This window comes from Corythoichthys intestinalis, chromosome 11 (assembly GCF_030265065.1).
Source record: "Corythoichthys intestinalis isolate RoL2023-P3 chromosome 11, ASM3026506v1, whole genome shotgun sequence".
In the NCBI taxonomy this organism is placed as follows: domain Eukaryota; kingdom Metazoa; phylum Chordata; class Actinopteri; order Syngnathiformes; family Syngnathidae; genus Corythoichthys; species Corythoichthys intestinalis.
In genome coordinates, this window is record NC_080405.1 from 21,696,662 (window position 1) to 21,823,522 (window position 126,861).

The 126,861-nt window shown below is 38.7% G+C and overlaps 2 protein-coding genes across 3 annotated transcripts; both read right to left on the reverse strand.

Annotated features, from left to right (window-relative positions):
- Positions 1-3,574: 3,574 nt before the first annotated feature.
- On the reverse strand, positions 3,575-73,113 carry klhl4 (kelch-like family member 4). Of its 2 annotated transcripts, none has more exons than XM_057850755.1 (11): positions 72,927-73,113; positions 42,106-42,273; positions 39,444-39,580; positions 38,807-39,003; positions 28,796-29,008; positions 27,460-27,646; positions 27,141-27,365; positions 23,733-23,895; positions 6,864-7,076; positions 4,991-5,162; positions 3,575-4,733 (listed from the first exon to the last, which is right to left on the reverse strand). In XM_057850755.1, the coding sequence occupies exons 2-11, from the start codon at positions 42,246-42,248 to the stop codon at positions 4,674-4,676; spliced, it is 1,710 nt and encodes a 569-aa protein (XP_057706738.1). In that variant the 5' UTR covers positions 42,249-42,273; positions 72,927-73,113; the 3' UTR covers positions 3,575-4,673. The 2 variants fall into 2 exon arrangements, with proteins under 2 accessions (XP_057706738.1, XP_057706737.1); XM_057850754.1 differs by lacking the exon at positions 72,927-73,113 and adding an exon at positions 67,398-68,252.
- A 6,937-nt stretch (positions 73,114-80,050) lies between these two features.
- On the reverse strand, positions 80,051-115,500 carry ahnak (AHNAK nucleoprotein). Its single transcript, XM_057849995.1, has 6 exons — positions 115,236-115,500; positions 109,151-109,214; positions 103,415-103,474; positions 103,178-103,334; positions 100,917-101,134; positions 80,051-100,172 (listed from the first exon to the last, which is right to left on the reverse strand). The coding sequence occupies exons 4-6, from the start codon at positions 103,332-103,334 to the stop codon at positions 80,892-80,894; spliced, it is 19,656 nt and encodes a 6,551-aa protein (XP_057705978.1). The 5' UTR covers positions 103,415-103,474; positions 109,151-109,214; positions 115,236-115,500; the 3' UTR covers positions 80,051-80,891.
- Positions 115,501-126,861: the final 11,361 nt, after the last annotated feature.

Here is a 126,861-nt window from a genome sequence, read left to right on the forward strand (position 1 = left end):
TTTAGACTATACTGTCAGAATCACGGTAAGAGCACCGGGTAACAATGTTCCCTCTAATTTTTCATGTGTCTCTGAGCACACTGTGGACCACGGTGAGCAACATCAGATGTGTACACGGAGGCCAAACACCAGCATCACGCCTATTCAAAACCTTGGATCATAGCAAGTTACATGGCTTATCAAAAGAATGAAATCACAGCAGTAATTTTCATTAGTTTACTTTTAATACAGTATAATTGATTTGGCCCACTTAAAATGAAAAAGACCAAGATCTTGTTGTTCATGACATGTGTACTATGTTATCTGTGAGAGTCCTACTTTAACCATAGGAGAGTCCTGCATTGGCCTGGGTATGGACAAGTTGTGGCATTGGTGAGCTAATAAATAAAACATAATGAACACCCACGATGTATCACACTATATCACTACCACATTAAAACTGTACAGACAATAAGGACACTCAAGATTCCCATTCTCTGTGTCTGAGCAGCTACACAGCAAAAACACAACTCCTTAAAATTTCCTCGTTTTCAGTATAAATCTAAAAAAAATAAGTGCCAGTGCTTCAAGAAAATTTTTACTCAGCTTTCTTGAAATAAGAAAAATAGCTAGCGGAAAATTAGCTTAAAAGACATATTTCAAGCAATAAATTAGTATATTTAATAGGGTTGTTCCGATCATATTTTTTTGCTCCTGATCCGATCCCGATCGTTTTAGTTTGAGTATCTGCCGATCCCGATATTTCCCGATCCGATTGCTTTTTTTTTGCTCCCGATTCAATTCCAATCATTCCTGATAATTTTTCCCGATCATATACATTTTGGCAATGCATTAAGAAAAAATGAATAAAACTATATACAGTCAACATACAGTACATAAGTACTGTATTTGTTTATTAGTGAAATAAATCCTCAAGATGGCATTTACATTATTAACATTCTTTCTGTGAGAGGGATCCACGGATAGAAAGACTTGTAATTCTTAAAGGACAAATGTGACTTTGTATATTGTGAATAAATATTGCCATCTATTGTTTTTGTTGAGCTTTCAGTAAATGATACTGTAGCCATGCCCAAATGCATGATGGGAAGTGCAACCATGACTGTGCGTAGTGCTACCAATTGATATATCTTCTCTGCGTTGGGAAATAACATAGGGTGTTAAGAAAAAGATCAATTACCACCTTGTTTTCCCACATTGCTTCCCACGATATTTCTAATCGTAGGGAGAGGGATTGTAAGGCTTTGACCAATTAAAAAGAGACTCCATAGGCTGCCAAAATCCACTCTACCTGCCTTTTAGCTCTCTATATAGGTGAAACGGCGCCATTACAGAGTGAGCGCGACAATGCGTGAGTGGGTCATGCAGCGCATGCATTAATTGCGTTAAATATTTTAACGTAATACATTTTTAGGATAAATTTGATAACCCTACCTTAAGCCAAAACTAAAAACTCTGGATGAGTGTAACATATTATGCCTGTAACGTTAAATACAATTAGAAAACGATTTAATTAAAAAAAATATATATATATATTAAACAAAGGCATGTCCATAATTTTTTTGCCGATTCCGAAACTTTGAAAATTACGTGATCGGACCCGATCGATCGGCATTTAATCTGTAAAAAGCTTTGAAAGGTCAGAATCGTTCTTAGTTCAAGAATATGTATGTATGTATGTATGTATTTATTATTTTTTGTTATAATCAACCCCACTGTTATTATTGTTATTTGTTTTCCCCTACTCTTGTTGTTTTTGTTATTACTTCTCAAAATCAATTAAGAATAGACATTGTTCAAAACATTATTTGAAAGCATTTTTGTAGACACCTGTCACTCATTGAGTTACGTTGCAAAATGGTACAGAAAACAATTTTGTTGGTCTGATTAACTAGATTAGTTCTAAAATTAGATATTTATTAATACTGAATGTTGCCTAAGTAAATCAGCAGAGGAGTCAAACTCACTTTTTTCCACCAATGGGAGCGTCGAGTTGGAGTATCGAAAGAACCAATGGGAGCGTTGGGTTACCGTATCGAAAGCACCAATGGGAGCGTTGCATTGCTGTATCGAACGCAACAATGGGAGCATTGTGTTGCCGTATCGAACGCACCTATAGGAGCAGCGCGTTGCCGTAGCGAACGCACCAATTGGAGTGTCGTGCTGACATATCACTGCGGCGCTAACAGACAGTAGTCCTACTGGCGCTACAATACGTTTCTGTTGAATTTTATTTTTCTGCGCTTCAGATTTTCTTGCGTGCTGAGTGTGTGCAAGCAGTGCGCGATTGCGCACACGTGCAGCTTAGAGGAAACATTGCCGGGTAGGCTACTAATATTTTCATCCTTGGCTAAAATGCTAAATCTTTGCTAAAGTCGGTTGATCTGCACCACAGAGAGTCCAGAATGCACATACTGTACCATAATTTATGTATTGAGATCTGGTGTAGCATCATTGCATCTGTGATTCACAGATGGTCCTAAGTCAGCATACAAGTTTTAAGCAAATCTCAATGCATAAACGCTATCTACTTTGCGCCAGATTTGGCGTTTACAACTCTGTGCTACTGTCGTTCTGTATATCTCAGCAATTCCAAGCATCAATCTGTCTGTCCGTGCACAATAGTAAACTCTTAGCCAACATTTAAATAAGCTTCAGGAGTTTCCACGTGATTCATTTCACAAATATGATTTGAATCTAGGGTTTAATTGGATTGTTGCAAATAGAACAAATGAGCTGTTTCTCAGAATCTCTCTGGTGGATGTAATAATGATATATAATCAGGTACATTCTGGGTCATCAGTCCTAACACTTTTGATTTCAAATTTTAGACTTGAGTGGTGGGGCACACACACAAATCCTTTAACGTATCCTGCATCCTTGAACAGTATATATTCTAAGGCATTCTGGTGGTAAGAATACACAGAATGTAAAATTTCTTGTATTGATAATTCTAACTCAAATAGTGATGAGAATCCAATTCATTTGGGATGTTTCAGCAATTACTATTCCTCAGCCTCAGTGATGAGTATTTTCCAGAGCAAAGATGTCATCGTGACACACAATTAGTGTCCAATTAGATTGGACTGATATTGCTATCTGTCTCACATCCCCTAGAGGGCATATTGGCATGTTGAGGCGGGGATTGTTATACTGTAATATGCTGTGATGTATTAATCAACATTAGCCCTTAATTCATTTTGGCATTGGATAAATAGAAAAGAAAAATAATATACACACCAGTTGAGTTATGGCCGGCGACAATGTTTTAGTCCTGTTTGTGACAATAGCTGATGTATTTGATAGTACTGACAATTTCTTGTGTCAAACATTTACATATTCTTTGTTGACACTTAAGAAAGTATTTTGTATGCAAAATCAATATCCACCAATCTTGAGGATGTTGTTTGTAGAGGAGCTTTGAAAACAATTTGGAGGGTAAATAATGAGCGGGGGGAAAGGAGATAAGCAGGAGGAGCTGGTCCTCCATCTGTTGATGAGACACTCACATGCTTGGTTTATAAATTGCTGTACAAAGAACAGAACAAACAACACTGGCATAATAGCTTCTGAGGCCGTTCAGGTAAAAATGTTTATTTCCTCAAAATTTCAAAACATGAATTTGAGCATGCAGTCAACTTAAATGATTAAATTTATATGCTAACATGCTGTACAAAATAATGTTTAAAAACATAGAAAGTGAGATTCGCTCTAGAAAGCATTTGATAATAAAAATTCTCAAACACGCACACACACACACGCACCTTTATATGTATACACACACCTGCACACCCCCACACATGCATACAAAATACTTTTTTACGGGCTTTTTTGGCAATTGGTCGTAGATATTGGGTCATAAACTTGTATAATAGCTGCTAAACATCTACTTGACCCAAGATGGCATGTACAGAACACACAGTAAAGTTTATATAAGACATAGTGCATTCACTCTGCACGCATGAAAGAATTGCAAAATAAGCAATAATCAGATAACATAGCTTTAAAATTGACTAAGAACACATGTGTAGCAATGTGAAATATCAATATGATATGTATTGCATAATTCACAATTCTGTAAACCTTCATTAAATCCAAAAGACTTCTAACAACAAGCAAATAACTTTGGTGTTCTGTAACGCTACAGGCTTGACTAAGAAACAACAACTTGACATTTGCAGCCAAAAAAAAGCATTTTGTATTGTTATTGTTCACAGTGACACGTAAGTTTGGTGGCTTCAAAAGGGAAAAAAGTAGCCCTAAAATATACAGTTTGAAACAGAAACCATAGGAAAATGTTTGTGAATAAATCTGTCGTTAGATAATGTGATAAAATGTAGAGTCTTACACACAGCTTTTTTGTAGAAACAGAGAAACAAAGCAATACATCAATTTCTTGGCGCTGATTTGCTACAGCTTGGCCAAGTGTATGAAAAGTGTTGATCGGTGGAGAATGTCAAGAACGCACATTCCAATTTGGGAGTGGGTCCTCCCCAGTGGGCCCACATGTGCGCCAATAGTGAGGGAGAGGCCTGGTCATGTTTTTTCTCTCTCAAAAATCTGGAAAGCTGAAAGGATAAAAACAAGTGTCTCTCAGAGGAGTTGTCTTTGTTGTTTCGGTGGTATGCTCGTCTTCATTTGTTTATATCATGCAAGCATGGGACAAAAAGCGCTCAAGGCAGTTTCACCACCACCACACAGGCACCTGCCCTGCCAATGTTTAGAGGGACCTCCTGCAAAATGAAAAATAGGTTAACATGAAGCATCTCATATGAGGATTCCAAGTTGTCCCATTTTGCTTTGACGGCGATGGGAAAAGGATTAGAAAAACATTGGCTAAAATTAAAAACAAACAAACAAGAAGGTGGGTGGGGTATTTGAAATTCTCTGTCATTCTACTTATATTTGTGAATGTTAAATTGTTCTTGCTGAGCTTGTTGGGACAATGATTATGTCTGCAATATGGATATGTAAAGTTAAATGCAGTTACCTGAGTCCATTCATTGTTTTGGGCATCATATGACTCAACACTGTTAAGGTAGGATTGCCCATCATATCCACCCACAGCATATAGCCTGTCACCGAGCAGGCAAACACCTACGGCGTCCCGAGGAATGCTGAGTGAGGACACAGTGGTCCATGTGTCCGTCTTGGGGTCATACCTGAAATAAGTTAAGGTGTTTATTTTTAAATAATTTGCAAGGAGAGGTGAAATATTAAGTTCTACGACACTACTGTATATTAATGTTGGCTGTGCTTGTACAGCCAAGTGTATTTTGAGGTGGTACTCGGTGTAAATTGTTATGAGAATTACTCATCTAATATATTAATTGTTATTCCGATGGTAACATTTAGCTTAAGTGCACGGATAGCCTTTTAAACAACACAATTTTCATGCTCGGAACTGAAAATTCTACATGCTAACTACAGGAAATCACCTACATACTTTTTCAAGATATTAGATTGTCAATTAATTTTCTTATACAAATGTTCCGGTGTGCACTGAAATAACTAAATCTTCTGGGAAAGATTGATTGGTTGATTGGTTTAATATATGTCCTATACTGCTTTCCTTTAATCAGTGAGGCCTTTGTATTACCTAACTGGGCAATAACTGTAGCATGTGGAGAAATTCTTTGAAAATCTTTGATATACAAAATACTATTGATGTTTGGATTTATCTGGTTTAAAGTCATACCAAGTAGCAAGTTTGATTTAATGTGTGCCAAATATGAATTAGGTTTCAGATTACAGGTGCAATATTAGTAAGCTATTAATTAAAACAATGCACTCTGCTTGTATTGTAAAATTATGTATACTTCTTTGTTTGATCACTTTAGAATGCCGTCACATGTGTATATTTTATAAATTAGTTAAAGTGGGTCAAACTGCAAACATTCGATCCATAAAAAGTTATTATGGAAAACCTCAGCTATTAATTACTTTCCCAATCTTTGCAGAGCACTCAAGCATTTCATGGCTTATAATTAATGATCAAGATGATTAATGGATTTCAAAAGTGCAAATTCATTACTTTTTTTAAAAGTGGTAACACTTAATTTGAATATGTCTGATGAAAGTATCATAAGATTAACATCATCATGAAATAACACCTGGTTATCATACCATGTGACCTGTCCTGAACATGAATAAATGCTAATGGTGCCCTTACCCCAAAGCCTAACCCCAAACCGAAGGCATTTGAAACAATGTAAACTTTGCATCAAAAGTGACATAACTTAGTGAATGAGGCTTAATGGCATATGTTATGAGCATTCATCCATATTCATGAAAGGTGTCATTATGATAATCGTACAATGCCGTCATAAGAAGCATTTAAAATACAGTATAACCTCAAATGTAACAAAGGACAAAAATGTGCACATTCATAAATTTATATCATATTTTTGCAAGCCCAATGAATTACTAAGAAACTAACAAATTAAACCAATTGCTCTTGTACCATTCAAAATTAGAAATAAGTGACAACCATACATAGGTCCACCTAAACTGATGTTAAAGCATAGTTTGATTATTTAAATTAAATCTTACAACCAATAACACACTACTTTAACAGATTGACCCCTCATGTATACAATAATATTAATACCTGTACTTTAAATTCACTTGTCGGTTGAGACCACCAGATGGTGCTATACACCTTGAAATAAGTCAACTGATGAAGACCTTGACCTCAGTAACTCAGTCTTTGGCAACAATTTATCTTTTGTTCCACTAAAAAAAGCCGTCAATGTCCACCCCACCCATGAGTGAATTCCTCGTTCACACTTGGAGGCAATCCAAAGTGTGCTTGTGTAACATATCTTTGTGTATGTTCTCTAGAGGAAAATAGTTTCTCCCACCTTTCAACACAATCTGAGAGACGGGAACAGTGGTTGGAGGCCGGGGCGTCATGTCCCCCCACAGCGTACAGGAAGTTATTGTACGTGGCCACACCTACTCCCCCTCGCCTCTTGGCCATGGGGGCGCACATGCTCCATTTGTTGGTGTGAGGATCGAAGCACTCCATTGATTTCAGACAGGAGCTGCCATCCCGGCCACCGACGGCAAACAATCTAGGAAATTGAACAAAACAAAACAATAGATCTATAATCTCAAAATGTGTATTATGTATAAAGCACCTTTCCCTGTTAGCCTGAACACAATCAGAAGCACTGATCTATATTTTCCGCGACCCTCGTGAGCAGGGGCGGACTGGTAATCTGTAGCTTCTGGAGGATCACAGAACGGCCGGTGCTCTGGACGGCCGGCCAGTGTGGCACTGCGGTCAAGCCACCCTCCACTCGTTAAAACGAAGTCAAGCTAGCCGCCCCTCATTTGGATCATTGTGTGCATTACGGTAATGCAACGCGCTGGCTTCCTAATGGTGCAACTTGCTGTATTCATAATGGAACGCGGTGGCTGCCCATTTCCGCTGTCATTTCGCCTGATTTCAAAAATTGATTTAAAAAAATCTGGCTGATATCCCGGGACGGTTCCACTTCTGAGGTATACTAGACTACCCCATGACTCGGACTAAAGTACTCTGATAAAATTCTGATGTATCATTTCAAAATAAAAGTACTTTGAAATTGCCCATTTTTGCTGTCATTTTGCCAGATTTCAAAAATTGATTAAAAAAAAATCTGGCTGATATCCCGGGACGGTTCCACTTCTGAGGTATACTAGAGTACCCCAAGACTCGAACAAAAGTACTCTGATAAAATTCTGATGTATCATTTCAAAATAAAAGTACTTTGAAAATTGCCCATTTTTGCTGTCATTTCGCCTGATTTCAAAAATTAATTTAAAAAAAATCTGCCTGATATCCCGAGACGGTTCCACTTCTGAGGTATACTAGACTACCCCAAGACTCGAACTAAAGTACTCTGATAAAATTCTGATGTATCATTTCAAAATAAAAGTACTTTGAAAATTGTCAATTTTTGCTGTCATTTCGCCTGATTTCAAAAATTGATTTAAAAAAATCTGGCTGATATCCCGAGACGGTTCCACTTCAGAGGTATACTAGACTACCCCAAGACTCGAACTAAAGTACTCTGATAAAATTCTGATGTATCATTTCAAAATAAAAGTACTTTGAAAATTGTCAATTTTTGCTGTCATTTCGCCTGATTTCAAAAATTAATTTAAAAAAATCTGCCTGATATCCCGAGACGGTTCCACTTCTGAGGTATACTAGACTACCCCAAGACTCGAACTAAAGTACTCTGATAAAATTCTGATGAATCATTTCAAAATAAAAGTACTTTGAAAAATGCCCATTTTTGCTGTCATTTCGCCTGATTTCAAAATTTGATTAAAAAAAATCTGCCTGATATCCCGAGACGGTTCCACTTCTGAGGTATACTAGACTACCCCAAGACTCGAACTAAAGTACTCTGATAAAATTCTGATGTATCATTTCAAAATAAAAGTACTTTGAAAATTGTCAATTTTTGCTGTCATTTCGCCTGATTTCAAAAATTGATTTAAAAAAATCTGGCTGATATCCCGAGACGGTTCCACTTCAGAGGTATACTAGACTACCCCAAGACTCGAACTAAAGTACTCTGATAAAATTCTGATGTATCATTTCAAAATAAAAGTACTTTGAAAATTGTCAATTTTTGCTGTCATTTCGCCTGATTTCAAAAATTAATTTAAAAAAATCTGCCTGATATCCCGAGACGGTTCCACTTCTGAGGTATACTAGGCTACCCCAAGACTCGAACTAAAGTACTCTGATAAAATTCTGATGTATCATTTCAAAATCATATCTGCCTCATAGTTCTGAGAACAAGGTTCAAGTCATTGCTCCGGCCTTGCTGTATGACACTTCTAAAATACAGGATTGGTGAAAAGGTGTCTCCTTGTACAGTAGGAGTGAAATCCTCCACCCACTGCGGTCCTTTGTGGAATTAGTTTGGTGACCGCTGATCTAAAGTCCCTTTTGAAAAGCGAGGACATTACAATTTGCATACTTTCTATGTTATCCGTGTGTGTGTTGTTTTTTATGGCCCTCTACGGTTTCCTTGCACGATCCTAAAAACAAACATGTAAGGCAAATTGAACACTCCAAATTGTACGTATGTTTGTTTAATAGTGCCCTGCAATCGGCTGGTAACAAGTTCAGGGTATACCTTTCTTACTGTTAATGGTGAACTGACAAAGGCTCCATCACCCTGGCAGCCCTCGTAAGGATAACCAGCAAAGAGGATGAATGAATTAAAAAAAAAAAAAAAAAAAAAAACATGATATTACAGTTGTAAACAAGGGTGAAAGTGGCTAGAATTTCTTGCTGGAACTCCCCGACGTGAAGGTCGCTACGGAGCCAGAAATTTTATTTAATTTTTTTCTTTCATTTTTTTTTTTTTTTTTTTTGGGGGGGGGGGGGGGGGGTCAAACCTCTTAAACTACTGAAATGCAAAGAAAACTGTTTTAGCACAGTTATTTGTATAACACATACAAAAACTGATTTTCATTCAAAATTGTATTTTTTCAATGATATGCAAAATAAAAGTTAACAAAAACAGCTAAAACCCCAACCTTCATCTTCTAATTTTTATTTTCCGTTATTTCCTCACATACTAAATGCCAAATCTCAATTTTAACTAGTAAAGAACATAGGAAACATTAAAATTGAAGTCAATGTAAACAAATACTTATTTTTAAATGATAATAAAGATATAAGTAACATACATTCAGAAAAATAAGTACAAATGACTTATATTATGCAGAGTGAAATGAAATATAGTTTGAACATTGACTTTTTTAAATCATAATGAAATGAATGAATGAATAAATGAATCAGTAGCCTAAAATAAAAGAACAAATATAAGTCCAAAGGGCACATTGACAGCTAAGATGTTCTGTACCTCCCCATCAGAGCAAATAAAACTAAATATGATAAATAAGCCTCCTCAACTCTTTCGTTGCTCTTAAAGATTTGATCCATTTTATGTTGCATTGCCCTTTTTTTGTCGCATCAATTCAACGACTTTTTTTTTTTTTAATTTTTTAATTGCTGTTCCAGAAAACATGCACATTTGTACCAATCAGAGCTAACTACCTCTGCTGATAACATGTCAGTATGTCAGCCAATTGAACGGATAAATGAGTACAGCCGTTTTGCTTTGCTGCGTGCATTTTCACATTGACATGACTCATCATCGTCAGACTCTGATAACTACAGGAGCTGGGGAAACCTCCATGCCGTCCGCGGAATAAAATAAATTATAAATATTGGTGGAAACGGATTACGCTACACAAGCACTTTATTATGCTTGTTGTTAACACTTGTGTATGTAAATCTGATGTTGGTAGATTGTTTTCTTCTTGGCATGTGTGGCAGCTTAGCATTTTTTTTTTTTTTTTTTTACATAGCGTTTTGACAGTTGCCGTCATATTTTCGGAATCAAAGCAGAGTGTACCAGAACAGCATTCCAGCCCTGAATTTAATACCAGAACTGCGTTCTGGCCCTGAATCTTATACCGGAACTGTGTTCATGACCGTTCTGGCCCACTTTCACCCCTAGTTGTAAATGATGTTTTGAATTTTAATTTAAAAGTGTCACATATAAAAGACAGCAATTTATGAATTCATCCTTGTCTAAACTTCCCACCCAACATAACATGACACCCAATGATGTTTTTATTTTGACTGTTCTTTGATAGATCCAATGAATATATATACATATATACATATACATATATATATACACATATATATATACATATACACATATATATATATACATATACACATATATATATATACATATATATATATATATATATATATATATATATATATATATATATATATATATATATATATATATATATATATATATATATATATATATATATATATATATATATATATATATATGTATCAATGACACATAAAAAGCATGCTTATGCACAACATATAATGCATAATAATTGTTTCCTTTTGGCAATTTTCAACTCCTGTTCATTCGTTCCTAGGCGCTGTTAATGGTACCACTTATTGAAGCCATCCCCCTGGATCAAAGAGCAGTCAAAATAAAAACATCATTGGGTGTCATGTTATGTTGGGTGGGAACTTTAGACAAGGATATATGCATAAATTGCTGTCTTTTATATTTGAGGCTTTTAAATTAAAAATCAGAACATATCATTCACCACTGGAATATCATGTATTTTTATGTTATGTGTGATACACACACTCGGATAACATACAAAGTATGCAAATTATAGTGTCCTCGCTTTTCAAAAGGGACTTTAGACAGTGGCGCCTCCAGAAATTTTTGATAGGGGTGGCCAGATGGGGAAACTTAAAATCTTGGGGTGGCCAAAACTAAAAGCCATAATTTCAGGTTTTCATTATATTATTGCAGTACAAAGGTCAGGAGAAAACTATCAGAAAGACTTAAGGACACGGCTACTGATATACTTTGGTGTATTGTGTAATATTTGATGCTACTAATGATTTAATGTGCATTGTCCATAACTGGCCAGTCAACATTTTAAGTTCCACAACAATTCTGTTTTATTGTGTTATGTATATATTAGGCATAAGGTGTACATTTAACTAGGGCTGTCAAACGATTAAAAATTTTAATTGAGTTAATCACAGCTTAAAAAATAATTAATCGCAATTCAAACCACCTCTAAAATATGCCATATTTTTCTGTTGAAAATTTTTATTACTCCTATTTATTTTTTTATTACTATTGTTGAAATGGAAAGATAAGACAAGACGGCTACAGTGGGGAGAACAAGTATTTAATACACAGTCAATGGGGAAAACCCATTGGCAGTGTATCAAATACTTGTTCTTCCCACTGTATATACATTCAACATACTGTACATAAGTACTGTATTTTTTTATTATAACAATAAATCCACCAGATGGCATTAACATTATGAACATTATTTCTGTGAAAGGGATCCACAGGTAGAAAGACTTGTAATTCTTAAAGGATAAATGTGAGTTTGTATATTGTGACTAAATATTGCCATCTAGTGTATTTGTTGAGCTTTCAGTAAATGTTACTGTAGCGACTTAACTGTCCTGCCCAAATGCATGATGGGAAGTGGTGCAACCATGACTGTGTGTGGTGCCTGCAAATGCTATATCTTCTCTGCGTAAGAAAAAGATCAACTCCTGTCATTCTTCCCCACGTTGCTTCCCACAATATTTATAGTTGCTGTGGGAGAGATGACTAAGCTTTTGGCAATTAAACGCACGGCCCCAATGAATGCTTGTATCTACTCCACTCACTTGACACTGCCTCTTTTCTCTGTATATAAGTAAAACGGCGCCATTGTAGGGGGTTTGCGGCAATGCTTGAATGAGTCCTACCGCAAATGCGTTAATTGCGATAAATATTTTCACGTGATTAATTAAATTAATTACCGCCCATTAACACGATAAATATGACAGCCCTACATTTAACAAAACAAAATAAATGCATTCATTTGGGATGAAATGCATAACTGATGCTACAACAATTCAACGATATACTGGCAAGCGGGGTGGCCAGTGGGGTGGCCAACCAATTTATAGGGGTGGCCGTGGCCACCGCTGGCGGCGCACTGACTTTAGATCAGCGGTCACCAAACTAATTCCACAAAGGACCGCAGTGGGTGGAGGATTTCACTCCTACTGGACAAGAAGACACCTTTTCACCAATCCTGTGTTTTAGAAGTGTCATACAGCAAGGCTGGAGCCATGACTTGAACCTTGTTCTCAGAACTATGAGGCAGATATGATTTTGAAATGATACATCAGAATTTTATCAGAGTACTTTTGTTCGAGTCTTGGGGTAATCTAGTATACCTCAGAAGTGCAACCGTCTCGGGATATCAGGCAGATTTTTTTAAATCAATTTTTGAAATCAGGCAAATTGACAGCAAAAATGTGCAGTTTTCAAAGTACTTTTATTTTAAAATGATACATCAGAATTTTATCAGAGTACTTTAGTTCGAGTCTTGGGGTAGTGTAGTGTACCTCAGAAGTGGAACCGTCTCGGGATATCAGCCAGATTTTTTTAAATTAATTTTTGAAATCAGGCGAAATGACAGCAAAAATTGACAATTTTCAAAGTACTTTTATTTTGAAATGATACATCAGAATTTTATCAGAGTACTTTAGTTCGAGTCTTGGGGTAGTCAAGTATACCTCTGAAGTGGAACCGTCTCGGGATATCAGCCAGATTTTTTTTTATTAATTTTTGAAATCAGGCGAAATGACAGCCAAAATAAGCAATATTCAAATTACTTTTATTTTGAAATTATACATCAGAATTTTATCAGAGTACTTTAGTTCGAGTCTTGGGGTAGTCAAGTATACCTCTGAAGTGGAACCGTCTCGGGATATCAACCAGATTTTTTTAAATCAATTTTTGAAATCAGGCGAAATGACAGCAAAATTGACAATTTTCAAAGTACTTTTATTTTGAAATGATACATCAGAATTTTATCAGAGTACTTTAGTTCGAGTCTTGGGGTAGTCAAGTATACCTCTGAAGTGGAACCGTCTCGGGATATCAGCCAGATTTTTTTAAATTAATTTTTTAAATCAGGCGAAATGACAGCCAAAATAAGCAATTTTCAAATTACTTTTATTTTGAAATGATACATCAGAATTTTATCAGAGTACTTTAGTTCGAGTCTTGGGGTAGTCTAGTATACCTCAGAAGTGGAACCGTCTCGGGATATCAGCCAGATTTTTTTAAATTAATTTTTGAAATCAGGCGAAATGACAGCAAAAATAAGCAATTTTCAAAGTACTTTTATTTTGAAATGATACATCAGAATTTTATCAGAGTACTTTTGTTCGAGTCTTGGGGTAATCTAGTATACCTCAGAAGTGGAACCGTCTCGGGATATCAGGCAGATTTTTTTAAATCAATTTTTGAAATCAGGCAAATTGACAGCAAAAATGTGCAGTTTTCAAAGTACTTTTATTTTAAAATGATACATCAGAATTTTATCAGAGTACTTTAGTTCGAGTCTTGGGGTAGTGTAGTGTACCTCAGAAGTGGAACCGTCTCGGGATATCAGCCAGATTTTTTTTAATTAATTTTTGAAATCAGGCGAAATGACAGCAAAAATAAGCAATTTTCAAAGTACTTTTATTTTGAAAGGATACATCAGAATTTTATCAGAGTACTTTTGTTCGAGTCTTGGGGTAATCTAGTATACCTCAGAAGTGCAACCGTCTCGGGATATCAGGCAGATTTTTTTAAATCAATTTTTGAAATCAGGCAAATTGACAGCAAAAATGTGCAGTTTTCAAAGTACTTTTATTTTAAAATGATACATCAGAATTTTATCAGAGTACTTTAGTTCGAGTCTTGGGGTAGTGTAGTGTACCTCAGAAGTGGAACCGTCTCGGGATATCAGCCAGATTTTTTTAAATTAATTTTTGAAATCAGGCGAAATGACAGCAAAAATTGACAATTTTCAAAGTACTTTTATTTTGAAATGATACATCAGAATTTTATCAGAGTACTTTAGTTCGAGTCTTGGGGTAGTCAAGTATACCTCTGAAGTGGAACCGTCTCGGGATATCAGCCAGATTTTTTTTAATTAATTTTTGAAATCAGGCGAAATGACAGCCAAAATAAGCAATATTCAAATTACTTTTATTTTGAAATTATACATCAGAATTTTATCAGAGTACTTTAGTTCGAGTCTTGGGGTAGTCAAGTATACCTCTGAAGTGGAACCGTCTCGGGATATCAACCAGATTTTTTTAAATCAATTTTTGAAATCAGGCGAAATGACAGCAAAATTGACAATTTTCAAAGTACTTTTATTTTGAAATGATACATCAGAATTTTATCAGAGTACTTTAGTTCGAGTCTTGGGGTAGTCAAGTATACCTCTGAAGTGGAACCGTCTCGGGATATCAGCCAGATTTTTTTAAATTAATTTTTTAAATCAGGCGAAATGACAGCCAAAATAAGCAATTTTCAAATTACTTTTATTTTGAAATGATACATCAGAATTTTATCAGAGTACTTTAGTTCGAGTCTTGGGGTAGTCTAGTATACCTCAGAAGTGGAACCGTCTCGGGATATCAGGCAGATTTTTTTTAATCAATTTTTAAAATCAGGCGAAATGACAGCAAAAATGGGCATTTTTCAAAGTACTTTTATTTTGAAATGATACATCAGAATTTTATCAGAGTACTTTAGTTCGAGTCTTGGGGTAGTCAAGTATACCTCTGAAGTGGAACCGTCTCGGGATATCAGCCAGATTTTTTTTAATTAATTTTTTAAATCAGGCGAAATGACAGCCAAAATAAGCAATTTTCAAATTACTTTTATTTTGAAATGATACATCAGAATTTTATCAGAGTACTTTAGTTCGAGTCTTGGGGTAGTCTAGTATACCTCAGAAGTGGAACCGTCTCGGGATATCAGGCAGATTTTTTTTAATCAATTTTTAAAATCAGGCGAAATGACAGCAAAAATGGGCATTTTTCAAAGTACTTTTATTTTGAAATGATACATCAGAATTTTATCAGAGTACTTTAGTTCGAGTCTTGGGGTAGGCTAGTATACCTCAGAAGTGGAACCGTCTCGGGATATCAGCCAGATTTTTTTTAATTAATTTTTGAAATCAGGCGAAATGACAGCAAAAATAAGCAATTTTCAAAGTACTTTTATTTTGAAATGATACATCAGAATTTTATCAGAGTACTTTTGTTCGAGTCTTGGGGTAATCTAGTATACCTCAGAAGTGCAACCGTCTCGGGATATCAGGCAGATTTTTTTAAATCAATTTTTGAAATCAGGCAAATTGACAGCAAAAATGTGCAGTTTTCAAAGTACTTTTATTTTAAAATGATACATCAGAATTTTATCAGAGTACTTTAGTTCGAGTCTTGGGGTAGTGTAGTGTACCTCAGAAGTGGAACCGTCTCGGGATATCAGCCAGATTTTTTTAAATTAATTTTTGAAATCAGGCGAAATGACAGCAAAAATTGACAATTTTCAAAGTACTTTTATTTTGAAATGATACATCAGAATTTTATCAGAGTACTTTAGTTCGAGTCTTGGGGTAGTCAAGTATACCTCTGAAGTGGAACCGTCTCGGGATATCAGCCAGATTTTTTTTAATTAATTTTTTAAATCAGGCGAAATGACAGCCAAAATAAGCAATATTCAAATTACTTTTATTTTGAAATTATACATCAGAATTTTATCAGAGTACTTTAGTTCGAGTCTTGGGGTAGTCAAGTATACCTCTGAAGTGGAACCGTCTCGGGATATCAACCAGATTTTTTTAAATCAATTTTTGAAATCAGGCGAAATGACAGCAAAATTGACAATTTTCAAAGTACTTTTATTTTGAAATGATACATCAGAATTTTATCAGAGTACTTTAGTTCGAGTCTTGGGGTAGTCAAGTATACCTCTGAAGTGGAACCGTCTCGGGATATCAGCCAGATTTTTTTAAATTAATTTTTTAAATCAGGCGAAATGACAGCCAAAATAAGCAATTTTCAAATTACTTTTATTTTGAAATGATACATCAGAATTTTATCAGAGTACTTTAGTTCGAGTCTTGGGGTAGTCTAGTATACCTCAGAAGTGGAACCGTCTCGGGATATCAGGCAGATTTTTTTTAATCAATTTTTAAAATCAGGCGAAATGACAGCAAAAATGGGCATTTTTCAAAGTACTTTTATTTTGAAATGATACATCAGAATTTTATCAGAGTACTTTAGTTCGAGTCTTGGGGTAGTCAAGTATACCTCTGAAGTGGAACCGTCTCGGGATATCAGCCAGATTTTTTTTAATTAATTTTTGAAATCAGGCGAAATGACAGCCAAAATAAGCAATTTTCAAATTACTTTTATTTTGAAATGATACATCAGAATTTTATCAGAGTACTTTAGTTCGAGTCTTGGGGTAGTCTAGTATACCTCAGAAGTGGAACCGTCTCGGGATATCAGGCAGATTTTTTTTAATCAATTTTTAAAATCAGGCGAAATGACAGCAAAAATGGGCATTTTTCAAAGTACTTTTATTTTGAAATGATACATCAGAATTTTATCAGAGTACTTTAGTTCGAGTCTTGGGGTAGGCTAGTATACCTCAGAAGTGGAACCGTCTCGGGATATCAGGCAGATTTTTTTTTTATTAATTTTTGAAATCAGGCGAAATGACAGCAAAAATGGGCAATTTTCAAAGTACTTTTATTTTGAAATGATACATCAGAATTTTATCAGAGTACTTTAGTTCGAGTCTTGGGGTAGTCTAGTATACCTCTGAAGTGGAACCGTCTCGGGATATCAGCCAGATTTTTTTAAATTAATTTTTGAAATCAGGCGAAATGACAGCCAAAATAAGCAATTTTCAAAGTACTTTTATTTTGAAATGATACATCAGAATTTTATCAGAGTACTTTTGTTCGAGTCTTGGGGTAGTCTAGTATACCTCAGAAGTGGAACCGTCTCGGGATATCAGGCAGATTTTTTTAAATCAATTTTTGAAATCAGGCAAATTGACAGCAAAAATGTGCAATTTTCAAAGTACTTTTATTTTAAAATGATACATCAGAATTTTATCAGAGTACTTTAGTCCGAGTCTTGGGGTAGGGTAGTGTAGCTCAGAAGTGGAACCGTCTCGGGATATTGGCCAGATTTTTTTTAATTAATTTTTGAAATCAGGCGAAATGACAGCAAAAATTGGCCATTTTCAAAGTACTTTTATTTTGAAATGATACATCAGAATTTTATCAGAGTACTTTAGTTCGAGTCTTGGGGTAGTGTAGTGTACCTCAGAAGTGGAACCGTCTCGGGATATCAGCCAGATTTTTTTTAATTAATTTTTGAAATCAGGCGAAATGACAGCAAAAATAAGCAATTTTCAAAGTACTTTTATTTTGAAATGATACATCAGAATTTTATCAGAGTACTTTTGTTCGAGTCTTGGGGTAATCTAGTATACCTCAGAAGTGGAACCGTCCCGGGATATCAGCCAGATTTTTTTTAATCAATTTTTGAAATCAGGCGAAATGACAGCGGAAATGGGCAGCCACCGCGTTCCATTATGAATACAGCAAGTTGCACCATTAGGAAGCCAGCGCGTTGCATTACCGTAATGCACACAATGATCCAAATGAGGGGCGGCTAGCTTGACTTCGTTTTAACGAGTGGAGGGTGGCTTGACCGCAGTCCGGTGGCCGTCATACATACATCAGTTTTTATCTACAGTTCGCATCCAATCCGACAGGTGGCAGCAATGCGCCTGGTTGAAATACTTGTTGTGGCCCACTAAGGGGCAGGATAGAGCGCTAAGAGCTTTGGCGGACTTTCTAGTTGCCACCGGGTTGAGATGGAATGAAGAGAGTTACTTGCTAGGTATATTGGCAATTGGCAAACATTTTAGCTGTAAAACAACGTCTGCACACGCAGCAGCAATATTAATAAAATGAATGGTTTTACTTTAAAGTTTAGGTAGTTAAATTGATATATATATATTTAATCATTTATGTATCGTTTTGTTTTCTGGTTAGTACTTTCCAATGAAGGTTATGTATACAGGATTTGTCTTGAAATGTTTATTGTATTTTCATTGAAATGTATTTGTGTGGCAAGATTAATTATGGCATAAACCAGGGTTCACCAAATCTGGACCTTGATGCTACCTATCCTGTCGTGTTTTCTACGTCTCTCTCCCCTAACACACCTGAATCAAATGATCATGTCATCAGCAACCTCTCCAGAAGCCTGATAAAGATCCTGATTATTTGATTCAGGTGTGTTGGCGGAGGGAGACATGGAAAACACGACAGGAAAAGTGGCTCCGAGGTCCGGATTTAGTGAACCCTGGCATAAACAATAAAGTCATTTTATAGACACAGGGGATAGGTGTTATTATAATCAAATGGATACATAAAACTTGCTTTAAAAAATAAATTCTTTTATTTGTTTATTCAGGTTGATTATAGAGCTAGGGCAGAAGATGAATCCAACTCCAGTTCATCCTTGCAGTACTTTGAGCGCCCCAAGTCAGATAGTCACAGTCTAGACCAGACATGTCCAAAGTCCGGCCCAGGGGGCAAATGCGGCCCGTGGTCAAATTTCATCCGGTCCCCAGCTTCTGTCAAAAAAATCAATAACGTCTGGCCCGCACACAAACTTAATAAATTGGTCAGCAGTACTGCTACCAGCTTACACACTAAATGCTGCTCCTCATTTACCCACTAAAAGGCGGCAGCACTCTAAGCAACATTACCCCGTGTGACCCTTTACTCCCAATATTCTAAGATGTCGACAATCCACAAAAAAAAAAAAAAAGTTGAATGCGACGGCCGACGCCTCAAGGATAGGTGGAAATTGTTCTTCACTAAAGTACGCAACAACTGTGTCTGCCTCATTTGCAAAGAGACAGTCTGTGTTTTTAAAAAATTCAATGTGAGGCGATATTAGCAAACAAGACACGCTGATATGTACGACAAGATTACAGGGACGATACGTAGCGAGAAATTTATGCAACTTGAAGCTAGTTCAATTTTACAGCATTTCGCAAGAGCTCGAGAGCCGAAAGAGAACGCTGCAAAGGCTAGTTGGGATATTGTTGTAATTATTAATTTAAAAAAAAATAATAAAGCAAAGTGACACAGAATGGCTTGCTAAAATGTACCTAAATATATTGTTCTACGTAAAGGACGTTAGCCAAGGTCGGCCCCCCACATTTTTACCACACCAAATCTGGTCCCTTTTGCAAAAGTTTGGACACCTCTGGTCTAGACACATTTTCTTCATTTTTCCCTCAAAGTGAACGAAATTGATGCATTTGGCAATAAAATATTTTAAAAATTCTCCCGGGGGGGGGCATGCCCCCGAACCCCGCTAGAGGGTCTGTGTACTGCGATTCTTGTGGCCTGGGCTGAGTCAAAGTCCAGGGCTGCTTTTTAGTCCCAGTCCGCCCCTGCTCGTGAGGAATAAGCGGCATGGAAAATGAATGAATGAATGAATGAATGATCTATATTTTCAATATAGTGTACATACATAATATGCACTCCATGAATTATTGTCCAATACATTAATTCATTCATTTTCCGAGCTGCTTATCCTCACGAGGGTCGTGGGGGTGCTGGAGCCAATCCCAGATAACTATGGGCAGTAGGCGGGGTACGACTTGAATCAGTTGCCAGCCAATTGCAGGGCACAAGAAGAGGAACAACCTTTCGTGCACACACTCATACCTAGTGACAATTTAGAGTGTTCAATCATCCTACCATGGATGTTTTGGGGATGTGGGAGTACCCAGAGAAAACCCACGGAGAGAACATGCAAACTCCACACAGGAAGGCCAGAGCCGGAGATTGAACCCTTGATCTCAGAACTGTGAGGCAGACATGCTAACCACTCTGCCACCGTGCCGCCCATTGCCTAATACATTCCCTTACTTTTAGCTGTTGTTAAAGTAAACCAATAGATGTTAAAGCAGCTCATCAGCAAGCTCTGCAGGAGACTGATAACGATCGTGATTATTTGATTCAGGTGTGTTGTAGGAGGGAGACATAGAAATCAAGCTTGATAGGGGCTCTCGAGGACCGGACTTGGGCACCCCTGTGTTAAAGGTTTGGTCCAAACAGACTTCAGCTTCTATGTTCTGTCAATCTAATCTGCCCTTGGTTTTCAAAATCAGTATAGTTGGCTCAGCTGGCTATCCTTGGTAATTTACACTATTTCAGTTTTGCCTCACAGGGCTAACTACTGTAGTTTTCATTCAATATTAGATACATTCACAAGGCACCAGTGGGGGAACAGATGTGAATAGGGGCCGGGTGCAATTAGAATAAACGGACCTGCGAGGTGAATGTCTGGTGGGTCATAATCCTAGGGGATGATTATTCTCAAGCCCTTCAAGACGGTCGTCCAATGGGGACGGAAGCATTGCTTGAGGAAGTTTTTCTGCAGGCAACAGCCAGTCAAGCAAGGGTTGAGTGTGTATTAGAGATATTTAAACAATTAAACACTATATTATAGCTTCGAGCATCATCTTACCTTTCTGTTTGACCCTCCACTCGCCCAACCACACCCCATTTATGCCCGCAAACAGGGCCTACGGAAGGGGGGTTATAATTTAACACTTAAACACTATATTACAGCTCCTTGTATCATCATACAAAGGGCGTAGGTTTGTATAAGGACAGTAGGGACATAACATTAGCAACTTTTCAGGATGCTCAAATTGTCCCCACCAACTTTTACGCAACCTTATTTCATTATATAAAGAGTTCCAATATATAGGTAATTTAGATTGTCTTACCATATGTTGTAAGGATAGAATAGACCCTATGTTTATAAAGTGAATTATTTTCATTACCGCATTGGCCCAAATATAAGACGGGCCTGATTATAAGACGACCCACTCTTTTTCAAGACTCAAGTTTGAAAAAAGACTTTTTGAACACCAAATTAATTTTTATACAGAAAATAATTACAGTACGTCTGAAACAAACGATTATAACAATATATTTGAGAGAAAAAGCATGTTATTTTGCCTCTGAACATTTAAATATGTAAATTAAAGTGCAATCACATAAATGAATGGCTTTTGGTTTTTGAAATGTAAATTAGTCTATTGTGATAAAACAACAAAATTGCAATAACTGCATTAACCATCAAAGTGAGGTCTAACTGTAACTGTAGTCTTGAAACAAAACTGAAAAAGGAAAAACATTGCAATAAAATAATGCAAACTGGTTAAACTTGAGAGTCGCTGAGATCTATCATGACAGAACATTACTCCTCAATTTCAGCATTCGCTTCATTGATATCTGGCATCATCTAGCGTCGTGAATGGGTATAATGTCTAGACCCCGAATATAACATGATTCCCACTTTTTCAGTCTTATTTAAATGCAAAAAAACACAGTCTTATGTTCGGGCCAATACAGTGTGTTCAGACTTACATTTATCCCTTTTCACTTGCTGAATGTGCCGGTCCATTTTTTCCCCCTCAAACGAACGTTTGGGTGGTTGATGACTTGAAGGCACCCGTCCCGCCACTAACACAACCCCGACAGATTCATGTCGACAACATACCACACCCTTTGGAGAGGTGGGATATTAAGTTTTTTTGTTTTTTTTTCCGGCTAGCAGCAGCCACTGTAAGTCGTGTAAAAAGATGTCAATGTTGTGGAGGTGGGGGAAACACTAATTTTGCTACTGAAAGTCCGACCTGCAACAGTTAGCATAACATTAAACTTGCTAACCATCAAAACTACTGCAGTCAGGTCAGCCTCTACAAGGAACAACAAAGTCAAGCTAGTTGTCCCTTATTTGAATCATTGTTTGCATTATGCGCATTACGGTAATATCGTCCCTACCAAAGTTGAGACCAAACCTATGCCCTTGCATCATACTATTCAGTTTGACCTTCCCCTCGCTCAACCACGGCCCTTTTTACGACAGCAACACCCCGGCCCCTAGAGCCCTGGGGCCAGGTGCTGCCGCCCCCCAGTACCCCCCTAAGCACCACCCCTGCAAGGCACTATTAAATTCCTATTATGTTCCGCTTTGGGATAGTATTCATGTTTTCCATAAGTGCAGTGTGATAAGCAGAAAACCAAAATGGCCAGTTCCCATACTGAAGAAAAAAATAAAAGTGGCAGTAACAATTCACATCAGCTGTCCCAAAGCTGAAAAGCAGCAATTGTTAAATTTGTTCTCTGCTAGAATCAACTTGGGTGCCTTGAGTATGGCAAGCTTGCAGGCCCAGCAGCAAGACATTAGAGGTTTGGAAAACAGTTTCCTTGTTGTCTTTTTTGACCTAGATTCTGAAATAACACAGCATTCACTCCAACACTGCATTGTCGATACAGTCACACAGAAGCCTTGTTTCTTCTTCAGATTTAAACACAACTATATAACATTTAAATAAAACAGAAAGCTTTGTATTTGGTTGACAGCCCACAAAGTACAGTTTTGGATTATACAACATGTAGGGAGGGTTAAAAAAAACTAATATTTTCATTCCTTTTTGAATATTCAAGTTTAAAGTTGTATACTACAGTACACACATATTTATACTACAGTACCAAAGTTTTTCACTACAATACAAACCAGCGCACTGCACAGTAATTTTACTTATTTGCTTTTCTAAGGTGTGCAAATGAACTGAAAGAATGACACTATTTTGCTTTGTTGGCTATAGTTTTGAATTTTTGATAAAAGTAAAATGCTTCCAGAAAACAACAAATTATGTTTTTTGCTCCCATGACACATGTAGAATATAAACTCACTGGTCAAGTGTTACACTTTGTGAGTGCTCTGAGAGAAGTGCTTTATATGAATAAAACATACTTTGTCAAACATACAGGGGATTTAAAGAGAATATACAACCTTCCTCAACCATTTATTCTGCACCTTTAACACCAAACATATTGTGTTGTGTTAGATCAGTATGACTTTTTGTTACTTTTTATATTTTTGTAAGTTCAAAATATCTCATGTAACTCTTGAAAGTTGAAACTCTTAAAAGTTTGGCTATTATCAGTTTACAATTGTTATTCCAGTCATCATAATGTATTTTTTTTTTCCAGTTGGCTGTCAGTCTGTTGTTTACCCTCATATTTTCCATCAATTTTGTCCCAAGGCTCAAAACAAAACAGCAGATGGTCAGGAAGTTTTTCCGTATATATTGCATAAATCAGCATTTCGCCATGCTCAGGCTGCCAGCTAGGTCAGGAAAGGCCAAGCAACTTACTTCCCATTAAGTGCAGTGACTCCCATGGTGCTCCGTGGTGTCGACATACTGGCCACATAGTTCCACTGTCGGGCCTGCGGGTCCCAGCGCTCTACGGTGTTGAGATAGCTCCAACCGTCATGACCGCCTACGGCATACATGGGACCCTCCAGCACAGCAATACCTACACACATTCAGCCAAGACAGATGCTGTGGTTAATGAATGGAGAGAGGTGCATGAATACAGATTTTTACTGAGGGAATGTAAACTTGTTATTAAGTTTATCACGTGATACTTCAAAAAAGAAAAACATGATGTCAAGTGACGCTCACATGTGTTGAAGATAACTTCAAGTTTTATTTAATGTTTTACAAGTGCTCAAATGTGACCACCAGCAGCAGTTCGGACAAAATCAAGCCGGGAATTCCTCCCAAACGTGCTTTAGCATGTCGCAGTCCATTGTCTTGATTACCACTGTTGTTCGATATTTCACATCATTGGTATTTGTTGGACGTGGGGGTATGTTAAAGACAAAGTTCATTATCCACCTTTAGGGCACGTAACATATGTTATACACAAAGTTTATGTTCCACCATTTCCAGCAAATATTGATGACATGAAAGATCGAATAACAGATGCAATCAACGCAGTGGAACACGACATGCTGAGGTGCATTAGGGAGGAATTCTCATGTCGGCTTGATGTTGTCCATGCTGCTGGTGGTGGCCATATTTGAGCACTTTTAAAACATGAAATAAAACTTAAAGATACATCCAACATGTGTCCAAGATTGAATTTTGTAGTGTTTTTCATTTTTGACATGGCATTATGATTTTGGCACATTCTTTTTAAATCACCCTGTAATTTTCATTTCACCAAATTATCTTTGGTATTTATTCAAAGCTTAGTATACATTAAAGTACCATGAAGGCCACAGTTACATTCAGTATGTATTTTTTAGGCTAAAGAAATAATGCTATTCAGTACAAAGCTCATACAATACCACCAACTACTGTTGTTTGTTCTTTTTTCTGCTATTATTTTTACCACAGTGACCCTTTGTACAATTGCTATTAGTATCCCAATTAGTGCTACCAACATTACACAAACAAAAAGTTTTCTATTACTTCTACTACAAATATAGTCATAACATTTTTATTCCGTAACAGCGCCTTATCCAGCCTTGACACTTGCTTAGCACATAAAGTCAACCATAAACCACAAGGGAAGCGAGAACAAGACATAAATTGCGGGTTACAACTGGGCAAGCCTTTTAAAACAGGAAGACAATGAAACAGCATTGTTTTCTTATTTCCCAAACCACAAAGGAAAGCCAGTTTTACAACAACGCACAACAGATTCCTATATAAAAGTTCAGTGGTGAGGGTTGAATTATTTTGTGGGAACAAGAGAATGAAGCTGCACTTTGTGAGGTCTGAATTAAATTGACAATGTCACCAAGAAGCAATTCTTGAGGTGAATCCCTCTTCCAGTGTGGTTTCAAATCAAAATAAATTGTTTTTCTTGTCTTTAGTGGAAAAGCTCGCAGCAGGGACACGGGTAAACACGTAACACATATATTTAGACCCAAAATAAGCATGGCACAATCAGAGCAGCCAGATATTTTGGCTGAAGGAAACATGAAAGACAACCCAGGTGATGTGTAAAGTGTGCTCTCACTGGGGCTCACTGAAACCCCAGTCTCGACAGAACTTTGACGAGATCTGGATGTTCTGTTACCCAGACCTCTTTCAACTGTGAATCAAAACGCTTCTGATATGAGATTTGTCGAGCAGGGAGGAGTGAGGAAGAGCAGGGACAGCACTGCCCACCGTGCTTTGATCGGAGAAATGGAAAATATCAAAGGTGTATCTCAAAGGAAATGTGTAATTTCAGATTCACAGCATGTCAGCTGTTACCACTTGCGTACACATCCCAGAAATATTCTGTATTGCGTTGTTACAGGCTAAACAAAAGCATAACATGGGGAAAAAGTGTATTTAGATCAATGATTATCCCTTTTTATTGAGAAAATGTTTACTTGGTGGGAAAAATCCCTTGCAAACCAAACAAAAATCTACCATTTCCCATCTTGTACAATAGATTTTAATTATCTTTCCATTACACAACACAGTATAGTAAAACTTGAGTCGAAAATGGCCTAATTTTATCCCACATAGCACTGTGCAAAGGTAAATTTTGCGAATGTTTAACCATCGCAACCATTTAACCATCGCAATTCGTCTAGTAACGATGTCATTCTTGATTGATAGTGATACGCTAACCCAGCTGGGGGGACTGTCTTTCCACGACCACATTTGACAAACTCCCCTCATTTGTTGCTATCAAGAAATCCGAACCAAAGTGTTGACACACTAATTTCATGCTCATTAGCTGGCTTCCAATTTCCATAAAATTATGCACTGCAGGGTGCGCAATCACATACAATTTTGTTTCCCTCACATACACAGTGATATTCGATATACTCAAAATAAATCAATCAATCAGTATTCATTATATTCTGATTCCAATAAAAAATATACACGGAACACAGTTCCACAGACAATCGAAAGACATTTGATTCATGCACGACTGTACTAAATGAATGAAGATACATTACATTTTATAAAATAAAATAAAATAGAATAAAATAAGTAATAAATGCAGTCAAGTGAAATACCTCGGCCATATCATCACCGACACGCTGACAGACAATGAGGACATATTTCGCCAATGCCGTTCTCTACATGTCCAAGCTAATATCCTTTCCCGTAAATTTGGTCAGTGCTCTGATGAGGTCAAGGTGGCCCTTTTTAAGGCCTATTGTACACCACTCTACACTGCGCATCTGTGGTCTAACTATAACAAAGCAAATTTCCAGAGATTACAAGTGGCATATAACGATTCCCTGAGAATCTCGTTGAAAAGGCCCAGATGGACCAGTGCTTTAGAAAAGTTTGTAGCAGCTCGGGTGAATACCCTCCAGTCTGTTTTAAGGGTATACATGTTTAATTTTATCAGTCGTCTGAATGTTTCAAAAAATGTGATTGTGTTGGGCCTGACCAACATTTTGTACTGCTGTACTTGCTACCTGTCACGGTTTTGTAGGCACTGGTATACAGTACGTGCCTTCTGAATGTGGGTCACTAGGAGACCCAGTGCTGTGTTATTGTTTTACTATTTCTTCATTCTTATTTTATTTTATTTTATTTTTTTCAATCGATTACTGTGTTGTGTTGTTGGACCTTGAGTCTGTTAATAAACATCTATCTATCTAAAAATAATGTTTTCTGATTAGTTATGTCTAAATGGGTAATTTTCCATGGCAAAGTTACTTCCTTACCTGGATGGACGGACGGACGGACGGACGGACGGACGGACTTAGAAGGAAAGAAAATTTGTGGACATCTGAGCCCAAAGGCACTTACCAAGTCCATGTCGGTGTGTTGACATGGGGGGCATGGTGGACCAAATTTTATTGATTGGATTATAACACTCCACCATGTTGGAGGTCTTCAGCCCATCTCTTCCACCAACCACATACAACTTGTTGTCTATTACAGCCACACCAAACTGTAGTCGGCGTCCATTCATAACTCCAAGTGGGATCCAGGTGTTGGTGCGCAGGTCATACTTCTCTATGGTGGTTGAGCCTTCATGCATAAGAGCAATTTTGAATTATTTTTTGCAATTTTGTTTTTTATTGTTAGTTTTGCAGTGTGGATATATGGTGTAAATGGGTCATACCTTTGGTAGCATCCATCCCTCCAACAGCATAAAGTGCCCCCACAGTGGACTTTCGGGGTTTGGTTCTCGGGCTCTGAAACATGGGACGGCGCTCAGGCAGAAGGTGATACTTCATTGCCTCCATCAACAATTTTTGGCATTCCAGATCATCAGAGAACATCTTGTTGTTTTCTAGGTCAGCTATAAGCTGTAGTTTGAGAAATAAATAACATTTATATAGTCAGTGTTGTACCTGAACTAGTTCAAGGAACGAATTAAGTTCATGAACTGGTTCATATTTTGGGCCAACGTGTAAACGCACTGTAAACAAGCCTTAATTTAGAGGAGGATAAACACCAGTTTCTGGCAACTATAACTGCATGGTGCATGCGTCATCAAAATGTAACTTGTGCTTGCATGCGGGAGAAAATGAAATGATGCACTTTTGAAACTCTGATGACTGGATTGGGCTTACTTATAAAATGAAAAGCACGATCATCTGTTCACCTTACTATTTTTGATAACTTGAACTAAGAACTGAATTGGTTAATTTTAAAATTTGTAAATTGAACTTTGAACTGTTCTGTGTCCAAAATGAAGTTTTCTAACGCTGTGAATAGTTAATCTGACCCTGTTTTTGATCAAACAAGTGAAAAATTTGATCTTTTTTCATGCAATTTGAACAATGGAATTCAAATTTTTACCAATCTCACCAGGCCTTCGTTCGATAAATTGACATGCTTTAAATGTGAATGCAATACAAATGTTGTAGTCGTGCTCTTTTGACCATATTGATCATCAAGCAACAAGCGAGATGTTTTAGGGCTGAAATATACAGTTTATTGACGGAACCGTCACGTAAAGGTCAAGGAATCTGTGTCCTGTGGCACATACAACACTGTGCCACGGCACATTTTGTATGCATGTGTACCATCAGTCAATCAGTCACAATCAATTGGCAGATGCATTGCATTCATATTACAAACATTTGTTTTGGTATTGTGAATGGCAATATGAAAAGATCGGATTTAACAAAAAATCTGAATTGAGCCTCGTAGCCAGCAGTGGGAAAGTAGCTTAATATGTTTATTGTTATGGTTGCAGTGTGCAACTGCATAATTGCACTGCATCATTTTCATATTTTTTGATAGAACCATTATTGGGCATAATTTGTCAGGCTCAAATACAGTATTGGTTCTTAGTACATTGTGCAATTAGACCTCGTGATAGTTTTTAATTTGAAATACTCTTAAATCAGTAAACTCTACGATTATAACGTGATTGGGCTTGAGACAACCCATTTGCAGAAAAGAATGTATGCATTTTCATACTGCAATTGGTAGTCGTTATGTGTCACCTGTGCGGGAAGTAAAGGCAGTCGAATATAAGAGAGGAGCACTCCGAGGTCCTGCTGCCGATGCTGAACGTCGTGTCTCACCCACATCATCAGGGCCTGGAAGATAGTCTCCTCGTCAGGCACATTGATGTCATCACTGGACAGAAGCTTCACTATCTCGGCAGTAGGTAGCAGGAGAAACTCCTGGTTCTGAATGACCTCCATAAAGTTTTCCTGGTGGAGGATATGCCAAGGGGACAGATAGCCATCAGTCATTAGACCAGAACTACGCCTGATGCATGGAAATGTGCATCTATTTTTTATTGCTACAGCAAGGAGAGCAATGGCATGAAAGCACAGAGAGCGGTGTTAGGGCTACTACAGTCTTCTTCATAGCCGATAACAGCAGTGACTTATGCTCTGGTGCTTCAAATTCCAAAGGGATAGATATAACTGTCACTGATCTTATTAAATAAAATGATGGAGGCTGCAAGCAGACCTGGCAGGAAACATCTACCCTGAAAATCTTCATCAGCTTACAAAGCATTTTTGTTGCTGATCATACATGGCACCATTAAACCTTTTATAAGGCTTTTTAACGAGGGACAGAAAGGCCCTGCATTATCATCACACCACTACAACTTTGGGTGAAGAAGCTTTTCACTATTACCGTCCTAAAGATTGATCATCCTTTTACTGGCCTGTAGCCCGGGCCATGTTACAACACTACACAGCAACCTTTCCAAGGACACTATCTCAGAACACTTCCATTAGAGATGATGTGATATAAAACACCCCTGTATGCACCCCCTGTATTAGCTTATCACCACAAGTGAGTCCAGTCAGGAGGATTTAATATGTTTTCCTTTAAACAAAGCATTCATTATTAAGATGCCTTAGTAGATGCTCAGCAATTATATAAAACAAGCCTACTATTGATCAATGACGTTCAGATTACAGCATGTCACTGAGATCCATTACCCGAGCTGGATTTGAGAGCTAAATACCACGGGCCTTAATGAAAAGTGGGATGTGCATTGATCATCTGTGGTTACACTTGATGGAGAGACTCTTTGACGTTGCTTTTACACCAGTGAGTTGTAATTATTAGACTGACAAGAAGACATAAAGCTAAGCAACATTTGTTTCATAACTATCTGATCATCTGAAAGGATTTGATTTCAGACATTTACAAACTCGCTGGTGGGTAAAACAAGAACATCAGGAGATGATGTGCATCAATAAAAAAAATTGTGGAATAAGCTTTAATCTCTCATACAGTGCACTCACCACAGTTGAAAATTGTGGTTTTCGATTTAGCTGGTTACGTCTCATGAGCCAGACCGTTGATATAGATATTAAATATACATATATATATATATATATATTATACATATATACAGTGCCTTGCAAAAGTATTCGGCCCCCTTGAACCTTGCAACCTTTCGCCACATTTCAGGCTTCAAACATAAAGATATAAAATTTTAATTTTTTGTCAAGAATCAACAACAAGTGGGACACAATCGTGTAGTGGAACAAAATCTATTGGATAATTTAAACTTTTTTAACAAATAAAAAACTGAAAAGTGGGGCGTGCAATATTATTCGGCCCCCTTGCGTTAATACTTTGTAGCGCCACCTTTTGCTCCAATTACAGCTGCAAGTCGCTTGGGGTATGTTTCTATCAGTTTTGCACATCGAGAGACTGACATTCTTGCCCATTCTTCCTTGCAAAACAGCTCGAGCTCAGTGAGGTTGGATGGAGAGTGTTTGTGAACAGCAGTCTTCAGCTCTTTCCACAGATTCTCGATTGGATTCAGGTCTGGACTTTGACTTGGCCATTCTATCACCTCGATATGTTTATTTTTGAACCAGTCCATTGTAGATTTGGCTTTATGTTTTGGATCATTGTCCTGTTGGAAGATAAATCTCCGTCCCAGTCTCAGGTCTTGTGCAGATACCAACAGGTTTTCTTCCAGAATGTTCCTGTATTTGGATGCATCCATCTTCCCGTCAATTTTAACCATCTTCCCTTTTCCTGCTGAAGAAAAGCAGGCCCAAACCATGATGCTGCCACCACCATGTTTGACAGTGGGGATGGTGTGTTCAGGGTGATGAGCTGTGTTGCTTTTACGCCAAACATATCGTTTTGCATTGTGGCCAAAAAGTTCAACTTTGGTTTCATCTGACCAGAGCTCCTTCTTCCACATGTTTGGTGTGTCTCCCAGGTGGCTTGTGGCAAACTTTAAACGAGACTTTTTATGGATATCTTTGAGAAATGCCTTTCTTCTTGCCACTCTTCCATAAAGGCCAGATTTGTGCAGTGTACGACTGATTGTTGTCCTATGGACAGACTCTCCCACCTCAGCTGTAGATCTCTGCAGTTCATCCAGAGTGATCATGGGCCTCTTGGCTGCATCTCTGATCAGTTTTCTCCTTGTTTGAGAAGAAAGTTTGGAAGGACGGCCGGGTCTTGGTAGATTTGCAGTGGTCTGATGCTCCTTCCATTTCAATATGATGGCTTGCACAGTGCTCCTTGAGATGTTTAAAGCTTGGGAAATCTTTTTGTATCCAAATCCGGCTTTAAACTTCTCCACAACAGTATCTTGGACCTGCCTGGTGTGTTCCTGGGTTTTCATAATGCTCTCTGCACTTTAAACAGAACCCTGAGACTATCACAGAGCAGGTGCATTTATACGGAGACTTGATTACACAGAGGTGGATTCTATTTATCATCATCGGTCATTTAGGACAACATTGGATCATTCAGAGATCGTCACTGAACTTCTGGAGTGAGTTTCCTGCACTGAAAGTAAAGGGGCCGAATAATATTGCAAGGCCCACTTTTCAGTTTTTTATTTGTTAAAAAAGTTTAAATTATCCAATAAATGTTGTTCCACTTCATGACTGTGTCCCACTTGTTGTTGATTCTTAACAAAAAAAATTAAATTTCATATCTTTATGTTTGAAGCCTGAAATGTGGTGAAAGGTTGCAAGATTCAAGGGGGCCGAATACTTTTGCAAGGCACTGTATATATATATATATATATATATACATATATACATATATATATATATATATAGTATATACTGTATTTTTTTTTTTAACCCTATACACGCCGCGCTGTACAAATGGGGATGCCGGTGTCCTCTTGATTTCTCTGGGCCATAACGTCTAATGTACTCATCATAAAGATGTCACTTTTGACCGGTATGTAAACGAATAGTAGCGCTTTAATTCAACACCAGATGGCAGCACTGTCGCAGCATAACGAAATGAGTTTTGCCGAGCCGACTGGAATAATCCATTCGAAGTTCACGTCAGAGGCCGCCATCCATTTTGATCACAATTATATTGGAAATATGGCATCACAATGACAAGGCAGGGGTAGAAGAAGGTGTGGAACACATGGATTCGGAGGAAGAGAAGTTGACAAACAATGGTATTGATCACCTCCAAGAGGAACCGAGGATGAAGAGACACCTCCAAGTTGTAGAAGATGAAGTTTCATTTCATTGAAATGAATAGAAAATGTTATTTTTCAAGTTTCATGACAACAATGTCTATTGTTTATAAACTATTGTCAAAAAGTGCCATTTTCGAAATGTAAATTACTCTGCTCATTTGCTCAACCTTGATGTACAATATGTCAACCCAGATAGCAAAATACAACTGGAGCAGGCCTGATGTACTGCAAATTTCAGCCCAACTTGATAAAACGGATCTGCCCCAGTGTCTTTTTGAACAATGGCCCAAACTCAGTAAGGAGTCACTTGCTGGATGAGCAACCAGTTTGGGGCCAGAACTGTTCCAAAGTAGCTGAAACGACATTAATGTATGGCCTGGATATAGCACACGTTACCCAATCTGGGCCAGATTTGTAACAAAACAGTTTTCACTATTAAATCTGGGGTCCATTTTTTGTTCAAAGTATCATACTTTAATGTGTTTATATTGCAAATTAAACTTGTCTATTATAAGCAATAATGACAACACTTCTTTTTCATGCCATTTATTAATGATAACATAGTAATGCAACATACAACATAACAATAAAAATATTGTTTTTTCACAAAATATTTTAATTGGAACAAGCAACTCCACTTTAAAGATGACCCATTTTTAGACTGTAAACAAAATATTGTTTTTGTTAAGGTTCAGGGGTAAAGGGAAACCTAATTCAATGGCTGTATGAGGAAGTTGTAGATAGTGTCCAAAGAATCAGGTGGGCAGTTTGGTGATAGAACAGGAGAACGGGAAGGCAGGTGTTTTGCCAGGCAAGCAATACAGGGTCTAGGGGGGGAAAACACCAGAATGAGCTCAGTATCAGGATTACAAGAGTCTTTGCTAACTGAAAGTTACATACCTATAGGTGAGTTGTTGATCTGGCGATGATGTAAGGCCAACGATCGGTTTAAGTAAGCTGCTGACGATGATCAGCGGCACCTGGTCTGAGGCTCACCCATCTGTGCAATCAAGGTGACAATTAAGGCAGAGTGACACAAATACACAAACACAAGGAGGAGGGGCTCAGTTCGAATAATAGTATTCAAACATAAAAACATTTACAGCACCTATTTGTTATTCAACAAATTTTGAATTACTTAACTTGCAGACATGACAGATCACTTGAATACACCGGCCATTTTATTAATGGTCGATTAAATAATTTGTTTAGCAGTCAAGCAGTGACTTCAAAACGCAATTATGATTTTGAATAAAGCACTTATCCTTCAAATTTGCCGAACGCTCGCTTAAATAACTTGTTTAGCAGTCAAGCAGTGACTTCAAAACGCAATTGTGACTTAGAATGAAGCACTTACCCTTCAAATGTGCTGTCCACTGATGTGTCGTGAGTCCTGCGTGCTCTTTCGTTTAGTTGTCTTAAGGCCCAAGTACACTGCATGCGTGATCGTTGCGTTTCCGGTCCGACTCCGGTAAAAAATAGCGCCGGAGCCAATCCGTTCCCATTATATCCTATTGTTCAACGTATACCGGCCGCGTCAGTGCTCCGGCTTGACTGCGAACCACCTCCGGCGTGCCGCATGCCCGCCGGATGGTATAGGCTATTTTCTATTTTTGCCGGACACGCATCCGGCAAAATGGGCGGAGCTGGGCCTGGACGTAACAACCCAGGTGCCTAATCACAGTTTAAACACGAGCGAAGATGGATGATGAGCGCTTCATCATGGAGGTGGAAACCCACAAAATCATTTATGATGCAGCAGATCCTTTCTACAAGGACAATATAAAAAAGGAAGCTGCAAGGTGTCCTATTATGTGTGTTTTTCTGTCCTGATCTCATCATGATGCAGTCATGTCTGTCTCTTAATTCCAGATTAACTAAAATATCAATATGCAAAGAAAATATGTGCTCTCTCTCTGCTTCTCTGATGAGTATAGACTCCGTGTGTTTTTCGTTGTTTTAAATGGCACATTATCGCGCGCGATCACGCGAGAGCTCACGGGGGGGGGGGGACGAGGTTGGCGGACCGCAGCCGTGCAGCAGCCGGTATGATTTGCCTGTTTTTGACGGACTGCGTGGCACGCAGGTAACACTGAACCGGACCGGAACCGCAACGATCACGCATGCAGTGTACTTGGGCCTTTACAGGTGCGCGCTGACAGTGACGTCACATGTCAACCGTTAAATTTCAGATTTTGAGCGCATCGGGTCTGCACGGTCTGCCCTGGAACAGTGCGTAACTTATCATTTGGACTGTCCTAGTCCTGATCTGGGCCGCATCTGGCGCAGTGACATTAAGTGGGTGTGATTGCTATGCGGATCTGGCGAGCTGAGGCCGGATCCAGCATGCCGTCACCTGCTATTGGGGAATATAAACCTAAGATGTTGAATTTTTATGATCAATTGTCAAAACCTTTGTCAGTAATCAATCAATGTGTGTGATTTTCCGTATTTGGCATTTGAAATTCTTCAACTTTAACAGGTTATGACACTTTCAAAAATATAAATATTTTGGGAAAAAGTTCATGACATCATCCTTTGATGATTTAGGAATACAAAAAAAAAAACAAGGCATATTTAAACTGTTTTTTAGTGTATAAATACTCATTGAAAAATGAACCCCAAATTTCACAAAAAATGCTCAGAAGGTTAAGCACACCCCTTTGACATTCATGTACTGTCATCAAAAGAAAAACAAGCAAGTGGTAGTAACAGTACACATTATTTTAGCACAATATTGTATACCAGTACAAAAATTTACATATGCCTTTGCTTTTATCACGATTTCCCTTATATCCATTTTCTTTGAAACAGGAAGTGGTATATATAACATCACTTTGCAACAACTGTACAGTAAGTGTAAGCATTAGGGATATTCATTTTACTTAATTTCCCTTTTTTGACAATAGTAAAAAATTGTTCATTCATTCATCCATTTTCTGTAACACTTGTCCTGACAAGGGCCGTGGGGGTTCTGCAGCCAATCACAGGGCACATATAGACAAAATTCACATTCACAACCACATGAGAGTGTTCAATCAGCCCGCCTTGTATATTTTTGCAATGTAGGTGGGGAAAAAAATCACCCATAGAAATAAGGTGAAATGAGGGTTAAAATGTGGGTGAGTGTATGTTTTCCATTGTGATTTTTGATTTGCCTTTGTGTAGTGTGGTCTGTTGTTGTTTTTTGATTTGCCATTGTGTTTTATGATTTGCATTTTTTTAACTGTGTTTTTTTTTTTTTTTTGTGATTTGTCGTGTTTTTTTATTTTGTGTTGTGCTTTTTGTTTTTTCTTGATTTCCTTGTTTTCAACTTCAGCGCCACCCTAAAACTGGTATGTGAACTTCCCTACTCGTGGGGGGCAAGATTATTAAAACAAAACTCTCACCACTGCAAAAACAGGGGATAGACTTCGAAGGAAGCCCACTGATCTTTGTACTCGTTACCAAAGCGATTGAACAGGAAGTTCCGTCATCCTGTGCAGTTTGATGATTAGATTAACCTCCCGATCCTGGAAGCGAGCTTTGTAAACAGACTGAGCAGATGTCCGTTAGGAGATAACGCTTGCACCACGCTGTCACTCCTGCATGGCCAGTCAAGACCTTATCTGACAAGCATGTGGATGAATCTTAATCCAATGCAAATATTTCTTCCTGAAATGTAACAGAAATTCCATTTTACCAGGTCGAGCCGGTGCACTAATCAATGTGCAGCCAATGGTATCTCTTACTGGCAGCTGCAAAACTGAATTAGATAAAGTGAACGCATAATACCTTTCAATTTTCTATTCAAATATGCATGTCAACCATTTATCTGCACAAAAATTAGATGATATAATCTAAATAACTGAAACATCTTCAATTTATTCCTTTACCAGTTGTGACAGATTATTCGAATGCAGCTCAACTCAAAATTACAAATGGTTACAGAGAATATGAGTCCTTTCACCATACTGGCATTATCTTTATACTACAAATAAAATTACAGCACTCCATGACATTAAAAAACAAAACTGGAAATGCTATGGAATTGTAAGAAGTGGTTTGCTGATTCTTTTTCACCCAATTTAAACTAAATGAATGGCATTGTCAACCAATGGGAACCTTTTCGAATCCAAAAAAAAATTGAAGAAAAATGGCCAGTTTTTGATTTAAAATGAGCAGTTGCACATTTTCAAGGATTTCCATGTTACAAACTCTGAGCCCACACCGCCCACCACCAACATCCAAGTCCCTCCTTCTTTCCCTCCACCCAAACTTAAGCAGATTCACAAAACGAGGCATTTTGGAAAGGCCTCTAAAAACACAGAAAAGAAGGTGTGTCTCTTTGAAATCCTTGAGGTTATGGTAATATACTTACATGTAATTAGCCACTGCAGATTATTAATAATAATAATAATAATTTGTGTTAACAAGGTATAAAAGTTAGGCTTTAAATGGTGTGGTAAAAGATCTAATTGTTATTGGCTGGTGAGAGAAGTTAGATTGCACTCATTTGCCCGGCCATTATGTAAGTAAATGCCTAAACAAGCTCAAGATAACAACAGTAGTTTTTAACAGTAGTAATAATAATTAAAAGAAAAAAATGGTATCAAAAGACATTATATCATATAGGAAATGTAGTGGAGTAAAAGTGAAAAATGCCAAATATTAAAAAATATATATAATAATAAAATACAAACATGATGGACCAGAAATATTGGAAGATCAGTAAAAAAGTATCTATTGTATTTATATTCAGTTGTATAAAAAGATTGCTTTTTTATCTGCTAACCATATTTCGTTGAGTTTTTTCTGATTCGACACTTTTGAATAATGTTCTTTGGGATATGCATTCCTATTTAGTCCGATTTCATGTACATGATTTATGAGCGACGACCTTAATCACCTGTCACATGCAAGTATTTTTGCCCCAAGTGCGTTCAACCGAATTAGCCTGTCTATGCCTCTGATGTTTTCTAACCTTGATATTCGTCCTTAGCCTTTCAGTCTCCATGGCCAACCTACAAGGATGCCTAAGGAGCACCTGGACAGCGAGCTGTCAATCACAGATGCTGGCAGAATTACTGTGTAGAAGAAAATAAGGTGCATCTACAGTATTAAGAACTCTCACTAGAAAGAGTCTTACATTGCATTAAATTTAATCTGTTCTATATTCTCAAAAGCACTTTGAAATGTCATCATACGTTAATATGTATTTTTTATGCTATACAAGTTCGGTATGACTCAAATATCATCATGCTTTTACTGCACATGTATTATTTATAGATTAAAAGTACGACATGCACAAGGCACATGATTATCAATTCCTGGCATGCATTTGGCTCATTAAACCCACTATTTCATTATTAAAGCAGTGAAGCAACTAAAATAAAAATGCCAATCTTTTTAATTGTTAATTTTATCTGGTAATTAGCATTGTTTATACACACGATTTAATGTTTAGGTACTGCACCTGCCTTAATAGTATATTAAACAAAGTATTTGTGATTAATTGTAAAATACCTAATATATGCAAAATAGAGAGACCAATCATCCATTCACATTTAGTAACAATGGCAATTTTCAACCAGTTTTACTGAGACTGCCTGGCCAAGGTGTTATGTCACAGGGGTTGTCAGAACGCTATCTGCTGTGTCCGCAGTACAGCTCTGTCCCAATTCAGGGTCTGCACCATTTTGGGCTGGGCCCGCCTCTGTTGTTTGAGGACCTGCTTGGGACGTTTGACAGTGGATCTCTAAGGGAATTAAATGGGATGGTATGACCCTCCGGTGTATTTCTGGCTGCGCCAGGTAAAAATTAAGTAAATGTTCTTTCATTCCTTCATTCATCTTCCATTCAGTTTTTCCTTGTGAAAGTCAGGGGGGTAATTGACCATATGCCAGCTAACCAGATCAAATAAATATAAGAAAATAATAGAATTTTATGAACATCTGAACTGTAAACATTTTTATAGCATCAAGATAACCATTATAATGCAACAGTCGTCACGTTTTCACCAAATTTTATGGTTTTGGTTTAATATATGGCATTGCATGCTCAAATAAGCAAAAACCATACAGTTAAAAATGTATGTGAATTTTTTACTTACATTCATAAAGCAATGCGGCAATAACGGAATGCAGAAGCATTGAGTGTCGTCTCAAAACAAACAATGAGGAAACCCCTTTTGAGTGCGTAAGAGGAGCATCCTCAAAGTTTTAATAAATTGTGACAGGCCTTAGTGCATTGTTGTAACGTAATTGGCCTTCCTACTCACACTACGAGTGTGCACACCCTGTATTGGGACATAGACGTCTTCTTTGTATTTTTAGTATTTTTAATTTTCTGTATTTTGTACCATTCTAGCTGGCATAGTTTCAAGATCCAAGGCTTACAGGTTGAGTATGCGCAGGATAAGTAGTGCAGGGGAGGCACATTCTTCTCGGTAACACTAATGATAAGACACCCCTGTAAACTGTAAAGACAATAGTAGAAATGCTATAAAGGAAAGGCAAATGGAATGTTTTTTTTTTTTTTTAATATAGATTAATTGTGTTGCATTTCATGGGCCATGCCTACATACCATGGTGTAGTTGTGAGCCACGTTGAGAAGGTCCACGCACCCCTGGGCGTCGGCAAAAGAGCGTATTCCCAAGCAGTTCGAGGGGTGAAGCTGCTTCATCAGGAAGTTGCAGCAAACCTGTATTACTTGTGAAAGCTGCAAGAGGCAAGCTGCCGCCAATAAACTCTCGATGGTCTCCTCTTTCAACTCAAGGACACCTGCAATGTCAGAGTGAACAGGCTATAGTTTTTATGCAATGACTACAGTAAATGTAGCTGTGCTGGCAAAAATTTTAATAGCGATATAGTTAACTCGTAATTCCTCCCACCCCAGCGCGGAATAAATAAAAATGAGCATAAATTCTCTTTCCCAAGCCTTAACATTCATTGACATAATAAACTCCAAACGGCTTTTTTTAAACCCTATCGTAAAAGCTGAACAAATCATAATACGAACATCCAGTTTTTAATTTTAAATGCTTAAAATATGGGAGGAAAAGAAGATGCTTATTCACATGTATAAGGGGTTGTTCTGGTGAAGTAAGATGATGTTCTATGTATGGCCAATGTTACATTTCAGTGATAGATCCATTTTAATCATGGTCCCCTTGCAGAGGTCTCACAATTTTGAGCTTGTGGATGTCTTTATGAGCACTCACCAGTGTAGGCAAAATGAACCAAGCAGGTTAGGGCATCTGGATCCACCCCTTCCATCTTGATCTCCTCCTGTTTGGCCTCCCTCACATCACTGGTGAACATTGCAGCAAAGTAGTCGGAGACGGCGCTCAGAACAAGTCTGGTGTAAAAATTATACCAGTAAGGTTGAAGGCATTTAGTAGACATTGTTAGTAGGCATTTATAGAGTAAACAATTGCTTTTGCATTCAAATATTTTTGGGAGTGTTTTTATTAAAGATACACGATAATATCGGTCACCGATAATTATCGGCCGATAATGGCAAGTATTACGTCACACAGATAATCCAGATAATAAAAAAATTCAACCGATAATGCAATCCGATAATTAAATACTTGATTTAGCCTCCAAATGTGCACAACCGAAGAATTCAGCACGCTGCCTCCTCAACCCCTGCCCTCTCTGAAGCCCCTGAGGGCGGAGGGGTTGAGGAGGAGGAGTTACACGACAAGAACTAGTTGAATATTATGGAGGCTGTTACTAAAAAAACGACGCTCTCGCCATCTGCGAAACATGTACCGTAGAAGTTCCACGAGGCAGAAAGAAAGCGTCCTCATTCAAAACCACTAACCCAGCAGCCATTTAAAACTGCATCACAAAGATTTTTGGAACGAATACGAGGCTGCTGCTAGCGGGAATGCTAAAGCTATTGTAAACACTAAGTTAAACTACTGGGCTTGTGACGATACAGAGTCGGGCTGTTTGGGAATGCAGCCTAAGGCGGGTGGTAAATTCGCATCTAAGGCTAAACACCGGCACGACTGGAGACCGATAGTCGGCAAGTAGCCGTCTTCCGACGGAGCCTGCCGCTCTGGCCAGTCCGGCAGGCCGCCGCCGTCTCGCCATAGGCGGGGCGGGCCGAGCCCGGTTCCCCGGCTTGGGGACCTCCAGCGAACACCCCGGTTTCTCGAGCGTTCCCCCGCGGCGTGCGAGCAGAGCCAGGCTAACCGCCTGGGGCAGGCGGATTATCCGGTACGAACGTAGCTGCCGCCGAGACGAGACACGTTTTTTTTTTTTTTTTTTTTTTTTTTTTTACTTAAATGACCCGAGAACCAAAGAGCTGGATAAAAAAAATAATGCCGTTTATACGACCACCATTCTTCATGAAAAAGTGATGTCCAGTAAGCAAGCTTATCATGACGGCACAGTGGTTAGATGATCATTTAAACATGGAGAAAACGAAGTCAGCCAGTCAATAATGCATTCAGTAAGTAAAATGACGAGCGGTCAGATGACTTTGTAACGCTGCCTTTATTTTCGGCTTAACAAAACTCAGGCACAAAACAACACGCACGCGGATGCGAGCTCCAACTCCGTCCAAATAGTACTGCCGTGTATCAGTTTAGCTGCTGTAATGCAAATGTTGTGAAAGCCGCAAATGTAAACAAAGCGCTGCAGAATGGGTACATGACATCTCGCTGTTTTGAGTAAATCATTTTCACAGTGTGCAACAAAGCATATAACATTAGCAATCACTTTTCAAATTATTTAACTTATTTCTCTGATCAATTACAGTCACAGTAGATAATCAAATTCTTAAATCAATATTTTGTAGCCAGAAATATTATTCAAAATCTTTCCTTCTTCCAAGTTTTTTTTTTTTTTTTTTTTTAGGATTAAGTATAATAATGTATTGCTTAAAACAAGGCTGTTAAGATTATTTTCAGCTAGCTATTTTTCTTCCAAGAAATCTGAAAGAAATACACTTGAAGCGATGGCAGATAATTTCACTTATTGCCAACAGATTTACAATTAAAACTGACTAGTTTTAAGGAGGTGTGTTTTGCAGTGTATTAATGTTATATATGTTAGGAATGGCTTACTTTTAAAGGCATTTTTGTGCAACTTAGGTATTTACTCTTTAAGTAATTGTTGCCAAAAGTTTACCATTACACAATGTCAGACAATCTGTCATTATTTAGATGTTTGAATTGACGACTTGTTCATATTTTATGTTGAAAAAAAGAGCAATAAATTATATTTTTGCATAGTAATATTTTCTTTTGTGTATACTTTAAAATTTTACATAAATCTTTTAATAGAATTATCGGCTTGACATTATCGGTTATCGGTTGGAATGAGGAGGAAATTATCGGTTATCGGTTTCGGTTGAAAAATGTATTATCGTGCATCACTAGTTTTTATACTGTAGATGCACTGTACTATTTTAAACAGCGTTAATTCACTGTGATAGATTTAAAATGTAAAATCTGAACAATCTGCAAAGAAGGTCAAGGTGACAACTGTTTTTTTTGCTTGTTTTAGATGTGATGATGTACTGTTATACTGTCTGTACACTTCAAATGGTGTTACATTAAGCAAGCAACCTGAGGGCAGGATATCCACATATTGACAAATCTGTGCTTTGGATCCCAGTGTGCGTCCGCATCTCAAGTGTAACGTGTCAATGTAAGAAGGCAGAGGCATAATTAGATCACAGCAGTGTGTTTTATTGGTTTGCGCACGGCTGAACAATGTCTTTCCTCAACCATCTCCAAAGGATTATTTGATTATTCCTTAAAGGATGAGCCCAGCAAGACCAGAACAAAGACAAACATAATGAACTTTGCACATCTCACAACAGATGTAATGAAATAGTAAATCAAAGGTGAGAGAAGTGCCGACCTGTGAGCTGGTATCCTGTGATCGCCTGCTATCAGGAGGACATCACACAGTTGCTTATGCTGTAGGTAACGCTCCATTTTTAGGAATGTCTGCTCTGCATGATTTGTGGCCTGGAAGAATTCATCAGAGGAGTTGGTATTCATTCTGGTGAAGGTGCTCAGAGCCAACCTGGAGAAGACAAACAAAATAAAAAAGGACTGGGATTATGGACTCTGAATATCATCTAAATTCTTTCACACCTTTTTTTTTACTTTATGCAAATGACTGCAGCCCACCACTGTCGGAAAAATAAAGGTTTGTTTTGCTTTGCTTTAAATCAGATTAAGCTGACCACATTCAATAGTGCTTGTCTTTATTAGTGTTGCCAGTAAACTAAAGGCTATCCCATCTGATTTTGGGGTTGACACAATGTCAACCTCTGACTGGTTGCAAGATAACCACCGGGCATTTACAGATTGACCATATATTAAAAAAAAAAAACATGGCACTAATACTCAATGACAATTTGGAAAATTTCCCCCGTTCTCACCACCTTCCTGCTCAATTCTTTGGACCCGCAGAATTATCGAAATTTTGTTAAACATTTGTGTGTTAAATATCCAAACCATACAGAAATCAGGAAGGGGGCAAATACTTTTTCACAACCATGCTAATCCTAAATTTAGTCTATGTCCATTGTGAAGCGCCATCTGCAATTTGAAACAAAGCGGGCAAGCACAGGAATTATGGAGGAGGAAGAGGACAATGGGGCTTATTTGGACATGTAACACACATAAATCACCTGTCCTCTGTGGTGCGTCTGGTTCTTTCCAAGCTAAAATTGAAACTGTTGTGAACTAAACTCCGTGAATAACTGGATAATTAAGTAGTCCATTCCTGTGGGACAAACAGCATAACTATCTACAGTGTTCCCTTTAGAACAGGCTTGTGTTTATCTGTGTGTGCACATAAATGCGTGTCAATCACAGTGAGAGTTAACAAGCGACGACTCCTGTTCATTGCTGCATTGTTGGAAAGCCGTATCCTCGTCTCCACAGGCTGCGAGATTACACGCTGTTTTACCAGTATCCCAGTAATCCCTCTGATGCGCGCCGAACAATGCAACCCGGTTCTTGGTGTCCTTCACAGAGCTGGTCCGTTCTGACATTTGGGCTTGTTTATTTTGTTCCACAAAAACAACCAAATCATCACACTGAAGGATTTTACTGGCATCGGATCTGTTCCTCTGCTGCATAAAGACTGATAATGTTTGGGCAAAAATAATCTTTCCTACTTAAAACCACACTTCGTCACTCATATACACACAGGGGTGTAGCCTGGGATTTGGGAACAAAATGTAACTTTGGGCTCCTCCATCTCAATGCCACAGCTCCAAAATAGACCTAATAAATCCTCAGGCTCCTGTTAGACATGGGCCTTTATTGCAGAATGGTCACTTCCCCACCATGTTCATATAATACATGTAACAAACACAAAACTAGTACTAACAAGCATGTATCATATTAAGATCTAGTGCTGCAACGATTCATCGATTAACTCGAATAATTCGATTAGAAAAAGCTTCGAGTCAAATTTTGCTGCTTCGAGGATTTTTTTTTATTAGAGTGACATTGAGATGGTATGTTTTGAAAGTGTTGTGTTTAGTTTTATTGATATGAGTGAATACACTGCCCTCTAGTGGCAACAGTGAATATGCCATAACACATCTAACATTGCTGAATACAGCTGCTCCCTGTTAAGACCAACATAAGGTATGTTTTTGTTTGAGCTAATCTGTTTGTTATGCATTGGTTATTAAGGTTTAAAATTATATTTAGCAGTTGTTTTGTGGGGAATATGTGTTTGTTATGTTTTTTTTTTTTTTTTTTTGTGGGGAATATGTGTTTTTTATTAACTATGTGATTTGTCATGATCATTGTAAAAAAAAAAAAAAAAAAATTGCATTTTCTAGCATTTGAGCTAATGGACGTTTGCCATCCAAGTTAGCCAACTGTTATTTTGTAGTACTTAGATCCTAATTTATTTTTTTTATATCGTTTGAGGTTAAGCTCAGATATTTTAATCTATTTTAAATGCATTTATTGCTCTTGTGAAATCAAAGTGCAATCTTACGTCGTTTCAAGAAACATTCAGGAATTTTATTTTGTATTCGCATTTAATGCTCTTTAAAAGTGCCACCTTAGCAAGCCAAAATAAATATTATTCCAAGCATGAACACGTATTTGTTTAACATATCACCAAAAAAATTCTGCAATGCATTAAAATGTGCACACTCTGATTACTCGTTTATTTACAAATAATGGATAGATTCATGGATTAGCTAAATAATCGATAGCTGCAGCCCTGTCAATATCCCATTTAAAAATCAATGCATTGCTGCCAACATACAGTGGGGCAAATAAGTATTTACTCAACCACTAATTGTGCAAGTTCTCCCACTTGAAAATATTAGAGGTCTGTAATTGTCAACATGGGTAAACCTCAACCATGAGAGACAGAATGTGGAAAAAAAAAAAAAAAACACAGAAAATCACATTGTTTGATTTTTAAAGAATTTATTTGCAAATCATGGTGGAAAATAAGTATTTGGTCAATACCAAAAGTTCATTTCAGTACCTTGTTATGTACCCTTTGTTGGCAATAACGGAGGCCAAAAGTTTTCTGTAACTCTTCACAAGCTTTTCACACACTGTTGCTGGTATTTTGGCCCATTCCTCCATGCAGATCTCCTCTAGAACAGTGATGTTTTGGGGCTGCCGTTGGGCAACACAGACTTTCAACTCCCTCCACTGATTTTTTATGGGGTTGAGATCTGGAGACTGGCTAGGCCACTCCAGGACCTTGAAATGCTTCTTACGAAGCCACTCCTTTGTTGCCCTGGCTGTGTGTTTGGGATCATTGTCATGCTGAAAGACCCAGCCACGTCTCATCTTCAATGCCCTTGCTGATGGAAGGAGATTTTCACTCAAAATCTCTCGATACATGGCTCCATTCATTCTTTCCTTTGCACAGATCAGTCGTCCTGGTCCCTTTGCAGAAAAACAGCCCCAAAGCATGATGTTTCCACCCCCATGCTTCACAGTGGGTATGGTATTCTTCGGATGCAAGTCAGTATTCTTTCTCCTCCAAACACGAGAACCTGTGTTTCCACCAAAAAGTTCTATTTTGGTTTCATCTGACCATAACACATTCTCTCAGTCCTCTTCTGGATCATCCAAATGCTTTCTAGCGAACCGCAGACGGGCCTGGACGTGTACTGGCTTCAGCAGGGGGACACGTCTGGCAGTGCAGGACTTGAGTCCCTGGCGGCGCATTGTGTTACTGATAGTAGCCTTTGTTATTGTGGTCCTAGCTCTCTGTAGGTCATTCACTAGGTCCCCCCGTGTGGTTCTGGGATTTTTGCTCACCGTTCTTATCATTTTGACGCCACGGGGTGAGATCTTGCATGGAGCCCCAGATCGAGGGAGATTATCAGTGGTCTTGTATGACTTCCATTTTCTAATAATTGCTCCCACAGTTCATTTCTTTACACCAAGCGTTTTACCTATTGCAGATTCAGTATTCCCAGCCTGGTGCAGGTCTACAATTTTGTCTCTGGTGTCCTTCGACAGCTCTTTGGTCTTGGCCATAGTGGAGTTAGGAGTGTGACTGACTGAGGTTGTGGACAGGTGTCTTTTATACCGATAATGAGTTAAAACGGGTCCCATTAATACAGGTAACGAGCGGAGCCTCATTAGACCTCATTAGAATAAGTTAGACCTCTTTGACAGCCAGAAATCTTGCTTGTTTGTAGGTGACCAAATACTTATTTTCCACTCTAATTTGGAAATAAATTCTTTAAAAATCAAACAATGTGATTTTCTGGGGGTTTTTTTTCACATTCTGTCTCTCATGGTTGAGGTTTACCTATGTTGACTACAGGCCTCTCTAATCTTTTCAAGTAGGAGAACTTGCACAATTGATGGTTGACTAAATTCTTATTTGCCCCACTGTAGCATATATATATATATATATATATATATATATATATATATATATATATATATATATAATCACATGGCGGCAACTCAGTGCATTTAGACATGTACACATGGTTCAAGACAATCTCCTGAGTTCAAACCGAGCATCAGTATGGCGAAGAAAGGTGATTTGAGTGACTTTGAATGTGGCATGGTTGTTGGTGCCAGAAGGGCTGGTCTGAGTATTTCAGAAACTGCTGATCTACCGGGATTTTCACGCACAACCATCTCTAGGGTTTACAGAGAATGGTCCGAAAAAGAAAAAATATCCAGTGAGCGGCAGTTCTGTGGGCAGAAATGCCTTGTTGATGCCAGAGGTCAGAGGAGAATGGCCAGACTGGTTCGAGCTGATAGAAAGGCAACAGTGACTCAAATAACCGCCCGTTACAACCGAGGTTGGCAGAAGAGCATCTCTGAACACACAGTACATTGAACTTTGAGGCAGATGGGCTACAGCAGCAGAAGACCATGCCGGGTGCCACTCCTTTCAGCTAAGAACTGGAAACTGAGGCTACAATTTGCACAAGCTCATCGAAATTGGACAATAGAAGATTGGAAAAACATTGCCTGGTCTGATGAGTCTCGATTTCTGCTGCGACATTCGGATGGTAGGGTCAGAATTTGGCGTCAACAACATTAAACCATGGATCCATCCTGCCTTGTATCAACGGTTCAGGCTGGTGGTGGTGGTGTAATGGTGTGGGGAATCTTTTATTGGCACTCTTTGGGCCCCTTGTTACCAATTGAGCATCGTTGGAACGCCACAGCCTACCTGAGTATTGTTGCTGACCATGTCCATGCCTTTATGACCACAATGTACCCAACTTCTGATGGCTGCTTTCAGCAGGATAATGCGCCATGTTATAAAGCTGGAATCATCTCAGACTGGTTTCTTGAACATGACAATGAGTTCACTGTACTCAAATGGCCTCCACAGTCACCAGATCTCAATCCAATAGAGCATGTTTGGGATGTGGTGGAATGGGGGATTTGCATCATGGATGTGCAGCCGACAAATATGCACCATCTGTGTGATGCCATCATGTCAATATGGACCAAACTCTCTGAGGAATGCTTCCAGCACCTTGTTGATTCTATGCCACGAAGAATTGAGGCAGTTCTGAAGGCGAAAGGGGGTCCAACCCGTTACTAGCATGGTGCACCTAATAAAGTGGCCGATGAGTGTATATGTGTCTATATATATTATATATATTATATATAACTATTATTTTGTTGAAAATGAACATGCATTCTATGTTGATATTGTTCCGTTACCTGTAAGCATGTATAGGCTAGACAATCCAGAATTTAGTACAGTGTGGGTGGGTGGGAGGATGGATGGATGGACGGACAGACGGACGGACGGACGGATGGATGGATCACTTAAATGTTATGCCACCCAAGTACAATATGAAATGGAAAGGTTACAGATTTGTCACAAAATAATGAACTGTTGAGAATGAATAGGGTGGTTGCTTCAGTATTGTTTATTGATGTTATGATTAGCAGATAATTATATAAAGTAGTTAAGATGAGTGTGTTACTTTGCTCTCTGAATTGTTTTGTCAAGTAATAAAAAGCCAGTAGAACTTTTTTAATTATTGCCCTCTAGTCTCCCTAGGTCAGTCTTTATCATAGACATTATGCTTAAGTGCAAAGTGTAATACATTGTGCTGTCACAATAATTCCCTAGTGGCTGCTTCATCTTGGATAGCAGCATCAAATAAGAAGGAATAAGCAATGGGGCTGTAAAACTGAGATGCATTGCCTTTGTATCGGCTCTAAGGCCTGCTAAAAAGGATTTTTCATGCTTGCTCATCTCTCCGACACTAATTGCATTGGCATCACATTCCAGAGTACGGTAAATTTCTCAGAGGTGTATATTTCGCTTTCTGGAGTGGGTGGAATCATCAGAGGTATATAGGCCAGTTTTATTGAGGCACTAAAGCATCACAACACCCAACTCAGGGAAATGACTGTGGCCCACTGCAATACATCGCATATAACAAACCAATTCACTCACAGTCACGGAGGCTATCAGTGACTGGAGAAGCCTTTTGTGGTGTCGGGAAAATCTCCACAGTTCACTTGAGCCAATTTATATTAGTCTAATTAGGAAGAGTGAATAAGTTTCAACACATCTTAAAACTTTGACAAAGTACTGCTTGATTTTAAAGTGAAATTTTTGTGGCAAAAATAGAATGACACAATGAGAAGCAGCTATGACTAAGATGGTGTTCAGCTCTAAACACGCATAGCTCGATTGCTCAATGCAACTAAAAATTTTCACGGGCAACATAATAATACAACATTCCTAATAGGCCAGTGTATGGAATTAATAAAGCGATTTAAACATTTGAGATACAGTCCCCATCAAAACCTTTGTTGGATGCAAGTTAAACTGAACAGTCAAACATTCTGAAGCGTGTGAGATAGGGTTTGATTTTTATTCTGCTTTGTAAAATGTTTCAATTCGGCATTGCCACAAACACGGGAGGATCAAGGGCTTCATTGAGATGAGTAGCCCCGGGTCTCTCATAGTCAAGCGCTGTGTTGGATGAACTCTTAGGGAGTCCAAAACAGGCGGTCCACCATGCGCTGTTTGTTCATGTGAGGCCAGCCAGGCAGAAGGCAGTGGCGGCAATGGCTCAGCCCAGGGCCTTAGCTAGTAATTTAAGAACCCATGAGAAGTCCAGCTATACGGCCCCTAACAACAAAAGGACCTCTACTACCAGCAAAAGCATCATTACGTTACATGTTTACGAGGCTCAAAGTTTAGTCAATCAATTTATCAATATCATATCATGATGGCAAACTGTTTTTTTTTTGCTACATTGAATGAATTGAATTTGGTGTTATTCCTCATTTAGGCCTCACCTAAAACAAATATCCACTAAAATGTGGGAATTAATTCATTCCTTCATTCATTGTATCAATTGGCATGTTGGGGGTACACTCAGGGCCATGTAAAAAGGGTTGCGACACTCTTTGATCTCGCCGCGGGTGGTCATGTGGTTCATGTAGGGCTTGAGTAGTTCCAAGCACAAGCAACCCTGAAGTGGTTTTCAATGGAACTGACAGCGGTAATTGCGACATTTATGAAAAAATTGCTAAAATCATGTGTCCAAGTACTTGTTTGATTATGTTATTGCATTATAACATACTATATGTAAATGCTAGTTTTACATTTGGAGTGGTAAGGAGACAACTGAAAACTATGTATGTAACTGTTACGCAGATAGGAACTTTCCCATGTTGTGGAGTGAAAGTATCATGTTTGTGTTAGCATTAGTATGGGAAATCGACTTTTACTTTGAAAGGCAAGATGATATAGGTTTTTATTTTTTCACAACTAGAATACTGTTTTTCCAGAGAATGTCTAGATTTCCTTGATTCACCTACATGTGGTAATATATTAAAGATAACACCATGTATAACATAATAGTATTTTGTTCCCAAGTTCTTGGTGGTAGTTCCTAATTTGTTTTGTCGCATTGAAATATAAAACACTTTTGTTTCCCAAAAAGTTTGGGTTTGTGGTCATGACTTTTAAATTCTATTTTCCAGTTTTTTTTTCCTGTTGTACTTTCTAATGCTTATATAAATATGTGTGTACATTTTCATTTTTTATAGACTTTTATAGATCTGACACACAAAGAAATGACATTTAATAAATATTTCCAGCATAACTTAACTAAATTTTGAATATAGCCTCTAATTTTAGCAAAACCAAACCTGTACCTCTTTAGAGTGATTTTTCATTTAGTTTGGACCCAAGCAACATAAATGATTGCACGACAGGAACAAAATTTTATTATTTTCCTCAACATGGTGTAATGTATACCAATAACAACTTATTACATTTTGTTAAAGAAAATCATATTTTTTATTGAACAACTGGTGAACCTGGTGTCATGGTTCATTGTTTACGCCCAACATTTTATAGATCAGTGGCCTGTGATGGTTGGTTGTGCAGCATGGTTTTCCCAAGGACCAAGACCAGCAGAAAAAATGGATGGCAATGGCCGGCCGTCAAAACATGAAAGGCTTTTTTTGTTTGTTTGTTTGTTTGTTTGTTTGTTTGTTTGTTTGTTTGTTTGTTGCTATTTAAAAATGGCCTTAGTGCCCACCGCCAGCAGTCACCAGCAGCTGTCCCCAGCAGAAGCAGCAGCATGATGTGGCTCATGAAAATGTTACCTAAATAAAATAATATTAAATTAGTTTTCATTATAGGTTTGTGTCTATTATTTGTTGTCTTCACTTTTTCATTTCATTTCATTCATTCATTTCATTTTCATCTCTAAAATATAATAATGTCAAACATTTTGGTGTAAAGAATACAGGTTGTCATGCATTGACTTGGTACTCTTCCATGATTTTGATACCTTAGTTCTAAGCTTACAAAATCGAGCAAATAAGCACGTGATAGCCGGTCGTCTACCATTACTCACAAATTCAGACGAGTGTGTACGTCACAAAGGGCCTCTGAAAGAGTTGACAATTTAAATAGGTAGTGACTTGATGAATTTATCCCTGGCGATAAATTCCCAGTTAGCAGACTTAGCTTAAAAAGTAGGATAAAATCGCTCGTCAAGATAAAATATATGTATAATTACACCACGCACATACAATTAAAGCTCAACATATACACCATAAAGCGCCTCTGATAGAATACACACTGTTGAAAATTCAAAAGGGATTGTTTTTTTCATCAGCTTACCTCCGAATATACTTGACAGCCAGCCATTCGTATGAATGTGCCCTCGTCAAAGCGATGTTTGGAACCAACTGAGGCTCCACTACCCGGAAGTACCTAGAAGTAAAATTGTATAATGGATCCCTATGGGAGTGTCGCAACCCTCTTTACATGGTTCTGGATATTAGAGGTGTGCAAAATTTCCGATTTGTAGATTATTTCGCGATTCGGCCGTGGAAGATTCGAGAACGATTCACAAACATCCAAATTCCGGTTATTGAAATATGCAAAGTAAAGCGGAAGTACAACACACGCGCGGTCTTCGGGACAATGAGGAGCGAGAGTAGCTAAACATCATGCTTCTCATTACCCGGCCCCTCGGGTAATGCCGATGCTCAACTCACGGCTCTAGCTCAACTCATGCCACGAGATAAAAAAAAAAAAAAAAAAAACATACCTGACTGCTGCCGAAAAGCTGCCACAAAGAACATCCACATAATGTTACGGTAGATATCATTTATATAGGACTAGATGCAATAGAGATTCGGTAGCGTTAGCAGCAACAGCTACAAAAGCAGGCGTAGTAAACGGCCGCCATCTTAAAGCAGTACACTTCCCTGCAAGGCTGTTGTAGCGAACCTTCCAAGCAAACCTAATTAACTTTTTATCTAAATACTCCTAAATCTGTAAAATATTGACTTGAATCTATCTTTAAAATAGTTTTAAAACTTTCACATGTCGAAAGTAGAAAAAAGGGAAATTATGGAATGACGGGAGCAATTTAACAACTTTAACGGTTTATTCACAACATTAAAATAATTGAATGTAGTTTAAAGCTGCTGATATAGAATGGGGACTGGAGCTTTTTATTTACTGTTATTTTTGTATATTTTTTACTGCTATATGTTAACTTGATACTGAAATAGTAGTTTGGTTTAGCCTGAGAGTATTTTTGAACACTTTTGGAACTAATGTACAAAACATTAAAAAAAAAAAAAAGGAGGGGGGTGCATCAATAATCGTTTTATAATCGAATCGGAGCATCTGAATCGTAATCGTAATCGAATCGTTAGGTGCCCAAAGATTCCCAGCTCTACTGGATATACTGCATGCTAAATCTCAGTACTTGTATATAAACACAAACACACAATTACACAATGACAGTAGGTTATTTCCCAAATTGTTCAGCCCTACCCCTGATTGATGGGTAGTTTATTTCAATTATTAAAATGGTGATTTATTACTATTTATGTTAGATCTCCGAAGGAGGAACCATCTTATTTCTTTAATTTTATTTCTATTTTTTTTTATGTTTACCGGTGAACATACGTGACTGAGTCGTCCAAGTTTGGCACAGGCAAGTAAAAAAAAAAAAAGGGAAAATTCTTGAAAAAACACTAATGCAAAAAAGGTTATCTATAACTGTTTTTAATGGACTCCAGGCACAAACATTTTTCCTTTTCATCTGTGTGCCTCCACAATGACGTTTTAATGAAGTTTCTAAGTTGATGACGCAAACCCATATCTGCTCTTTAGAGAGCAGAATTATTTAATCACATCTCATGTCATTCCTGTGGTGCAGCAGTCATCCTGTTCTCTTCTTAAATGACTGGATGTTAAGTTCATATTGGACCTGCTGGGAATAGAAATGAGTCAGTCATGTTACTGGGGATCACAGTGTAGCATCAGCTCCTTCCTAGGCAGCCAAGTCAAGCCATGATTATTTGCCACTGAGGGTTTCTAGACAGGGATTGGGTTGAGCTTACAAAAAGCCTCATGCAGTTTTATACTGTATATATTTCATGAGCTCCTTCCACGTCAGTGCACTGGCAGTCATGCATTCTAGATCTCTGCGAGAGGAAAAGAAATAGTACATACACTAGCTGTTTATTAATGAGATACAAGCCAAAAGGCTGCAGTGACGAATGCAGAGAAATTGTATTTTTTTCTTGACGTATTTATTTATTGTGTCAGAATTTTTTTAACAGTCCTAACTTTTTGTGTTGGTAGAGAACAACTAACTTCACTTGCTGCACAAAAATGTTTTCAAATACTAAAATATATTAGGCAAACACAGAAGCGTACTTTTAAAATTATGAGTAATAAATATTTTTTTTACTTTACATCAGAGGCCTTACAGAGATGAATTATGAACTCCGATATACCAGACTTACAAAAGAGTCAAGAACTATTTTTATCTATTTAATATCTACTTTTAGGATAAAGCTTGGCAAATAAAAAGCAAAAGTTATTGTTGCAGTGACTATATCAATAAATCATTATTATGCACTTAACAGCAAAGATTGATCTCAAAGTAATTACAGAATCATACATTTAAAAATCTTATAATGAAATATTCAGTAGGATAAACATTCAAAGTACTGTACTGCATCAGGTGGTCAATACAGTATTGCCTACTCAATTGTACATTTATTAGAGCATTGACTAAAGTAAAATATGGGCAAAACGTTTACCAAAAGTGCAACAAACTGACTACAAAGTAAGCAGTCATTATGAAGTAGGAGCTTCACTGTTCTTATCTTATTTCAGCCATTTGCAATTATCTATTGTTTAAAGATCAATTGTAGACACTTGCAACATTAAATTAGATGCAAATGAATTTATTATGTGTGGTAGTTATGAGTGTAATGTTAAAATAAGTTTTTTTTTGTTTTTTTGTTTTTTTTACAGATGATTGATTCCTATAGGGATAGTCACAACTACAACTGGACCTTAACCGCCATCACCGTAAAAAAAAAAAAAAAAAAAAAAAAACATTGTCATAACATTGACGTGGACATACATAGGGTGATTTTAGAAAACAATCTCACAGCAACTTTTTCAGCTGACATTGTAGTGCCTTAAATATTCTGTATATCTTGTGTGTGTAATAAAATACCTTTCTACTTAAAAACAAACCTTAGTGGTTAATTCGCCCATCACTCACCAAACTAATAGAGATAAATTGGCCTTCCTTCAGATTCATAGGGTCCTAACCCACCTGATTGGATAACATGCTTTCAGAATAGATGCCCGTCAGTTGCTGATGTGATCTTGACAATAGACATGACTCAATGACAGATAAGAATAAATGTGTTGATGTAGATTTTTTTTTTAAATTAAATTAGATTAGATTAAATTTATGTAAAATTTAAATTCAATAATATTTGAAGCGTATTATTCATTTTATGTGATACTTTTTATTGGTCCTTTTTGAAGGCTGATAGTATTCCCTATTGAGTGATAAACACGCATTACTACTTGAGAAAGAATCATAGCTGATGTCAAGTCATTAATCAACATCATACTATGCCTGCTGTTCTTAATGTGCTCTGCCAACATGAGAAACATGGTTATATACATCAATAGTAGTTACAAACCAGTATTTAACAAAAACATACAACAAACATTTTGGATGAAACCTACTGCCCGTAGTTGGCTGGGATAGGCTCCAGCTCCTCCGCGACCCTCGTGAGGAAAAGCGGCATGGAAAATGAATGAATGAATGAATGTATAATAATTATTATTCATGCGTTAACATCAGGTGTTCAGTTTAGTTTGAATGCATTTCCTTTTTGGTGTTTAATTTCAGTTATCTATGGCACAGTGATTCTTTTCGCTGCAAATGACTGGAAGTGATTGCCTCGGGATACTGCTGAACCGGTTTTCTAATAGCATCCATGTAAAATTCATGAAATGCTGTTTAAGTTTTTTTTTTCTTTGAATTAACACAATTTGCAAATGTGGAAAAAGGACGGTTGATGATTTGTACGGAAAAGAGGGAATGTGTCCAGCATGTAATTCAGAACATACAGTTTTTTACTACTGCATGATTTCGGAATGTCATCCTTTAATTTAAGATAAAATTCTGATTTAAAAAAACAACAACAACATTGAGAATCTATTACACAATGATGATAAACACGTTTTATCCACAAAGATGTCAATAACTTCACTTCATTTGGTCATTTGCCACCTCTGCAGCATGTGCCACCTACAGTGGTGTTATAAGGCCAACACGAAATATCTGAATTACTGCTGCTGACATGGGAGAGGCGGTGGTATTTCTTTTCCAAGGCGGTGAAGTGGGAATTGAGATATCATTCAAACTAACAACCCCAGACTCCAACCTCTGTTAGTGTTTATGTGCAAAAGGTCAGGGTTTCCATTCCATTCAGGTTAACGTGGGCCATATATTCTGTGCCAACTATGGTGCCTGTTTGGATGAAGACAGGACAAATAGATATTTTGCCGCATTAGACACAATGGAGAAAGCGACATTGGCTGTGACTTACTCCGCTGAGTTTGATTTAGAAACTCCACACATACACATCAGGCCGAGGTGGGTAATTGTAATTGTTAGTCACTATGAACCTAATAGACGATGAATAGTTATAGGCTGCACACCATGAATTGTCAATGTATCGGTAAGGTGGCATCAACAAAATGGTTCCCTTAAGAAAGGGATATTCCTAAAATGTTTCAGCTTGAATGTGTATTTTCTGAAATATTTAATGCAAAAGTATTTACTTTAGAAACGCTTTAAATAAAGCCATTCTTCTTCCATATCACTTTTCTTCACAATGATTGTGGGGGTGCTGGAGCCTATTTCAACTAACTGTAGGCAAGAGGCATGGCTCACAGTAAAGTGGTTGTTGTAGTGCACAACAACTTTTCACACTGACACCGAAGGACATTTTAAAGTATTCAACAAACCTATGATTGTTTTCGGGATGTGGGAGAAAACCCACAAAGGCATGGGGAGGACACGCAAACTCCACACAGGAAAGTAAGAGCCTGATTGAAACTCTTGACCTCAGAACTGTGAGGTGTCGTGCTAACCAACCCCCATAATACTGCCATGAATAAAATTAGGTCTTGATCATGATACACATGAATTTTAAAGTACCCAGCTAATAAATACTTGTCATGTTGTGTGCGTTCTCAGTTCCTTTGTTTTCATTCAGCACCTGATTGAGCCAGATGGGCGGCGCAATGCGACACACCTGTGGCTCATTAGGAACGCAATATTTAAGTACGTTTATTACCATCTGCATGTGTCGGACTATTGCTTGCTTACTTGCCTTGCTTAACACTGCGTGTGCCTCATCATCTTCGTGCTTCTCGACGTTTCTACGGGTCTGTCGTAGTTTGATCATTTTTTATTTTTGTGCTATATTGGATTTAGTAATCGGATTTTTGTACTTGGTTATATTCGCGTTTTCTGGCGTGCTCCCTTAGTTGTACTTTGTTATACTCGCATTTTTTGGTATGCTCCCTCAGTGTTAGGGCTCCTGCTCCTCCCTCCTGAGCCCTGGCCCACCTCCTGCAGGTGTGCCTGTTTTTATTTTGATTACAGATTGCACGACAGACGGGATGAGCGGCCACAGGTGATGGTGATGATAATCAGCCCTCTTTATAAGCAGTGGATGCTGCCACCTCGTCGCCCGATCAACGTGTCTGTTTGCTAAAGCCTGAGTTATACTCCCGCGTTGCGGTGACGGCGTAGCGACTACGGCGTCATTCGACATTCGATAGTTCTGCGGTGAGGGAACGCGTTGCTCTGTAATTCACCGCCAAGCAACTAGAGGGACGTGGCGTTATGTTTGTACGGTTTTGGGGCATGCTTGTTTACTTCCGCTAGTCGGAGAAAAATAAACAATGCAAGATGGAACTCTTGAAAGTAAATATTCTGCTCATCAACACTGAATAAATATGGAACATACAAATGTTGACGGGCAGGCGACGCAGAAGACGGTTTCGAGGCGGTCTGGCCGACTTTTGATGCCGCATAGAGAGTTTTAGACTCGGGTGTAGAGAGCTAGCTGTGGCGGCTAGCTTCAAACTGGCGTCGAGCACTGCGTTCAAGGTCTGCAAAGCCCTCCAGCCTGATTTGTTTGCCGTGTCCTACAACCAGCCAGTGGGAAGCCATAGCAGATTTCTGGTGTCTAGGGAACTTCCCAAACTGCGTTGGGAGGCTTGATTTTAAGGTTATCATAAAAAGCACCGAGGCACTCTCAATCAGTGATGATGTATTGTGTGTGTGAACTGTCTGTTATTGAAAATTAAAGATCAAAACAACTCTTTTGACACCAAATCTGTGCTTTATTCTTCATATACTTGAAACATATGTACACAGTAAATGATGAAGTGCACCAACCAAAAGTACGACATAAAGTGATAAAAAGTTGGCAGTTTTTGGCCGACTGGGTCACCGCTTCGTGTGGCCACTCGATTCCGACCACCCACGTCTCGGTGGTTCTTCCATTTATTTATTTTTTCGATCGCCGACCTTGCCATTTGGCAATCACAATAATAATTTCTTGACGAGACTTGCTCTTCGATGATACTCCCGTCAGCTTGGTCCATTTTTGCGTGTAGAAAACAATGTTTGATTCTATTGTACAATGGCGGTGTTTTCGCGGTAAACCGGAAACAACAGTCTGAGCGGACCAATCACAGTCCATTTTCGCTACGTCATACGCGTCTACGCGACGCGAAGGTTACAAAAATCGAGAGGTGCGCGTCAGGCTACGGCGTAGGGTCGTAACTCGATTCTTCCTTGACGGCGTAGGTCTGACGCGGAAGTATAACTCAGGCTTAAGTCAGTTGTATCTCGCATTCTTCACTTATTGCTCTGATCACCGGCTCAAGACATTTTTTGCTCTCGTCCCAGGTCCTGTTTTTTGCGCGCCCCTTGTCGGATTTCATGCCTGCCATCCTTCCTGAGCTTCATCACCTCACACCCACTCGACGACCCCGATCATCGAGTTCCACTGCTTTTGTGTTGGACACAATAAAGCATTTTGGTTTATTGCCACACCGTGCCTGTGTCTGCATAAAGATCCCCTCCATTCCGGGAATCCTAACACTCAGTTGTACTCTGTTATACTCATAATTTTGGAGTGCTCCCTTTGTTATACTTATTAAATACAAACGTTCACTATTCCTGGTCTCAGGCTCTGTGGGATCCACATCAACAGCTTACCATTCATACCAATATTGGAGTAGAATGAAGGTACATTAAATGTACAGGGTAACCCAAAAAATGTTTACACTCAGTTGACTGCTTGTTTAAAAGCCATTGAAACATATTTAAATAGGTTGTCATGCTTAAGTGATTCATTAAGGTCACTCAATGCAGCTGGTAATCTCTCGTCTCTACAATTCCTGTGCTTCTGCTGAAAATGAAGAAAACTTTAGCTGTACCTGAATTGCTGCGTGCCGGTCTGACACCTACTGAGATTGCAGCAAATCTGAGAATATCCAGATGTGCAGTCTACAAAGTTAAAAAGAAGCTGAAAGATACTGGAACAGCCTCACGAAAACCTGGGTCTGGAAGTGCCGATCTGTGCGGACCAAAAAGTTGATTGACAAGGTGATATGTGGCCACCCCAGAGTCCAGATCTCAATCCTCTGGATTATAGCATATGGGCAACTGTGGAGGACAGTGCCTGTAAGAAGCCACAAACTTCTGTGGCAGCCTTGGAGAGGTCCATTGTTAGATCTTGGGAAAAGATGACAGCATCCTACATAAAGAAGACCTGTCAAACGTTCCGCAGGCGCCTGGAGGCTGTTGTGACACTTAAGGGAGGACACATTGAAAAATGGAGTGTACTGTACATGTTCTTTACAATAATGTATAATTTGTGATTAAATTCTAATTCTAAGCTGAATAAACATGGCATTTAAGTTGTATTATGGCAGTGTAAACTTTTTTTGGGGTCACCCTGTATAGTACATAAAATTATATGGTTATTTACTGGGGGAAAAAAAGTTTAAGTAGTTGAATGTTAAGGTTTAAGTTGTGGATTTAAGGTGGATGAGTGTGTCCATCCCACAGTTCTGAGATTAAGGTTCCAATCATGAGCTATGGCTTTGTATAAAAATAATAATAATAAGTATAATAAAACTTTTTTTTTCTTCAAAGTTTCTTTCAAAACAATCAAGGTCGCTGTACAAGGAATACATATTAAACCTAGCAAACACAGATCAAAGTAACAGGAAATTAAGAAGTCGTAATACAAAACACAACAGAAGTCAAACTGGGTATCACAATATGAGCAGATATGTTTTGAGTCTGGATTTGAAAAGTGGTAAAAAAAATATATATATATATATACATATATATATATATATATATATTACGAAGATCAGATGGTAGAGATTTGCAGACTGGGGGGCAGAGTGGCTAAAAGCCCTGGAAGTGTAGGTGACAAGATGGGCACATGGGACAGAAAGGTGAAGAGTAGAATAGAAGCAGAGTGGTCGGGGAGGAGTGTTTATAAGATGGAGGTCAGATAGATAAGATGGAGCCAGACCGTAAAGAACTTTGAAAGTGATAAGGAGGACCTTTAGTTGATTCTTTGTTTTACCAGAAGCCAAACTAGTTTGTCGGCTGATTGAACACTTTAAATTCTCTATATCTGTGATTGTGATTGTGAAAGTCTGTGTGCCTATACAGTATATGCCCTATGATTACCTGGAAAACGGTTAAGGGTGTACCAAGCCTCCTGCCCATAGTTTGTTGTGATAGGCTCCACCATGTTTGCTGTTTTGAATGTTTAGTAGCAGCGCCTGCGCATGCCCAAGTTGACATGTGCGAGTGGTGACGTCATCGGAGCGAGAGCGTTCCATTTATATGGTTGCGGAGCAATCCCCGCAATTGAATCGTTCTGGTTTGAAGGCCGGAATCAAAAGTTTGCGTCTTCGCATTCCGTTTTCTTCATCACCGTGTAAAGGTGAGGCCATTCTGCAACACAATCGTTGCGTCTTGGTGTCGCAACATCACCATGTAAACGGCCCTTAGGATTCACAATGTTACTGAGTTGAAAAACTTACGCCACCTGCACCTTAATGTGGTTTCTAACATGGATGTTAGAATGAATTTGTGGTGCATGTAAAGACTACTCACAGAAAGATAGATTCAACATCTGTTTAATATAGGGACGTCCCAATCGCATATTTTTGTACCCCATTCACATGATTTTGAGATACCAAAAAAAAAACAAAAACAAAAAAGTGTTGCTTAAAAAAGAAAGGGTTTTAAATATGTTACTGTCCCACTGTGTTGCCTTCATAATGTGAATTATTTTTCAAACAAGAATAACATAGAAAAATGCTTGTCTTTATTAATTGCTTTATTCAGTGAGTCCACTCAAATCCACTCACGCTGCTGAGAACAGCCTCTCACTTTCATTGAGTTGCCACAGGACACTACCACTAGTTTTTAACAAGCTAAACGATGTTTGACAGATGTGCACCTTTGATTGTAGAGCGACCAAGCTTCTCTGTCAAGATCAAAGCTACACCCCTGTCAATCATCTTTAACTTCAAATAGCTCAAATAACTCCAGGGCACTGTTGTCCAAGAAAAGTAGGAGGAGGGAGAGTGAGAGGCTGTATGAGCATGAAGCAGAAAGCCAAATATATATTTTTTTAAATTACAAACCCAATCCTTTTCACCCGATTCCGATCCTCTGAAAAATTTCCAATAACGTGATCGGCTCGGGACATCCCTAGTTTAATATCTAAAATAGATTTTCAAGCTAGAGGGAAAAAAACAATATTGGCATTTTTGAATGCTAAGAAAATCCCACCATTGAATGCACAGGTATACTGTATTAGACATGTCAGTGCTAATTGACCTGACAATGTCTTCAGATATATTCCGGATAAATGTGATCTGTTTTTCTTTCCACAATTGTAAAGGTTTTGGGAGAGGAAATTCTAGGATCAAAGCTTAACAGGGGTACAAGTTTAGCACCCAACAGCCCAGAAATTTGAATGACATTTGGCAGGCTTAAAAATGTGCATGGGAAGTCTCCATTCAACCCATTTGGATGCAACATCTCATCAACATGCACATTGAGAGTATGCATGTTTTTGGAATAAACAAGCCTACTGACAGTGAATACAAAAACTTGTACCTTGGAATTAGTTGGGGAACTTGTGTATGACTTGACAATGATTTTCAATGGTGCTGAATAAAATAATGATGACGATGAAGTATCAAGACTCACTGATGTTTTAGCTATAGAGACTGGCGACTGTTCCGCGGATCAAATTCCCTGGGCGGAGCAAGCCACAGCAAAGAGACAGCGGAGTGGGCCAATCAGCAACGGGCAGACATGACATTGGTAAAGCGACAAGAAACTCTAGTGCAAGGACGTAAACATACGAGGAGAGCAGAGAACTGAGAAGTTTATTCAACATGGCTAGCGCGAGACAGACTGTTGGTTTAGCGCGAGACACACTGTTGGTTTTAGCGACTCAATGTGTTTTTGGTCATTTAATACTGAATTTACAGCGGATAGGAACATATACTTGGCTCTCCCATTCGCCATCTGTGTTGTTGTGCAGACGACGTCTGATGCGCAAGAGTGACGTAGCCCGTTAAGAACACGTCACGCAAATAAACAAATCTGATTGCACGGACGATTTCGTTCGGGCTCGAGAGGCCAATAAGGAGCTGGGTCCCGGACTCTATAGCTGGAACAGCGGTGAGTCTGGAGTTCCAGGCTAATGATGAAGTACTAAATTGAATAATAATATACTGTAGTTATCCTCTCCCTGGTATCTCTTCTGACAAGCTCACTTTTACTGGCAACCAAAAGGCAGATTACTCAGGAATGTGTTTTACATGCGCGCACAAACACGCACATGTTCATTGGCCCCACTTTGGCTACCTGTCTCATTCCAATTTAAAAGTTGTCCGGTTTGACGACATGTGACATTTCCTAGCTAGAAAAATAATCCTACCTTATGACAAGAAAACAGCAGCAAAAACAGTTTAAAAAACAAACTGGCTTTGTAGTGATACTGTGTTGATATTGAGAGGTGAAAGGTAAGAAATGTGCTACATCCTGGTAAAAGTAAGGTACACTATACTTTCACTGTTTATAACAGTTCCACTCAGATCATGAATAGCTCAGTGTTCAGAAGGGAGTGTTGAAGTGAATTAAAATAAATATTTTAAGAAAGGGGAGTATTTTCTTTTTGTCATTAGAATTTTACACTCCAGCCTAGTGCTGCATGGCTTTTACATTTTTACACTTTTCTAGCCTCTAAAAATTGAGACAAAGCAAAAAATTAATAAAGAAATAAATTGTACAGTTCTCATAAATTAAGGGGGGTGCTTGGATTCTCTATAGGGATTGTTACTGTAAGTATCCCTGAAAATGGACTGAAGTAAGCAGAAATTTTCTAGCAAGCAGGTCCACAATATGTAAAAAAAAAAGTGTAATATAAAGCATGTTATTATAATTTAAAAACAGGTTAAAGTTTGTACTACATATTGCTCCTTGTTATTACATGTTTCACTGTCTTTGCAATACTATCAAACGCATTGGTGGTAAGAGATTAAAATCAATGGATATCATGTGAGCAAATCAAAACACTACTAAGATACTAAGACAGTACCTTCCAAGTACAGAGAGACAGTGAAAGCTATTGCGCTTTTTCACATCCGGCACAAACCATTTGCAGATTTAACCTGAGGGATTGTGACAAAATTATGTGTCAAGGATTTATGATTTGAGACATAATAGGGGCATCAGGCTGGTGGAGTAATGACATGAGAGAAAATGTGCGCATCTCAGTGACATCTGCTTCACTGCCAGTGTGTCACACAGTCACTGGCCTACTTCGTCTTGCAACTTTCCTCACAGTTGGCTGATCCAGATGTCAATCCAAGCTATCACTGCAATTTATGAATTTGAGGGTTTGCTTTTTTTCTGAATAGTAGTCTTGTTTGTGAGGGGCTTATAAAATTTTTCATATCTTAATGAGTTGGCGCATTGACCAAGATGTTTAAATTCCAATGGACTGAGCCATCAACACCCAGTCAAGTAAGGTAACCACTTACTGATTTTTTTTCCATCTAGCGATGTTTAAAATGTGATCGATCTTAGACCAGGGGTGCCCAATCCCGGTCCTCGGGAGCCCCTATCCAGCTTGTCACCCTCCTTTAACACACCTGAATCAAATGATCAGCTCATCAGCAAGCTCTGCAGCAGCCTGATAACGATCCTGATTAGTTGATTCAGGTGTGTTAGAGGACGGAGGAATGGAAAACAAGCTGGATAGGGGCTCTCGAGGACCAGGAGTGGGCACCCCTGTCTTAGACAAACAGCCAATCACAATACAGCAAACCACACACTTGACAAACTCCATCAACTGAGTTGACTTCTGCAAACCAGATGTGTTATATAGTCGCATGATTGACCGCTGAGAGGCAGCAAGCTGCCACACATCTATAGTTATTGTGTTATAAGATAAAATAGAAGGCACTGAGAAAACTTTAACTTGTCCCATAAGTACATTGCAATCAACACAATTCTATATTTGCCATCCTCTTTCTGTGTTTGTGTCATTACAATTTTATGATTACACAAAAACTTCCAAGACAGTTTTACATAAGAACTTAATAATATATACAGTATACTGTATATAATGTATTATGCAAATATTGTGTGTTCAGGGTGATCCCCACCTCATGCCAATAGTTATCTGGAATAAGCTGCAAGACTAATGAACTTTCCTTACTCCATACATACTTTCTTCTCCAGTCAAGTCTATTCAGCTGAATCATCTCCCACGATCATTGCTGATCTCATCAAATTTTTGCTTGGGCCATTAAAATTGCTCTGAAGCCTAATCCTTTTGTGAATAGTTGCATCAGAACCTCATCTAGAGTTTTAAGGGGGGGGGGCGGTTATGTGTCACTACCTGTATGTTTTTTGGGTCGGTTGTATCTAAAAAGATGAATTCCAAGACTGTTTATCACATTTTTAGTCAATAAAGATGATTCTGACTTAGTTATTTTGATTTTGGTCCCTGGCTGGATGGACGTCCTTGTTGCCAATCCCCCCCTCCCCCGTCTCATCTGGCTAGATGTGCCTCCTCGTGTTCCATCACGCTATTGCATCTCTACAAACTGTAACTCCGTCTGCTAATTCCCATTAGCAGTCCTGGTGCATCTTGTCTCTCCGTCCTGTGAGTGGATCTCTCCTGACTGTGTTTCTCCCCAAGGTTTCTCATTTTTTTCCAAAGGGTTTTTGGAGTTTGTCCTTGCCGACATGGAGGGTCTAAGGATGAGGGATGCCCAGGATTTGGACTTGAACTTTATTTAATTCATCTACTGTTTCTGACTGTGTATATTACCTCTGCAAAGCCCTTTGAGTCAACCTTGTTGTGATATAGGACTATACAAATAAAATTGAAGTGAATTGAATTGAATTAAATTTTCATCCAGAAGGGGAGTTTTTCTGTCTTAGCAAAGGTCTGCACACTATTGAAGGCCATTTTTAGTTTATGTTGCACTCATAAAAAAACACATAAAACACATTTTTAAATAAATGCATGCAAAGGAAGGTTTACTCATTAAATTGACTTTATATATCAGATTACTCTGCGTGGTGATAAAGTTCATAAATGTGTGTTACTAAAAGCCAGTGCAAGAAGGCCAAGGGCATGTTTTATGATCTCACAGAGTGCAACCCTTTTAATATTTCAGCATCGTTGTCAAATGTGATGGCGCTGCTGTATTTAACATGACCAACATGAGCTCATGGTTCCTCCAAGAACTGATAAGTTACACTCATTTATTCCCCCAATCTCTTATGCATGCACTCTTCACACATAGGGACCCCCCACCAAATATGGATATCTGCCAATTATGAAGAGCAGAATGTTGAACAGATTCCAAAACTGCATGCTAATTTGGAATAATTCCCAGACCATCCTCTTATCCCCGACTTTCAATGAACCCTGCTTGACAGATACAGTACATTGTATCATGCTTTGAGTTTCTTCACCTTGAGTCTGTTCTAAAACAGAGACAAGGTGCATTTAACTCTTTCTTTCCTCACCAGATACATGAAGCAAACGTAATGCCAGTCACCTCTGAGTGTTGCAGCCAAGATTAAAGGTTGTTTTATCATCCTTGTGAAGGTCCGATCCTTTTAGCATCCAGCCAGAAAGCACACATGCACACAGGCAACCCCTTATAAAATATTTGAATATTAGGCACCAGGGTTTGCAAAAAATCTGTTCCTAGAAATTAAACATATTGTTTGCTCCTGTCACTTGCTGTGATGGCATTTGCCTTGTAGGTTGACTTTAATGGACATCTGTGTAATTCATGTGATAACAGTGCTTTCTGTTTAAAAGGGCCTGTGGCTGTTAAGTGATGTCACAGGTTTTTTCTCGCCCAACACATTAACCCCATGAAAGACTGACAAAAGGCCAACGCTTGGTGTAGTTGAGGTTTTATATCTACTGAATAATTAAAATGTTATGTCCATGATTTACCCTATCCAACAAGCAGCGGAACATGAACAGTCCTGAGGTTAGCAATGGTCTTGTGCCTAACACTTCAAAGAAAGTTGACATACTCATCATACACTTTTCAGTTCATAAAAATGAGACAATTTTTATTTTACAAAAAATTGTTGGGATAGACTAAAGGCCAAGGTATAACGCATGCATCACGGCTTTGACCTCCCAGCAAACGGCAGCCAGATAAACAACAATTATAATCAATATGTGCTGAAACACAGCCCACGTTTGCAATGTATCTCCATTGCGTCGTTACACGGTGGTCTGAGAAGGCTTCTATTTTTGCCGGATGCTGCTAGCAAAATGCAACAATCCAGCATAACACAGCATGAGCGGCAGCAGAAGTTCTATCTGGCTATGGAATAAAATATCCAGTTGATTTTCAAACTAGAATGAAGTCAATAAATTCTTCATGTGATAATGGAGCCAGGGTTCAGTTCAAGTTTCAAAAGGTCTTTTACATTCGCAAGTCAGTCAATATAGATAATGAAACAATGATTTTGGAAGCGTACAGTTATTTATGGCTACAGAAATCCATTTTATATGAATTAAAAGAATAATGTGAGAAAGAGCCATCATAGCTGGAAAACTGGGAGTGGATGGTATATTTATTAAATTAATTTGTTTAAATTATTTTGCTGTTTGGATGCACAACTATAAATATGGGTGTACGCCTTTAAGAGAGGGGCCGAGAAGTGAAAGGCGGACCCGGGCTAAAGAGCTTGTGACAGACGATGCTTCTTTAATTGTCGTACGTTCAATAAAGCTAATGATAGCGTATTACTGACTAACCTCGTTTTTTGTTACCTGGGAAGACATTTATGGAACAATGGTTTGTATGGCAATTTGGGTGCCAATCTCATTCAATGTCCCATGGTGGTCTCGCGTGAAATGTCGATGATACCTTCGGATCCAGTCGGCAAAGGAGTGCAAGTGTTTGTGTCTATTTTAACTCTTGGGTAATGCTTTCCAATTTCAGAGCAGCACTTTCATAAACAAACTTTTAACACTACATAGTGTGTCAAAATGAAAAGTTAGTGTCATTCAACAGGTCCTCAGAGTAAGTTGCCCTCCTTCCAGCAATAAATCGTAATTTCCATGTTTTGCTATCCACAGCAGATATTAAACCTGTGACTCCTAGCAAACAGATTCCCAGTTGACTTTAGCTACTGCTGCTTTTGCGTTTATTATTGTGGTTGTATTTTGCAATTGTGTAGATCAGATGGGATTACCAACCGTCCCTTTAAAAACGGAATCGTCCCGTATTTAGAAACAAACGTATTAAGTTTACAAAGGACACGCTTTGTCCCGTATTATCATGAAAATCGAAAATACTGTTTTATTTTAGAACGAACAAATACTAGTATGGTGCTTTTCAAGAATACATAGTTGAAGGCATTCCCCCGCCTCTCCTGATTTCTGACCAATGAACTGACGGAACAATGACAATCCTGCTCATCTCATTGGTCGAGGAGGTCGGGTGAAGCGCAAGTACAAATCATGTTCAAATTTGGAGTGATCATTTGCGAAACTGTTCTTGCTGAGGGGGACTTTGAACGCACCTAAATTGTTCCAAAAAAAAAAAAAAAAAAACAACCTTAACCTCAACCTCAGTGTTTGTGCTTGCACATTTTAGAAAAGTTTTTTTTTTTTTAAATAGCGAAAAACCCCAACACACAAAAGGCTCAAAACCTTAAGTGTTAAATTATACAGTTTTAAATTTAGCATGACAGATATTAATTTTATTCTGGGTTTTTCTTCTTTTTTGATTAAAAATACATTGCTGATAATTATTGTTTCTAATTCATTCAAATATGTACCTCATTAATTCAGTTTTGAGGAGAATTATTATAATTCTTAAAAAAATCACTTTTCAATACAAAAAAAATAACTAAAGGGTGACGGTTATCGGGCCAGCCGACTCTACCAATGAGGTGTCACTTTTTTTTCCCTCTCAGAGAGTGAGTGGACCTGCACTGTTCCATACTGAAGGACTTTCTAAGTCCTTGCTACCTTATTCAACCAGCTGAGAGAGATAACATTGGAAACACTTAGAGAAACCACTGCATATTTTGACCCCAAAAATAAACAAGTTCTTGAGTTTTTGATCCTGTTTTTCTTTTTGTACTGACACGCACTAGATTTTTCAAGTGTAACTAATCTTGTTCAGTGAGTGTATGCAAGTGATTGAAGTTGCACCCCACATGTCCACATGGTGTGTGAGGTCAACAGTCATACCTCTCTCTGGCCTCCACCTCTGCAGGTTCCTCTGTGTTGCACTTCACATCTTCTTTGCCTGTGTTGGGGTCCTCTTTTCTGGTGGTGCTGGGCGAAGAAGTGGTTTTGGAGGTGTCCTCATTGACCTGAAGGCCCGGCACAGTGTGTTGTTGTTGCTGTTGCCATGATTGCTGACCCGATCTGACACAGACAGGCGTCGGTGCCAGGATACTGTGGGCCGGGCTGCTCGACTTCCTCAGTCCTCCCCCGCCTCTTTCCCGAGAGTGGCTCTTGAGCCGGCCCTGGACAGGGGTCCCCCTGTGGTCGGTGCCATCCTGCTGAATATACCCTCCACCGCCGCCAACACCGCCGCTTCCCGCCGAACCTTGGGATGAGTGGCTGAACCAGCGCCAGCGAAGTCTGAGGATCTGCTTCACATCAAATTCCTTTTTCCCCGACATTCTCCGCTGGCTTTGGAGATGAGGGCAACAGTACGGTGGATGCCCAAAAACATGGAGAGCAGACAAGACAAGAGCTTTGTGTCAGTACTCACTGACTACAGGGTGCCTCTTCTCCGTTATTGTCTCATTACACTCATGACAATCCTCCACTTCCCTCCTCTGTTACACCTCTGTTGTTCTTTTAGTGATGGAGTGCGGTCCTCTGCAGCTTTTGTTCTAAGCAGCCTCCCTCCAACTCTCCTCTGCCTTCCTCCCTCTCACTGCCTCCTGCGCTGCTGCTGCTGCTGCTGCTGTGCCACTGGAGCTGAGTTAATGCACATGCATGATCCACACTCCCTCCCCTTTGCCTTCCATGTTTCTCTCCCAATCCTCTTTCTATTTCTATCTCTCTCTCCCTCTCTCTGCTTGTCTACCCTACACACACTCGCACGCGTGCAAACACACACACCTTTTAAGAACACGGAGCAGAGACAGGCGACTGGGTATGGGTAGGGACATTAAGCTCAAATATACTGTCTACAAGTGTGTGTGGTTGGGGAGGTGGTGTTTTGCGTGGGGGGGGTGTATGTGTGTGTGCGTATGTATAGGTATGTGTGTGTGTAGGGCTGTGAGATAAGAGAGCTGTCTGCTTTCTCTGCAAAGGAGGTGGGGTATCACGGTGCCAGGATGATGAGGCCACGCCAAAAAGTAAAATATTGTTCAAGTAAGACTACTGTGTGGTACCAGCAGCAGTCTTTACCAAGCTTGCTACACATAATGTGTATCCAAAATTTTTCCAGTTTAAATATTGTCATTGGATTTAGGGCTTTCCATCCATAAATCATCATACCAACAATGTTTTCCACCTGTGTATACACCAGTGCTTCTCAATTATTTTCTGTTATGCCCAAAATCTCTTCCGCCACTGTAAATAGTATTATTTGTCTATAAAAGTATTATGATAAGTACACCTCTGCGTAATATTGTCTCTTTTTTATATTAAAGAAAAAAAATTAATATAGATCAACTTACATCAAAGTATAACTTTATTAACATTGTTGTGTTAAATAACTTGTTTACGGACTTAAAAGCGCATCAGTTTACCTGAATTTAAAAAAAAAAAAAAAAAAAAAAAAAAGGTCACATCAAACCGTAAAGCTACACTCAAGGTACTTTTTTTTTTTGACCATTTGATACCGAAAAATAAAGTTAAATAAAATGAAAAAAAGTTGACTGGAAAAAACAAAAATAAAAGAACAAAAATGACAGTGTCATTGGACAGAGGGACAGTTTTTATTTTTGCTGCAGGCAGTATCAGCTCCTTTGCTATAGTGTGGGGTTATTTTGCACTGAGCAACTTGGTATGCCACCTTATATGATGCTACAAGTGTTCCCTGACGCACTGATGTAACACTGACAAAGCGGGACAATTGTTTGCAATGTTCGGCAGGTTTTCGCTGAGAAAAAAATTAAGCGGCTTATTTGGATGATTGGGGTCTAATGTCTTTAAGTGACCTCTTAATTGATTTGGCTTCCTGCTGTCTGCTTCAAACATTTTTAGACACAGTAAACTGACTGGTCTTTACCCACTGTATTAAAAATAAAAGCCAAAAGCCAAAGCTACATATGCTTCGTCATATTTCCTCATCTTAGCTCTTCATAGCTCCAGTGCTCTTTGCTGTGTGCTCTTGTTTGGTTCAAAAATACTGCACACACTCTGAAAATGAGAGCGCCACTGTCACCCACTGAGTGGATGCGCAATTACACTTTATTCTAGTATGGCAAAAAAGTATGTTCCCCGAGTTCACATGCGCCACTCCTGGATCGCTCTGCGCCCCCCTTTGAGAAGTACTGGTATACACATCCAATCACCACATCAAAACAAAATGCATCATGAAACCGTACACATCTACTGTGCCTCTCACATCAAACACAATCCCATGAGGGAGTGTCAGTGGGCTTGCTATGGGAAAGACAGGTCGGAAGGTTGGTAGGTCTTCTCTGTAAAGGTAACCAAGCAGATAAAAATTCCTTTTTGCTCCCTGAAAACCCTCGAGAGAATCGATGTTAAAAGAAAAATACTGAAGAACACTCAAGGTTGGTGTGGTATCTGTCAAAGCTTTTGAACACTCTTTTACATTTCAGTAACAGATCACGTTTTTGCATAAGCCACCTATCAAGATAAAGTTGTCCAGTGCTCCAAAGGGTAGATATAGTATAAAGGTAAGTGGGAGGACCATGATATCCATGAAAAGAAGTTTGTGAGAGCATCATTCAACATGATGGCATTGATTTAAGCCTAGAAAAAATGTGTAAAACTGTAATTTTTATCAAGACGATGCCTAAATTGACTTGAAAGAGGTTTTACGTTTAAGTTCACACCTAAACCAGGCTTTAGCTGTGGTCCCTAGCACCTCAAATTGGACATTGGGGACATTGGACATTACCTTGTAATCTGACAAGAAACTACATGTTAGCTTGACTTACCTAAATGGAGATTCAGGGTAACAACATCATTTTCTGTTTGATATTGCTTCGCAATTATTGTGCAGTAGGTATAGTTGCCAATTTATACATTTTCTGGCACTGACGTCCCTATCAACCTCTTCTTTATTTTACTACACGGTGTAATACGTGTACTGAACTTCAATCATGTATATCATGAAATTGAGAATAGTGTATTTTTGTCATAAACTATAAAATTCGCTACCGTTGTGTGGATGAAAAGGCAACATTTCACTCTAACTGGCTCGATTTGGCATCGCAAAAGCTTTCCGCTGCCTTCGCCGCCTGTTGGGAAGTGTGTGGGCTTAGTCAACTCGAAGGTTATTTGTAACCAATTGCTGTGTCCACTGGTATTGGCTTAGGCCTTCCATGCAAAGGTAATCTAATGAGGTAATTACACAAACATTGCTTTTATCCATGAAACATTATGTTCACAGTCTAAACATGCCATCTATTTCCTGATTACAAATCTGTGTTCATAATGCAGTGTTATCTCTACTCAAAAATGCAGAAGCGTATATGAACAGCAACAGCATTTCTCAGCATGTGCATACCGAGAAACTGTTGTTAAATCGAAATACAAAAGAAACCTATAAATTAGGGATGTAAGGTTGGTGAAGAAAATCATGTCACGATCTAAAAATACCATAACATAACACTACTTCTGCTCTTTTTTTGTTATTTTGAACAGTGTTAGGGTTCAATTTATCACGATGGTCAAAATTCTAGTGCCTTCACTGGTTTATGAACTAGGGGAGACTACAAAACTAAAAACTATAAAATGACCAATACATTATACAGCCCATACTGTATGCTTTATTGAGTTATAATATGTTTGCGAATACAATAGCAATGCGATCAGATTAAAAAGATGGGAAATATGCATGCTTGACTTTCACAGAACACTCACAGCTTCTTTGTGTTACATTAATTTGAAAAATACAAAACATACTGTACATATAAAATATACATAAACTTTCAAAATTTGGCTGGTAAAATATTCTGGGAATAGAATGATATTAATAATTGTACACGAGACAGTCTGTATTGTTGCTATCCCCAGTGTTTGTGCTGGTGGTAAAAACAATTTTATACTGTACATGGTCAAAGGCCAGAGAAATACATTATTAATGAGCGCATTGTCTATATGGACAGTAGTATTGTGTTATATTCAAGCCCGAAGGGACACTGCATATTAAATCGATCCCAACTGAGTTCTGATAATTGAAAGCGGTGACATGCATGCCATGAGTACATGTATCCAAGTGTGGTTAAATCCCTGGAGAACTTTTCTTTTGTCAGAAACATGTTTTACGTCTTACATTTTCCCCTCTTGACAGTGGCTGTTTAACAACAAAACAAAACTATAATTATAACAATATTGCAATAATATAACAATATAGATGTGAAATATGTGCTGCCATGCTCATTAAAAGCATTTAATGGTACGAAAACAAAGAAAGCTCATAGAAATCTACCACAAAAAAATAATTCAATCGCAGCTATAAAAGGTTAAGTAACATTGTTAAAATGCACAAATTATTCACGTTGCCCATCTTGTCTTCACTATATTGCACTTGCACAAAAACTTTGCACGTTGTGTCAGCATTTTCAGGAATTTCAGTCAGATGGGGAATGTATTTCATCAGTTATTTTGAAGTAGGTAACTAGAATAGGACTCAGTAGAGCGCAGACCTCTGCTGAGTCTGAGGTAATAACAAAGAGTGTATTAGACTATATTTGTGGCAAGCAGTATTTTCTGCAACCTGAGGCAAAGACTCTCTGCAATACAGTGAATGTGAATTGGTATGGTTTCACAGTGAACCAGTTCGACTACCATTTTCATTTTGGAGTCAGAGGTTATGTTTTGGCTCAGAGAAATGAGAAAACAACCTCTTCTATTGGCACATGTCTACTGTATGTTCCTACTTCTTTCTCTGGACATACACAATCCTCCTCGAAACGTCATGTAACAAACAAGCATTGAACAGCAATCTTGTTGCCAGAGACAATACATGTACAGGTCTGTGTATACAACCAAGCACTCCCTTTACTACTCTTGTTTAATAAATGTAATCACATCTTTACATTACTGCTTTTGTCTATACATAGACAAATAAACCATTTTGTGTCATTATATTATGACAACAAAAGACTATAGGAATGAGATATGACCTCATATATGGAAGCAAGTCATCACTGGGTCACCTCTTTACTGCACGCAGGAGTCAAGGACACCATCTGGCTGTTATCCATAAGACATATAGATGTCAAGATGGTACATTGGCCTGCAAAATCCATTACCATCCAACATTTTCCTCCGCCGGGTTAGCATCATACTTAAATGCATTTTCGAATTCATGGTAAAGTGATGGTGTCGAGTTATTTGAATTGCAATGTGTTTACACTTTTTTTTTTAACTATGCTCTATTCTGGGTGAATGTGACATGAAAACCCCCATCTGTGGCAGCAAGACTTCAAGGTAATTGAAGAAGTACATTAACGTAAGAATGCAAAGTTACAATGTTTCCTGCCGGAGTGATGACCAAAATGCTAAATAGTCTATAACAACCATTGAACAATATTGATTATTAAACTATCTTACCTGGAAATTGATTCAAAGTGCGTAACAAGTTGCTAGATGCAATACCATCACAACTCTGCAGGTCTTCTGTCTCTTTCACTACACAAATGTTTGCCTCTCCAAAAAGGAAAGGCGGTCAGTTTCCTCTTTGAAAGGAAGCCGTTCCTTCCTCTGCTCTGAATCAACAATTCCCTCAAAGTCACCATGCAGGAATATGCAAGGATCGTCCTGCATTTGAGACCAGATGGTTCTTTCACTATAGTGATGTTTTTTTTGTTTTGTTTTTTTTTAAATGTATTTATAATTTTATTCTTAGTGACATTTTTTGTAATAAATATATTAGCCGGCAGAACTTCTCCCTTGTCCCGGGGGAGGTGGGGGACATTGAGTCCGAGTGGGCCATGTTCTGCACCTCCATTGTTGAGGCGGCCGATCAGAGCTGTGGCCGTAAGGTGGTTGGTGCCTGTCGTGGCGGCAATCCCCGAACCAGCGGTAAGGGATGCGGTCAAGCTGAAGAAGGAGGCCTATCGGGCCTTTTTGGCCTGTGGGACTCCGGAGGCAGCTGACAGGTACCGGCTGGCCAAGCGGACTGCGGCCTCGGCAATCGCCGAGGCAAAAACTCGGACATGGGAGGAGTTTGGTGAGGCCATGGAAAACGACTTCCGGACGGCTTCGAGGAAATTCTGGTCCACCATCCGGCGTCTGAGGAGAGGAAAGCAGTGCACTATTAACACTGTGTATAGTGAAGATGGTGTACTGCTGACCTCGACTCGGGACGTCGTGAGTCAGTGGGGAGAATACTTCGAAGCCCTCCTCAATTCCACCGACACGCCTTCCTTTGAGAAAGCAGAGTCTGGGGACTCTGAAGTGGGCTCTTCGATCTCTGGGGTTGAAGTCACTGAGGCGGTTGTATGTCTTCAGCAAACTGTTTGTGGGCTTTCTTGTGTACCGTCTTCAGAAAAGGCTTCCTCCTGGAGTGACAGCCATGCGCACCAATTTGATGTAGAGTAATGCGTATGGTCTGAGCACTAACAGGCTGACCCCCCACCTCTTCAATCCCTGCAGCAATGCTGACAGCACTCCTGTAACGAGTCACATGACATTTTGGGGGAAATTGACAAGCAGTACTCAATTTGGACATTTAGGGATGTGTGTTTTTTCAAAGTGTGTACTCACTTTTGTTGCCAGGGGTGTAGATTTTAATGGGTATATTTTGAGTTATTTTGAGGGGAAAATAAATTAACTGTATTACATAAGCTGCACACAGACTACTTTTCATTGTGTCAAAGTGTCATTTTGTCAATGTTGTCCCATGAAAAGATATACTGGACTGTCTCAGAAAATTAGAATACACAATATTCTAATTTTCTGAGACAGTCCTGTATATTGTTCTATGTAAAGGACGTCAGCCAAGGTCGGCCCCCCACATTTTTACCACGCCAAATCTGGTCCCCTTTGCAAAAAGTTTGGACACCCCTGCTTTAAATGGTGGATTAATGTACAGGACTGTCTCAGAAAATTAGAATATTGTGTATTCTAATTTCCTGAGACAGTCCAGTACTTAAATATCTGTAGCAATGCGAGGGGTGTACTCACATTTGTGATACACTGTACATTCTAAATTCTCACTGAAGGTAATAAAACTATGAATGAACATATGTGCAATTATAGCAAAAAAAGGTGAAATTGAAATTACTAAAAACATGTAATGTATAATATTTTAGTATCTTCAAAGTATCTTCAAACCCTTTGCTCTGGTGACTTTTTTCCACACTCTTGCCATTCTCTTGATGAGCTTCATGAGGGAGTCACCTAAAAGGGTTTTCAACTTAACAGGTATGTCTTTTCTGGGTTAATTAGTGGAATTTATTGCTTTATCAATTGGTTCTGGACCTTCATTTGTGCTCCATTGAATGCGGTGTATCCAAACATTTGGCTGTGTGTCCTCCATTTCTAGAATTGCATTGCAGGAATGACAAATTGTTGTGGACAGCACTGTATATGGATGCCTCATTTGTACCACTAGGGGGCATATTTTACACTCTAGTAAAATGATACAAAGGCCCAGGGTGAGTATTTCCCTCCATTTGAATGTTTGACTGATTCTTGGTTCCAATGTTTTACTTGGTCTTGATTTTTCTAATGTCTGATTTAGTTGAGAACCAATTTCTTTTGATAGAAAGAAATGGACAGCAATGGATTATTTTGAATTCAAATACAATTGAATATTCCAGGAGATTTTGAACATACTGTATGTGATGAACTGGTCTTGCTCAAATTTTATAGATTGGTACGATGTCAGTCCCCTAGTTTCTGTTGTGATTGAATGAAAATCAGAGGAGGCATTGTGATTATTGTTACATATAGATTTGTCCGATAATAACTTTTTAACTGATATTCCGATTCCAACTCCAAAAATCCAATAGCGATGTCATTTCCGATATATGCGATCGTGGACTTATTATGGCCATGCTATGGCTAATGGAATTGTGATACCCCAATGGATGCTATAAAGACAATGAATGTAACCAGAGGTTGACTGGCCATCGGGTATACAGGGTACTTCCGGGTGGGCTGACACACATTTTTGGGCAAGTGACGCTGTTTAATTTGATAATTTAAAAAAAAAAAAAAAAAAGAAAAAAAAGGTTTCTCAGCTGTGGCACGCGGCCCATTCGTTGGTTCAATTTATGTATGTCCGATGAAATATATCAGTGCGCCCATCTGAGACGGAAATGAATGAGAGGAAGGGGCAGAGGCTCGACTGAAAAGCCTACAGGTTGATGCAACGAAATTTGGAAGAATAACTGATATGTTTATTTACACAAAACCCTTTACAGCGTCAGCAAAAGTGGGTACGTCGACAGGCGCTGTCACTAAAGTGGCGGCTGCGCCATGTCTCGTGTGCGTGCGCACACACATAAAAAGTGATTAAAGTGATTGTTAAAGAGAAATTAATCAATGAGTAGACTAGACTCTAATTTACAGTATTGTTTCAGTAGTCTATAAAGTCCATTTGTATGTGCTACAGTTTATAGCTATTATTTTCACAATTTTTAAAATTAAAAAATATATATATTTGTTGTTGTACATTTCCCCATGGTGGGATTAATTAGGGTTTTTCTCATTTTATCTTTAGCTAAACTGTTAAGACTGTCTTTAAAATTTGTAGCAGCAAAAAATACAACACTTATTAATTAATAAAAAAAAATAATTCAATAAAACAAAATAAATAGATTATTAATAAAAAATAAATTTAAAAAAATATTAATAAATACATTGACATCCTGTGCCCCTTTATCTCATCATTAGTGAAACCTAACTGATGAAAAACGAGTGGAGGAGTCATACCGAGAACAGTCAGGCTATGTTTATTTCAAAAAGCATTGGTGTAACATATACGTATTTGTGCGGTTGGGCAATTAAAAATTTTCTAGCTAACTAATTACAGGATTTGTAATTAATTAATTGAATTCAACGCATTTTAATGTAATTTATGCTAAAGGTCCCCTAATAAAACCTTTGAATTCTAGGACATTAACAAACTGTAGTGCCTGGTTAATCATTTGAATACAGTAATAAGAGAAGATTGGAAATCCAATTTATTATTGCACCTATTGCATTTATTATTGTCCATAGTCACATTTTTTCCCCACCAGCTCGCATTTTGAATGTGATTTTCACAATCTTTTTAACAGATACGGTGTAAAGTAAATATTGTATGGGAAAACACTCTACAAGCTACGCTAGCACCACCACCACCATTTGAGTTTTCTTTACGGGAAAAAAACAATGTTCCATCAGGGCAATCTTGGGCCAAGGTTAACAGGTATGTGATACATGAGGCTAAAGTTGCTTCAGATACAAAAATTTGTTTTACAAAGGGTACAAATCACCACGCTCCCATAAATTGCCCCGTTAATAACACACTAAACTGACAGAACTAATATATATGTATAACCCACAGACACACACACACAAGGTGGGCCACCCCGGACAGAAATGCCAGGGCCACTTTTTGGCTCCAGTCCACCCCTGAATGTAATAACTCCAACTGAAGTTATGGGAAAAGTGCCAATATTACACCACTATATTTATTATTCAACTCAAAATAGAGCAAACATCAGTTATTTTATTTATTTATTTTTTTTTTTTATCATGTCCTCTGTAAGATAGTCATGGCAAGCGCAAAGTGTCAATAAGGCATTGCCATATGCTGTATTACATTTGTCTCACACAGTACTTAGAGGCAGGCAATCACAGGACCAGAGTTCAGACAATGCCAATGAGTGACAATTCCCAAAATGCATTCTGCTGGGCTTTTGCACAGATTTTTAATTGTTTTTTTTATTACTTTCTTTGTAACTATTTCATTTTGGTAATGCAGTAGTTATATGTGATGATTTTATAATTATTTATTTTTCATCTGTTGTTCAATTTATTTGTGCACCATGACTGCAAATGGTCTTTGCTCACTTAGAGAAATTCCAAGCATCAGAGATTGGTTGGATATAGTGAATATATTAAGCGTAACTGCAGTGCGAAGAAGAGTTTATCCAATATGTCAGACGGCTGATATTTTGGTGTAAAATATGGAGTTTGTCAAACATCGGCCATCGCCCAATTAACAAATGAATCGGCCAATTATGGAAAAAAAAGCTGAGAAGATAACAATTTTGATGAGGCACCTGTGTGGGCAACTGCGGGCGCTACAGACTGACGATAGGACCCCGGAAGGACCCCACAGCAGCCTGAAGGTAGGCTGCTATACAGGGAGCCTCAGGCTTGCCTGTTTTGTAAATATTGTAAGATTATTTTTTTTTTATCTTGCATGAGAGAATATGCAATGTTGCTTTAGCCTTTTAAGGTGTTACTGAGTGATCCTCTCACTCAAAGATAACTTGTAGCCTTTGCGTAGCATAAGCTTTGTCATGGCAAGCATCCTCTTAAACTGTCATTTGTTTACATCTTATCGTGACGTCCTGGTAGGTTTAATTATTTGAAAATAATGAAAATAAAAACAATACTGTAATTGCTGAGTGTGTATAATCACAAAAAGAAGTACTGCTTTCATTGGTTTAGTAGCACTAGACTGAATTAATCAGGTCATCATTGAAAATTTGAAGCCGTTAAAACAATTCTTTAAAAATTGCCTTTATAATCTGCCATCTTTGAATAAAAAGTATATCCGCCTCAAATATCGGCTTACAAAATCGGCTTTCGATATCGACAGTCCGCTGAAAACATTTTTATATATTGGCATCGGCAAAATCCCATATCGGTCGACCTCTAGCGCTAAATGGTGACCAGCTCACGCACAAAGGCTTGTGCAATGACTTTTAAACCAACATACATATTGGCGCAAATGTAATGATGATATCTTCCAATATTATTTTAAATGCTTTAATGGCCGATATTATCGGCCACCCAATAATAATTGACAACTCTGATGAGATTTTATACAATGCTAAATAATACACAATGAATGTACAGCTCTAGAAATATTTAGTATGATAAACTGTAATGAGCAGTAGTTAAGGCTGCATGTAGTAAGCACAATTAATTACCTCATTAAGATTTACTTCATTAGTGACACATTGAGAGTAAGCTTGAGAACGATAAACCGATGCAACCGAATATCCGGTTTTACAGGTGAGAGATACAGATGTATCGATAGTAAAGTTACCATTCGACAGTAATTAACCATTAAATATTCAATGAACCGATAGTAGAGATAGAATTCGGCTATCGCGAGCACAATAATCGGCTTCTAATGCCTAGTTCAATGCATTACTTAATATGATAATAATTTAGCTTTTAAATCAGATGCTGCGCTTGTGTCATTCACCACACAGCGCACTTAGCTTGAGACCGCACGCATGATATACATAATATGGACAAGCACTACTCACAGTCGTGGTTGCCTCAACTTCCCATGCATTTCGGCAGAACCGCTACTTGTCGCCTTCATTACCCGATCGTCACGGGCGTGTCATAACAACGCTAGAGCTAACGAAACCACTGTAACGCACGCTCCGTAGCATTTTCTTCACAGCCCAAAACCAAACTAGTAGTGGCAACGAAGCAACATGCTAAAACAATGGACAGTGTGATCACCGACTCCAGCGACGTGCAGCGATTGATTTTCAACGCACCCAGGAAAACAAAAGTCGGACTTTGAACTGATGAAGGCAGCCAGATCTGTTCGCATGGGACAGAGCTTGTGTGAAGTGTGGAGCGGTACAGAGATCGTGAGTTTTTAACCCTGAAAAATAACCCACTGCAATGGTGAAAAGGGCGGCATATTGTTTCCACGAAACGCAGTCTACTTAAACATGAACATGGGGATTAGTTGATCTTCCTCAAGACAAATCTGCCCTTAATAAAAAAAAAAGGACAGTGATGAGGAATAAAAAAATGATAAAGCACAGGCATAAGTGAATGACTTTGCTGTGTATTAGGTTAAAGTAATGATTATTGACCTGTCTAAAATGCCATGTTTTATTCCCCCAATTATACCAGTCGTAAAGCATAATTTATTATTTATTTATGATCACACTAGCAGGTTTAATTCTTTTTTTCTCGAGCTGCTGCATATAATTAATATTTGTTGTTTGTCAGATGTTCACGTTAAAAGTTTGCACTTAAATTACTTACCTCTTGTGTTAAAAATACCAGGAAATACAGTAATTGAATTACTGCACTTTATTGTTGTCTGTCACTGGAGTTTTATTTTATTATCAATCCCATCCAACAAAATGACGGTCATATAGTAAGCCTTATTTTTTTTTTTTTTCATAAAAAAATAAAACATAACATTGGTATGAAATTTTGTTGTTTAATTTTGCTATTAGAAATGTGGTATTTTTATATGTTTAAAATACTGTACAAACATACACAACAAATATTTACTATCGTATCGTTTTCACTCTATCGAACCGTATCGTTCTTACACTGTATCGAAACGTATCGAATCGCTCGGCCTTAAAAATGTATCGTTTTTTAATCGAATCTTAACCTGTGTATCTAGATACATATCGAATCGGCTTCATGCCAGAGATTCCCAACCCTAATTGAGAGGTAGCTAGGCTTAGTGGCTAAATAAACAGAATAGAAACATGAAGAAAGAAATACCCATCTTGAAACAACTTTCTATACATTTTAATTAGTTTGTCAGGCAGAATGAACACAAGGAAAAACAAATCATTGTCTGAAAATTTCTGATCAAAACTCTCAGGATGGTTTATATCTAATACAATCAATAGCATTTATTATTTGTGACGTTTGATGCTGTATGAAGGGTGCAAAACATGACCAGGTAAACTGTACAATAAACAGGTTTTAAAAAAAAAAAAAAAAAAAAAAAATTAAAATAACAGCTGCAGAGCAAAAGTGGACAGTCTTTTAAGGATGATAAGGTGCGCTGGGAAAAAAAAAAAAGTTTTTAAATGTAGTGACCTGTCAGGGAAATTATCATCTATAAAACTTCACCAGACTTAAAGAATATGTTATAGAGACCCAGCTGTATGATGAACAAATTATACTTGTATGATGAAACAAATTATATTTGTGTTTAATTTTATAAACTACAAGTTCCTTCAAAATAACTACTTTGACTGTTCAGTGAAACAGACCCTGCATAAAATTACACCACACCCATTTATGAACAACATATAATTGAATGAAACAGGACAAAATAATACCAGTAATACAATGTTAGTGAAAAAATTGCTGAGATGGTATATTCTCAATAAATCTTGACTATGTACAGAAAAACAATATTTATTACATTTTATTTACAGTTTGTTGGGGCCTTAAATTATCCCTGTCCTTTCTGTCAATCACTAGTATGTTTAAATATGGGATGGCAGGATTTTCTCGATGATTGGCAAACTGATATTTGACAATCCCATAAATCTAGTATCTGGTGTATGTGGATGTGGACAGAAGATAAATAGCTAAATGATTTTACAAAGTCAACAGCACTCAATCATTTTTGGGTGATACAGACAGTTCAATTTTTGGGAACTTTAGAGCACCCTTTGACCCACTATCACTGCTAGACGATGAGGACAATCTAGGTTTTGAGGAGGCCAATGACATACCTGCACTACCCTCTACTCCTGCTTCGCTACCTTCACCATACGTTACTTCATACGAGCCCTTTGACTTGGAACCAAAACCTCCAAAAGTGCCAAACTTCAACTTGCCTTTCTTTCCTTTGATCTTTGGTCCACTTAGGTCTACTGAAATATCACTGCCCTCTGCTCCAAGGTGCCCTGAAGGGGAAATAACTGCAAGCCCACCCTCATCACTATGAGAGGAAGACCGATGTCGTGACTTCTTGAAAAGATCCAGTGATGCAGACTTGCTTTTGGGGGAAACACTGAGTCCAGCATCACCCTCAAATTGTAATTTCCCTCTTCCACCTTGTACACTGAGACCTTTAGAGACTTCACCTTTTCCACTGGTACTCAGTTCTACCTCTGTTCCCCGAAGCTCCCCTGCACTCCTGCCCTTTGATTTTGATTTGCCAAAAAAATTTGGGAACTTCACCTTTATCTTTCCTTCACTTTGCCTTATCTCTGGACTGGAAACTGTAAAATCCTGGGAGCAGCGAAGCTCTCCACTAGCTGTTATGCCTGTTGCACCTTTGCCATCACCCTCCTGGCCCTCATACTGTGGCTTACTAAAACCAAACTGTGGTAACTTGAGCTTGGGGAATGTTACCGTACCTTCGGGATATTGAAGGCCTCTAAATGTGCCACCTGCAGGAGAAACATTGATGTTTGGCAGGCTGATCTGGGGAGCCTTAAATTTCACATCTGAGCTTTCGTAACTAATATTTGGACTGCCTGTAACAGAATCCTGTAACTCTACAGCGGGGGATTTCAACTCCTCAGAGAAAGTTCCATCACCTTTGACTTTAGGGGATTTGATGTCAAGTTCTACATCAGGAAAATGAAGTTTCCCGAAAATTGGCTTTTTCACTTTTGTTGTATGGACATTGACATTAGGTGTGCCCGCTGTTACATCTGTTCTCGGTGTGTCTGTGTCAATATCGAGTTTCTTTCCTTTTCCTACCACTTTAGGGAGTTTGAATTTGCCCTTCTTCCCCTTTATGGTGACATCTAAATCGGGATATGACAAATCACCTTTCATGTTTGGACCTTCAACTGCACCCGTTGGAATTTCAACGTCAGGGTCTCTCACATCAATGCTAGTGTCAATTTCAGGAGCTTCCAGTTTTGGACCTTTGAGGCCAAATTGTGGCATTTTTAATTTAGGAACATCAAATCCACCCATAGAACCTTTGATGTCAATATTTGGGCCTTTGATATCCATTTTTGGTGCTTTTGTTTCACCCTCAAAATTAGGCACTGACAAGTCTACATCACCTTTGACTCCTTTCAGATTGACTTTTGGGATATTTATGTCAACTTCTCGACCTCTCAGTTCAACCTCAGGGATCTTGACATCAATATTAGCCTTGGGAGGGTTGATGTCAATTTCAGGGCCCTCCAGTTTTGGACCTTTGAAGCCAAATTCTGGCATTTTGATTGTTGGCATTTCAAATCCAGTCTTGGCACCCTTAATGCCAACTTTTGGTCCTTTGATATCAATTTCTGGTGCTTTTATATCTCCCTCAACACTTGGTACTGACATATCAACATCACCTTTAAATTTAGGAGCTTTCACATGGAAATTTACATCAGGCATGGAAATGCTTGGTGATGTGATTTTTGGCATTTTGAATTTTGGTCCCACGATCTTTCCACTAGGAGTATCAATGTCAACATCTGGTCCTCGTATGTCCATCTTTGGACCTTTTATATCCAAATCAGCTTTTGTGAGGTTAACATCAACATTGGGGCCTTTAACCTCGACCTCGGGTATTTTGGTGTCAATATTTGCCTTAGGGAGGTTGATTTCAAGTTCAGGGCCCTCCAGTTTTTGACCTTTGAAGCCAAATTCTGGGATTTTGATTTTTGGAATTTCAAATCCGGTCTTGGGGCTCTTGATGTCAATTTTGGGGCCTTTAACATCTATTTCTGGTCGTTTGAAATCACCCTCACTATTTGATAATGACACATCAACATCACCTTTCAATTTAAGCCCCTTCAGTTGCAAATCAACATCAGGCATGGAGAGGTTTGGTCCTGAGATCTTGGGCATCTTGAATTTTGGTCCCTTAAGTTTTCCACTGGGACTGTCAATATCGAGAGCTTGTCCTTCAATGTCCAGTTTTGGAACCTCAATGTTAAAATCACCCTTGGGGGAACTAATATCAACTGCAGGACCCTGCAGGCCAACCTCAGGTAGTTTGACATCAATATTAGCATTGGGAATGTCGATGTCAACATCAGCACTCTCCAGTTTTGGACCTTTGAATCCAAATTGTGGCATTTTCAATTTAGGAAATTCAAATCCACCCATAGAGCCCTTAATGTCAGTGTTTGGGCCTTGGATATCCATTGTTGGGGCTTTTATCTCAGCCTCAAAATTAGGTACTGACAAATCTACATCACCTTTGACATTGGGACCTCTGAGACTGAAATCAGGAAAGGAGATGTTTGGTCCTGAGATTGTGGGAAGCTTGAATTTGGGTCCCTTGATCTTACCACTGGGACTTTCAATGTTGACATCTGTTGCTTCAATGTCCAATGATGTTCCCTTAATTTCCAAATGATCTTTGGGGAGATTTATATCAACTTCTGGACCTTGAAGTTCAACCTCAGGGACTTTGATGTCAACATCAGCTTTGGGAATGTTGATGTCAATGTCAGGGCCCTCCAGTTTTGGACCTTTGAAGCCAAATTCTGGCAATCTAAATTTGGGCATTTCAAATCCACCCTTGGAGCCCTTAATGTCAACTTTTGGGCCTTTGATATCTCCATCTATTTTTGGTACTGACACATCAACATCGCCCTTGAGTTTCGGACCTTTCAGATTGAAATCCACATCTGGCATGGAGATGCCTGGCCCTGAAATCTTTGGCATCTTGAATTTTGGTCCCTTGATCTTCTCACCAGGGATGCCAATATCAACATCTGCCCCTTCAATATCTACTTTAGGTCCTCGAATGTTGACATTAACTTTTGGTAGACTGGGATCAACATCCAGCCCTTGAATATCGACCTCTGGGGCTTTGACATCAATACCAGCCTTGGGGAGGTTAATATCAACATTTGGTTCCTGCAATTCTGGACCTTTTATATCAACGCTTGGTATGTTTAGACCTACGTCAGCCTTTGAAAGTGATACATCTGGCATTTTGAGCTTTGAGCCTTTGATTTTTACATTAGGATCACCACTTATTACTTCTGGTCCTTTAATGTCAACATCTGGAAATTCTATCTCTCCACCCTCCTTAGTCAGATGAAGATCAGCTCCTGGAATTTCCACTTTAGGAACCTTGAAACCAAATTTGGGCATTTTAAATTTGTGTCCTTTTACTTTGGGGCCTGTTACATCTATATCTACATCCAGTCCTTCAATACTGCCAGTCTTCCCTTTGATGTTGATATTTCCTTGTGGCTGTTTCAGATCAGTTTCTGGGTTTTTGATCTTTGGACCCCGAAAACCAAACTTGGGCATTTTGAATTTAGCTTTCTTGGTGCTGAACCCTGGAATATCGACATTAACATCTTCCACATCAAGTTCAGCTTTTGGCAATTCAATATTCCCTTCACTATGGCCCTTGAATTTAGGAAGGCTTATGTCAACTTCAGGGCCCTCAACATTGGGACCTTTCAAACCAAATTCTGGCATTTGTATTCTAGGCAACTCAAATCCAGGCCCCTTGATGTCACCTTTGGGCCCTTTGATTTCTATTCCTGGTGCTTTTATCTCTCCTTCAACATGTGGCGCTCCTGCATCTATGTCTGCTTTGATTTGAGGACCTTTCAGATTGAAATCCACAGTTGGCATCTTGAATTTAGGTCCCTTTAATTTCCAACCTGGACTCCCGATGTCGACACCTGGTACTTCAACATCTATATCTGGACTCTTGATGTCTAAATTAGTTTTAGGTAGACTGACATCAACTTCAGGGACTGTGACATCAATGTTGGTTTTAGGAAGATTCATGTCAACATCAGGACCTTCTAGTTTTGTGCCTTTTAAGCCAAATTCAGGTATTTTAATTTTTGGCATTCCAAATCCAGTCTTTGGCCCTTTGATTTCAATCTTTGGGGCTTTGATGTCCACGTCTAGTGCTTCAATGTCTCCTTCAACTTTTGGTACAGATATATCAACATCCCCTTTGAGTTTAGGACCTTTCAGATGAAAATCCATTTCTGGCATCGATATGTTTGGCTTTGACATTTTAGGCATCTTCAGTTTTGGTCCCTTTATTTTCCAGCCTGGACTGTCTATGTCAACATCTGGTACATCAACATCTAAATCTGGTCCTGATATGTCTAAATCAGTTTTAGGTAGACTGACATCAACTTCAGGGACTTTGACATCAATATTAGCCTTAGGAAGATTGATGTCAACATCAGGACTTTCCAATTTTGGACCTTTAAAGCCTAACTCTGGCATTTTGATTTTGGGCATTTCAAATCCACCACTGGGGCCTTTGATGTCAATTTTTGGGCCTTTGATATCCACTTCTGGTGCTTTAATGTCGCCTTCAACTTTTGGCATTGATACATCAACATCCCCTTTGAATTTAGGACCTTTCAGATGGAAATCCATTTCTGGCATTGAGATGTTTGGCTTTGGGATTTTGGGCATCTTCAGTTTAGGTCCTTTTATTTTCCAACCAGGGCTCCCAATGTCAACATCTGGTGCTTCAACATCGAAATCTGGACCCTCGATGTCTAAATCAGTTTTAGGGAGATTGACATCAACGTCAGGGACTTTGACATCAATATTGGCCTTTTGAAGATTCATGTCGACATCAGGACCCTCTATTTTTGGACCTTTAAAGCCAAATTCTGGCATTTTGATTTTTGGCATGTCAAATCCACCCTTGGGGCCCTCGATGTCAACTTTTGGGCCTTTGATGTCCACTCCTGGTGCTTCAATGTCTCCTTCAACTTTTGGTATCGATACATCAATATCCCCTTTGAGTTTTGGACCTTTCAGATGGAAATCCAGTTCTGGCATTGAAATGTTTGGTTTTGAAATTTTTGGCATCTTCAAATTGGGTCCCTTTATTTTCCAACCTGGACTGCCGATATCAACATCTGGTCTTTCAATGTCAAATTCTGGACTCTTGATGTCTACATCTGTTTTGGGGAGACTGAAATCACATTCAGGGACGTTGATATCGATATTAGCCTTGGGAAGGTTGATGTCTACATCGGGACCTTCCAGTTTTGGACTTTTAAAACCAAAATCAGGCATTTTAATTTTGGGCATTTCAAACCCACCCTTGGGGCCCTTAATGTCAACTTTTGGGCCTTTGATATCAACTTCTGGTGCTTCAATGTCTCCTTCAACTTTTGGTATCGATACATCAATATCCCCTTTGAGTTTAGGGCCTTTCAGATGGAAATCCATTTCTGGCATTGAAATGTTTGGTTTGGAGAATTTTGGCATCTTCAAATTGGGTCCCTTGAATTTCCAACCTGGACTGCCAATGTCAACATCTGGTATTTCAATGTCTAAATCCTGACTTTTGATGTCCACATCTGTATTAGGGGGACTGAAATCACCTTCAGGGACCTTGATATCAATGTTGGCCTTGGGAAGGTTGATGTCTACATCGGGACCTTCCAGTTTTGGACTTTTAAAACCAAAATCAGGCATTTTAATTTTTGGCATTTCAAACCCACCCTTGGGGCCCTTAATGTCCACTTTTGGGCCTTTGATATCAACTTCTGGTGCTTCAATGTCTCCCTCTATATTTGGAACTGACATATCCACATCACCTTTGATTTTAGGTCCTTTCAGATGGAAATCCATTTCTGGCATTGAAATGTTTGGTTTGGAGATTTTTGGCATCTTTAAATTGGGTCCCTTGATGTTCCAGCCTGGACTGCCAATGTCAACATCTGGTACGTCAACGTCTAAATCTGGACCCTTGATTTTTAAATCAGCTTCGGGGAGATTGACATCAACTTCAGGGACCTTTATATCAATACTGGCCTTCGGAGGATTGATGTCAACATCGGGACCTTCCAGGTTTGGACCTTTGAAGCCAAAATCAGGCATTTTAATTTTCGGTATTCCAAATCCACCCTTGGAGCCCTTAATGTCAACTTTTGGGCCTTTGATATCCACTCCTGGTACTTCAATGTCTCCTTCAACTTTTGGTACTGAAACATCCACATCTCCTTTGAGTTTAGGACCTTTTAAATGAAAATCCATTTCTGGCATTGAGATGTTTGGTTTTGAAATTTTAGGCATCTTTAGGTTGGGTCCCTTTATTTTCCAACCTGGACTCCCAATGTCGACATCTGGTACTTCAACATCGAAATCGGGACCCTTGATGTCAAAATCTGTTTTAGGGAGACTGAAATCCACTTCAGGGACTTTGACATCAATATTGGCTTGAGGAAAATTGATGTCAACATCAGGACCTTCTAGTTTTGGGCCCTTCACATCAAATTCAGGCGTTTTGATTTTTGGCATGTCAAATCCACCCTTGGGGCCCTCGATGTCAACTTTTGGGCCTCTGATTTCAATTTCAGGTGCTTTCATATCTCCTTCAATATTTGGAACTGACATATCCATATCACCTTTGAGTTTAGGTCCTTTCAGATTAATATCCAGATTTGGCATGGGGATGTTTGGACCTTTGATTTTTGGCATATTAAATTTAGGTCCCTTGATTTTCCAACTGGGACTGTCAGTGTCAACATCTGGCGTTTTAATGTCTATTTGTGGTCCCTTGATGTCCAGATCAGATTTGGGGAGAGTTGCATCAACATTCGGGCCCTCCAGATTTGAACCTTTGACACCAAACTGGGGCATTTTAAATTTTGGAAGGTCGAATCCAATGTTCGGCCCTTTGACGTCAACATTTTTACCTTTTATATCTCCCTCAATATGTTTAGTTGAAAGATCCACATCTGCCTTTAATGTGGGGCTTTTCAGATTGAAATCAACGTCTGGAAATGAAATTTTGGGTCCTGAGAGTTTTGGCATCTTGAATTTTGGCCCTTTAATCTTTCCACTGGGACTCTGAATGTCAATATCTGGTCCTTCGATGTTCACATTGGGACTCTTAATATCTAAATCACCTTTTGGGAGATTTACATCAACTTCTGGACCTTTAAGTTCAACCCCTGGGACCTTCACATCAACGTTGGTCTTAGGAAGGTTGATGTCAACGTCTAGGCCCTCAAGTTTCGGACCTTTGAAGCCAAATTCAGGCATTTTGATTTTTGGCATTTCAAATCCAGTCTTGGCACCTTTGATGCCAACTTTGGGTCCTTTGATATCCATTTCCGGTACTTTTATATCTCCCTCAACACTTGGTAGTGACATATCAACATCACCTTTAAGTTTTGGGCCTTTCACTTGGAAATCCACATCAGGCATGGAAATGCTTGGTCCTGTAATTTTTGGCATCTTGAATTTGGGTCCTTTGATCTTTCCACTGGGACTGTCAATGTCAACATCTGGTCTTTCAATGTCCATGCTTAGGCCCTTAATATCTAAATCAGCTTTTGGAAGGTTTACATCAACTTCTGGACCTTTCAGTTCAACCTCCGGAACCTTGACATCAATATTTGCCTTGGGAAGATTGATGTCAAGGTCAGGGCCCTCTAGTTTAGGACCTTTGAAGCCAAATTCTGGCATTTTGATTTTGGGCATTTGAAATCCACCCTTGGGGCCCTTGATGTCAACTTTTGGGCCTTTGATATCCATTTCTGGTACTTTAATATCTCCATCAACACTTGCTAGTGACATATCAACATCACCTTTCAGTTTAGGACCTTTCAAATTGAAATCCACATCAGGCATAGAGAGGCCTGGTCCTGTGATTTTTGGTAACTTGAATTTGGGTCCTTTGATTTTTCCACTGGGACTGTCAATGTCAACATCTGGTCCTTCAATGTCCATGTTTAGGCCCTTAATATCTAAATCAGGTTTTTGGAGGTTTACATCAACTTCTGGAGCTTTCAATTTAACCTCAGGGATTTTGACATCAATATTAGCCTTTGGAAGGTTAATATCAAGGTCGGAACCTTCCATTCTTGGACCTTTAAAACCAAATTCTGGCATTCTAATTTTTGGCATTTCAAATCCAGTCTTGGTGCCCTTAATTCCAACTTTGGGTCCTTTGATATCCATTTCTGGCATTTTAATATCCCCCTCAACACTTGGAAGTGACACGTCAACATCGCCTTTAGGTTTAGGTCCTTTCATATTGAAATCTACATCAGGCATGGAGATGTTTGGTCCGGAGAGTTTTGGCATCTGGAATTTAGGTCCTTTGATTTTCCCACTGGGACCACCGATGTCAACATCTGGTCCTCGGATGTCTAATTCAGGAACGTGATGGTCTACATTTGGTTTTTGGAGACTTACATTAATTTCAGGACCTTGAGTGTCCAACCCAGGGCCCTTAAGGTCAATATTAGCTTTGGGGGGTGTTATGTCAATGCCAGAACCCTCCAGTTTTTTACTTTTAAACCCAAAGTCTGGCAGTTTGAATTTTGGTAATCCAAAACTGCTCTTGGAACCCTTAGTCTCAAGTTTTGGACCCTTAAAATCGACATCTGGTGCTTTTATGTCTGCTTCGATATTTGGTTGACCTATATTAACATCACCTTTAAGTTTAGGGCCTGTCAGTTGGAAATCTACATCAGGCATAGAGATGCTTGGCCCTGAAATCTTTGGCATCTTGAATTTTGGTCCTTTGATCTTACCACTGGGACTGTCAATGTCAAGATCTGGTACTTCAATTTCTGATTTAACGTCTTTCAGATCCAAATCCACTTTTGGGAGTTCAACATCTGGGCCTTGAAGTTCGACCTCAGGGACTATTCCATCAATTTTAGCTTTGGGAATCGTGATGTCAACATCGGGCCCTTCTAGTTTTGGACCTTTAAAGCCAAATTCTGGCATTTTGATTTTAGGCATTTCAAATCCACGCTTAGGGCCTTTCATGTCAATTTTTGGGCCTTTGATATCCACTTCTGGTGCTTCAATGTCTCCTTCAACTTTTGGTACTGATACATTAACATCCCCTTTTAGTTTTGGCCCTTTTAGATGGAAATCCATTTCTGGCATTGAGATGTTTGGCTTTGAGATTTTGGGCATCTTCAGTTTAGGTCCCTTTATTTTCCAACCTGGACTGTCTATGTCGACATCTGGTGCTTCAACATCAAAATCTGAGCCCTTGATGTCTAAATCAGTTTTAGGGAGACTGATATCAACTTCAGGGACTTTGACATCAATATCAGGACCCTCAATGTTTGGACCTTTAAAGCCAAAGTCTGGCATTTTGATTTTGGGCATTTCAAACCCACCACTGGGGCCCTCGATGTCAATTTTTGGGCCTTTGATATCCAAACCTGGTGCTTCAATGTCTCCTTCAACTTTTGGTATCGATACATCAACATCCCCTTTGAGTTTTGGACCTTTCAGATGGAAATCCATTTCTGGCATGGATATGTTTGGCTTTGAAATTTTTGGCATCTTCAATTTAGGTCCCTTTATTTTCCAACCTGGACTGTCTATTTCAGCTTTTGGTAGTTGAACATCTATATCTGGTCCCGTGATGTCTAAATCAGTTTTAGGGAGACTGACATCAACTTCTGGGACTTTGACATCAATATTGGCCTTTGGAAGGTTGATGGCAACATCGGGACCCTCTACTTTTGGACCTTTCAAGCCAAATTCTGGCATTTTGATTTTTGGCATTTCAAATGCACCCTTAGGGCCCTTGATATCAATATTTGGGCCTTTGATATCCACTTCTGGTGCTTCAATGTCTCCTTCAACTCTTGGTACTGATACATCAACATCCCCTTTTAGTTTCGGCCCTTTTAGATGGAAATCCATTTCTGGCATTGAGATGTTTGGCTTTGGGATTTTGGGCATCTTCAGTTTAGGTCCTTTTATTTTCCAGCCCGGACTCCCAATGTCGACTTCTGGTACTTCAACATCAAAATCAGGACCCTTGATGTCTAAATCTGTTTTAGGGAGACTGACATCCACTGCAGGGACTTTGACATCAATATTGGCTTTTGGAAGATTGATGTCAACATCAGAACCCTCTAATTTTGGCCCTTTAAAGCCAAATTCTGGCATTTTGATTTTTGGCATTTCAAATCCACCACTGGAGCCCTTAATGTCAATTGTCGGACCTTTGATGTCCATTTCTGGTGCTTCAATGTCTCCTTCAACTTTTGGTACAGACATATCAACATCTCCTTTGAGTTTAGGACCTTTCAGATGGAAATCCATTTCTGGCATTGAGATGTTTGGCTTTGAGATTTTGGGCATCTTCAGTTTAGGTCCTTTTATTTTCCAACCCGGACTCCCGATGTCAACATCTGGTGCTTCCACATCAAAATCTGGACCCTTGATGTCTAAATCAGTTTTAGGGAGACTGACATCCACTTTAGGGACATTGACATCAATACTGCCTTTTGGGAGATTGATGTCAACATCCGGACCCTCTATTTTTGGCCCTTTAAAGCCAAATTCTGGCATTTTTATTTTGGGCATTTCAAATCCACCTTTGGGGCCTTTAATGTCCATTTTTGGGCCTTGGATATCCACTTCTGGTGCTTCAATGTCTCCTTCAGCTTTTGGTACAGATATATCAACATCTCCTTTGAGTTTAGGACCTTTCAGATGGAAATCCATTTCTGGCATTGAGATGTTTGGCTTTGAGATTTTGGGCATCTTTAGTTTAGGTCCTTTTATTTTCCAACCCGGACTCCCGATGTCAACATCTGGTGCTTCAACATCACAAGCTGGCCCCTTGATGTCTAAATCAGCTTTAGGGACGCTGAAATCCACTTCAGGGACTTTGACATCAATATTGGCCTTTGGAAGATTGAAGTCCACATCAGGACCCTCTATTTTTGGGCCTTTAAAGCCAAAGTCTGGCATTTTAATTTTGGGCATTTCAAATCCACCCTTTGGCCCTTTGGTGTCGATTTTGGGGCCTTTGATGTCTATTTCTGGTGCTTCAATGTCTCCTTTAATTTTTGGTACTGATACGTCAACATCCCCTTTGAGTTTAGGGCCTTTAAGATGGAAATCCATTTCTGGCATTGAAATGTTTGGCTTTGGGATTTTGGGCATCTTCAGTTTAGGTCCTTTTATTTTCCAACCCGGACTCCCAATGTCGACATCTGGTGCTTCAACATCAAAATCTGGCCCCTTGATGTCTAAATCAGCTTTAGGGACATTGATATCCACTTCAGGGACTTTGACATCAATATTGGCCTTTGGAAGATTGACGTCCACATTAGGACCCTCTATTTTTGGACCTTTAATGCCAAAGTCTGGCATTTTAATTTTGGGCATTTCAAATCCACCCTTTGGGCCTTTAGTGTCAATTTTGAGGCCTTTGATGTCTACTTCTGGTGCTTCAATGTCTCCTTTAACTTTGGGTACTGATACATCAACATCCCCTTTGAGTTTAGGACCTTTAAGATTCAAGTCCATTTCTGGCATTGAAATGTTTGGCTTTGGGATTTTGGGCATCTTCAGTTTAGGTCCTTTTATTTTCCAACCCGGACTCCCAATGTCGACATCTGGTGCGTCAACATCAAAATCTGGCCCCTTGATGTCTAAATCAGCTTTAGGGACACTGAAATCTACTTCAGGCACTTTGACATCAATATTGGCCTTTGGAAGATTGATGTCAACATCGGGACCTTCAAGTTTTGGACCTTTCAAACTCAATTCTGGCATTTTAATTTTGGGCATTTCAAATCCACCCTTAGGGCCTTTAATGTCAATTTTTGGGCCTTCGATGTCCATTTCTGGTGCGTCAATGTCTCCTTCAACTTTTGGCAGTGATACATCAATATCCCCTTTGAGTTTCGGACCTTTTAGATTGAAATCCAGTTCTGGCATTGCGATGTTTGGCATTGAAATTTTTGGCATCTTCAGTTTAGGTCCCTTTATTTTCCAACCTGGACTGTCTATTTCAGCTTTGGGTAGTTGAACATCTATATCTGGTCCCGTGATGTCTAAATCAGTTTTAGGGAGACTGACATCAACTTCTGGGACATTGACATCAATATTGGGCTTGGGAAGGTTGATGGCAACATCGGGATCCTCTACTTTTGGACCTTTCAAGCCAAATTGTGGCATTTTGATTTTTGGCATATCAAATGCACCCTTGGGGCCCTTGATATCAATATTTGGGCCTTTGATATCAACTTCTGGTGCTGCAATGTCGCCTTCAACTTTTGGTATTGATACATCAACATCCCCTTTTAGTTTCGTCCCTTTTAGATGGAAATCCATTTCTGGCATTGAGATGTTTGGCTTTGGGATTTTGGGCATCTTCAGTTTAGGTCCTTTTATCTTCCAACCCGGACTCCCAATGTCGACATCTGGTACTTCGACATCAAAATCTGGCCCCTTGATGTCTATATCTGCTTTAGGGACACTGACATCCACTTCAGGGACTTTGACATCAATATTGGCCTTTGGAAGATTGATGTCAACATCGGGACCTTCAAGTTTTGGACCTTTCAAGCTCAATTCTGGCATTTTAATTTTGGGCATTTCAAATCCATTCTTAGGGCCTTTAATGTCAATTTTTGGGCCTTTGATGTCCATTTCTGGTGCGTCAATGTCTCCTTCAACTTTTGGCAGTGATACATCAATATCCCCTTTGAGTTTCGGACCTTTTAGATTTAAATCCAGTTCTGGCATTGCAATGTTTGGCATTGAAATTTTTGGCATCTTCAGTTTAGGTCCTTTTATTTTCCAACCTGGACTGTCGATTTCAGCTTCTGGTAGTTGAACATCTATATCTGGTCCCCTGATGTCTAAATCAGTTTTAGGGAGACTGACATCAACTTCTGGGACTTTGACATCAATATTGGGCTTGGGAAGGTTGATGGCAACATCGGGACCCTCTACTTTTGGACCTTTCAAGCTAAATTGTGGCATTTTGATTTTGGGCATTTCAAATCCACCACTGGGGCCTTTGATGTCAATTTTTTGGCCTTTGATATCCACTTCTGGTGCTTTAATGTCGCCTTCAACTTTTGGCAGTGATACATCAACATCCCCTTTGAATTTAGGACCTTTCACATGGAAATCCATTTCTGGCATTGAGATGTTTGGCTTTGGGATTTTGGGCATCTTCAGTTTAGGTCCTTTTATCTTCCAACCTGGACTCCCAATGTCGACATCTGGTGCTTCAACATCAAAATCTGGACCCGTGATGTCTAAATCAGCTGTAGGGACACTGACATCCACTTCAGGGACTTTGACATCAATATTGGCCTTTGGAAGATTGATATCAACATTGGGACCTTCAAGTTTTGGACCTTTCAAGCTCAATTCTGGCATTTTAATTTTAGGCATTTCAAATCCATTCTTAGGGCCTTTGATGTCGATTTCTGGTGCGTCAATGTCTCCTTCAACTTTTGGCAGTGATACATCAACATCCCCTTTGAGTTTCGGACCTTTTATTAAATTCAGTTCTGGTATTGTGATGTTTGGCATTGAAATTTTTGGCATCTTCAGTTTAGGTCCCTTTATTTTCCAACCTGGACTGTCTATTTCAGCCTCTTGTAGTTGAACATCTATATCTGGTCCAGTGATGTCTACATCAGTTTTAGGGAGACTAACATCAACTTCTGGGACTTTGACATCAATATTGGGCTTGGTAAGGGCGATGGCAACATCGGGACCCTCTACTTTTGGACCTTTCAAGCCAAATTCTGGCACTTTGAGTTTTGGCATTTCAAATGCACCATTGGGACCCTTAATATCAATATTTGGGCCTTTGATATCCACTTCTGGTGCTTTAATGTCTCCATCAACTCTTGGTACTGATACATCAACATCCCCTTTTAGTTTCGGCCCTTTTAGGTGGAAATCCATTTCAGGCATTGAGATGTTTGGCTTTGGGATTTTGGGCATCTTCAGTTTAGGTCCCTTTATTTTCCAGCCCGGACTCCCGATGTTGACATCTGGTACTTCAACATCAAAATCAGAACCCTTGATGTCTAAATCTGTTTTAGGGAGACTGACATCAACTTCAGGGACTTTGACATCAATATTGGCTTTTGGAAGATTGATATCAACATCAGGGCCCTCTATTTTTGGCCCTTTCAGGCCAAATGCTGGCATTTTTATTTTGGGCATTTCAAATCCACCACTAGGGCCCTTAATGTCAATTTCTGGGCCTTTGATGGCCACGTCTGGTGTGTCAATGTCTCCTTCAACTTTTGGCAGTGATACGTCAATATCCCCTTTAGGTTTTGGCCCTTTTAAATGGAAATCCATTTCTGGCATTGAAATGTTTGGCTTTGAGATTTTGGGCATTTTCAGTTTAGGTCCTTTTATTTTCCAACCCGGACTCCCGATGTCGACATCTGGTACATCAACATTGAAATCTGGACCCTTGATGTCTAAATCCGTTTTAGGGAGACTGACATCCACTGCAGGTACTTTGACATCAACATTGGCTTTTGGAAGATTGATATTAACATCAGGGCCCTCTATTTTTGGCCCTTTGAAGCCAAATGCTGGCATTTTTATTTTGGGCATTTCAAATCCACCACTAGGGCCCTTAATGTCAATTTCTGGGCCTTTGATGGCCACGTCTGGTGCTTCAATATCTCCTTCAACTTTTGGTACAGATATATCAACATCCCCTTTGAGTTTAGGACCTTTCAGATGGAAATCCATTTCTGGCATTGATATGTTTGGCTTTGAGATTTTAGGCATCTTCAGTTTTGGTCCCTTCATTTTCCAACCTGGACTATCTATGTGGACATCTGGTACATCAAGATCTACATCTGGTCCTGATATGTCTAAATCAGTTTGAGGGAGACTGACATCAACTTCAGGGACTTTGACATCAATATTAGCCTTAGGAAGATGGATGTCAACATCAGGACTTTCTAATGTTGGACCTTTAAAGCCTAACTCTGGTATTTTGATTTTGGGCATGTCAAATCCACCACTTGGGCCCTTGATGTCAACTTTGGGGCCTTTGATGTCCACTTCTGGTGCTTCAATGTCTCCTTCAACTTTTGGTACAGATATATCAACATCCCCTTTGAGTTTAGGACCTTTTAGCTGCAATCCCATTTCTGGCATTGATATGTTTGGCTTCGGGATTTTTGGCATCTTCAGTTTAGGTCCTTTTATTTTCCAACCCGGACTCCCCGTGTCGACATCTGGTACTTCAACATCAACATCAGGACCCTTGATGTCTAAATCAGTTTTAGGGAGATTGACATCAACCTCAGGGACTTTGACATCAATTTTGGCCTTTGGAAGATTCATGTCGACATCAGGACCCTCTATTTTTGGACCTTTAAAGCCAAATTCTGGCATTTTGATTTTGGGCATGTCAAATCCACCCTTGGGGCCCTCGATGTCAACTTTTGGGCCTTTGATGTCCACTTCTGGTGCTTCAATGTCTCCTTCAACTTTTGGTACAGATATATCAACATCCCCTTTGAGTTTAGGACCTTTTAGCTGCAATCCCATTTCTGGCATTGATATGTTTGGCTTCGGAATTTTGGGCATCTTCAGTTTAGGTCCTTTTATTTTCCAACCTGGACTCCCGATGTCGACATCTGGGACTTCAACATCAACATCAGGACCTTTGATGTCTAAATCAGTTTTAGGGAGATTGACATCAACCTCAGGGACTTTGACATCAATTTTGGCCTTTGGAAGATTCATGTCGACATCAGGACCCTCTATTTTTGGACCTTTAAAGCCAAATTCTGGCATTTTGATTTTGGGCATGTCAAATCCACCCTTGGGGCCCTCGATGTCAACTTTTGGGCCTTTGATGTCCACTCCTGGTGCTTCAATGTCTCCTTCAACTTTTGGTATCGATACATCAATATCCCCTTTGAGTTTTGGACCTTTTAGCTGCAATCCCATTTCTGGCATTGATATGTTTGGCTTCGGGATTTTTGGCATCTTCAGTTTAGGTCCTTTTATTTTCCAACCTGGACTCCCGATGTCGACATCTGGTACTTCAGCATCAAAATCAGGACCTGTGATGTCTAAATCAGTTTTAGGGAGACTGACATCAACTTCTGGGACTTTGACATCAATATTCGCCTTGGGAAGGTTGATGGCAACACCAGGACCCTCTATATTTGGACCTTTTAAGCCAAATTCTGGCATTTTGATTTTTGGCATTTCAAATGCACCCTTGGGGCCCTCGATGTCAACTTTTGGGCCTTTGATGTCCACTCCTGGTGCTTCAATGTCTCCTTCCACTTTTGGTATCGATACATCAATATCCCCTTTGAGTTTTGGACCTTTTAGCTGCAATCCCTTTTCTGGCATTGATATGTTTGGCTTCGGGATTTTTGGCATCTTCAGTTTAGGTCCTTTTATCTTCCAACCAGGACTCCCAATGTCGGCATCTGGTACTTCAACATCAAAATCTGGCCCCTTGATGTCTAAATCCGCTTTAGGGACACTGACATCAACTTCAGGGACTTTTACATCAATATTGGCCTTTGGAAGATTGATGTCAACATCAGGACTCTCCAATTTTGGACCTTTCATGTCAAATTCTGGCATTTTGATTCTGGGCATTTCAAATCCCCCCTTGGCACCTTTAATGTCAATGTTTGGGCATTTGATATCTACTTCTGGTGCTTCAATGTCTCCTTCAACTTTCGGTACTGATACATCAACATCCCCTTTTAGTTTCGGCCCTTTTAAACGGAAATCCATTTCTGGCATTGAGATGTTTGGCTTTGGGATTTTTGGCATCGTCAGTTTAGGTCCTTTTATTTTCCAACCTGGACTCCCGATGTCGACATCTGGTACTTCAACATCAACATCAGGACCCGTGATGTCTAAATCAGTTTTAGGGAGACTAACATCCACTGCAGGGACTTTGACATCAACATTAGCTTTTGGAAGATTGATACCAACATCAGGGCCCTCTATTTTTGGCCCTTGGAAGTCAAATGCTGGCATTTTAATTTTGGGCATTTCAAATCCACCACTAGGGCCCTTAATGTCAATTTCTGGGCCTTTGATGGCCACGTCTGGTGCTTCAATATCTCCCTCAGTTTTTGGAAGAGATACATCCACATCACCTTTGAGTTCAGGACCTTTCAGATGGAAACCCATTTCTGGCATTGAAATGTTTGGTTTTGAGATTTTTGGCATTTTAAGGTTTGGTCCCTTGATCTTCGAACCCGAACTGTCAATTTCAACATCTGGTCCTTCAATGTCTAATTTTGAGCCTTTAGTGTCTAAATCCAGTTTGGGAAGACTGACATCAACTTCAGGGACTTTGACATCAATATTGGCCTTGGGAAGGTTGATGTCAACTTGAGGACCCTCTAGTTTAGGACCTTTGAAGCCAAATTCTGGCGTTTTAATTTTGGGCATTTTAAATCCACCCTTGGGATCCTCAAGGTCGACGTTTGGGCCTTTGATGTCAATCTTTGGGGCTTTGATGTCAATTTCCGGTGATTTGATATCCCCCTCAACATTTGAAACTGACACATCCAAATCACCTTTGAAATTAGGGCCTTGAAGATCGAAATCCACATTTGGCATGTTGACATTTGAACCTGATATTTTTGGCATCTTCAGATTGGGTCCCTTGAGCTTCCAACGTTGACTGTCAATGCCAGCATCTGGTGGTTCAATCTCTAAATTTGGACCCTTGATATTTAAGTCAGTTTTGGGGAGACTTACACCTACTTCAGGGACTTTAATGTCAATATTAGCCTTAGGAAGGTTGATATCAACATCACCAGCCTTGTAACCCTTAATGTCTACATTTGGGCCTTTGATGTCAATGTCAGGCACCTTGATATCTCCATCAATATTTGGGACAGACACATGTGCGTCCCCTTTGAGTTTTGGACCTTTTAGATTGACATCCATTTTAGCCAAAGAGCTTTTTGGTCCTGAGATGTTTACTGCCTCTGTCAAATTTGGGCCTGAAAACTCAGGGCCTTTGACATCAATCTCAGCCTTGCTCAGATTTATGTTAATGTCTGGGCCCTGGGCTTCCTGACTTTTTAAACCAAATGTTGGCAATTTTATTTTGGAAAAGTCAATATTACCCGTTGTGTCATTGTCAATTTTTATGCCTGTCACTTCAATCTCTGGTGTGTCTATATTTTGTTTGATATGTCCTGGTGACACATCTATTTCACCTTTAACTTTGTTGCCCTTCAGATTCAGTTCCACGTTTGGCATAGTAATACTTGGGCCTGAGATTTCAGATTTGCGAATATCTTTACCAAACTGTATTCCATCGCCTTTGTGTCCTTCCATGTCTACCTCTGGACCCTGGATTACCACATCTGGTATTTTTACTTTCCCATCCATCTTTCGAGTTGATACATTCACTTTTCCTTTCATCTCTGGGCCAGTCTGACTAATGTCAATGTCGTGTGGTTTCATGTCAAAATTTGAACCCTTTGTCATATGTGATGTTATATTTACCTGAGGCATTTTGAAATCTCCCTCTTTCTGCTCAAGACTAATGCCTGGACCGTGAACGTGGTACTTTTTAGTTTGGATGCTGACAGATGTATTTGCAGAAGGCCCTTTCAATTCACTTGCAGCATCTGCAAAACCTCCACTCAATGAAATGTTGGGAATATGAATAGAGCCTGATTCAGGTAAATTCACATTTGTTCCCTCACCCCCTTGTGTTTTATCTGTGGATGTCACAATAATCTGTCTTCCTTTTTCTGTTACAGATGCATGAATTGACCCTCCATTCTCATTATCAGTTTTGAATACCTCACTTGGTCCCATCGCTCCCACAAAAACATGCCTACTACCAGTGTTTGAACTTTCCCTTAGCTTGCCTATATCCAAAACTCCTCCTTCAGCTCCAACTATTCTGGTTGGGCTGCCATGTGAAATTCTTATTCCTGAAGAACTATCCCCTAATTCCTGCCTTTGCCCCTTGAAATCTGGGCTTGAAAATTCAAGGTGCTCACTTATGCCAACTGGCATGTCCACAGTATAAGTGGTGATGCGGCGTGTGACAGTCGTAATTGTGCTGCCATCACTACTTGTGCTGCTATGCCGCTCCGTACGCACATCTACGCCTTCTGCAAGGTCTTCAGACTTAAGCCTCGGTTTGATCTTCCGTGTGTAAATCCTTTTATAGTCCTCATCATCTCCACTCTGAAAAATAATTAGAAGGGATAAAGTATGAGAAATTTACCAACTTTCGGATTAGAAAGTAGAAAAGGATTATTTTTATGTATAGCATAATGCACCGATAACACAAAAACAAACCATGTACGCCTTCCAGGTGTTTATGTTAACATTTCAATGTTCTATGTTTTCTTGTCTATTTAATATACATACAGTTTACAGTATTTTAAGCTTTTTTAGATGATTGTTGACCCATTATGTAAATTACGTGAATCATATAATGACTGTAACGGATTCACCAGTAGTTATACTGCAAAAACACACCGCCTTAAAACTAGTTAAATTACCTTGGTTTCAGTGTAAATATACTAGAAATAAGTGAAATTTTCTGCCAGTGGTTCAAGTAAATTTTACTCACTTAGATTTCTTATTATAGCTAGATGAAAGTACATTTAACCTTAAAAAAAAAAAATGTCGGAAATTGTCGGAAATGTTCATAATACAAGAACAGATATTGTTCAAAACATCATTTGAAAGCAAATTTGTCTTGATTTAGCTGAAAAACAATGAACTTTTAGATGTGTGGGCTTAATAAGAACAAAGAGGAATATTTATTTAAAGAGGAATAATCTCACACATTAATCTGTTTAATAGTCTTTAACACTCAAAACAAGACTGAGAAAATTATTTGACAAGATTTAAGAAAAATAATCGGATTACAACATTATAAATTTGCAGTGTAAGAAATAAGATGTTTCCAAAAAGACTTACAAGAATGATGTCTGGACTGGAGCTTCCTAATTTTCCCTCCCATGTCAAAGTACCCATTGGGGAACGACATGGTGATCTCAAGGGAGAGCAGCATGGGGATTTGTCTTTATTCTGTAGTTTCAATCCAACCTTGTGACGGTTAAGTGTCTTCAGCAGCTCAGCTGTTTCTTCTGAGCTCATGTTGTCAAAATAGATTGTTGCACCCACAATCTGGTCACCTAATGAATAAAGTAAATTGCATGAGTTTTGGTAAGACCTCTAAAAAGTGTTTGGATTTTTTTTTTTGTGTGTGTGTGTGTTAGGGTTTATCTTTAAAAATACGATATTTAAAACATATATGGCGGAAAACACAGGTAAGGCTAAAAAAGCAGTTTCTGCTTTTGCACCCCTCTTTAAAATAAACTGCTGTACTTTAAGCCAAAAAAACTTTTGTGGTTGATAGAACAATATGTCTATATTCTGCCATAGCAGATTCATGGCTCATTAAGTCCCCGAACTATTTTTAATTTATCCTTTTTACCTTGGAAACCCCTGTTTACAGACATCGCGCAACCGCTTTTGTTTCAACCTAGCCATCAAAGAAGGTAAGTAACCGTATTTATTATTCGAAAGGTCTGTCATGTTTAGCTTAGAATCACTAATTGCTGTCTAATATTTCGTTAAAAAAAAAAACAACTTTAAAGAATTATTCACTCGCATATTTTAAACTTTTAAACACATTACATCCCATTGAAAAAATTAGCGTCTGTAAAAAATTCACGGCTATCTACCCCATAACTATCGCTTGATTGTATTTATTTAATTGTGTTATATTATCATGTTTCACCCATAAAATCCCCCCAAAATCCAACTGTGGCCATTCACAGCTCTGTCTTGACACTCGATGATACATGCTGCATGGAGTTTTTGGATCGAAAAGAGATAAGTACGTGATAATATCTCGTTAAAATTAAGGCATCTTTAATTATGCTCTCGCGTGCTCTCACCTCCAGTTAGGGTTTTGCTGTTTAAAAAAAATATGTAATTTTTTTAAAAATGCCCTCCTGTTTAATAATTTTCTTCCCCCAGAAAATTGAGATTTTAAACTTTCCAATGATCACACATGCATATAGGACAATTTTGAAATTTGGCATATTGGGGGTCTCAGAGCAGAACTTGAAGCCACCTGAGTGTTTTCCACCATATACTGCTCAAAAAAATTAAAGGAAAGAAGTGTTTATTTAATTTTTTTTTTTTTTTTTGCAGTTTTATATGGCGGAAAACATAGACAAGGCTGAAAAAGCAGTTACTGCTTTTGCACCCCTCTTTAAAATAAACTACTGTATTTTATGCTAAAAGAACTGTTGTGTTTGATAGTCTGTATGCTGCCATAGCAGTTTCATGGTGCATCAAGCCCCCAAAGTTTTTTTAATTTGTCCGTTTTACCCTGGAGATCCGTGTTTACAGACACTGCGCAACCGCTTTTGTTTCAACCCAGCCATAAAAAGAAGATAATTATATTTATTATTTGAAATGTCTGTCATTATTAGCTTAGAATCAATAGTTGATGTCTAATATTTAGTTAAAAAAAATAAAAAAAAATTTAAACTTTATGAGATTAATCACTCGCATATTTTAAACTTTTAAACAAATTACGTCACAATGAAAAAAATAGTGTTTGTAAATAGGTCACGGATATCTACCTCATGACTATAGCTTATTGTATTTTTTTTTACTGTCGCATTTTCCCCGATATTTTATATGATAAATAATCAATCCAAACAAAGAAAAACTGAAAGAAAAAAAAAACATTTAAAAGGGTAAATATTTGAAAAAGAAAATCTCGATCTCTGCATCACGACCCATGTTATTGCTGTGTTTAACCCCAAAAGTCCAGCTGTGGCCATTCACAGCTGTGTCTTGACACCCGGTGAGACATGCTACATGAAGTTTTTGATGGAAACAAGGTAAGTACGCAATAATATCTTGTTAAAATCATGCTGTCTTTAATTATGCTCTCTCGTGCTTTCACCTCAAATTAGGGTTTAGGGGTTTATTTATCTATTTTTTTTAAATGTCCTCCTGTTCAAAATGCCCCCCCCCCCCCCCCCCCCCACACACACATAAAATGAAATTTTTAAGCTTTCCAATGATGTATCACACATGCATATAGGACAATTTTGAAATTTGGCCAAATTTGGGGGTCTCAGAACGGAACAGTCACCTGAATGTTTTCCGCCATTTACATATATATGTTTATTGAAAGAACATTAAACAAATACCTTCATATACTTTCCCAGATCGCGCTGCAGGTGACTCTCCTTTCACTTCTTTTACAAAGATCTCTCCTTCCCGTGTCTGTTCAATAGTCAGCCCAGTTTTATCTGGACCTTCCCAATCTGGAAAGAGCACTTCCCTTGTTTCTTCTTCTTCAGCCATCTGAAAATATGAACAATTATAGGTGTGAGATGGCAAGTTGACTGTGTTTTTATACTATTGTAAAAAAAAATCTGTGATACCTTGTTTTATTTCTTGTTTGTTCAAGCCCTGGCGGGAAAGAATGTCACTCCCTGGTTTTCCTGCAAATGAAAAATATGATTAGAACATAATATTTTGATTGATATAATTGCAATTGCATGGATTAAAAAAAACCACAACAACAAAATCATTTTATCCCCTTCCAGACAACATGTTTATATCTGATGCGTTTCAGGTCATTGTACAGTATCTGTACCTATCTATGGTGTTGTTCAAGCAATCTGACTTGTTGGTTTAAATGAGTAACACTAGATGGTAGTATAATCCTTTCACATAATACAGGCTCTCTTTGGGACGGTCTTGTGGCCTGTTGCAACCCATTAAGCAGCAACATCCATCCTACTCCTAGAATGAAAGTTAAGACATGATTGTGGAGCATGCATTCTGCCAAGTGCTAGTGTCCCTGATCTTGTCATTTTAAAATTTTTTTTACCCAACTACGTACTGTCATTATATACAGTACCAGTACCGCATCGTAGAGACATACGTGCACAAGTGTACAAGGCCTCACAAAAACTGTATTTTGTTACCCACTGGGTGCGGTCATTTGCAGATTGTAACTGAACACTGTACTCGAAGGATTATACTACATCATCAAACCATAATTGAGAGCAAACAAACTAGGATTTAACAGGTTTGTTTGTTTATTAAAGTTCAGTTAAGTGAAGAAGAAGATAACATTCCTTAAATAGGTCATGATGGAATGTGTCACCTTTGGCTCAAAAAGTCTGCTTAAAATGCTTCAACCAAAACAAGAGTTGAATGACTAGAGTTAGCGTGTCTGAAAAGACAACAAACAATAACGTTGAACATTAAAATATGAATACAGGTGTTGTTGTCGTTGTTGTGAACTAGGGCGATGTACAACACACAATTATGCTATAATGGGAATTCTGATTGTGTATATACTGTATATATATAAATATATATACAGTATACAGTATATATTATAATAATGCCAGGCTCATTATTGAGAAAATAATTTTTAAAAAACTAGTCAGAGTATGTTTCCACATTGTTCTAATTTCAACAGGTCATTTAAAAAAGGTAAGGTCTTTTGAACACACTGATACCAGCTACTTGGGAAGTTCGCAGCAGAGAACATGTAACATTTCTACGTGCAACCACTCAGCAAGTCACAACAACATGACTTATTGTCAACATACCATTAGGGCAATTTCAACATTTGGTAGACAGAAAAGAAAGAAAATCAACTCAAAAGCCTTGCAATGAAAAACACACCTACAAGAATTGAAAAGATATTGATCTATTCGATACTCATGTTTTCATACAGTGATCAAATGATCACCCATATTGGACCTCAGAAGGCCTGCCTAGCAATACAAATACAGCCAACACTAACTAAGGGGAAAAAAAGACAATTAAGTCTTCCTGTCCAGTTCAATCCCTAAACTATACACAGTATAGTACCTAAGTGTCATTCCTCCTACATTCCTTCCAATTATTGACTCCTGAAGCGTGTTGAACCTGACGCATTTTATAGCACATAGGCTATGTTAAGCACGGTGTTTTGATAGCGGTAAACAAAGATCTATTTAGGATTCGACCCCCAAACATTTGTTAAAAACAGCTGTCACAACTTAAACAAAAATTGTATTCAACAGCATAATTAGGCAAATACAATTTGTTTTGTAACAAAATGGTGTGTTTTCACATTGTACAAATGTGAGAATTTCATCTGACTCAAGCTCAATTACCAAGGGGTTGCATACCAGCATTGCTGGCAAGTCGGACACTGGCCAAGTGCACGTAACTTGCAATAAGCTCATAAACACGTCCATTTTAAGATTGGTCCCGTGTGAATTAAGGGATACGGAATATGCATGCTATGCTTTGAGATAATATTAATCCTCCACTCCGAATAGAAAGTCACAGGCTCTGAGTGCCGAATGCTAAGAGCCAGGGTCAATGCGCCGGCAAATACAGTGTAAATGGATCGTATCGAAGATTATGCCTATGACGCTCAGGCATCTGCAACCTGATTCTCCCTCTTCAGTTTTCCTCAATTCACGTCTCATGTTGACTTTACTGAGGCTTGGGATATGAATCTATTCCGACCTCAGGCATTTCAGATCATGCTTTTTGACAGACACGGTTATTAAATTGCTTGAAAGGACAATTTAAGAAGCCAAAAAGATCATATTAGACTCATTCTGACTGCTCTAATAATCCAGTTCTGGCTGTGCATGTCAGTACTGTGAATTCTCCATGAGAAGTTACCGATGTACATCTCTTCACTATAGACACCCAATATACACTCAGCAAAAATAGCCGGCAAACATGCCACATGACCTTGTAATGTTTTGCTTTGCGTGCCTGACATTGCATAGTGGCAAAATCTATACTTTATTGTTATTTATTGTAGAGGTGTGCACGAGCCACAAACATGTTAAAACAGCACCATAAACCCCTAATCTGCTGCTCTTGCATCCATTGCGTTCAAGGTTCATTTAATCAATCAGAACACAAAATAAACAGGTTTAGGTTGGGTCGCATTAAATTTTCAAGGCTACCCAATGTTGAAACCTGCTGTGAGTTGTTAATTAATAATTCTTGTTTGTTTTAATGGTATTCCTTCCACTTGTGTTATATATATTATATACTGTATCATACATTGTTGTCACGCCACTGCTATATTACTATGAAGGAGAAAATAAGGGATGTCGTGGCCAACAGCAACATGGGAGGAAACGAACAAAGGAAAGGGCAGGAAACAGTGGACATAAAAGATGAAAAGTAGGCGAGAGAGCCAAGAATTGCTGGAAGAATGTCACCTCAAGAGTTAACTGCAGTGGGAGTGGGAAAATACACAGAAGAGCAGTAATGCAAATATAACACATGGTTATCGGAAGAGTCAGGTCTGAGCTAAGTGAGATGTTGAGTGCAAAAGGGAGTCGGGCGCAAGTCAAGTTTATTTTTGTATCCTAAAGGACTTCACAAACACATAAATGACATGAAAACATTAAATTATATGTATCATTTTTTAAAAACATTATCCTAATTAAATAAATAACAGTAAAGTAATGATCGCGATAAAATCCTTTAAAAAATGAGATATATATATATGATAACTACAAATACATATGACAAATAAAATTGATTATTATCCATATGATTACTTCCCCAGACCTTATCCTCCCATTAGGTAAGGAAAAACTGTCTTTAAAAAAAGTTGGGTTGCTTTAAAAAAAAAAATCCTTCAATCCCTTCAATCAAAATTTCCAGCATTAAACTGCAAACTTAAAACGTCGGATCGCTGGTCAGCACCGTTTATGGTCGCAACTACGATGGTATCTTATCGTCTTCGAACCTCCGACTTTCGTTCTTGATTAATGAAAACATCCTTGGCAAATGCTTTCGCTCGCACCCGTCTTGCGCCGGTCCAAGAATTTCATAATCAGGTTATTTTTCTTAAATTTTGTCAAATAAATTTCTCCATCTTGTTTTGAGTGTTAAAGACTAGTTAACAGATTAATGCATCAGATTACAGTATTCTACTTACTTTAAGTAAATATTACTATTTGTTCTTTTTAAGCCCATACATCTAAAAGTTGGTAATTTTTCACCTAAATCAAGAAAAACTTGCTTTCAAATAATCTTTTGAACAATATCTATTCTTGAATTAAGAACATTTCTGACAAACAGCTTTTTCAAATATTATTTAAAGATTAAATATATTAATTTTTTGCTTAAAATAAGTCTGTTAACCTTATTTTCAGGTAGCTATTTGTCTTATTTCATGAAATCCAAGTCAATAAAATTTAATTGAAGCACTGGCAGATAATTTCACTTGTTTCTAGTAGAGTTACACTGAAAACAAGGGAATTTAACTAGTTTTAGGGAGGTGTGTTTTTGCAGTGTAGAATGGCCCACTAAATTTGGAATAATGAATGTGTTCTCATGAAATAACCAATCGTTTAGCCATATACTGTATGCACTGTTGATATAAAATATTGGTACTCACACTTAAATGGCAGTATTTATGGCTTAAGAAAAGAGACACCAAAATAAATAATTTCAAAACATTTTCACCATCAATTAGAACTATTTATTTCCATCTCAACAGCAGAAGTAGAAAATAAAATTACTGAAATAATGTGGTTGCACAACACATGTTCCTATAGTTAGCATGTGGTGTTTTTGTGAGGTTGTGTATGCGCACATGTTTTTTTTTTTTTTTTACCCTAGCTGGCAGAAATTTGAATATTTGTGACATTGACTGCTATTTGGAAATGTTTGTAATTCACACCACCTTGATAAAAGATACAGTTCCAGATTAAATACACTTAAAAGTACTGTATAACTCTTTTGATGGTAAACAGTATTATGCTAGCACTTTGTATCAATGGGAGTTATAACCAAAAGGTGCAACCTTGGTTTCATCGAACCATGTGGTCTGATGAACCACAGGATGGAACATTTAGCTATAATTTTAATAGATGTGTTATTTGTGGTACAAACAACACTGCTCATCACTTATAGTTTTGGCAGCATTGTGCTTTGGTTCTAGGAATTATGAACGGATCCGAAAAGTGGTCCGTTTTAGGAAAAAAATTAATAAATAAATAAAAACCAACGTTATACTACTGCAGTAAGGCGAGACAAGAATCGCTTAATTGTATTTTTATGGCAAAACATATTCCCCATAAATGGAGATAGGAGTGTTCTTACTTCTGTTTAAATGAGTTTGAATGTGATTTTGGCAATTTCAGAACACAGTCACATCCCCATTATCGAAAAATATGCAAATTATTTCAGTTATTTATTGTTACTTCCCTCTTGAAAGGATTCTTAAAAATTCAATCGAATCACATAGGTTACAAGCCACATAATGGTGGAAAAGGTTTAGAAATAATTTGATCCGAATCCATTTTTTTAATAACCCAAAAACCTGAAATCTTAACTTGGCTGACTTGACTACTTCTTCTGTAGCAATAATCTAAATAGGTCGCATAATTTTATGAAAATAGTTTCTCAATGAATAAGCTTCTGTTCATCATAAGACAGACATGCAGTCACACACCATGCCAGTCATTATCCCTTCTTTGTTTTTCTCTGTTCATAAAATATTTTGAGGATACACAACATGAAACTCTTTAAGAGGAAAACAAACAAGAAGAAAAGAAAATATGGAGAAGATCCATCCATCACATGTGTTTTAGGTTGAAATACATTTCAAGCAAAGCAGTGCAGTGAGTCTATTTAACTTCACTATGACTAAAGAACATATGGATGTGTCTCCCTGGTCTACCATTTGCCTATAGGAGTGGCCTCTTCTCGCCTCTTTTCCGCCCCAAAAGAATAAATCATCCGACGCTGCTGACTTTAAACGGGCGAGCCTGGCTGGCTGTTATGGAGTTCTTTCATAAGAAGCGGAAAGGGGGTTCGAGGACCCCAACAGGTGGTGGCTGGGGCGGAATATGGGGGCGCAAAGAGGAGGAAACGAAGTGCAAAAGTATCAGGTTTCCAATCAAGTTAGAGGAAAGAAAGCACGATCTGGATTCAAAGAAGGCTTTGCAACAAACATTCCAGCAGACGTTTTGCTTTATAACTGCATAATGGAGGGCTGTTCTAAGGTCACATTGACAGGATGGCCTTGGTGTGCAGAAACGAGATCAGAAATTTAGCTCTCCGTCCCTGACCAGTTACAGATGTCACAGGGGTTTCCTTTTTGACATAATGTAAAGGACAATTACCTTGGATAGCTCAAGCGAGGCCAAGGGCTTCAGTACGATGCGTTGGTTCTTGTTTTCTTGACTTCTGTTGGCAGAAAAGCAAACAGGATTAGGATTTACTTAACACAGTACGACCACATTGAATTGCAATCAACTACAAAGCACCAAGTAAGTGCTTGAAAACTGTTTGCCTGTTGCAGAGAAACAGTTACCGTAACTAATCACTGAAGCATTAAAAAATAAGATTATGATAGTGATTTAGGAGTTCCAAACCCCTAAGATTATATTCACATGTGTAGCATTTTATTCATATTGGATTTGTTTGATTAATAATAAAAAAAAAATTAAAAAAGAGAAATAAATAAATAAATCTCAGACAGACAATTTCATCTTTCCATTTTGTAAGTTGTACTTTTTTTTTTGCAATGTTAATTTGTTTTCTTGCTCTAACTTGCCCAAGCTCTTGCATGACAAGCTCAGATTGTTGCTTCAGCCCACTAGCACATTTGGAAACAAAGCCTTCTCTTTGTTACAGCGGAGTACAAACAGGACCAAACTCAATGTGTGTAAAGACAAGCATCTACCAGTGGGAACATGTCCCTCGGAATAATTCTTCTGCGACAGGCTGTGTAGTCCCATCATTAACTTCTCCCTTACTGAGCCACCCTGTTCACAACGTATAGTTTATGAACTCGGAAAGAAACATTGGCAATACTCTTGGATTCTCAAACACCTTGGTTTACTAATTGACCTGTTTTGCATTTTTCAATGGACTCTCCACTAAAACAGAACGGACGTAACTTATTTAAAAGCCACCCAATTGCTGTTGTCCTTTTGTTTGCTTAAGAAAACCTGTCATACAGCAGCTGTGCACACTTTGCATGATCATGGGGGTGCTATTCAAGGAACAATCAAACTGAATGGTATTAACAAAGCTAGTTACAAGTGTCCTCACGAAATATACTGTATACAAAACAAAATTAGATGGGTGTGTGAGTTTCGTGGTGAAACATATAACTTGCTGGCTTCACTTCAAAGTAGGCCAAAAATATGACTTATGTCACACCCTTTATACCTACAAGGTGACTGCACGCCAACGCATGGACACCAACAGTGGGTCAACAAATAAAAACACATGTAAGAGAACACTTCCCCGGAGTTCACAAGACAGCTCGCATTGCTTCACCTCTGCTCTGCTTGCAGAGGGAGAAGCTCTGTGCATGGCCCCACCCAGGCCTCCAGTCGTACACATTCCTTGATCGAGCCGTCGGGCCAGCTGGAAGGGAGCCCAGCCTCTCCCCGCACTGACTAACTCAACAGAAATGTTCTCTTTCTGCCTCACTCGGGCTCCATTCTGTGCTGCCCGCCCTGCACTCTGCAAGAGTGCCCACTCCTACCTCCGACAGTGAGGCCGCCACACCCCCAATGTGCAGGTTCTGCTTAGATAAACTAGAACACCACAAACATTCAGACATGCTACTTTCTATCTAGCGCAAGTTACAAAAAAAAAGAAAAAAAAAAAAACATTAATCTGTGACACAGTGGCTCATGCCAGAAAATGTGTGTGCTGTACACCTCATCTTAAACATTCAGCCCTGATAGGTCCAATGAATCTAGGATTCAAGTCAGTTCACATCAATTTGATGGCCAAATGTAATCCTTTTGATGAACACAAAACAGCAGCGTTGTGACCGTGGTTACAGCTCAAGTGTAAGTGAAGAAGCCACTTTATAGGATTTGGCAAAGAGCGAATATAAAGGCCACAATGAAAAGAATGAAGAAAGGAGGTAGCAAATTATTGTCAAACAGAATGGACTCCCTGTTCTCACACTGTATAGCTAACGGGAGGCCTAAATTCCCTATCCCTTCTGACAAGCAGATAGGGTACGCATGTGTGACGCATATGAAAGGAATGCACGTCAAGATAAGTGGTTCTCTTCTGTGCTCCGCAGTCAACATACAGAACTGCAGCCCAAACCACAAGTCCTGAATGGGAACAATGTCTGCCCACGGAGGCCAGCTCACACAATGCTTCTCAAAAGTTTGTGAGAAGAAGTTAAAAAACTGGAAGAAAAAACACTGGGAATAGAGACATCAAGCGAGAAAATGGAAGGTAAAGAAGAGTTATATGCAGGGAAGGTTTTCATTGTTTTCTCCTGCATCCCTGGATATGAGAGGTGGGAGGACCTCTGATTGAATTTCCTCCCCTGAGGTTAATGTGTGAGAGGGTGTGTTTCCTCCAAAACACTAGGGCTTGATCAAGAATTGTTGCTTTTATTGGATGTATTCCACACTGTGAATTTCTGAAATATTAGGTTTTGCACAATAATAAAGCCCCCAAAATCCTGAAAGAAATTCAAACTGAAGAGAGCCACTTTTCAAACGGTACTGCAACAAAAACAAGATACTATGTGAGGCTCCGGCATATGATCCATAGCAGCATTACACACTTCATAATTAAGTCAGGATTTGTTTCTGTCCATCACAGCTGCCATTGAAACAAGAACAAGTGTAAGTCCATTCATAGAGCTGAAGAGCAAAAGGTGAAATGAGGGCAGAATTGCCAGCATAGTTTCAGATGGTATATTTATAGATATTAGACTTTGCGTACTACTCAGACAGTCTGGGAAGCTAGACGCAGTAAACGTCGGAAAAAAGAAAAAAAAATAGGTGAATTTTATTTCAGATTACGTAGGGAAAAAAGCAGAACTAACACCTGTGCATGAAAAGGCAAGCAGTAATGTTTGCAGTTGATAAAAGTCCTGGATCAACTTTCTTCCACTGGTCTGACATTAAGTGAAAATCCTTAAAGCAACTTTTGAATTATGCTGTTAACAATAACAGCAGTGAACAAACGTGTCAGATCCCACAGAATGTTTTTCTTTGTCAAGTTTTCATGAAAGACAACTTGATTTCTAAGATTTTGCATTTAATCATTTTCATTTTATGGCACTTGTGTTACCACACCTCTCAAATCACTTTGGACTGCAACACACACTGCAGACATGATGAGACATTCCAAAACTCAAACAGTGGATGGGCGAGAAGGGAGTGGCTGCAGGGTGGATTGTCTAGAAGGCCTTTTAAAAACTTCACACACTATGGTCACATGTTTAGATGCAGCTGAAGAATTTGTAAACTCCCCTGACACAGGCACTTTTGTATCTCCTAATGTACCATTATTTAATTCCGCCCCTCTGTATAAAACACATCTTTAAGTCAGATCTGGTATGTCATAAAGTTAAATGGTGTTTGAATCGATGAGCTGTTTATGACATACATGCATACATACATACATGCATACATACATACATACATACATACATACATACATACATACATACATACATACATACATACATACATACATACATGTATATATATTTATGTATATATTTTTTACTGCGCATTTACTGTCACTTTTTTAAACTTTACAGTACATCAATCCAGGCACATTGTGGCTGACTTTCCACAAGTCCACCCTCCTATCAGCAATCCAACAGACCCAACAGAGGAAAAGGAAGAGGAAGTGTGCGAGAGACCACTTTCTTTCCGTCCCGCCCGGCTCACACTGCTCCGTTTTGGCAGCACCGCCATGCAAATAGACAACAACACAGAGCAGGTGGTGGGCTTGGGCAAAGAATAATTTATTTTTCGATGATAGAGGTCTGACAATGTGGCTCTTTTCATCATTGTGCTGTGGAATTAAATTTGTTTTTCAGGGGTAGACATCCAACCAATTCAAACTGGGAGGGTCTGCAGCAAACGAGCATCAGCCCTCCCAGTTCAAATGGATTGGACATCTTTCGCCGTCAGTGGAAGCTAATGTGTTATTTTTGGGATTCAATCACTGTCACTTTCAATGCAGGCTTATAGTATGTAGAAGCTTGGCATTGTCTAATACAATCAGTTGCGTTTTGGCGGAGGTCTGCTCTCTACCATCCTAGTCTATGATGCACTTTTTTGTAGAGATTTGATGCAAAGTAGTGTGCTTTTCCAAGAAAATGTTTCAATGACATCACATGACTCCATAATGTTGTCTCTGTGTCAGTTTCATTGCTAAGTGACACGAGTGTTTAAACATACAGTATTTGCCTCGAGCCATAACGAAGCCCTGCTCATTGGCGAGTCTTTCACAACCGGTTCCTAGAGTTTCATAACATCCAATCTGTGTTGCATACTTATTTTTTGTTATGTCGTGCCGCTACCTGCACGACAAGCGTTCACTTATCGGAACATGTATTATACAATATTTAAACCACATTATCAACAGGCAAAAGACGAATTATGAGATTCCTAGAAAACAACTGCCAAAGTATACTACATAAGACCCTTACGGCCCCAAAAGAACCGTTTGGCACTGCAAACAGCTTGTGTCACAATCAATCACCACGACAGCAGCAATTTGAGAAACGCCAGACATTTACAACCTTGCCGTGCACAATATGGAGACTAAGAGCATGCAAAGAAGAGCTACAGTACACTGAAATGGAATAGGGTGTGGCAGTCGGGAGCTGCGGGGGCCAGGCAACTGCACACGTTGACATTTTACTCTTTGCTAGAATTCTACAAAAGATGGGTGACTTCTTGGTGCTGTTTTATTTTTCCTAATGTATTCGCTTTGAGTAAATTTGATGTAGATGATGACGACTCTATTTTAAAATCTAGCTTAAATGATTATTTAAAAAGTCTGAAGCACTTTTATACTGAACTTCTTGACACAGGAAGAGCATCTTAGTCACAAACGTGCAAAGTCTTAGCTCCCCATTTATGCCTCAAACCTGGTTTCAATTAGCTTGTCTTTCCAAACCACTGCATTCCATTACTCCCCTCCTCACCCAGCTCCGCCCATCCCCCCCTTGCCGACTCCCTCCTCCATACTCCCGTTTCCCTTCTTCCTTTCGCCTTCTCCCCTCATCTTGCCTACCCCGCGCCCCTCTCCAAGAACCAAGGTTATAAGACCCATGAGGAAACAGAGAAAGAAAAAAATCTGCCAGAACAAAAAGTTTTTAGAATTCTAGGTATGAGGTCAACAGAAAAGCAGTTTTGTTTAACTTCTTGTCTCTGACAATCAAACGTCTCTAGACAGTTTTGCAAACTCCAGTACAGCCTACAAAAAAAAACAAAAAAAAACAAACAAAAAAAAACATGAACATAACATTGATTGAACATTTCATGTTTTAAATTAGCTTTCATATTTAATGGCAACCCAAGTAAAATTAATTAAAAGTATGTTTTTATTATTATGGTTGGATTTGCCATCAATGAGTATGTCAAGTTTTTAATCATGGAGATTTCGTCTGAAAAAAAGGGTGTGCCTCTGTTGGGAGGAGAAGAACACAGGGAAAGAGAAGAAGGAGGGGGTGGTAGGAGGCGAAGGAGAGGAATCCACACCCAGGCTGGTTGCTGGCTACAGACACGCATGGCTGCGTAACTTCACTTTTTAAACATCGACATCTCATGCAAGCCTTTACTTTGTAAACCCTTTGCAAAAAGTGACAGACAACAGGAAAACAGCGTGACAATAACAAGCAGACAATTTGACTCTTATCTTGACAGGCATTCCTCAATTCAACTGTCATCAAGTGTGAGAAATACTTGCTGCTTGCATACCACTCAGACACATGTTGCATTTTGACAGAAATAGAATGTTTTTAATGTTTGGTCAAATTTAATCTATATATAAAAAATGTAAACCTCTATTTACATAAAACATATTGTCAGTTTTTATGCTAAAGCTTTTTGTCTGTTGCGCAGTTAAAGAAAAAGTGAAGTGCGCAATTCCAGTCCTCAGCATTCATGTGTAGCTAGCAGGTACACACCCACTTTTAGAACCTGTTTCATTTTAACTTAAAAAAGGAATTATCCCTCATATTTGACCTCACCTCAGAAAAATAACCATACAATTATAAGAAAAAAACTTCTTGCTAACTCACACACTCAATGCAAATGCCATCTGAAATATGATGGGAATGCAAAACTGTCAAGGTTGTCAATTTGAGTCAATGATTACATTGTTTTTCTTCTAAAATGACTTGAGGCAAAACGCAGATGACAGTAAGAACAAGCTACATGCAAAAATACAAATGCAAAAAAGTTTCTCTACCTGTGCGCACACGATGCGCCCGAGAAGCCTCACACAAGCTTGAGCATCCTTGAAAACGTTGTCGCCTTCCCCTTCACCCCAGCCCAAGATGAGCGCTTCTTAACTTTGTCTGATGAAATTCTATCACTTCTCCAACTTTTCGATCAAGCAAAGTTTCCAGGGCGTTTTCTTCGCCCCTCTTTCTCTCTCTCTCTTCTCTCTCCCTCCCTCCTCTCTTTGCTGAGTTGATTTTAACTTTTTTTCCCTGTGTGGCTGCTCCTCTGGGCTGAGCAGAGTGCTCGGATAGGGTGCTGGGTTGGGCTCCTGGTTTGCAGAGGGGAGGGGATCAGTGGGAGGGACTGGTCCTTCGCAGCCATGGGACCAACCTCTGCTCCACATGGAGACCTTTGAAGAAACCACAGTAGGCAAAAAAAAAAAAAAGCTATGCATTACAATGAGGAAAAATAAAAAGAGCAAAAATGTTGGTATAGTAACATAACTTCACCACTGTCAACATTTATACAATGAGTTATCTTGATATCTTTAATTTTTCTTTCATAATTAAAGAATACAAATACTATAGCTTAAATGTTTTTTTTTTTTTTTTCACTATCAGAGGAAGTATGTCTAAATCACGGTTCAGGCTTTGCAACCACGGCCTTGCTGCCTGGTGTTTGCCTGTCCATGTGTGGATTTTTTTCAGGTACTCAAGACATGTTAGTTGAAGACTCTATACTGTCCATAGATCATAAATACTGTTCAATACTTCTCGCCCAAACTCTGCTCACTGACAGAGCAAGGAATGCCAACAAGTGGTCCGTGGAACTGTACTGATCATTAGACCCAAAGGGAAGTTATTTCAAAATCTTCCTGTTCCACTGACATTTGGGTCACATGATATGGGTACAAATAAGCCCTTAAACTGGAAAAATAAGGGAGTCTAACAAAAGTACTCTATCTTCCATGAAGCTAGAGGGCCAATTAATAAGGCGGAAAAGGAGCCCACAACTTCCAAGATAAAGAAATCTCTGCTTACGTGACAATATTGGCAGTTCTACTTAAGGTACAGGTTATTTGTTAGTTGACTCCAACCAAACCTTTGAACCAAATCCTCTCCGTGTAATAAATCTTTACAGGTTTGCAAAAAATAAATAAAGTCACTGCAAAGCTTCTGCAATAAGAGATCAGCGCTACAGAAAATGAATAGCGCCTTATCAAATACTTTTATCCAACAATAACTTTTGATTGTTGGCTGTGTTAGGCTGATTTTCAACATGTGACTTACATGACGTACACTACCCTTTTTTTGGATAAAGCGGCTTTGACTTGAATGCTTTGACTGGATTGTAACTTCATTACAACTGCTGCCTTAAAGTTGGAGCTTCAATTTGAATTCTAAATTAAATTTAATTTTTGTCATGAGGTGAAAGGAACTTGTTTTAAAATGCCTTCTTTCTTAATCCTAAAATAGTTAAAAAAAAAAAAAAAAAAATTAATTGAAAATTGCATATATACAAATAATGTTTACTTTTAGTTCAATAATTGAAGACTGTTTGAATCATCTTGTACTCCTAAAACTGTTTGTCTTACACATTCTAGTTCTGTTTTAGCACCCCTTCTGTTTCACAGATAAAAGATAATGAATTACAATGAGACTATGAAAAGGAGGACAGCATAGTACTTAATTTGTTCCCTTCCAGCGTTCACATTTTAACAGGTGAAAATTTTATTAAGTTGCTCAAAACGCTCCCATTGTAACACCCATAGTCACTCATATGTTTCCCATTTTCTCTCACCGAACATCTGAACACTAAACATCAATCTAAGACAGTGACTTTTTGGATGAGGCTCTGTGTCACACCCAGTCTAAGGAAATGCAGCAAGCCCAAACCTATCTTCAAAACTAAAATGTTGATCACTTTGTAGCTTGTGTGGAAACAAAACTAAGCTTTGGAACAAAAAGTGAATGCATGGCATTGTTCCAATTTTTATTTAGGTTGCCTACGAAACAAGTGCAAGAAGGAAGCGTCTTAAATGCATATTGAAAGAACTGCCAGTATTACAATGCAAAATAAGAGCTCAAGGGTTTTTAAATAAATACTTTGGTTTAGTTACTTGTTTATTCCTACACGGTTTACAAGTGTGACCATACACACATCAAATATTCAGTGTCCTTGAAGCACCTCGTGTCCATGAGTCACACCCATTTTTTTAGGGACAGGAAGTGACTGTGTTTCTTTGCCGCAACACAACAGGGAGTGGCACAACTACAGTCACACATGCACATACACTTAATGTTAGCGTACCATCTGCCATTACAAGAATGTTGATTTTGTTACTTTAGACAGCGCGAAGGACAGAAGCTACTGTGTGTGAATTGGTGTGCATGCTGAGATAAAAGCTGTGGAATGAGCCTAGATAAGCCACACTTCTAGTTTCTCTACTCTTTGGACTGCAGCTGTGTTGTAAATAAACATTACAAAGCTGCAGTACTTTGACCGAAAGGTGCTTCTATGAATGAGTCGGTGAGCACATTCCCCACTCGGATTAAGTAGGAAATTATACAAGAGAAAAAAGAAGAAGAATTGGGTATTCTACAGGCGTGCAACACTAATTTGAAATACTCTGTAGCAACATGTTCAGAAAATGGTAAATTTAAATGATGAAGACAAAAGCAACATGCTGCAATACTTTTCAGAATAGAAATACTTTATTTTTCCATAGTTACAAACGGAGAAACAGGAAACATAACAAAACACAAAAGGAAAGCAATAAAGTCTGAAAGAAAGCAGGGAACTAAATACTGTACAAGAAGATTGACAAGACAACAACTTAGGCTTTATCACAATAATGCCAGACCTTTACATTGTCTAACTAGTGGCACACATTGAGCAATTCATAGTGTGGCACCCTGTTGCCTAGTCGGCAAGTGACTGCACTGAAGTGGCAGTGTATGTTTGCATGATAGGTTTAGGTTTTGCTGCTTATGCATTACCTTTTAATTCAAGTTCCACATTTTTTTGCAGCGAAACAGTAGTGTCAAGTAGGCATTTGCGTTTCACATTTTTATTCCAAATTTGGACATCCAGTTAAACACGGCATAGCTCTGTGAAGCGGTAACAAAATTTCATGCAGAAAGAGAGAACAATAGCTTCAGTGTCTTCAACTGAAAACTTGACTCAAACGTAGATTAGCAAGGTGTCAGAATCTAACTTTTCTTAAAGTCGTCTTTTGCCAGTCTTCTTGATTGTGGAGCAGCGCCTGGGCTTGTAAAAACAAGAAGGAAAAGCACACCTAGATGACAAACAATGCCAAAACCCTTGTGATGGTGTGTGTACTAGTTCCAAAATTAAACGTCAGTTGCAAACAGTGCTGGCCAAAAGTATTGGCACCCCTGCAATTCTGTCAGATAATGCTCAATTTCTCCCAGAAAATGATTGCAATTACAAATGCTTTGGTATTAATATCTTCATTTATTTTGCTTGCAATGAAAAAACACAAAAGAGAATGAAAAAAAAATGAAATCATTATCATTTTACACAAAACTCCAAAAGTGGGCTGGACAAAAGTATCCTCAGCCTAATACTTGGTAGCACAACCTTTAGACAAAATAACTGCAAACAAATGTTTCCGGTATCCAACAATGAGTTTCTTGCAATGCTCTGCAGGAATTCGTCTTTGGCCAACTGCTCCAGGTCTCTGAGATTTGAATGGTGCCTTCTCCAAACTGTTTTTCAGATCTCTCCACAGATGTTCAATGGGATTCAGGTCTGGACTCATTGCTGGCCACTTTGGAAGTCTCCAGTGCTTTCTCTCAAACCATTTTCTAGTGTTTTTTGAAGTGTGTTTTGGGTCATTGTCCTGCTGGAAGACCCATGACCTCTGAGGGAGACCCAGCTTTCTCACACTGGACCCTACGATATGCTGCAAAATTTGTTGGTAGTCTTCAGACTTCATAATGCCATGCACACGGTCAAGCAGTCCAGTGCCAGAGGCAGCAAAGCAACCCTAAAACATCAGGGAACCTCCACCATGTTTGACTGTGGGGAAAGTGTTCTTTTCTTTGAAGCCTTGTTTTTTTTTCCTGTAAACTCTATGTTGATGCCTTTTCCCAAAAAGCTCTACTTTGTCTCATCTGACCAGAGAACATTCTTCCAAAACGTTTTTGGCTTTCTCAGGTAAGTTTTGGCAAACTCCAGCCTGGTTTTTTTATGTCTCTGGGTCAGAAGTGGGCTCTTTCTGGGTATCTACCATAGAGTCCCCTTTTTATTCAGACGCCGATGGATAGTACGGGTTGACACTGTTGTACCCTCGGACTACAGGACAACTTAAACTTGTTTGGATGTTAGTCGAGGTTCTTTACCCACTATCCGCACAATCTTTCGTTGAAATCTCTTGTCAATTTTTCTTTTCCATCCATATCTAGGGAGATTAGGTACAGTGCCAATTATTGATGACACTGCGTGCGGTAGACACAGGAACATTCAAGTCTTTAGAAATTGACTTGTAGCCTTGAGATTGCCCATGCTTCCTCACAATTTTGCTTCCCAAGTCCCCAGACAGTTCTTTGGTCTTCTTTCTTTTCTCCATGCTCAATGTGGTACACACAAGAACACAGGACAGAGGTTGAATCAACTCTAATGCATCCAACTGGCTGCCAGTGTGATTTACTTATTGCCACCACCTGTTATGTGCCACAGGTAAGTAACAGGTGCCGTTAATGACACAAATTAGAGAAGCATCAAATGATTTTTCAAAGGGAGCCAATTCTTTTGTCCGGTCCATTTTTGGAGTTTTGTGTCAAATGATAATGATTTTTTTTTTTTCATTCTCTCTTGTGTTTTTTCACTGCATGAAAAATAAATGAAGATATTACTACCAAAGCATTTGTAATTGCAATCATTTTTCTGGGAGGGATTGAGCATTATCTGACAGAATTGCAGTGGTGCCGATACGTTTGGCCAGCACTGTATGTGAAGTGAGCTGGCAGTGATGCTTGTAAATGTAAAACTTGATTATTGATGTATACATGTAGATGCAATAAACAAAGAATTTGCAAATCTTCAATTTGGTCAGACAAATAATCATTTTTGATGCCTTAAATCTGCTTTTTATGTGTGGATGATAGGCCAAATTATAGGAAAATCTCTTAATGTGATCCCCTGCCACATGGTGACAAGGCCTGATTGGTTAACACAAAAGGAGGTGCAACTAACAGGTAATCACATTGATAGGACTGGAACAAGAAACACAGGTAAACCGGACAAAGGAACAAAGTAAATAAAATGTAAACCAAAGAAACTGACAGGTTGCAGATTTCTAAGGTTAACAATTCGGTGGACATGGTATTAAAAAAAATCAACCAAAAAAAAGATGTATTTCAGCAACTCAAACTACCGAAATTTTTGAACTGTAAACCACTACTTTTTCGTCTCATTTTGAATTCTGAGGCTTAGAGTCCAGTACGGCTTGTTTGTGTTAATAGATAAGACTTTATTTGACAGCGGTGTCATAAGACAGTCATAGTACAGACATGACACTGTCATGGGCATTAATAAATGCTTATGACAGATGTCATTAAGTGTGTTCCGGTAAATTCAGGCACGAACTCCATTTATGTTCAGCTCGGATCTTTCGCATCCATTATAAAGTGAGATCATTTGCTGGATGAGACTAAATGACATCTGTCATAAGCATTCATTAATGCTCATGACAGTGTCATGTCATAATTGTGATGGTCTTATGACAGTGTTATAACGCCGCTGTCAAATAAAGTGTTACCAGTTAATATATTTTGGTATTAATGTCCCATAATAAAGTGAAGACAGCTGCGGTTTATAGTCCAGTGCGGCTTATTCATGAACAAATGCCGTTTTCGTCTCAAATTTGGTGAGTGGTCAGGTGCGCCATATAGTCCAAAAATGATGGTACAAATTATTTATTTTTTTCCTTTGAAGTAAGCCTTTGTATTCTAACCTGCTTCCCCAGCCTTCTCATCCATGCTACCATGCAATCCTCGAAAGATTTTTTTATTTTTTCCTTCAAAGCTCTGTCATCATGATCTTCTTGATGTGAACCCCATCTTTAAAACAGGTCCTTTCTGCGACCCACTTTGGTCTTGGTTATAAAAACAAAAAGGTGCACAATGCACATGGTCCAAACATAGATGAGTTGTCCTGCCATAACCCTTGCCTCTTTTCATGCACGGAATGATGCAAACGCCTTGACTGACCCACGCTGAACCCAAAGTTTTTAGTTTTGTTATACAAAATACTTTATGACTTTTGTGATAGAAGTTGAGGACCTGAATAAAATTGTTCATATGTTCATAAATTGCTCTGGAAAAATACAGTATGCCCATTTCCTAATAACGAAAAGAACTCTGTTAATAAATGATTTTTCGTTTGTTGATTAATTGCGTCAAAGTACTGCTGTCAAAATGAAGACCAACACTTACCTACAGCTAGCAGTAACAGTTCACTCAACTCGATAGTGGTCTTAAGAAAAAATAATAATTACAAAAGAAATTCGCATTAGAGCTAGACTACATACGCGCATCCATGCAATGGCTTTTTTTGCTACCAATATTCTGCTCACATTCTTGGAGTGATGAAAATTTAGTTAAACAGGTATAAGTTCCCTTCATAGTCCATAAAGTACACTACTCTTATTCAAATGCCTTTCTTTAATCATTACAGAGGATCATATTTTAGATGGACCATTCCCCTGAATACAAACTATTATTATTTGTTCTTAGGTATGCTCCATGTTGTATTTGTATTGCCGCACATGAGAAGCTTTGCTTGTTTTTATGGCCCTCTTTCAGAGTGTTCTTCTACTGCACCTGTTTGCTCAGTACTGTGCATGATGGACTTTTCAGCTTGTGAGGTGTGGCCCTTTAAAGAACTGTTTTGCTAAGAGCTGATGTGGCTTCCAGCCGGACAACTTTTGTGACACGTGCGCGTACTTTGTGTTATGAGACGCTTTGCAATCTTTGAGATTCCCTTACCCACAAAACAAGTTGTGGGTAAACACCGTCTGGGTTGCATCTTTGCTGCAAAGGGTAATAATATTTGTGTCAACACTTTCACTAGTTTGTTTTGGAAAAAATCCTAGTGAGCTTTTATTGATCCCCACCCACTGAAATCATTCAACAGAGGGACTCTGATAATTCGATCAGCAGATAAAGATAATCAAATAAATCCAAGCTATTGTGCAATTCGGGGTTTAATGTGTTACAGCAAAGCAATTTTCCTTACATTTTTTTCTCATTAGGAACAACATACAAGATAATATAGTAAACGAACTATCACTATTTCAGGGCAGGCAAATTTAGCTGAATACAAGGATATGTCAAAATGGGTGGTTTTCCAGCATTGGCCTAGGTGTGCCAGCCATCCTGAATCAGAGCAAATAACTTGGCTGAGCCGCATTGTGAGTCACTCACCCTCATGGCTACAATGAAAACAGGACAGCTCATAGAGCAGAGGAGAGAACATCAGGATCAGATCAGGGAGGGACTGTTTGCGAACACACGAGCCGGAGCGTTTGATTCATATATCTATATATCTGTCGGAAGTATAAAGATAAAGAGAAGTCCAAGCATTCCACTGCAGAAAGTCGGTCCTAATAATCTGATAGTTCCATTAATACTGTATCTGTTGTTAAATTATTTAAAAGAGTCATGAGAGCCAGCAGATATGCCGATCAAGCTTGGACTTAGATTGAACTCCAGATTGTGACCATGTGAACAATCATTTCGTTTCACATTTTAATATTCATATTTCAAATCATATCTGATGACCAATGCTAAATTTGTAAATCATAAAGTGTCAGAACGCAAAGTAGCCTACATATGATAGCCCAGGGATGAAGAGTTAGACACAAGTCCTGGAACACTTACAGATTGGTCTGAAATTCAACATGCAAATGCCCTCTTGCCATGCTGAGGAATTTACAAGCCTCAATTTTAGATAAGATACAGTGGGGCAGATAAGTATTTAGTCAACAACTAATTGTGCAAGTTCTGCCACTTGAAAATATTAGAGGCCTGTAATTGTCAACATGGGTAAACCTCAACCATGAGAGACAGAATGTGGAGGGAAAAAAAAAACAGAAAATCACATTGTTTGATTTTTAAAGAATTTATTTGCAAATCATGGTGGAAAATAAGTATTTGGTCACTTCCAAAAGTTCATCTCAATACTTTGTTATGTACCCTTTGTTGGCAATAACAGAGGCCAAACGTTTTCTGTAACTCTTCACAAGCTTTTCACACACTGTTGCTGGTGTTTTGACCCATTCCTCCATGCAGATCTGCTCTAGAGCTGTGATGTTTTGGGGCTGTCGTTGGGCAACAGGGAATTTCAACTCCCTCCTCACCCCGTGGCGTCAAAATGATAACAAGAACAGTGAGCAAAAATCCCAGAACCACACGCGGGGACCTAGTGAATGACCTACAGAGAGCTGGGAACACAGTAACAAAGGCTACTATCAGTAACACAATGCGCCGCCAGGGACTCAAATCCTGCACTGCCAGACGTGTCCCCCTGCTGAAGAAAGTACACGTCCAGGCCCGTCTGCGGTTCACTAGAGAGCAATTGGATGATCCAGAAGAGGACTGGGAGAATGTGTTATGGTCTGATGAAACCAAAATAGAACTTTTTGGTAGAAACAAAGGTTCTCGTGTTTGGAGGAAAAAGAATACTGAATTGCACCATACCCACTGTGAAGCATAGGGGTGGAAACATCATGCTTTGGGGCTGTTTTTTTACATAGGGACCAGGACGACTGATTTGTGTAAAGGAAAGAATGAATGGGGCCATGTATCGAGAGATTTTGAGTGAAAATCTCCTTCCATCAGCAAGGGCATTGAAGATGAGACGTGGCTGGGTCCTTCAGCATGACAATGATCCAAAACACACAGCCAGGGCAACAAAGGAATGGCTTCGTAAGAAGCTTTTCGAGGTCCTGGAGTGGCCTAGCCAGTCTCCAGATCTCAACCCCAAAGGAAATCTGTGGAGGGAGTTGAAAGTCCTTGTTGCCCAACAAAAGCCCCAAAACATCACTGCTCTAGAGGAGATCTGCATGGAGGAATGGGTCAAAATACCAGCAACAGTGTGTGAAAAGCTTGTGAAGAGTTACAGAAAACGTTTGGCCTCCGTTATTGCCAACAAAGGGTACATAACAAAGTATTGAGATGAACTTTTGGTATTGACCAAATACTTATTTTCCACCATGATTTGCAAATAAATTCTTTAAAAATCAAACAATGTGATTTTCTGGGTTTTTTTCCACATTCTGTCTCTCATGGTTGAGGTTTACCCATGTTGACAATTACAAGCCTCTCTAATATTTTCAAGTGGGAGAGCTTGCACAATTAGTGGTTGACTAAATACTTATTTGCCCCACTATACATGGTAAATGTTGATGCCAACAATTTTCAATTATTCAAGCTGATGTATATTCATTGCTAACATCACAAAAGGTGCAACTTCCAGTAGGACATTTGCAATCAGAAATTAATTTCTCAGCAGCTTTAACTTGTAAAACAAAAATAATAGTATAAAATAAAGTTTTACAAAAAATATAAAATATATTGTAGATAAAATAATAGTGAGTTCTTAAAATATATATATATTATTTGGCACATGGAACACACACTTGTGTGCAGAACTTCTTGTTTAGAGACTGAGATAAGAGTCTTGACTCGGTAGTCTATTTTTTTAGCCCACAGAAGGAAAAAGTCGGCATGTTCGTTTCACTCACTTTCTGAACGTGCACCTCTTTTCCACATACCCCCATCCTGTCTACACATCTATTCTCCTAAAGGCGACACACATAATGTACCGACAGACATGGACTTCATAATGTACTGACGGGACATGGGGCGCGGGGCCGATTAATAGGGGGCCTGCATTGTTGCCGAGGCCGTCAAAGCTGACCGAATGGAATCACAGACAAAAAGCTTTTTTCGTTGAAAATTCTTGTGAATAAATGCTTAAGTCCCTGAATTCTTTACAGATATGGACGTAAAACAGTCTTGATTCTTGGTGAAAAGCAAAAAAAAAAAAAAAAAAAACGTGCAGTTAGCATTTATTTTACGTAAATATGTCGAAGTACAATGCTAGTCTGTTAGTAAATGTAGCTAGCGGCCGCCTTATGTAAACAGAGCTTTTCAAAGCTGACCGAATGGAATCACAGACAAAAAGCTTTTTTCGTTGAAAATTCTTCTCAATAAATGCTTAAATCCCTGAATTCTTTATCAATATGGACGTAAAACAGTCTTGATTCTTGGTTAAAAGCACAAAAAACGTGCAGTTAGCATTTATTTTACGTAAATATGTCGAAGTACAATGCTAGTCTGTTAGTGCAGTGTGCCTCGGCACACAGGTGTGCCACGAGAGATCGTCAGGTGTGCCGCGAGAAATTATCCTACATCACTTTTTTTTTTTTTTTTTTTTTAATTCGACGGGCAGAATTGCAGTAGGAAGGAAGGATTAGATAGAAAGTTGCAGTCGTGTCCAGATGAGCCAAGTATTGCTCTTGTCCCGTTCAATAACTGCTCGGATTTCTAGCCATCAGCAACCGTGCTCTCCGCGACAATGTGGACCACAGCACGTCTACTGTACATCATTTGATTAGACTCGTCAAGAGTTAATACAAGACGAAAGTGTCCTTTCCATTTTATCGATATGTGACGACTATCAATCCTTCCCGTGTTTTATCCCAACACATTGTCGAGGACAGCAAAATGGCTGACGGCCAGAAATCCGAGCAGTTCTTGAACGCGACACGAGCAGCTATCCTAAACTTCATCTCCAAACGAAACACCCGTCACTTCAAAACTAGTCGATGGACTATTTTTTTCGCCTTTGTAAAAACACAGAGAAACAGGCAAGTTTTTTGAGAAAAACTACACAGGTAAATGAGAAAGCCCTCAAAGCCAGTAACCCTGTAAAAAAAGTCACACTGTGGCAGAGAACTTAATACTACCTGCCTGCAAAGCTATTGTCAGCGAGATGCTCGCCCCTGATGCCGTTAAAGACATTGCTAAAGTCCCCCTGTTTGATAATTCTGAGCTTTTCAAGCCTAACTGCAATAAAAAATAATAACAGAGACTGAGAGCTGTTGACGATGATTCCTGCTAGGATATCGGCTTTGTGTTCATCTAAACAGGCTCAAGTTTAACACTGAGTAAGTATAATAAGTATTGAGAAATTATTTTAAAATTAAATATACTGTACAGTAAATAATTTTGGAACATTTTTGGTTTGTGGTGTGCCGCGAGATTTTTTCTAATGAAAAAATGTGCTATGACTCGGAAAAGTTTGAAAAACACTGTGTTAGTGAATGATGCCAGCGGCCACCTTATGGAAACAGAGCTTTTTCGGTGAAAATTCTTGTGAATAAATGCTTAAATCACCAAATTCTTTATAGATATGGACGGTAAAAAGTCTTGATTATTGGTTAAAAGAAGAAAAAAGTGCAGTTAGCATTTATTTTATGTAAATATGTTGATGTACAATGCTAGTCTGTTAGTGAATGTAGCTAGCGGACACCTTATGTAAACAGAGCTTTTCCATTGAAAATTCTTGTGAATAAATATGTAAATCCCCAAATTCTTTATAGACATGGACGTAAAACA

Coding starts and splice junctions, on each gene's coding strand:
- klhl4 (XM_057850754.1), bottom strand. CDS start 67,837: ATGTCGGGGAAAAAGGAATTTGATGTGAAGCAGATCCTCAGACTTCGC. Junction 27,647..28,795: donor TGCCTTTACTTCCCGCACAG/GTGACACATAAC, acceptor CTCAAACTACAG/CTTATAGCTGACCTAGAAAA. Junction 27,366..27,459: donor AGGGATGGATGCTACCAAAG/GTATGACCCATT, acceptor TTATGCATGAAG/GCTCAACCACCATAGAGAAG.
- ahnak (XM_057849995.1), bottom strand. CDS start 103,334: ATGGCTGAAGAAGAAGAAACAAGGGAAGTGCTCTTTCCAGATTGGGAA. Junction 101,135..103,177: donor ATCTGGGAAAGTATATGAAG/GTATTTGTTTAA, acceptor TTTATTCATTAG/GTGACCAGATTGTGGGTGCA. Junction 100,173..100,916: donor CCAGTCCAGACATCATTCTT/GTAAGTCTTTTT, acceptor ATTATTTTTCAG/AGTGGAGATGATGAGGACTA.